The sequence below is a fragment of the Aethalodelphis obliquidens genome, unplaced genomic scaffold (assembly GCF_003676395.1).
Source record: "Aethalodelphis obliquidens isolate GAN/ISIS:26980383/991018 unplaced genomic scaffold, ASM367639v1 scaffold132, whole genome shotgun sequence".
Lineage (NCBI taxonomy): Eukaryota > Metazoa > Chordata > Mammalia > Artiodactyla > Delphinidae > Aethalodelphis > Aethalodelphis obliquidens.
In genome coordinates, this window is record NW_020838076.1 from 930,265 (window position 1) to 1,074,443 (window position 144,179).

The 144,179-nt window shown below is 39.3% G+C and overlaps 2 pseudogenes; one reads left to right on the top strand and one right to left on the bottom strand.

Moving 5' to 3' along the window:
* Positions 1 to 9,574: 9,574 nt before the first annotated feature.
* On the top strand, positions 9,575 to 78,958 carry LOC113616195 (heat shock-related 70 kDa protein 2-like; annotated as a pseudogene).
* A 32,288-nt stretch (positions 78,959 to 111,246) lies between these two features.
* Positions 111,247 to 115,325, bottom strand: LOC113616196 (ubiquitin-40S ribosomal protein S27a pseudogene; annotated as a pseudogene).
* Between the last annotated feature and the right edge of the window lie 28,854 nt (positions 115,326 to 144,179).

The window sequence follows — 144,179 nt, forward strand, 5'->3', positions numbered from 1 at the left end:
ATAACCATCACCAGAGTCAAGATATAAAATATTTCTATGACCCAAAATGTTTTATCCTGCCCCTTTGAAATCAGTTTTTCTTCTCCCACAGTGTTCAAGACCTACCTGCATTTTGTCAACATAGATTAGATTTAACTTTTCCAGAATGTCACATAAATGAAATCAGACAGTATGGGCTATTTGTGTGTGGTTTCTTTCTTTTAGCGTAATGGCTGTGAGATTAATCTATGTTGTGTGTGAATTGAAAGTTCATTCCTTTTTATTGCTGAGTAGTATTCCACTGTATGGATGGACCACAATTTGTTTATTCATTCACCAGCTGAAGGACATTTGGGATGTTTCCAGATTTGGGCTATTGTGAATAATGTTGCTATGAACATTCATATGCAGGTTTTTGTATAGATGTGTTTTTATTTCTCTTGGGTACATGCCTAGGAGTGGAATTTTGGATCATGTGGTAAGTATATGTTTAACTTTGTGAGAAACTGTCAAATTGTTTTCCAAAGTGGATGTACCATTTTTCAGTTCCACCAGTAATTATGAGAATTCCAAGTTGTTCCATATTCTCATCAATACTTCCTGTCATCATTCTTGTTCACTTTAACCATTCTAGTGTGAATATAGTGGTGCCTTTTGTGGTTTTAATTGGCATTCCCTGTTGACTAATGACGTTGAGTATCATTTCATATTCTTACTGGCCATTGATATATATTTTTTGTTAACAGTGCACAGATTTTTGTGGTTTTTAATTGAGTTGTTTACCTTTTTATATTCAGTTGGAGATGTAGTTTATATATTCTGGATAACTATCTTTATTAGATATATGTGTTGTAAATATTTTTTCCCTGTCTGTAGCTTGTCTTTTCATTTTCTTAATGATGAAGAATGACTGATTTTTCTAGGTATTTGTCTGTTACAAACATGTCTAGGTGAAGTGATCAATGTTGCTTTTCAACCTGCCTATGTGATGAAAGACTCAAAAAGTCTAAGACTCTTAAATTTTAGAGTAATAAATTCTAATTGAGTGACATTTTCAGGAACTCATGAAAACAAACAGGAACACAAAGGTAATATTAATATTTTTGACTTGACATAATGAACAAAATCTTCCTTGTTAAAATTCTCCTTGCAAGAGTATGGGATCAGAGATTTATGCCTAGAGTACTATCCTAATGCAATTATTTATTATAGTGTTTGTTTAGATATTTCATTTAAAATTGAAGAGGTACGTTGAGTTCATGTTTTAAGTGTAGAGTTCTCCTTTAACCCCCTTCATCCAGTACAATTCTGCTAGTATTGTGGAAAGACAAAAACAAAGTTTTAACATGAAAGTAACATTTTTGTCACTCAATGCATCATTTTATGATTTGTCCTTCACATATTTTTTTCTCTTTTCATAGAAATTAATAGCCATGTTATAGTTATTCTTTGAGGGATATGAAAATTAATATTGTAAAGGTTTAAGTTTGGGATAAATGTTTCAAGTAGGACATTGATCTTTTCATTTTTGATAAAGATGATCTATATTCTATTAAAATCCACATGCTCTGGATGGGCAGACATGTTTGCATTTTCTCCATTTTTACTGTACATTTCGTTTTCTGTCAAAAGGGAAAGAGAGGTGAAAAAGGAAGAATGATCAACAAGTATATTTCCCTTATAATTTATTTTCATGGCTGATGTTGAAGAAAAAGTTAAATAAAAATTAAGCCTCTTCCTCCTCTAAAAAAAATATTAATGAAGTAGTATTCCAATGTCATAAGATAAAAAAAGAAAAATTTAATATCAACTTGTTTTCTGCATATATTTGTGAGTAAAGATGAAATATTGCTTGGAGAGTTGAAATTCTCAACATTGCTGTATTCATAGTTCTGATCATTAATTTCTGAAGAAGAGCATGCATAATTTGTGATACATTTTGCCTAAAGAAGTTTCCCCAAAACTCCACAGGGAAAACCCAAAATAGAGCCAGATTCATCAAACAGGACTGCTATTTTCCATTCGTACCTTTCCATGTTTTATTTTTCAGTGATTCCTAAAGCAGTTTCTCAAACTCCAAAGCAGGCTTAAAATTCTTTGAACATTGGCACAAATTAATATTAATAGTAATGAGTTCATTTGTGTTTCAGTAGTGGATAACTTAATTTCAGTTATTAAAGTACAATCCTGAGGGTAGGAGAAAAGCATCAAGGGGTCACCAGGAAGCAGGACAAGGAAAGGGTATCCAACATTTAGGCTCACTTATCAAACTTTCCCTTAGGCCACCTTTCTTTCCAAGTGTCTCTGACTGTCTATGTTATGTTCACGCAACTTCCTCGGGAATCTTAGCACCGTGCAAGATCATTTAAGTAGGATGTAATGGAGAGGTCCCTGAACTCTGAGTCACACCCATCAAAATCTGAATCTTGGCTCTGTGAATGCTACCTTGCTGAGCTTCAGTTTCCTGATCTGTAAGATGGAGATGGCAAGATGTGCTTCACATAATAGTGAGGACAAAATGAGATAATGTATGTGAGGGTATCCAGCCAATGGCAGGGGGTTATATTACATATAAATTGAACATAAATTTGAATTCAAACATAATGAACTTAATTGAAGTGACAGAATTTTTTTTTTTTTTTTTTGGCATTGCGGAGATTTGTTTGCTTCAAGTCAGAGTTGGAAGAGACCTCAGAAGTCACGTTGCTTAACCCTTAATTGAAATATGTGTTCTGGCAACAGCCTCCCAGACTGGTGGTAGACTATGATCTGCTAGGGCATCCCAGTTATGAGAAGCTACTGCCCTCTGAGGCATTCCAGTCCATTGTTTAATAGCTCCTCTTAGAAGCAATTCCTACTTCATTCATCATTCAACAGATATTTATTAAGCATCTACTATATGCCAGGCATTATGGATAAAAAGGTAAGACAGACAACCTTTGCTCTTCTGGAGCTCACAGCTTTATGAGGATGACATATAAATGGATAGTTACACAAGTGTGATGAGTATTGTGATGGGCATGAGGGCTGTGCAAATGCAGATAAGGGCATAAGTATGGCCTCGCATGGGGGTTGGATGGTGAGAAAAGGCTCCCTAGAGCAGAGACTTGAAGGATGAGTAAGTTCTCCTTGCAAAGAACAGGGGAATGGGTGCTCTATCCCAGCAACTGAAGCAACAGGAACAAAGGCAAGAGGTGAGAGAGAAGATGGCTTGTGTGGAAAACTGCAGGTATGACTAGAAACCGAATACGAGGGGCATTGTAAGGGCTAAGACTTACAGGTGCCTGGTCACGAAGAGGAAACTTTGGTGTACTAACAAGCTGAGGCTTTATCTTGAGGGCACTGGAGACTCATTAGAGTGTTTTGAGAAGAGGAGTAGAGTGGTCAGGTTTGTGAAGAAAGTATAAATGAGCTCCGCAACTCTTATTGCAAGAAATGGCACAAAATTCAGTTTCAAATAGAATTAAATTAAATCTGGCTTTGAGCACCCCCTCCCCCTTATCAGGATGGCAAGATTCTAATATTGCTCATGTTTTAGGAATTCTCACTTTTTTCTAACTTGCATAGATTCTTCATCTGTTTTTTATTTAAGTTGTTCAGCTACTGTTTCAGGGTGAATTCAGGGTGATTTTTTTACCCTTTTTTTTTTATTATGCTCATAATATCAAATTGTGCTTCACTAATTAATACTGAAGAAAGTTTTATAGGCAACGATAGACCTACAGAGTTCAAAATTTATTGAAAAACCAACTCTAAAGTTTCCAGAAACAGATAATTTCACATGTGGTTGGTTTTAGAGCTCCATGTGTATGAACTGTACCTTATTTAATATCCTTTATAATGTACTGTGGAGTATGCTATACAAGAGGAAATTGAAAGAATGGTGTGCTGGTCTCCTTGTTCTCTCCAAAAGGCTCACGCTCTCTCTCCCAGGTCAAAGGGCTTTGATCTCCTCAATGCCAGTCCCTCTCAGGGGACACAAACTCCAAAAGGAAAGTCTGTGTACGTGAGTGTCTTCCAGGTATTCTGTAACTTTGGGTTTTGAATCTAGTGGACACAGGGAAAAGATTGTCCTTAGCAAAAGAAGCTGTGGAGAAGGAAAACTAATTTTCCCTCTACCATCTAGATTCTTTGCTGAGACCCCCTTGTAATAAAAAGACAGCTTAACAGAAGAAAAACAAACAGAAGTTTAATAATATGGACACCTCCTGTATACATGACCCAAGAAACCTGAAAAGCTCTTTAATGACCCAAGCCACCACCTTAAATATCATCTTCAGCTAAAGACAAAAGAAAGATGTTGGGGGTCAGGGGAGCCAGTTATGCGAGGTGACCAGGAAGAGCACAGTGAACAAGGGAAGGTTGTTGTACAGATTTAGCTGTTTGCCTTCTCCATTGATAAATTTCTAGAGATTAGAATCTTCCTCCTCTTTCTGGTATAGACAGAGAGACCTTACAAATGGAGATTTCCCTGACAGATATAAATGTCCCTTACAAAAGGGTAACTTCTACTTGGTTTTCAGAGCTTCTCCTGTGCCTGTAGTTTCTCAAAATATCCTGCCCAAAGTCATCCTTATACCAAAGAGGCATACTTTGGGGTGTGAAATTCTCCCCTTTAAAGCAAACACCCAAAACACAAAGAGTTTGATTGCCTTCTTGTGTTGGGGGAGGAAAGTATATATTTTCCCCTGATGTGGAGCAGAATATTATACCCCAAAGTGTGCTACTTTGGCATGTGGATTGTTTTGAGCTGAAGGCAATTAAGATGCAGCAGACTCAGGGAAAGCTTTACCTCTCCCCTAACTGCCTAGAAGAATTTAGATTAGAGGGCCTGTACCAGAAAGAGACCCATTACCAGAGATAACTTTCTATATCAGAAAGATTTACCTGCACCTCATTGCCAACATTTGTTTACTAAACTTTTGGTCTTCTCAGCTACTTGTGAATTGTATTCCTCCCCTTTGAAACCCCATACCCCATCTCCTTCCCCTTGGTTCCAAATGGAATATAAGTCTTAATTGCCTGACTGCCTTGAGTCGTCATGTTTTTGTGGGTGTCCTGTATACATGTAATTAAATTTATTTTGCTCCTGTTAATCTGTCAATTTGATTATTAGACCAGCCAAAGAACTTGAAAGGGAAGAAGGGGAACGTTTACACCACTACACCCCACTCTTTCAAAAGTACTTCATCAACTGTAACAGAATACAAAGCAAAATCCTAATAAGTTATCTAAGCACAGTTGCTTTGAAGAAAGTTCAGTATCATATTCAAGAGCAGGATTGGGGTAATGTGGTTTGAGACAGACTGGAAACTTTATAAACTAGTCAGGAAATTCACTCAATACAGTGCCTCAGTAAATATTTGTTACTCTGTGCCAAGCACTGTTCTAGGTACTGACGAGACAGAAGTGAATAAGCGAGATACAGATCCTTGCCCTCATGGAGCTCACATTATTTCTGAGGATGAAATCAAATAAAACAAATTAGTTAAACACATAGTACGGCAGATTGGGATAAGTGCTATGGGCAAAGTGAAGCAGAGAAGGGAGAGTGACACTCGGGAAAGGTGAATTTTGTATAGGGCAGTCAAGAAAGACCTCGCTGAGAAAGTGACATGTGAGTGAAGACCTGAAGATGATATGAGAATAAGCTGTGAAGATATCGAAGTGGAGCGAGCCTTCCAGGCAGAGGGAAGAGTACACACGTAAAAGCTTTGAGGTGAGTAGGGCGTGGGTCTTCTTCTGGGCTTTTACTTTTATGTTCCATGAGCCAATCTCTCTGTGTCTCCGTCTCTCTCTCTCTCTGTTTCTCTCTGTCTCCCTCTCTGCCCATACCACATTGCCTTAATAGCTATAGCTTAATAGTAAAGTGTGTACATACCCACCTTATTTTGCTTCTTCAGTAGGTTCTTAAATATTGTCTGACTTTTGTTTTTTCATACAGATTTTAGAATCAGACTGCCAATTTTCTTGAAACGCCTTGTTGGGATTTTAATTGGTATTTAATAAAATCTATAGGTCAATTTGGGAAGAAAACCTTTATGATATTGAATCTTTTCCAGGAACATGGTAAATGTCTGTAATTATTTAATTCTTATTAATATATTTCAATGCCATTTTACAATTCTCTCTATACAAGTCTTGGTTATCTTTTGATAGATTTATTCTGAGGAAGTTCTATTTTGTTGACATTATGGAACACATCCTTTAAAAATACATTTTCTAGTTCTGCTTCAAGTATATAGCAGTGTAATTGAATATAACATAGTGACTATGAGCTTTGTTACTGGAATTAGCTTACCTAGGTTTGAATCCTGGCTCTACCACTATTATTGTGTAAATTTGTTTGAATTACTACAATCCTCTGTGTTCAGTTTCCTAAAGTTTAAAATAGGAATATCTTGTTGGGTTGTTGTAATTATTAAAGTTAGTTAATATAAATAGAGTACTTATGGTATCACCTGACTCAGAATAAACACTATGTAAATGCATATACTTCTTGTTAATATTATGTATTGAGTTTACATAGTGTCGCCATACTAAATTCTCATTATTTCTCATAATTTGAGGTAATTTTTGCTTTTCTCTGTAGATAGTAAACCATATCATTTGCAAATAATGACAGTTTTATTTCTTTCTCTTTAATTCTTATACCTGTGGTTACTGTCTTCCCATGTCTAACTGTACAGGCTGGATCCTGCAGTACAAGTTAGAATAAAAGTGCTGATAGTGAACCTCTTTGTCTCTTTCTAGACTTTAAGGAAAATGTTTCAGATGTTACATCATTAATAATAATGTTTAGTATAGATTTTTAATAGATAAACTTTTTTCAGATTAGGTCAGTTCTTAAATTTATTTATTTTTGCTGTGCTGGGTCTTCGTTTCTGTGCGAGGGCTTTCTCTAGTTGTGGCAAGCAGGGGCCACTCTTCATCGCGGTGCGCGGGCCTCTCACTATCGCGGCCTCTCTTTTTGCGGAGCACACGCTCCAAACACGCAGGCTCAGTAGTTGTGGCTCACGGGCCTAGTTGCTCCGTGGCATATGGGATCCTCCCAGACCAGGGCTCGAACCCGTGTCCCCTGCATTAGCAGATTCTCAACCACTGCGCCACCAGGGAAGCCCTAGGTCAGTTCTTTTCTATCTGTCTGGGTGCTTTGGAAGACCCAGCCCTTCTCTTCATGGAAAATTGGAATCGAATAGGCCAGTTCAACCTCAAGAATTTGTTATTTAGGGAATTCCCTGGAGGTCCAGTGGTTAGGACTTGGTGCTTTCATTGCCGAGAGCCCAGGTTCAACCCCTGGTCAGAGAACTAAGATCCTGCAAGCTGTGCAGCACGGCCAGAAATTAAAAAGAATCTGTTATTCAGTGTTTTCATGAAGTGTGGTGTGAACTGTTTATATAATTTCTGAATTATTAATCTAGCTGTTATAATAGCTAGTTAAACCCTAGAGCTTCAAAATAACAAAACCAGAGTAACACAATTTTTAGACCTGTGCAAGGAGGTTCAGTTAGTGGAGAGAGCGGAAGGTTCTCATTACATCGCAGCTTTTAGCAAGGCTCCTGTGCAGTGTTTAACTGTGAGAATGCACTTGGAGGTACTCAGTGAAGCTGTGTTATGAATTAATAACGTTCTCTGGTGACCAGGCATTTCACTACATTTCTGCATAAACTAACAACCCATAATAGTGGCTCTGCCTGGAACTAAATGCCGTGCACATTAGAAATAAGATTGGGGAGCATCATTTTAAAGACAAGTTTATACAAAGGAAATTGCTATCATGCGTTCTTGAAATTTTAATTATCCAATATTAGATTCTGAATTTTAACAACTGTTTACCTTTAAGAAAATAATGCAGTTATGTTCAGAGCAGTTATTTTACCAGACAATAAAACTATGGGAGACTAAAAAATTCTCTCTCGTAATTCACAGAAAACAAGGATGAGAACATATTCTAAAGGAAAAATGAAAAAAGATAGAAGTTAATGCGTTAGAGGCTGCCAAGAGAGTCCAAACAGCATTAAATATCCGCGGAGAACAGACTTGACTTGTTTTCTTTCTAAATTACTTTTCAGTTCCCATCCCAAATGTTGCACGTCAATATTTTAGTGGGTTCCATTTTAAAATTCATCAAAGTACATACATATGGCACAGACCCAGTTCATCTGGAATCCACGAAGTTCAAAGGCTTCGTATTATCTTCAGAATGCTGGGATGAATAGAGCAAAAAAATTGTCTTTTGAAAATGTGTCCCTTTACATGAAACACCCCGGGCTCAGCAGTATTAGGGGAGTTGTTTTGAGTTGTTTGCATATAAATATGCAAAACTTCTTTTCATATGAATTACAATGGAAGGCTAGGATTTTCAGTAGACCCTCATTTGATGAATAAGCATTTACTGAGTACCCGTGTGTCAGGCTCAGTGGTGAATCAGTCAAAGTTGATGTCTGGTAGAACTCACAATAGATTAAGAATGACAACGAAACAAACAATTACAGTGTAGTATAAATGTTCATAAAGGTAAGCTCTGAGAGCTGTGAAAATATTGTGGGAGACACAGCTACCTCTGCCTGGAGTGTTTGGAATGGGGGCAGGGAAGCCTTCAGAGAAGCACTGACTTGTGAATAAGAGACTGGAAGAAGCGCCTCTGATTGCCAGAGGAGCAGGGCCAGCTTTATGGGTATGTCACCTGTGTAGTCACACATGGCCCCATGCATAGAGGGATCCCATGCTTGGCTTAAGTTCTGCTGTTGCCATCTTGAATTTCTTATTTTCACATTTTCGTTTTACATGGGGTGTTGAAAATTATGTAGTCAGTCCTGCAGAGGAAATAGGGGACTACAAAATATCTACATATTCTGCATCCTGAAGGGGCTACCAGACTGGGATGGAAGTAAGTGGCTCAGAAGAACAAAAGAAAATAGTATAATACAACAGACTGAATGCTGTAAATATATGGATGAAATGTCAAGGCAAGTCAGAGAAAAGATCAGTTCATTTTTCCTGAGGTGGGGTGGGATGGAGAAGAGAGTACTGAGGTACCTCAGCGAAGAAGAAACAATTGAATTAGGCCTTAAAAAATGCTTTGCCTATTTCACCAAAGGTGAAAAAAGGCATTTTAGTCTGAGAAAATAACATATGCAAAGAAAGTATCCATTCACTGAACAAATATTTATTGATTGCCTGCTGCCTGCTGTGTTCCACGCACTATTCCAGGTACTTGGGGATAGAGCAGTGAACAAAATAAAGTTTCTTCCTTGATAGAGCTTGCATTTTAGTATGGGAACTGGACAGTAAAAAAAAGTGAATAAACTTACAGCATCAGATGATAGGAAGAAAAATACAGCAAGGTTAGAGGGTAGAGAATGGGGGAGGAGGCTTTTAAAATGCGGTTTCTGAGGTGGTGGTGACATTTGAGCAGAAACATGAATGAGATAAGAGAGCAAACAATGTAGCATGAACAGCCAGCAAGTCCAAGGTCCTGAGGCAGGAATAGCTTTAAGATCTAAGACAATATGGATGTCAGTGTGAGTGGAGCTCAGTTAGGAAGGGAGAGGGTGGCAGGCAGTGACAGCAGAGATTAGACAGGGATCAGGCCATGACGGCCCTTACAGGCCATGGTAAGGACTTTGGGCTTTATTCAAAGTGAGATGGTTGCTAATAGAGAATTAAGAGCAAGGGAAGACCATTTCTAGGTTGTATTGTGAAAGGTGACCTTGGCCCCGCTGTGGATAACAGACTGTAGAAGGGCAAGAGGAGTGGAAGCAGACAGGAGATGGTGGTAGTGACGTTGTCTAGAGGTCACGGTGGAGGCAGTGAGATGTGGTTAGATTTGGGTGTATGCTGAAGGCAGGGGCAACATTGTTTGTTGCTGGATTAGATATGGGGTGTGCAAAAGGATGCTTCCAAGGTTTATGGATGGCCTGAGAAAATGGAAGAATGGAGTTGCCACTTACTCTGGGAAAGTCTTGTACACATTATGCCCCAAGGTGGGGGGCTGGCTTAGGTCATGAGAAATAGAGTTTAAAATGTGTGTAAGTAAAGGATGGGAAATGTGGCTGAAAAAGATAGGTGGAAACTATCTCAAGTTGGGTCTTATAGATTAGGAGGAGTATGGACATTATCCTAAGGATTTTAAGTCTCAAAATAGCATAATAAATCCTTCATTGCAGAAGGATTACTTTGACTGTCATGTAGAAATTCTTTTGGAGAGGTGGTAGAGGGGTCAATTGGGAGGACATAATAGTCCGCAGGAGAGATGGTGGAAGTGCTGGTAGTTGATTTAGAGAAAAAAGGATGAATTTGAGAGAAAGTCATGGATTCTTTCATACGTTAAATACTTTTGAGCACCTGTTTTCTAGGCAGCATTCTTGGGGCTTGATGATATGCCAGTGAATAAAACATAATAATTTTGCCCTCATGAAACTTACATTGTAATGAGAGGAGAAAGACAATAAAATAAACAAGTAACGTATGAGGGAGTTAAGATAGTGATAAGTTCTATGGAGAAAAACTGTAGCTGAGAAGGAGGACAGTGTAGGAGAGGGGTTGCAGTTCTAAATATGGAAATCACAGCAGGCTTCACTGAGAAATTGACATTTGAATAAAGATCAAAGGCTTTGATTTTGAATTTCTATAAATCCGTTTATTCCACCGATATTTGTTGAATGTATTCTGTGTCCCCAGACACTTTGTTAGGTACTGTCGTTCAGTAGAGCTTTATTTTTATTTTTCCATAACATCTGGAAGCATAAACAATGCAAATTATATTTTTAAAAGACCTTGATGATGTTTGCATTGTAACTGTCATGGCCCTTTGGGATGTTCGAAAGCTCTCACATATCCTTATGGAATGCTCCCACAGAACAAATGCCACTACTGGAAGAGCAGTTACAGGAACTCAGGGGAGGAATTAAAACATTTGGCCGCTGCAGTGAAAGACTGTTGCAAACTAAATAGGGGTATAAACTGAAGTTTAATCTGATGATACTGTTCTTTGAAAATGCCCGTATAATTGAAATAATGTAGGAAATGACTTTGTAAATTATAAAGCCACATCTCATCAGAGACCTTCCCGAACAACAATATCTAAAAAAAGCAGCAGCCCACAAGCCCCGCTCTCTCCCTTGCTTTCGTGCTTCATTTTTCTCCATATCACTTATCACCAGCTGACATATTATCTATTTCACTAAGGTATTTGGGTTTTTCTGTTTCTCTCTCCAACCAGAATGCAAGCTCCACGAGGTCAGGGATTTTCTGTTGTTCACTGCTGAATTCTCAACATTTAGTACAATGCCTGGCAGATACTGTAAACGTTTATTCTTAAAAAAAATTAAATTGTTAAACACATAGATTTTAAGCAAGAAGAAGAAGAGGAGGAGAGGAGAACATCTAAGAGGAAGAAGACTAGGAGGAGGATGTTACGAGCTCCTGACCCAGTAGAAGTTGGCACTGGTAATACACTTTGTTAGGTACATCTGTACAGTCGGGGCCGATCCCCTTTGGTCTGTTGTCATGTGTTTTTGGAATAGCTGGCCAGGTAGGGTGGCCAGTCATTCCAGTTTCTGAGAAAGTTTTGGGGCAGCTCAGGAGGGTTGGTCACCCTCTGGTCATGGATATGGGTGTCATTTGAGAATGCAAATGTTACCAAGTTAGCACGATGTGGCCTTCATATTCCAGCTCTTCTACTCATTCATCTTATGCATTTGCTGTTCCTTTCCCACCATGAGGCCTCTATTTTAAACATCTAGGGAATAAAGATCGGGGCTAGCTGGTTTCTAATGGTTCTTCCAGCTCTAACAGTCTAGTTCTTATTGCCATACATAGGAATTGAAGCCCTTATGCTGATCTACCACAGTGACCTCAGCAACTGAGCTAGCTAGCCAACTGAATCCAAACACTTAATTTAAGAATTGAAATAACATCTCTTGCCACTGAGAAATGGCACCTACGTGTGTTTTTAAATTTTATTCCAGAACACATAGCACCCAATATTCATGTTATGTTCCAAATTCAAGTGATTTGTGTTGGAGCTGACTCCAGTAAGATTTCCCCAGTGCTTTTCATATGGTCCTTGTTGCCCTTAGGCCGATGAGGGAAGTGGAGAGTAGGCTGTTATTTTAGTGACTCTGAGGAAAGACTTCTTTCTGCCCCAAATCTTCGCATATTTGTCCTTGGGGCCTTAAAGTCTGTTAATAATGGTATAAGGTGTATAAAGGAAATACATCTCTATGTATCATAACACATTCACATTCCCTCATTCAAAATAGAGTATAAGTGTCTGACATTACAATTCTTTCTCAGCATAGATAGGGGAGAACAGGAAGACAGAGGACTAAAAGCCCAGGAATGGGAAGAGTGCAAAGAGCTTACCTTTGAATCGGAAAAGGCTATGGTATCAAACCACCATTTTGCCCAAGATATCCTCAGGGACCATGTGTCCCCAGATGCTTGTAACCCTCTCAGAGCTGGGTGCCTAGATTAGTCAAGTAGTATTTTTACAGTGACAACCTTCTATCTCATGCTCCTTATTTTTTTTTTTTGTTTTTTTCCACCTCAGACTGATTTACTACCTCAGCACTGACGACACAGACATTGACCTGACCTACAGTCCTCATGAGTTCTCTTAACTCTAATCAATTCCCAGATCATTCGCATCAAATTTGGGCTCGTACATAACTGCAGGTAATATTAGATGTCAGAGTGGAGATAAAATATTTACTGTGGGTAGTAAATTTCCATGGAAAGAGTGAATTTTTGTCTGTCTTGCTTTCTTGCCCGCTTTTAGTCCAACTTCTACATGTACTTTGCCAATACTCAGTCATACCTTTCTTTACCTTTCCTTCTTGCCCTGCAGTCTGTCTGGGTTTTGCTTCGATACCTCTTATTAAATCCATTTCCTCCCTTCAGTATCAAATTGCTTTGCTTATAGCCTTTTCGTAAATAACCCTCGTCTCATATTTTCAACCGCAATTTGGAGACACCATGTTTGGGATACCAGCCTTCGATTTGCCCTTATTTTTCCAAACGTAGTAGTTTTATGTTGGCAGACTATATAACTAAAGGTAATTGTAGTCACATACTCATCAGATTTCTCGTTTTGGCAGTGCCTCAGAGGCCATTTATTCCCAATTCCATATATGGTGCTTGAATACCTTTTGGTCCGTGCTTGAATATCTCAACTCATAGGAGCTCAACACTTTGGGAAGCAGCTTAGTGTAACACAGGACAGCTCCGTCTGTTAGAAATATCTGCCTTACTTCTGAACGATGTCTGTTTCCTAAGATGGACAGCTCATGGATTCTAGCTCTACCCAGAACAAATCTCTCCTGTCCACGTAATAGCCCTTTGGAGGGTTGAAGGGAACAGTGTCATTGTGTCCCACCTGAATCTTACCTTCTCCAAATTACATGGTCCTATTCCTTCCCAAGTTCCTCATATGACACAGTCACAAGTCCCTTCACCATCACTGATTCTCTTCTCTGGTCATGTTGCTGGTTATGGCACTCATTGCACAGATGCCTGCTAGAGCTCATGGAGAATACTTATACTGTTACCTCTTCATTGCACAAATTTTGCTTCCACCATGTAAACTTGCAGTAACCTGGTTTGAAATTGATATTACACTAGTGATTCTCAAATGGTCACCCCTGGACCAGCCGCATCAATATCAGCTTCGCCCGGGAGCTTGTTAGAATATGAATTCTCAGACTGGACCCCAGACGTATTGAATCAGAGACTGTAAGGGGGAAGCCCAGCAAACTGTTTTCACAAGCCCTCCTGGTGCTTCTGACGCATGCTCAAGTTTGGAAACTGCTGTACTCTTGACTGAGAGTCAACCCCCTAAATATCTCTTCCACGTGCTGCTTCTATGTCAGACCTCTGACATATTTGGCTTATGTTTGCCTAATTCTACTGCATTTCATTAGATTCATTCCACTGCCCCATTTTGTCAAATGCTTGTTGGATTCTGATTCTAGGAGTGACATCACCAAATGGTGACGTAGGTTCTTTCTGACTCTGCTCCCCTCACAAGAAGAACAACTAATCATGGACAAGGTACCACTGAGAGAATTCTAGAATACAGGGGTGAGGCTGAAGCACCCCCCTGTACCACACAGACCAGACAGATGGCATTAGGAGGGTAAGAGGGGTGGCTACGTGTGCACTGCGCAGCCCTCCCCAGGCTGGCAGAGCACCACGCCCAGAGGATTTGGAGTCTGTTCTGCAACATACTTGCTAACACTCACAAATGTGGCTTTCTGTCAAATGCAATTTCGATAAACTTGAATCAAATATTTATTTTTTAAAAGGTTTCATTTTTCTGTAGACAAAGCTATGTTCATAATTTTCCTCAGAGGAGAAAATATGTTTCTAAGTCACAGCAACTGACAGCTTCTGAGGGGGACTGTGTTCTAAGTAGGCTCTTGTGTTTTGATTTACTTGTGTGGAGAAACTCGAGCTTGAGGCAAGTACTGGAGAAACATGTTAATGGTTCAGAAAGGGGCAGCCCATGGTCCAGAATAGACCTCTAGTCCACGCAGTGAACAGGGAGCAGCTCTGTGGTTCTCAATCAACCCTGACTGCACTGTGGAATCACTTAGGGAGGTTTAGAAAATAGCGTCCCTAAGGATTGGATTCACTTGGTCTGGAGTCAAGCCTGGATATGGATTTTTAAAAAGTAGTTTCTGACAGGAGTCGAATGTGTAGCTGGGGTTGAGTGAGAAACACCGAGATAGAGATTTCTAGGGACTTCAGCATTTAGCTGAGTGAGATGGGAACCACGACAGAGTTTTGAGCAATGGAGTGGCGTGACCTGACTCACGGGATGGTAGAGTAACTGGTTTCCCTGCTGAGAAGAGGATAAGATGTGTGACGCAAAAGAGATGCAGACAAAGTGCTCTGAGCATTCACAGAAATGAGAGCTCGCTGCTCGGGGCTGATTAGGGTGTCTTCATAGAGGAGTAGGCTGTGAAGTAGATTTTGAAGCCTGGCAAAGTAGACACGTGAGAGGAATTCCAAGCATATGAAACAGCATGAACAATGTGGGAATACTTGCAGAATGGCAAGGACTCATGGCTAGTAACACTGTAAGTCCGATACAAGAAGACAGGTGCGTTGGGGCTATAGCTTTGTAGGTCTTAAGTGCCAGGCTCAGTGTTTTAAAGTTTTTACTACAAGCTAAAAAAAAAAAGCGGTTGAGAGCTTTTGAGCAGGAAAAGGACACTATGGAAGCTGTTTGACTATTTCCTCCCAGCTATCTCCCCCACATCCAATTGCTTATTAAAAATCACAATTGTGGGCTTCCCTGGTGGCGCAGTGGTTAAGAATCCGCCTGCCAATGCAGGGGACATGGGTTCGAGCCCTGGTCCGGGAAGATCCCACATGCCGTGGGGCAACTAAGCCTGTGCACCACAACTACTGAAGCCCGTGCGCCACAACTACTGAAGCCCATGCGCCTAGAGCCCGTGCTCTGCAACAAGAGAAGCCACCGCAGTGAGAAGCCCGCGCACTGCAACGAAGAGTAGCCCCCGCTCACCACGACTAGAGAAAGCCCGCACACAGCAACAGAGACCCAACACAGCCAAAAATAAAAAAATATAAATAAATAAATTTATTTTTAAAAATCTAAAAAAAAATCACGATTGTATCTCTGACATTTCTCCCAAATTCATCCTCTCTTGTTCATGACTACTATCACACCTTCTTGGCTGAAGTCCCCGTTCTCTAAATGGACAGTGGCAACAGTCTCCTCACTGGCATGCCTACGTATGCTATGGCTTCTAGCTAATCTATGCTGCCTACAGTATACTTTTAAAGCGTAAGCTTGGAACATGTTATTTGATTTCTTAAAATTTGTCAGTGGCTTCCTACTCTCCTGACTGTTGCCCTTCTTAAATGGTGTAACTGAGACATTTCTCCCAATGAAAGAGTATGGACACATACTCCCATGAGTTCAGTGGTTGGAAAGGCCTGCTTATCTAAGTGTGAATTTTCTTTGAAGTTTCAAGATTTATCTTTGCAATGTGTGTAGATGTCTGCACTCTACTTTATATGTCAATTGAATATAAGCATTTTCCTTATACTCTTCGTATAAAATTGATATTTCTGCAAGACACATCAAATTTGCACATGAGCTTCAAATATACCACTGCACTGTCTTCCTTTTGTATCTCATTGCATTCAAGACTCTTTCATTGGTTCTAAGATTCTTCACCAGCTTTTCTCCTGTTCCCCAACACACACACACACACACACACACGCACACACACGCACACACCCCCTAACCTTCCTTGTCTCTTTACCTTACCAGCCACACAGAAATTCTTAGTTGTGTTGTATCACAAGAACTCCCTCATGTTGCTATACTTTTCAAAACCATTATTTTCAACGGCTCTATGATATTTCATTGGCCATCCTCTACTGTTGAACATTTAGGTCTTTACAATTTAGAGAGGTTCTAAATTATCTTCACGTGTGTGTGTGTGTGTGTGTGTGTGTGTATATATATATATATATATATATATATATATATATATATGATAAATTTCCAGAAATGCAATTCCTAGGTCAAAAGCAATAAAGAACTTTGTGATTATTCATACTTATTTCCAAATTGCTTTCCAAAAGTAATGTAAAAGAGTACTGGCTTCTCTGCCCCTTACCCTTCTCAAAGTTCTTACTAGTACTGTGGATTAGCATATAAATTGACAGATCATAAGGGCTTCCCTGGCGGTCCAGTGGTTAGGACTCCATGCTTTCACTGCCAAGGGCCTGTGTTCAATCCCTGGGCGGGGAACTAAGATCCTGCAAGCCATACAGCCAGCCAAAAAATAATAACAATAACAGATCATAGCTTGTATCTCATCTTTGTTTTAGTGTATTTTCTGATTCTTTGGGTCATAATATATGTTTGTTTGGTTTTTGCTTTTTAGAAGTTGTTTAATTTCCTTTGCCCATGAGGCAGAGTAAAATGTGCGACCCAAAGTGTGCCATTTTGCCATGTGGATTGTTTTGAGTTGAAGACAATTAAGACCCAGCAGACTCAGGAACAGCTCTTTTTTTTTTTTTTTAATTTTTTAAAATTTGTTTTCTGTTTTTTTAATTTTTATTGGAGTATAGTTGCTTTACAATGTTGTGTTAGTTTCTACTGTACAGCAAAGTGAATCAGCAATAGATATACATATATCCCCTCTTTTTTTGGATTTCCTTCCCATTTAGGTCACCGCGGAGCACTGAGTAGAGTTCCCTGTGCTATACAGTAGGTTCTCATTAGTTATCTATTTTATACATAGTATCAATAGTGTATATATGTCAATCCCAATCTCCCAATTCATCCCACCACCTGCTTCCCCCATGGTGTCCGTACGTTTGTTCTCTACGTCTGTGTCTTTATTTCTGCCTTGTAAATAAGATTGTCTATACCAATTTTTTCAGATTCCACATATATGCATTAATATATGATATTTGTTCTTCTCTTTCTGACTTACTTCACTCTGTATGACAGTCTCTAGGCCCATCCACATCGCTACAAATGACCTAACTTCATTCCTTTTTATGGCTGAGTAATATTCCACTGCAAAAGCTCTTTACCTCTCCCTTAATTGCCTAAAAGAATTTAGATAGAGGGCCCATACCAGGAAGATAGCAAGTATCAATGATAACAGTTAATATCAGAAAGACGTATCTGCATGGAATGGAAACATCTGTTTACCAGCCTCAGTTGCCTGACTCTTTGGGTCTCCTGTCTTTGGGGATCCCATAAGTACAAAATCTGTTTTTCTCTAGTTAAGCTGTTTTATGTCAATTTGATTATTAGAACAGCCAGAGATCCTATAATGGAAGAATGCAAAACTTTTCCTGTCCTGCAGTTTTGGTGCCCAATGTGGGGCTCTACAGTGGCTGGACGCTGCTCACTTTGGGGCTGCTGCAGCTGAGAGATCCTGGGACTGCTGACAGGAACCAACAGAAGGTAAGAATTCTTACCATGACAGTCTCTTGGATCTCTGCCTGCATGGTCTGGAGGAAGTGAGACTGGTAAGAGTCCTTTTCTCTCTCTAAATTTAGATTAGCAGGAGAAAATATTTGTGTGAACTAGTTTCTTAGGTATAGCAACTCTGGTAAAGATTTGTTATGAGTCCTCTTGTTTTCTATTGTTCCTTTTCCTCCCAGAGAAAGTCTTTGTTTTCCTTTGTCTCTGTCTTTTGTGACATTTGTCATACCGTAGGGTAGAACACAGGCATAGGTCCTATAAGCCTGTTGTTCAAGCTGGCCTCAGAAATTGGTAAGTTCATGCTTCCCACCAGATCGACATCTGTTTAGACAAACTTTGGAGTAGATGCCCTGTGTAAAACCAGATGAGAATTTCCTTTCACCTTGTTCTGTGTCCTGAGAGCTTGGCCTTATGACGAGTAAGAATATTGTCTCTGGTTTCCACCAGCCAGAAGATGCAAGTACCAACTTCCATTTTGATGGCCAGTCGAATCCACTGGGATTCTGAGATGCGAAGTCACACAGCATTCTCTTTGTTCGGCTGTGTCAGCTGTCAGGAGAACTTGTCGTAAGGGGTCCTGGTCCACAGGGGACCTTTGTTGTCTCAACCTTCATTGCCTTGTAGTGCTGGAAAAGTCCCATTCCAGTAGCACCCACCGAATGTCACAGATTAGTGGGTCTGTGATTGGGGGTGTCTCACATTCTCATGGGCAGCTGCAGACACTGCACTACACCATTCTTAGCACGTGACAAAAGTCTTTGCTTTCTTAGGCTAACCTGGGAATGAACTTTCTGGATCTTGTGAGGGCTGTATCTTTTGTACTTTCCTTTGAGATGCCTCTTGGGTCCATGTTAAGCCATATAGAGGCTTATTGATTTGAGTCACTGTTGAGATTAATATAAGATCCTAGTTGTCAATGGCCAGACTACGGATGCCTTGAATTGGCTGTATTTGAAAGAAAACAGTTTTTAGAGAGCTCTCATCCTAAGTATCTTATTTGTACCTATGGAAAGGCTGAATTAAAAAGTGGACACATGGGGCTTCCCTGGTGGCGCAGTGGTTGAGAGTCCACTTGCCGATGCAGGGGACACGGGTTCGTGCCCCGGTCTGGGAAGATCCCACATGCCATGGAGCGGCTGGGCCTGTGAGCCATGGCCGCTGAGCCTGCGCGTCCGGAGCCTGTGCTCGGCAACGGGAGAGGCCACAGCAGTGAGAGGCCCGCGTACCGGAAAAAAAAAAAAAAAAAAAGTGGACACAGGAATATAATGGCTGGTCTTAGGGACTCCGTTAATAAGATGAAAGAACAGAAATTAGAACAAAAACTAAAGTCCACGTCCAATGCATATCGTCCTTCTTAAAATCCAGCCCCATCTCCTCAGCAAATTCCCTTAGCTCCCAGACTCCTCCACCTTCCCCAGAAAATCCCTTAAAAACCCAGCTGCCTGTTTTAGCTTCCCTTTCCCTACAGGATTTACAGAGAACACTCCAGCCTAATCTCTAGGCCCAGGGTATACAGTTTACTCATGTAAAGGGTGAAAGCCATTAAGTGAATTTAGCAAAACCATGGGGATGGACAGTAAGACTCACTTTCTCTGCCAGCTTCAGGCCTTCCTGTGCAATGTTCTTTGTGGATGTATCCTGGATTCCCTACGACAAAGAATTCACATCCTCTGGACAGCAATAGATCTTTTAAATTGTACAGCCCTTTTACCTCCACTTTTAGACGATCCTACCAAATTTAGAGAGGAATTAGAAATATTAGTGGCCATTCACAACCCCACTCATAAGGACCTTAATTGGCTGCTGAAGGATATTTTTCCCAACCATAATTACACTATAGTTAACAGACAAGCCAGATGGCTTCCTGGGGGAAAACATCTCTCACAGAGGAAACCGATGACCAGAAATTCTCCCAGGCCCTCCTACAAATGATCAGGAAAGGAATCAGCTGGAAACCAATATTCAGGGGCTTATAGAAGCAATAGTAAATACTTCCTCTCATCTGAGGTGGATTGGTCTAAGGTTAAATTGTACACGCAGAAAGAAAGACAGCATCCAAAGGCCTTTGTTGAATGCTTATATAGACTTTTCAACGCATACTGCATTAAACCCCAAAGTTCCAGAATATAGAAATCTTTCCATTTCTGCCTTAGTAGGAAATTTTCTCCCTGAAATAAAAAGGCAAATTCAAAATAGTATAGTTGGGTGGGCTAGTCAACCTCTAAGTATTATAATGGAAGCAGCTGCCCAATTCTTTGAAGGTAGCTTGCAGAAATGAAGGAGGAAAAAAGGAGTTAAAATCAACAAGTCTTGGTTTGCAATTTGAATCTTTAGAGGAACAAAAGCGTAACTCTGAGAGGAACTCAAAGACCCCCTCAGATCCTTTCCTATTTGCCTCCAGACATTTGCAGATGTAAAAAATCAGGACATTGAAAGTGCAATTGTTGTGCATGTAAGAAAAAGAAAAATTTAAACAGTAATTACCCTAGACTTCTGATAGTGGACCAATATACCCCAAAAACGCCTAGGAGAAAATGTGTATTCTTCCTTTGTCCCTTGAAGGTGTAAATCTTACCATGTCTTTGAAATATAAACACCCCAGGCGATATCTAAAACACTGCCCACACTTAACCTGAGACTGAAAAAAAACGAAAGAGAAGCTTTTTAAAATACAAACTGCTATAAAGGCTCCCTTGCCCAAATCTAGTCCGCAGACTCCATAAGATTACTACTTGTCAAAGGCAAATACAAATCCTAAAAGTCTTCTCTACAAATTGTAAAACGCTTTAGAAATTTGAGCTGGTAAACTTAACCTATTCCAACTGCCAGAAACATAATTTGGATCTAATTGTGGTTTATAAACTAGTGAGTTTTGTATTATTGTACCTGATTCATGGCTAAAATTTTGGAATGGAAGCTATAGGGTCTCTGCGTCTATCTGTGTGTTTACATGTCTACGGATGTATGTTACATATATGTGATATTTTACTACCTGTGGAAGGTATTCTCAAAATTAATTGGTAAGAGATTGCTGCTTAATTGGCTTAACAATAAGCACTTATGCATTAAGTATTCCTAAAACTCAGAAACATAGAAACTAACCCAAATATTTTTCAACTTCATGTAGTATAATCTTTGGTAAATAAAAGCTAGTTTAAGTTTGGTTTAATTAACATAGGTATGCCTACAGAGTTATCAGCATTAAATATGCAGATAAACAGCTTTTATTCTACCTGAGTTTACTAGTGAAATAAGTTTATGTTATCTGTATTATAAAATTTGTCTGCAAGAACAGTAGCTTGGGATGATTGCTGACTTTGACTAGTGTCTAATAAAGTTTTCATGGGTAGTCTAAACATAAATGTAGGGAGGAAGTGATTTTAATAGATGTAAGTGGGATGAGAGTTTTTAGGTGAACTTTTCAACAATAATTATGTTTTCTGATACGTTTACTTAGTTTCTCAAATCTCTTTGGTAACTTACACCCTTAGAGTTTTTCTAAGTTAAGCTAAATGATGGAAATTCATTGAATTTAGATCACTTCCTAATAAGATAAAATGCAGAAACATTAATTACTGAACATAGGTTTATCTACTTTTGGTTTCTTATTACATTATCACAGATAAACTAAATATATTTGGGTCTCATAGTAAACATGTGTTATGCCACATTGAAAATTTGTACTATGAGGAAGTGTATGCTTCTAGAAATTATGAAACTTAGTCACAGAACTTGCCAATATAAAGAATGCTGGTATAACAGGCAGTTCACAATTGCTTACTTCTTACTTTTCACCAGAAATTAAGGTTTCTAAGGTTTAAAAATTCTAATTCAAAATTTAATTAATGTGTATAATTAAAACGGCTAGAAATAATAATGGAAACAAGTTTGTATATGAGGAAGGTAGGATGTTTTTTTTTGCTTTTTTTGCGGTACGTGGGCCTCTCACTGTTGTGGCCTGTCCCGTTGCGGAGCACAGACTCCGGACGCGCAGGCTCAGCGGCCATGGCTCACGGGCCCAGCCGCTCCGTGGCATGTGGGATCTTCCCGGACCGGGGCACGAACCCGTGTCCCCTGCATTGGCAGGCGGACTCTCAACCACTGCACCACCAGGGAAGCCCGGTAGGATGTATTTTTGACTAAGAAGGTGTGAGGTATGGCGATGTATTTTTGTTAAGGGAAAATGAAGTTAATTTGTCCTAATGTAAAACTGGTAATTTCAGAGTGGGAAAGAGGATAATAAAGGACAAAATTGTATAGAAAGTTGGGAAGAGAGAGAAAAAGAGAGAATTCTACCTGTGTAGTCAAGTTGGCTAAAACTGAATTGCTATTATAAGGGTTTTTTAAATAAGCTTTAATATCAGTAGTGTGCTTATGTAATTTTCCTTCATATACTAATAGGACAAGGGTATTTTTTTACTACTGGTCTGCTTTTGATAAGAGATTATAAAAGATTGTTTTTACCTTTTAAGTAATCTACCTAGAAAACAGAGATTCTGTGTTTTATCAAAATAATTTTCTGTGTTTCATGTTGCCCTTTTCAGATCTTTGATTACCTAAGAAAACTGAGCCTTCTCTATTAAGAGCTAAAGTTGTTTTATATATATATATATATATATATATATATATATATATATATATGACTATGTAACTTTCTGTATTTGCCTGCAAAATCTTTAATTTTCACTTTGGTTAACTGGATAACTACATATTGTTTCACAGTAACTATGATCCTGTCTAATCAAGTGTTTTAAAACCTTTTTGATATTTTTGACAAACTTCCCCAAACTCAAATTCTAAATGAAGTCTTTTTTACCTCGAAGTGACTTTGGGGTTTTGCAGAGGGCCCCTGGGACGTCTCAAAAGATTTGTTCTCTCTCTTTATTAAAGAATAGAGACGTTATGCTAATTAGGCTTATTTGGTGTATTAAATTACATGGGAATCATTGTCAAACAAGTGATGATAAATCTTCTTAAGTTATATTGTATGAGTGAATGTTGTTAATACAACTGTTCTCAAAATTGTATGAAATTCCTAAAAATCTGATATGTCCTGGTATGTTATCACTTGTAATTCTAGTTATTATCTTAAAACGTTTTGTATCATAGAAATAACCAAATTTCCTTGTCAATCGCATTATAATGAACTCTCATCTGATCTTTAACCATTGCCATTTAAAAACCTTATGTCATTTACAGACAGTTATTATTTTATACTGGTGCTTTTGCAAAAGTATTCCTGCAAAAGAGTTTCATTTTCAGACAAATTCATGGTAAGGACTCTGACAAGTACTCTGAAATACAGTATTCTGATGACTTTCTGATCATACTACTGAATTTGGTAAGAAATTACAGAAGTCTAATGAAAAAAAAATGATGGCTTCATAAAACTGCTAACAAAAGATCAAGATCAATACGAGTTAATTATATGGAACTGAATGAACTGATTATAATTTTTATGACTTTTTATTTAAAACATCGTTGGTTCTTTAATGTTTTGTTTTGGTTTTTGTTTTCCAGATAAAGGAAATATTTCCTCTTAAGCTATCTATAACTTACAGCAATTTAGTGAAATGTATCTTTGTGAACAAAGGTAAAATGTTTATCTTTTTCTCCCTACCTGATCCCTCCAGAATTTGGAAACTCATAATGAGTCTTTTATTTTCATGGCAATACAGTTATTTGCATAAGTTCAATAAGGATCTGTTCTCCTTATGACAGGATACAATTGGAAACATTGGTTATATTACCAAGGATTTGACTGGAATATCGTATTTGAGAGGGATATGCGTAGGCTCACATATGACCTGACAGCTTTAAGGAACTAAGATTGACTTTATGGAGCCAATAAAGCCTTTTGGAAAAATCAGGCCTGGGAACTTGCTACAGGGTTCCCAGCAGCCTTACCAGGTTAGTAAGTAAGGTCACTTCCTGCAAGCCCAGGAACCTCAGGATATTCGGGGAACCTTGTGAAGAGAGGAGTTAACCCAAACTTATAGGTATTTCAGGCCTTAAGTGTGACGGTGAGTGCTTGGTTTGGCTTCCTAGCCTGAGATGATTTTAAGAGTTCAATATGAGATTCCTTATGAAAAGCTCTAGCAAAGCAGATTTAAGAGTCTATAAGGTTAAACACTATTATTGCTGTACTTATGTAAATAATCAGGACAACTTTATTAAAACTAGACTTAATTTGCAAGCAAAATTAGTCTTATTGTGGCTATCTTTGATAGAAATGGGGGTAATTGTAGAGAGAAACATCTTCCTCCCCTTCGAAGCTCCAGATACCTACCCCCTTCTCCTTAGCTCAGAATAGCATCTAAGCCTCATCTGCGTGTCTTCAGGTCTCATGTCTTTGGGAATCCCATACATATGAAGTTAAATTTGTTTTTCTCCTGTTAATTTGTCTTATGTCAATTTAATTATTAGACCAGCCAAAGAACCTAGAGGGGTTTTCCGCCCCTCTATCACTTATCTGCTTGGGTCTTTAATGGTTTGGATAATCTCTCTCTATATATTTAGGATATTAATCCTTTGCTCTTTGATTTTATAGACTTGTGCATTTGGCCAAAAGAAGTAGCAAAGCTCTAGTCCGTACTTAGAAATGCCAAACATTACAGTTTCCTAGGGAAAGTACTTCTGGGAAAATGGTACTGGTGGGAATGTCTGGTGGTTGGTATATTTTCAGAAACCATACTGTAATTTCACACACAAAAATATTTCTCACTGCAGAGTAGGTTGGTATCAAAATCTGAGCTCACCTTATGTTTAATTTATCATTGTTCCTCCACTGTTCTCTATGCAATGCAAATTTACTCATAATACTATTCTCAAGACTGCTTCTAGCTTGACTACTTTTTCCAAATGAATAACACTAACTCACCCAAACTGTTGAGGTATTTGGGTATTTGTGAACAAAGACCATGTGGTGTACAATTACTCATATGTGTTTTCTGTTCATTCACTAGGATAATGATTATGAATAATGTTTTCGCCCAAAATAGGTTTTTATAAAATTCTCAGAAAGTCATCTTCCATCATTAATTTATGGTTCAGTTTAAGTTAAAAAGTATAATCATAATATCTTTGATTACTAAAGTCACAATAGTATTCCCTTTGGAACAAACACCACAGCATCACTAGACCTGTTGATATACCTTTCTGGAGCCCATAGAAAACTCTTATCTCCAGGGAGCATGGAGGTAGAGGTGGGAGATATTTCAGTTTTTTTCTCGAGTTGGGCATGTTCTTTTGCTTTATAGTTGTCTGACATGCAGTTATATCTCAAATTCCCGCCTCTACCTCCCATGCCAACCTAGACAGAACTGGAAATAGTGGTGACTGTGGTTGCAGTGGTGGTGGCTGGGCATAAAAGAGGCTGTTCATCCTCTCAGAGACAATTGTAGTGATGGATCTAGATTCCCCTACCCTGCTTTTACATCCCTTAGAACATTTTTACTGGAAATCCAATAGGAAGTGGAAGGGATTAGATTATCATCACAAATCCTCATGGAAGTTTCATTTTAGAGGGAAGTTTAATTTCTGTAAGATTTACGTGGACAGAAACTGCCACAACCCAATCAATCCTATTTCTGAGGACAATTTCCACTACATTTTTTCTAGTTTAGAACATTAGAATATGGTTATTTTTTTAAATTATGAAAGCAGTAAATGCTTATAAAAATTTTAGCATTTCTAAAATGCTAAAAGGTATAAAGAGATCATCCATAACTTTGTGCTCCAAAAGAATATTATTAACATCTTGGTAAATTTGATTCATGCCACAAATATTTAATGGAACACCTGCCGTGTGCCAGGAACTGATTGGGCAATGGAGGTAGATCAAGGAATAAAACAAACAGAACCCCTGCTCTCCGGGAGCTTACATTTTAGAAGGGGAGAAAAACAATTATTAAATAAAATAAATGAATAAATAAAATAATGGCAAGTAATAGTAAGCATTGTGAAGAAAAATGTACAATGTAAGGGCAATAAAGAGTGGTGTTGATACAATTATAAATAAACAGACGGGGAGTCTAAGGACATGGTATTTGGTATTGGAGCTGGATGAAAAGAAGGATGCAGCTCTGTGAAGATCAGAGGGAAAAGCATTCCAGGGAAATGGATTGCAAACCCTAGTGAGGTCAAGGTGGCTGCAGCACTGAGAGACAGAGGATGGTGGAGAAATAGGCCAAAAAAAGTTTTTATCTCATTGTAAAAGTGATAGGAAGACATTATAGTGTGTTAATCAGGGGAGAAAAGTGACCTGATTTATACTTAAGGAGATAGAATTGAGTGACATATAAGATGCCATCATGCTGGAACTTTCCGGAGTTGGATTTCCTGTTTGCTGGATCCCATCTTTTTCTTTTTTGGTCTCCTCCCTTATTTTGGTGTAGCAAATTTTCCATAGCTTTACTTTTTAAGGTGAAAGGAAGTTAAATTTGAAGGCACTGCTTATCTGAAAATATATTTACTTTCCTCACACTGTTGATTGATATTTTTTCTCGATGGAGAATTCTAAGTTAATATCATTTTCTGTCATTTCAAAGGCATTGCTCCATTATCAATTAGCTTCCAATAATGCTGTCGAGAAGTTTGATGGCACTATAATTCCAGATTCTTTGTATGTAACTTACTGTTCCAACCCCTCTGTAAACTTTCAGACTTTTCTCTTTATCCCTGGAATTCTGAAATTTCATGCTCTGCCTTGGTATGGTGGCTTTATCATTCAGTGTGCTGGAGAAATGGCAGAACTCTACAAATTATAATCTCTTGTCTTTCAGTTCTAGGAATTGTTATTGTATTTTTAAAATATGTCTGGCCTGCCTCTTTTTTTCTTCCTCCCTCCCTTTCTTTTCTCCCTCTGTCCTTCCCTCCTTCTCTCTCTCTGTAACTCATTATAATTTGGATATCTTAAATTGTTTCTCTAATTTACTTATCTTTTTTTTTTTTTTTTGTCTACTATGTTCCCGATCTTTGTTTTAAGCTCCATTTTCTGCATGATATACTGATCCTTTTTTTTAATTTATTTTTATTTCTTTATTTTCTTTATATTTTTGGCTGCATCGGGTCTTAGTTGCAGTGTGCAGGATCTTTCATTGCTGCACACAGGCTTCTCTAGTTGTGGTGTGTGGGTTTTCTCTCTCTGGCTGTGGCACGCAGGCTCCAGGGCATGTGGGCTCTGTAGTTTGTGGGACGCGGGCTCTGTCGTTGAGGCATGCGGGCTCAGTAGTTGTGGCATGCGGGCTTAGTTGCCCCGCAGCATGTGGGATCTTAGTTCCCCGACCAGGGATCGAACCCTCATGCCCTGCATTGGAAGGTGGATTCTTTACCACTGGACCACCAGGGAAGTCCCAATATACTGATCCTTATTGCCCAGTTTCTACCAAGTTTTTAAAAAATTTGGAATCATATTTTTGTTTTCTAAGACCATTTTCTTTTGGGGGGCAAAATTTCTTTTTTAATATTATCTTGCCTAATTTTATAGATTTAATATTTTATCTTATTTATCTGAGATTGTTAATGATGAGTTTTGCTCCTTAAATTATTTCTCTTTCTTCTTTGTTTTTTCTTATATTAACTTATTAAGGTATCTATCTTGCCTTTGGAGAATTTTCTCAAATGTCTGTTGTCCTTTGGCTGTCTGCATATTTGAGAGTCAGGCGATAAAAATATATTTGGAAATTCTGAGCAAATACATTGTGCTATTCACTGGTAGACTTCAGTGTGGTAGATGCCCACATGTCAGGACCTGTAAGTCATTTATCCAGAAATGGATATTCTAATCTTCCCCCTTGGGATCTAGCCTAGAATCTGAGAACTGTGCTGGTGGAGGGAGATCAGATATATATATTTATCTATGTTTTCTTATGTTTCTTAATGACTTGATGCTTTATGTATAACTCTTTAATCCATTTAGACTGTATGATAATATAACATATCATACATATCATAACATAATCTAATCTAATCTAACCTAACATAATATAAATCAGTTTCCATATATGTATAGTCTAGTGGCCTCAGACATAGAGCCTGTGTTTGAATCTTGGCTCTGCCACTCACTAATCACATGACCTTTGGCAAGTTACCTATTCTCTCTTTGTGTCAATTTCCTCTCTGTAAAATGAGGATAATAATAGAATCTATTAGGTAAGGTTGTTGTGAGTATTATAATGTGTTAATACATGTAAAAAACTTAGAACAGTTCCTGGCATACAATAAGCACTATCTAATGATTAGTTATCATTATTAATTACTTTGTATCAGTATCAGAGTGTTGTAATATTACAATCATAGTGTTTTAAAACTTGTGGAAGAAGAATTAGGCTTTTCTCTGTGGCCTCATTGATAAGACTACAACTAAACAAAGGAAACTTTGAGGAGATGAATTTTTATCAAAATAAGGAAAAGAAGGGCTTTTCCAAACATTCTAAGTGCCCAAAGATGGAATAGACCATATCAAGATTTAATGAGGACTTCCCTGGTGGCGCAGTGGTTGACAGTCCGCCTGCCGATGCAGGGGACATGGGTTCGTGCCCCGGTCCGGGAAGATCCCACATGCCGCGGAGTGGCTGGGCCCGTGAGCCATGGCCGCTGAGCCTGCGTGTCCGGAGCCTGTGCTCCGCAACGGGAGAGGCCCCAGCAGTGAGAGGCCCGCGTACCGCAAAAAATAAAAAATAAAAAAAAATAATGAGTTTCCTGTCAATGGAAATGTTCAAGAGAATGTTTGTGAACACTTTTGTGGCACTGTTAGAAGGCATTCCTGGTAGTAAAAGACTAAATGCATTGAATGAACATTGAAGCACTTTTTAAAATGTGATATTTTACAATCCCAACACTGTAATCAGAGAACATGAATGCATCAGAAAGGCAGAAAAATCGGTGTCAACTTGACCCTAGTTTTTAATGACTCTACAATTTCGACCAGGCAAAAATAGAAGGTCTTTGTTAAACTGTGATGGGGTATCGTATAGAACAGAATTGAAATCACGTGCCTACAAAGTAAGAATTATGGAAAAGCAAGTTTAAGTATGAAGAAAATATAAGAACTTAGCTAAGTTTTGGGATGTCTAGGCAAAACTGGTTCAGGACCAAAGGAAATTAATTCAGATTCCTCCTACTCAGTTTTGTTTTGTTTTGTTTATTTTTTTAGGTTCTCATTAGTTATGTATTTTATACATAGTAGTGTATATATGTCAATCCCAATTTATATAATTTTAATAAAATGAATAATCAATGTCATTGTAGTAGGTATTAAATATAATGTTATGCGTGGGTGGCCAATGGTTGTGAAAAAGATAGTGTCGGGGAGAGGAACTTTCCCCCTCCCCCTCCTCTTGAGTTCTTGTGGCTGGACTAACAAGAAAATTGACACAAGACAGATTAATAGGAGAAAAAGAAACAGTTTTTAATTTGGGTACACAGAGGTCTAATAGAAATTGGTCCTACAAAGTGGCCAAAGCAGGCAGTTTTTATACTTTTTAGACAAAGAAACAATAAATTTGAGAGGAATTGAGAGGACAAAGAAATGTAGGTTTGGGGTGCTAAATTAGTGAAGACTCTAAACAGAGTTTGGGCTTAGGGTAGTCAATTAAAGAAGTGACAAAGTTTGTTTCTACAGAGGCTTGTAGAAAGGCGTCTCTGGTGCTAAGGGTGTCCTGCTGCTTCCAGATACAGGGAGTGCACCTTTCACATGGAAGGTTTATCTCCTGCTTTCAGGGAGACAGCGAAGAGGGTCAGAATGTCCCTCTTGCGTACGTCTTTTCTTAAGTAACGTTAATTTAAAATAATCAATATGCCATTGAGGCATATTTTGGGGCAGCCTGTCCTGGGCCTCAACAATAGAAATCATTTAAACTTGAAAGCAAAATATCTTTCCTGGCTTAATATGAGCAACTGTGTTTGCTAATGCTCTGAAATTGAGTCCTTTCCCAATACTTCAGTGTTGAGTTATATTATTTAAAGACACCTTCATCTCTAATTTTATATCTCTTAAATTTCATTTTCCTTTCAAATAATTACAGAGTTCTGTTAACAATAACACTCACAGTGACTGTTCTGTGTATTTTAAAGATCCTAAGTAAATACTGAGGAGATTGAAAGAAAATGACCCGCTGGGTGCCTGTGAGAAAAGTAATTCACTGGGAGGGAGGCATAGGCTTTGTGTTGTTTTTCCAGCCCTACCTCTTTCTGTGTACCCAAAGACACACATTTATGAAGTGCTTTGTTTAGGTACCAGCTGGAATCACAGAACCAGAAAGTCTTGAAATGAACCTGGAGACCTAGGCTAGGAATGAAGGTAGAGGACCTAAGACAAGAGCACGGTTTTTGGGATCTGCACATCTTTTTTGGGGGGGGGTCGTGTGGTGCAGCTTGTGGGATCTTAGTTCCCTCACACACCAGGGATCCAACCCAGGCCCTCGGCAGTGAAAACACCGAGTCCTAACCACTGGACCACCAGGGAAGTCCCGGATATGCACATCTTGACTGAGCAATCTTCAGTATGTGCTTAACCTTACTGAGCATCAGTTATCTTTATCTGTAACATGAGGATAATAATGCTGCCATGGGGCTGATGGAGGATGCTAAGACACGATGTATAAAGAAGCATTTGCATGGAGCCTCGCACATAGTAAGCTCTTAAATATTTGAATTATGAGAAGTCAGGTCAGTCCCTTTAAGACTTGGGAAACGGGACGGGATAGGAGGTCTTGTGCATAAAAGAAAGCACAAACCATATCTCCCTGCCTGGCAGAATTACAGTGGTCTCCCCTTGTCGGTGGGGGACACCTTCCAAGACCCCGCCCTCAGTGGATGCCTGAAACCATGGAGAGTACCAAACCCCGTACTCATAGACTAAAATTTTTCCTATAAATACATACCTATGACAAAGTTTAATTTATAAATTAGGCACGGTAAGAGAATATCTGAATTGCACGCATCACTACCTTTGTGCTTTGGGACAAGTAAGTAAAATAAGGGTTACTTGGACACAAGCACTGCTGATGCTGCTCCAGTCAGTCTGATACCTGAGCCAGCTACTAAGTGATTAACGGGCAGGAACCGCTGGACAAAGGGAAAATTCATGTCCCAGGTGGATGGAGCCAGTTGGCATGAGACTTCATGAAGCTACTCAGAGTGGCGTGCAATTGAAAACTTACGAATGGTTATTTCTGGAGTTTTCCATTTAATATTTTCAGGCCACAGTTGAAACTGAAACCATAGAAAGCGAAATCACGGGTAAGGGGGGGACTACTATACTCTGGCTCTCCAGGTATAAAAATCAGAACCCCGATCATTCTCTCTACTCTCCCTCCAGCTCTCAATATTCCTGCATCTTCCCAGGCCTGCTGGAGGCAACTAAGCCACTCAGTGGCAACCTCCTCATCTAACTTCACTTGCTTCCTGGATGTCCCATGCCTTTTCTGGCTCACATCAGGACCTGGACTGGGCTTTATCCTCCAGGTAAGTATTTTGGGTTGTCTGTCTCTAAACCCTTCCCTACTTGCCCATCCCATGCTCTCTGCCTCTTGATAAACGTGTGCTACACTGGGCCATAGGTACTGAGCTATTAGATAGGGGGGCAAAGCCATCTTGGCACACAGTCTAAACATCAATACTGTCTGTTAAGTGTGGCGATATGGAAGCACACATCTCCCAGTCTGTGAAAATAGATTCATCAACTTCCACCAATACTGAATTGACCCTGATAGATGTCTCTCATTGTATTATAATTCAGTGCTATAAAAAGTCATTTACAAACAGCCCAGTTGCATAACATCAAGGGGATGGTAAAGTAAATTATGGTATACCCACATGATGGACCATTGTGCAGCTATTAAAATGATGTTTACAAAGAGTTTTTAATGACATGGGAAAGTGCTAATGATATAACGCCTAGTGAAAATAGGCTACAGAAAAAAATAGGCTACAGAAATATTCCACATAATATGGTATAAAACCATCTAAGAAAATATGATAGATATGTCTGTTACTATATATAAAATAGTATAATTTACAATATTAGGGACACATATACCAAATGTAAAATGTATTTGTTTAAGCATGCATATATGTGTATAAATATATATAATGTATTGGAAATAAACATGATGTTAACAGTGATTATCTATAGGTAAAGGAATTACAGGTGATTTTTTTTTTTAGTTTATAAATATTTTTCTTTTTCCCCTTTATGTTCTACAATATACAAGCAGTGGTTTTATAATCAGTAGAAAATAAGCATTCTTTATTCCAAACAGTTATCATAACCAAACTTAATTATGTTTGAGCTGTGAAATTAGTTCATTACCTAGGTAGTTGAGATCTGAATCTCTGACTGCATTTCATCTTGAGTACAAATGGTTTCCTTAGACTGGTAAGGCCAAATGGAGAAGCTTGATTCTGTAAAATGTGGTTTAAAAATATGCTAAGTAGGGGCTTCCCTGGTGGTGCACTGGTTAAGAATCCGCCTGCCAATGCAGGGGACATGGGTTTGAGCCCTGGTCCAGGAAGATCCCACATGCCGCGGAGCAACTAAGCCCGTGTGCCACAACTACTGAGCCTGCGCTCTAGAGCCCGCGAGCCACAACTACTGAAGCCCGTGCACCTAGAGACCATTTTCTGCAACAAGGGAAGCCACCGCAATGAGAAGCCCGCGCACCACAACGAAGAGTAGCCCCTGCTCGCCACAACCAGAGAAAGCCCGCGCACAGCAACGAAGATCCAACACAGCCAAAAATAAATAAATAAATTTACATTAAAAAAATATGCTAAGTAGCCAAACTGGTCTTGAAGTGGGGGTTTCAGTAAGCTGAATAATGACCCCTCCCCAAAGATATTTTCCATGTCCTAATCTCTGGAAACTGTATCACTTTATGTGACCAAAACAAAAAACCCTACTGTGTAGATGAGATTAAGTCAAGTATATTGAAATGGGGTCCTAATTGCAATCATACATATCCTTGGAAGTGGGAATTGAGCGGAGATTAGACACAAACAGAAGAGGAGACGACAATGTGACCACAGGGGCAGAGACTGGAGTGACATGAACACAAGCCAAGTTATGCTGGCAGCAGCAAGGAACGGAAGAACCTCTGGAAGGAGTAGGGCCAACACTTTGATTTTGGTCCAATGAGACCGAGTTCAGACTTCTGACCTCCAGAACTGTGAGAGAATAAAATTCTGTTGTTTTAAGCTACTAGTTTGTGATAATTTGTTACAACATCCAGAGGAATTGAATACATGGTCTTAGTGACATGCGTGAAACATGGCCCCTGGCTATAAAGATTTCATAGGCTAGGAGGGTAGGGTAAGGTATAAACAGAGAAAATTATACTATATTGCTAAAGGTGACTAACTGGCCCTGTGAGGTCTGAGAAAGTCATCCTAGAGGAGAGGTGATATTGGAGCTATGTCTTGGAAAATTAGTACGTAAAAGTAACGGATTTGCAAACCAATTTTATGGGATATGAGAACCAGCCCTTTGAGGGAAATGATTTGTGGTTTCAGTCCCATTTGGGTAGCACAGTGCTTAATTGGTGGCAGTAGTGGTTTGGACACAATGAGGAGGCTACATAGCAGGAGATAATGTGTTTTGTCGTTGCTAAACAACTAACTGTGAGACTCTGGGCTAGTCGCGTCTTTGATCTGTGCATCAATTTCCATATATATAAAATGCGAAGTTTGGACTAGATTTCTAAGGGTCTCTTGCCATTCTAAATTTCCTTAAGTCTGCGTTTTGACAACACTGTAGAAGTGAAAATTGAGAACTAGTATATATGGACTAGTAAATTTCAAGTATTTATAAGACTGAGATAAGTGTTCATAAAAATTCAAATTACAAGTTTAAAGTACAGAGTGTATTGCTCTGAGAATGGATTTATGTGACTGTAACTCCATGTAAGTATTTGCACACTTATGCAACACTCAGACACTCAGAAGACATAGACATTCATTGCATAGTATTGTGTTTGCCAAATTTTCTACGATTAAAATGTTTATGTTAAATTCAAATAGACTCCTGGTCCACATTTAAATACTAGAACTATAGACACTGAATTGGGATCCAGGGGACGGAAGATAAATGAGAGAAAAAAAAGGTTAGCACTGGGTGAAAAATGTTTTTTCCTCTTCATGTCACAGTGATGGAGTGTGAGGTGCAGAGGCTGGAATGGTTTAATCAACCCAGCTTCCTAAAAAAAACTTGCTGTGATTCTTTGCTGAAGCCTTAATAAGAAGGCTAAGACTGTCCCCTAGGGTAGCAGGTGAGATGAAACAACCTTTGCTCATGACAGCACTACAGATCATTGGCAGGATTGACTCAGTGTCTCAAAGGAGCAGGCAGGCAGACGGAAATTCAGAGGATATATCCAATTTCTCTTTTCTACTAATCTCAGGAGGAAGCAAGCTCACAGTCTGTTTTCTTCATTGGCATTATGACCAGTCTTCTTCTATTGGACCATCGATGACATTGCATCCAGTGCACATATCGGCACATGAATCTGAAGTCACCTGTAGGGGAAGACTTCCCCGAGGAAATACTCCAAGCAGACTGTCACTTCTGTCAGGGGAAGGGAGAACTGGGTGTTGCACAGTGTGAGCTATCAGGCAAAGACAATGATAAGACTGATGGGCCAGGTGAGAAGCAGCTTGTGAGGAGAGAACTACACCTATTTTCCTGTTGCTGGAACATAAACTGTGGGACAGAGACTGGTGAAAATTGAAGCTGGAGAGCCCACCAACGGCCGGGTCACAGAGCCTTTTGTGTTTCTAGCCAAGAAGCTTGGATTTCAACCTGCAAGCCAACGGAGAACCTTCGAAAGTAATGCTGACATTTGAGTCAGATGGACCACTAGCTGGAGGGATACCCACGGAGTAGGAAACCATTTTGAATTCCACGTGTAGATAGTGCTAGGCATCTTACAAAGCTTACTAAAGCATCAATATAATTGATAAGGGAAATAATAAAAGTACACGTCAAGCAATTGTATAAACGAAGGGCTAGAGCAATGGCTCTGACTTAAGGCAGGGAGTTGAGGGTAGATTTAAGGGCCGGGATTTCTTCTGGTTAAGGTTTTTGTGCCAGCACTTCTTGCAATTCAGAATTGCCTGAGGACAGGTTCTACTTGTCGTAAAGGATCATGTCCTGAATTAAGGTGAAGTTCCCTAGTAGGACTTTTTAAAGTCTCTTTCCTTATCGCCTTGCCTTTGGTCTTTCTTCCCTTAATTCCATTTACACTCTTGATCTGATTTATCTATCAAAGCACAACTATGATCATGCCCTTGTTACAAACCACCATTGACTCACATCACCATTTAACCACCGCCTAAAAATACAAATCTGGGTTTTCCTGTCCTCACCTGTCTGATTCCCAGCTAAGGTTCTCACATTATCTCTATTATTCCTTTTCATACATGTTTCATCCAAACTAAACAACTCTTTGCTGTTTTAACATCCTGTGTGCTTCTGACCACGGTTGTCAGGAATGTCCTTGTCATGTGCGCACATTCACCTTCTATCATCTCTCAGGGCCCAGCTCGGGTGTTTGCTCCCCCGTGATGCCTTTCTTGATCCACCGGGTAAAATTCAAGCTGGATGTCTTCTCTCCTTCCTCCACCCTCTTCATGCTATTTTGTCTATGCCTGTCTTATATTCCTTGAATTTTCTACCTTGTGTTGTGTGTCGTGATCCCTCATCTAAGCTTATTGACAGAGAGGAAAGGGGATCTTATCATCGTAAACTCTATTTTTTATGTGGTTGCCTCTGCCTGGAATCCTTCTCTTTCATCTGGAGAAGCCCTGTACACCTTTTAAAGCCTATTTCATTTATTATGTCTCCAACGTCTTTTCTGATTTCCTTTTTCCCACCATAGAAAAATTTTCACCCACCCTGGTGCCGCTATAGCATTTTGTTCATTCCATTACTCCTAAAATGTAAGTGTTAATTAAATTGTAGAGTTCAGTTCATGCGTGTTACTCCTTTAAGCCCTGGCCGTTTGATGGTTTGATGGTTATTCCACATCTCTTTCTTCTGATTGGTCATGTCGAAGCTGTCACACCCAGGATCGAGCAGTGCTGCAACTGATCATCCTTCTTTCCTCATCGATGCTCCTGAATGTCGCATACTGACTCTGTAACAATTTCACTGAAATTAGGATTAAATTAATTCCCATAGAGTATGTAGACTCATTTTATCAAGAGGCTTTTTTTTTGGTACGCAGGCCTCTCACTGCTGTGGCCTCTCCCGTTGCGGAGCACAGGCTCTGGACACGCAGGGTCAGCGGCCATGGCTCACGGGCCCAGCCGCTCCACGGCATGTGGGATCCTCCCGGACCGGGGCACGAACCCGCGTCCCCTGCATCGGCAGGTGGACTCTCAACCACTGCGCCACCAGGGAAGCCCAAGAGGCATTTTTGATGAATATTTTATGCAAGTGCCGTATCTATATAGATTAGTGTCAGATGAGGGGAAGGACTTGAGTCTCAGACTTCAGTTTGCATTAGACACTCACTTCAGGCATGATTTGGGGGCTGGAAGCTGGGTGAGGCAAGGGACGCATTTACCTAAGATGCAGAATTTGAAATGGTGCAGGAGTTGTACCTATATTTAAAAGCTTAGCATTTTTAAACAATCATGTTTATGATTAATTTTGATTTTTTAAAATATTACATTAAAATATTGTTTATCTTGCTTACTGAGTTTTGAGGTATCCTCCCTTAATTTTGCATTTAAGGGGAGTGCCTCCTTCACCTTACACTAACCCTGGCCTTTCTTGGTTTATAGCATAGACATACTAAGGCTTACACTCTTTGGTCTGCCTCACCCCTGGACCTTCAAAACCAGGTGACTAAGGCACACATCAGGCCTGATAACACCTCTGCACGGTTTGTCAAGATCAGTGTATTCAATGTATACTTTTACTCATGAGTATCTCTTGATGAGCTACGTCTCATCATGGGTCTCTGGTTGCCATATTAACTTAACTGAGATACCCAAACAGTTCAGATTGGTAGACTGCTTCATTTGTGAAACCCAGAGTGTTTTTCAGCAGATAGTGGGAGCTAAGGGATGGTTATATTTGTGAGAACTTTGTAATTCCTGCGGAGGAAGGGGACTGACTCTAAGTAAGTAAAATAATTTCTACTTTTGGTATAGTCATCTGTAAGACATGTATTTTGCTTAAAAGATTAATTCCTTATAAGGAATTTATTATCCATCCCTACTTTTTGTTTTATTGATTCACATGCATTCAGTGGTATTAGGTAAGGCACACTTTTAATCTCTGAAGACTGTGGCATACGATGATGGACCTTTTCAACCACCTCTGCTCTACAGCACAGTATCTAGCTACTTAGGAATGAAAATTAATACGAAGCACATGAATTCAAGGGCATCGGTCTAAATTCTCAGGTGAATTTCCCCAGTGCCTTTAAAATCTAATAATATTTCACACAGTACAAGCTCCCACAGAGCTTTCCACTCCAGCTTATTAATCATCAGCAGCCTATGATTTTTCTTACACAGCTTATAACCTAACTCTGATAATGCTGGGAAATGTCATAGCAGCTAATGTTTAATCTTCAAGTACTTTTTTATTTGAATCAGATACAGATTGTAGTTTGCTTTTTTGGAACTTTAAGCATAACCAGAAATTCATATTTTTATATACAGCATTAATGTCAGCAAAAAGACTGAGAACCAGAAATTGTAAGTATCCTTGGAAATTACAAGATGCTTTAATTTCACAGATGGGGAAACTGAGATCAAAAAGGTAATACTGTTATTACAACACATTCTTTTTTTTAATATTTATTTATTTTGACTGCACTGGGTCTTAGCTGCGGCATACGGGATCTTTTAGTTTCAGCATGAGGACTTCTTAGTTGCAACACGAGGGTTTCTTAGTTGTGGCATGCAGACTTTTTAGTTGTGGCATGTGGACTCTTAGTTGCAGCATGCATGTGGGATCTAGTTGCCTGACCAGGGGTCGAACCCAGGCCCCCTGCATTGGGAGCGCAGAGTCTTACCCACCAGACTACCAGGGAAGTCCCACAGCCCATTCTTCTTCTCCTTAGATACACTTAGATATACTTGGGTGTGGCATGTGACTTTATTTGATAAAAAAAGTACGTGGATGTAAATATATGTGTGTGTGTGTGTCTGTGTGTATGTATGTGTGTATTTGTTTATACTCATCTACCCGATGCAGTCTTCTTTTCTGTTAAAAATAAGAAGTGTCATCGTGTGGTGTTGGGCCAAGTACTATGTACAATGATTTAAATGGACAAGATTTCTCTAGGCTTTTTTCCCCTTGCTCTTTTAAATCACTTTTCATGTCTTCTTCAGTAAATTTTTTTCATTTCTTCTTTCACATGTAATTATTTCTCCTGATAATTAGGATTATTTGAGTTTTAGAACAAAATATAGGTATTGCAAAGGAGAGAAAGGAGTAAGATAAAGCAGAATGCAAGTTTTTTAGTTAGGCTTTGGGAAACATATAAAGACATTTGAGTCAAAAACACCAGAGTTTTGGAACTGTAATCTTATTCCATTTCTATTTGTTCTACTGGGGAGCACTGAGATATGGGTGAAGGGGCTGGAATCAGATCAGACTATCATTCCAGAATCTGCTATCTTCTAGCCTGAATTTGTCTTGCTTAAGACTTCATTGTTCAAAACCCCCATGCCTTTGGAAGGGTGCCTATTGTTTATGGAGGATTTTCCATTCGTTAGGCTGAATGAAAAATAATTCATTCAATACTACTTACTCAGAATTTGAAGGACTGGTATATAATAGTGTACATGACTCTTAAGGAGTTACATCCTTATGGAATAAGCAACACTCCCTAATAGGGAAGTTCAACCCCTGAGTCTTGGTTTATGGAAAACCCCTGAGTCTTGGTCTATGCTAGCGAGGAGCTATACATAAATGCTTCTCATATCAGACAGCGTGCAGTTTTATGGCCTGAAAGTGTAGGAAGAGCAGCGAGCAACAGGAGTATCCTGACAGTTGAAGCCACAGTAGATGAAGGAAGTGATTAATGGTGGCTTGTATAGATGTAGCCTAAAGATACATGAAATCATTAATATCATCACATGAAATTCTCCTTCATGGACACTTTTAAAAGGCTTTGCATCGTTGAAACCATGATAGAGAGATGTAAACAAAGGCAGTAAAGTGCTTTTGGATGGTTCCCCTGTGAATATACTCGACGTGTGAATTAAAACACAATAGATGCACACAGCCAACATCTTTCTTCCAGGCACTGAGGGTGCAGAGCATGTGAAGTGAGGCTCTTTCTATTTCTTTTAACACCCCAGCATTTGGTTAGTTTGTTGGTGAGGCCTCCTTGGGCGTATTATTAACCACCTACTGCTCGGTTCTCTAGGAACTTAGTAGTCAGGAGGATGAAAATGCAGTTATAAAAACCAGGAAACTTGACAAGATGAGATACTAGCAAAGGCTTCTGGCTCACTCCTACAAAATGTACCTCAGAGAATCCATGGACGGGAGGGGAAACAGGTGTTTCAACCATGATCAATATGAACTTTTATTTCTCAAACCCACTGACACAATTTTTCCTTGCAAGACTTTTGGTCCTATCTAAAATGACCATGTTACATTTGGTCCACAAGACATTTGGTCCGTAAGACATTTGGTCCAAGCCAAAAGGTCTTTGATATTTGGTCATATTTGGTCCTGTACAAAACGTCCATGGAGACATTTGGTACACACCAAAAGGTCCTTGATATCTGGTCCTATCCAAAACCTCATGGACGTTTTGGACAGGACCAAATGTCTGCTAACTGAATTTTGAATTATGATATACCCTCTCATGTATTATAAGTTGATATTTTAAATTTATCTTTATGAGTTTACACAGTTGTAAAACGTTTAATTCTTAATATATTGTAAGTATTGTGAATACTTACAATAAAACTGTTATCATGCTTCTAAATGGAATGAAATGGAATCTAAGTGTGAGCTCAGTATGTTATAAAGGGGAAACCATTAATCATGGGTAAAGGAGGATGGTTTAGTAAATATTAGGAAAATAAGCTTTTTATATGGAGAAAAATAGAGCTGATTTCTTGCCATATATAATGTGGGACTCTAGATGAATTAATGATCTAAACGTGAAAGGTAATACTACAAAGTTAATAGAAGAATTTATAGATTATTCTTATTATCTAGGGTTGGAGGAGGAATTTGCTATGGGCTGAATGTCTGTGTCCCTTCAAAATTCCCTGTGTTGAAATCTAATCCCCAAAGTGATGATGTTTAGATGTGGGTTCTTTGGGAGGTGATTAGGTCATGAGAATGAAACCCTCATGAATGGAATTATTGCCCTTATAAAAGAAAACCCAGAGAGCTCTAGCTCTGTTTCTGCTGTGTGAGGCTACAAAAGGAAGTCAGCAGTCTGACTGTGGAAGAGGGCCCTAAGCAGAACCTGATCTCAGACTTCCAGCCTCCAGAACTGTAAGAAATACATTTCTGTTGTTTATAAACCACGAGGCCTATGGTATTTTGTTATAGCAGCCCAAACTGACTAAGACGGAGTTTTTAAACAAAACTCCAAAAGCACCAAGTACAAGGCAAAAACCTAATGAATATAATTATATTAAAATGAAGGATTTCTCCTTAACAAAAGACATCATGGACAATATTAACAAAAATGTGACAGAATGAGTCAATACTTGCAATATCGAAAACAAAGATGAATATATAGATTATTCAAAGAACTATTCCAAACCAACAAGAATATAAAACAGTAACCTTGATTGAAAGATTGGCAAAGGATATGAACTGCCTTTCTACAGAAGTGGAAACACAAAGGCTACCAAGACTATGAATCAGAGAAATGAAAACTAAAAACAATGACATATTTTTCTTCTGTTAGACTGATGAAAGGTATAGAGCGTGATCATACCAAGTGTTTGTGGGAATGTGGGGAGATGGGAACCCCCATGTCCTGCTGGTGGGTGTCTAGACCGGTGCAGTCATTCTGGAAGGCAAACTGTTGGCATTTAGTCAAAGTACAATAGAGATACACACAGGTCCATGCATGGATGTATACAAAGTTATTTGTTGCAATTTTCATTTTATTTTTTTGCTGAGGGAGGGATTTGGCTGCAATCTTGTTCATTATGGTGGGTGTGCCAGAGAGACAGAATGGACTAAGTCTACATAGAGCAAAATGTCGAGTGAAAAATGTAAGAAAGAGGATGAGATCTATTAACCCAATACCACTTACATAAATTTAAAAATACATGACGTACACAGAAAGATACACAGTTTACAGGAATAAAGGGATATATGTTAACCCCATTACAATGGTTATCTATGGTGGGAGGAGAACAGGAGGGCAAACTGGGGATAAGAACGAATGAATATATGTAAAATCGAGAAAGGATTTACAAAGACTAATAATTACAATGTTTCATGAATTGAAAAATACGATTAATGCTACTCTTTTCATTTGAGATTCCACTAACAGGGATGCGGGGAGTCTCTGAGGAATTTGGGACCTGAGTCTTGCCAGTATGTTCTCTTTCAATCGTGTTGCCCTAGTTGCCTCTGCTACCATGCCATTTGGGGGGGCACTCAAATCAATGCCTCAGTGCAGACACAGCTTGTCGACTAATTGTAATAAAAATGTAAATATGAAGCTGCCATCAGTTCTTTTAAGCTTCAACTATTTTGGGTAGAAAGCATGGCAGAGTGGAAAGAGAATGGACTTCAGAACCGTATACACACACCTAGGTTAGAGCACAGCTCTGCCATTTATACAGGTGTGGTCAGGGGAAAGGCACTTAACCTTTCTGCATCTCATTTTTTCATCTGTAATATAGGGCTAATGATACCTATTTTGTTGAATTACGAGGATCAGGGATAATGCTTATACAGTGTTTGGCCATCAAGAAATGGGGGGTGATATTTCTGTTGCTGCTGTTGTTAGCAGAGATTATTCTATAAGACCCAGAAATGTGCCAGCAGTAGACTGCCCTGCTTTGTAAAATTTATTATGTGTTTTAAACAGTAATCAAAACAGCAAATAGAATATTTGAGCCCAATAAAAGGGAAGTTCCCCTTAATTCAACATGATGTGCTCTTATGGTACACCTACTACGGCCTCAGTACAGTGCTAGGGACTGGAGTCCCGGGTGGGGTGGGGTGCGGAGCAAGTAAGTAACAGGAAATAGCCGTAGTCTGGATCTTTGTCTTAGTCCAGCGACACTGACAGATACACCGGGTGATGAACGTAATGCAAAATAGACTCTGATTATAAATATTTATGGCTCTTCTTTCTTTTGCTGTTCCTGTGATCTTCTCCAAATGCTGCTTTGCTGTGAGTGGTGGTAAGGCTGCTTGCTGTAGGCAACAAATTCTTTCTCTAAACAAATATTCTGTGAGTGCCTATTCTGTGCTAGTCCCTGGGATAGATTTAATGATGAACAACCGAACATTCTACCAGAAACAGATATGAAATATCTCGTTCAAGAATCACACTTTGGTGATTTTGGCATCATATTCTTAACTAATGGAAGAAACTTGCATATATCTTGTGTATTGAGTGTTTAATCAAATTGCGGCATTACTGCATTTTGGGAGAAATCCTGTCTAGTATTTTGCATGTCAGTTCGGAGAAGTGTCCATTCCTCTGATAATTTGTGGAAGTTAGAATCCTGTATGCTTGGCATTGATATTGGTTCTCTTGGCTGTTTCTCTCAGTCTCTCTCAGCCCCCCTCTCTCTCTCTGTCTCATCCTATCTCAGTTTCTGTCTTTTATTCCTTCTTTCCTTATCTTTATAAGACTTCTTCCTGCTTAAAGGCATTTATGCAGTTTTTAAAAGCTTCAGGAAAAAAAGTGTGGTTAATAAAAATAACTAATATTTACCACTGTAATTTACAAAGCATATACATGTCCCTTATCTCATTTGGACCTCAAGATAGCATCATGTTGTTGCGGTTAAAATATGCATCAAGGGGCTCCCCTGGTGGCGCAGTGGTTGAGAGTCCGTCTGCCGATGCAGGGGACACGGGTTCGTGCCCCGGTCAGGGAAGATCCCACATGCCGCGGAGCGGCTGGGCCCGTGAGCCATGGCCGCTGAGCCTGCGCGTCCGGAGCCTGTGCTCTGCAGCGGGAGAGGCCACAACAGTGAGAGGCCCGCGTACCGCAAAATTTAAAAAAATAAAAATAAATTAAAAAAACATGCATCAAAATTTGGACTTGAACTTTAAACCCACTCTTGTGGCGGTTTCTACTTTTCCATAAATGACGCCCAAGATGGGGGAAAAAAGCCCACTTCACATTTTTCCTTATGAATATTCATTAAATTAATTAAAGTGAAAACAGGTTTAGCAGACTATTGAAAACTTCATCAACTATTAAAGTCGAAATTTCCTTTTGCCTTTTCATTTCTCCTTTCCTTCTGTTCTATGATATCTTTACTCCTAGGCTAACCCCAGGACAATATATTTTTGATCCATTCCCTTCTACCTTCTTTGCGCCCTCATTCCACTAAGAATGTCTTCTTTCTCTATTGTACTTTCAATTTTTCTCCATTAACTACTTCTTCTCTGCCATCAAGTATGGTCAGACATTTCCTTTCCCAAGAAGGAAAGATTTCTCGCCCTACATGCATCCTCGTGTATGTCCTTTATTCTTCAAATAGTCTAAGCTACTTGAAATAAATAGCTCAAGTTTATCAAAATAATCTAGTCCTGTTTTCTCAGCTTTTGTCCCTCTTTTCTCCTCAAATCTTTGCAAACTGGTTTCTTTCCCCACCAATCTACTGAAACCACTCTCTGTGAGGTTAGTCTCTTTACCTGCGTTAAGTATGGTCTGTTGCATCAGGCTATGTGATCATTACTGCTCTTATGACTTGCGCATGTAGATGATACAGTGAGTCAGTTGATAGGGTCTACACATTGCGTTCTTTTAGTGTCTCTTACTTTGGTGCCCTAATTAAGCAGGAAGTTTTCTAAATGAAATGAAATAAGCACTCTGACTAGGCAGAATCAAGAAAATAATGTTATCAAGCTGTTTTAAGTGACCTTGAGCAAATAACATTTCCTCTCTGAATTTTGATGTCCTTCACAGGGAAATGTAGTCTAATTCACGGGGTTGCTGTGAAGATTGAATGACAGAATGTGTGTGAAAACATACTCTAACCTCTAATGTATGGCATATACTTGTGCTTGGACTCCCGGCCCATGTAGCCTAAAGCAGTGCCCACCCATGGTTTGAGTAGTTAGCTACACTTGTATGATGCACTGTCATAATGACTCTTTGCATGGTTAAACTGAAGAAATTCCTGAGCAAAAGCACATGGAAATGGAAGAAAGACACAGGTATAAACAAGCTTGACCCAGTGGCTTAGCCTTAGTTGTTAGAGGAAAGGAATTGTTTTGGTTTATTTTATTTTATTTATTTTTTTATACGGCAGCTTCTTAATAGTCATCCATTTTATACACAGCAGTGTATACATGTCAATCCCAATCACCCAATTCTTCACACCACCATCCCCACCCCCCACCGCTTTCCCCCCTTGGTGTCCATACGTTTGTTCTCTACATCTGTGCCTCAATTTCTGCCTTGCAAACTGGTTCATCTGTACCATTTTTCTAGGGTCCACTTATAGGCGTTAATATACGATATTTGTTTTTCTCCTTATGACTTACTTCACTCTGTATGACAGTCTCTAGATCCATCCACATCTCTACAAATGACCCAGTTTCGTTCCTTTTTCTGGCTGAGTAATATTCCATTGTATATATGTATCACATCTTCCTTATCCATTCGTCTGTCCATGGGCATTTAGGTTGCTTCCATGACCTGGCTATTGTAAATAGTGCTGCAATGAACATTGGGGTGCATGTGTCATTTTGAATTATGGTTTTGTCTGGGTATATGCCCAGTAGTGGGATTGCTGGGTCATATGGTAATTCTATTTTTATTTTTTAAGGAACCTCCATACTGTTCTCCATAGTGGCTGCATCAATTTACATTCCCACCAACAGTGCAAGAGGGTTCTCTTTTCTCCACACCCTCTCCAGCATTTATTGTTTGTAGATTTTCTGATGATGCCCATTCTAACTGGTGTGAAGTGACACCTCATTGTAGTTTTGATTTGCCTTTCTCTAATAATTAGTGATGTTGGGCACCTTTTCATGTGCTTCTTGGCCATGTGTATGTCCTCTTTGGAGAAATGTCTATTTAGGTCTTCTGCCCATTTTGGGATTCAGTTGTTTGTTTTTTTAATATTGAGCTGCATGAGCTGTTTATATATTTTGGAGATTAATCCTTTGTCTGTTGATTCATTTGCAAATATTTTCTCCCATTCTGAGGGTTGACTTTTCGTCTTGTTTGTAGTTTCCTTTGCTTTGCAAAAGCTTTTAAGTTACATTAGGTCCATTTGTTTATTTCTGTTTTTATTTCCATTATTCTAGGAGGTGGATCAAAAAAGATCTTGCTGTGATTTATGTCAAAGGGTGTTCTTCCTGTGTTTTCCTCTAAGAGTTTTATAGTGTCCGGTCTTACATTTAAGTCTCTAATCCATTTTGAGTTTATGTTTGTGTATGGTGTAGGGAGTGTTCTAATTTCATTCTTTTACATGTACCTGTCCAGTTTTCCCAGCACCACTTATGGAAGAGACTGTCTTTTCTCCATTGTATATCCTTGACTCCTTTGTCATAGATTAGGTGACCATAGGTGCATGGGTTTATCTCTGGGCTTTCTATCCTGTTCCACTGATCTATATTTCTGTTTTTATGCCAGTACCATAGAGTCTTGATTACTGTGGCTTTGTAGTATAGTCTGAAGCCAGGGAGTCTGATTCCCCCAGCTCCGTTTTTTCCCTCAAGTCTGCTTTGGCTACTGGGGGTCTTTGGTGTCTCCATACAAATTTTAAGACTTTTTGTTCTAGTTTTGTGAAAAAATGCCATTGGAAATTTGATAGGGATTGCATTGAATCTGTAGATTGCTTTGGGTAGTATAGTCATTTTCACAATATTGATTCTTCCAATCTAAGAACATGGTATATCACTCCATCTCTTTGTATCATCTTTAATGTCTTTCATAACTGTCTTATAGTTTTCTGCATACAGGTCTTTTGATGCCTAGGTAGGTTTATTCCTAAGTATTTTATTGTTTTTTTGCAGTGGTAAATGGGAGTGTTTCCTTAATTTCTCTTTCAGATTTTTCATCATTAGTGTATAAGAAAGAGATTTCTGTGCATTAATTTTGTATCCTGCAACTTTACCAAATTCATTGATTAGCTCTAGTAGTTTTCTGGTGGCGTCTTTAGGATTCTCTATGTATAGAATCATGTCATCTGAAAACAGTGACAGTTTTACTTCTTCTTTTCTAATTTGTATTCCTTTTATTTCTTTTTCTTCGCTGATTGCTGTGGCTAAGACTTCCAAAACTATGTTGAATAAGAGTGGTGAGAGTGGACATCCTTGTCTTGTTCCTGATCTTAGAGGAAATGCTTTCAGTTTTTCACCATTGAGAATGATATTTGCTGTGGGTTTGTTGTATATGAGCTTTATTATGTTGAGGTAGTTTCCCTCTATGCCCTCTTTCTGGAGAGTTTTTAATTTAAATAGGTGTTGAATTTTGTCAAAAGCTTTTTCTGCATCTATTGAGATGATCATATGGTTTTTCTCCTTCAATTTGTTAATATGGTGTATCACATTGATTGATTTGCATATATTGAAGGATTGTTGCATCCCTGGGATAATCCCATTTAATCATGGTGTATGATCCTTTTAATGTGCTGTTGGATTCTGTTTGATAGTATTTTGTTCAGGATTTTTGCATCTATATTCATCAATGATATTGGTCTGTAATTTTCTTTTTTTGTAGTATATTTGTCTGGTTTTGGTATCAGGGTGATGGTGGCTTCATAGAATGAGTTTGGGAGTGTTCCTTCCTCTGCAATTTTTTGGAAGAGTTTGAGAAGGATGGGTGTTAACTCTTCCCTAAATGTTTGATAGAATTCACCTGTGAAGCCACCTTATCCTGGACTTTTGTTTGTTGGAAGATTTTTAATCACAGTTTCAATTTCATTACTTGTGATTGGTCTGTTCATATTTTCGATTCCTTCCCGTTTCAGTCTTGGAATGTTATACGTTTCTAAGAATTTGTCCATTTCTTCCAGGTTGTCCATTTTATTGGCATAGAGTTGCTTGTAGTAGTCTCTTAGGATGCTTTGTATTTCTGTGGTGTCTGTTGTAACTTCTCCTTTTTCATTTCTAGTTTATTGATTAGAGTCCTCTCCCTCTTTTTGTTGATCAGTCTGGCTAATGGTTTATCAATTTTGTTTATCTTCTCAAAGAACCAGCTTTTAATTTTATTGATCTTTGCTACTGTTTTCTTTGTTTCTATTTCATTTATTTCTGTTCTACTCTTTTTGATTTCTTTCCTTCTACTAACTTTGGGGTTTGTTTGTTCTTCTTTCTCGTGTTCCTTTAGGTGTAAGGTTAGATTGTTTATTTGAGATTTTTCTTGTTTCTTGAGGTAGGCTTCTATTGCTATAAACTTCCCTCTTAGAATTGCTTTTGCTGCATCCCATAGGTTTTGGTTCATCATGTTTTCATTATCATTTGTCTATAGAAATTTTTTGATTTCCTCTTTGGTTTCTTCAGTGATCTCTTGGCTACGTAGTAATGTATTGTTTAGCCTCCATGTGTCTGTGTTTTTTACATTTTGTTCCCTGTAATTCATTTCTAATCTCATAGCGTTGTGGTCAGAAAAGATGCTTGATATAATTTCAATTTTCTTAAATTTACTGAGGCTTGAGTTGTGAACCAAGATGTGATCTACCCTGGAGAATATTCCATGTGCACTCGAGAGGAAAGTGTAATCTGCTGTTCTTGGATGGAATGTCCCATAAATATCAATTAAATCTATCTGGTCTATTGTGTCATTTAAAGCTTGTGTTTCCTTATTAATTTTCTGTTTGGATGTTCTGTCCATTGGTGTAAGTGAGGTGTTAAAGTTCCCCACTATTATTGAGGTACTGTCAATTTCCTCCTTTATAGCTGTTAGCAGTTGCCTTATGTATTGAGGTGCTCCTATGCTGGGTGCATATATATTTCTAATTGTTATGTCCTCTTCTTGGATTGGCCCCTTGATCATTATGTAGTGTCCTTCTTTGTCTCTTGTAACTTTCTTTATTTTAAAGTCTGTTTGATCTGATGTGAGTATTGCTGCTCCAGCTTTCTTTTGATTTCCGTTTGCATGTACTATCTTCTTCCGTCCCCTCACTTTCAGTCTGTATGTGTCCCTAGGTCTGAAGTGGGTCTCTTGTAGACAGCCTATATATGGGTCTTGTTTTTGTATCCATTCAGCGAGCCTGTGTCTTTTGGGTGGAGCATTTAATCCAGTCACGTTTAAGGTAATTATCGATATGTATGTTCCTATTACCATTTTCTTAATTGTTTTGGGTTTGTTTCTGTAGGTCCTTTTCTTCTCTTGTGTTTCCCACTTAGAGAAGTTCCTTTAGCATTTGTTGTAGAAGTAGTTTGGTGATGCTGAATTCTCTCAGCTTTTGTTTGTGTGTAAATCTTTTAATTTCTCTGTTGAATCTAAATGAGATCCTTGCCGGGTAGATTAATCTTGGTTGTAGGTTCTTCCCTTTCATCACTTTAAATATATCATGCCACTTCCTTCTGACTTGCAGAGTTTCTGCTGAGAAATCAGCTGTTAACCTTATGGGAGTTCCCTTGTATGTTATTTGTTGTTTTTCCCTTGTTGCTTTCAATAATTTTTCTGTCTTTAATTTTTGTCAATTTGATTACTTTGTGTCTCGGCATGTTTCTCCTTGGGTTTATCCTTCCTGGGACTCTCTGCGCTCCTGGACTTGGGTGGCTATTTCCTTTCCCATGTTAGGGAAGTTTTCGACTATAATCTCTTCAGATATTTTCTCGGGTCCTTTCTCTCTCTTTTCTCCTTCTGGGACCCCTATAACACGAATGTTGTTGTGGTTAATGTTGTCCCAGAGGTCTCTTAGTCAGTCTTCATTTCTTTTCATTCTTTTTTCTTTATTGTGTTCTGCAGCAGTGAATTCCACCATTCTGTCTTCCAGGTCACTTATCTGTTCTTCTGCCTCAGTTATTCTGCTATTGATTTTTTCTAGTGTATTTTTTATTTCAGTTATTGTATTGTTCATCTCTGTTTGTTCTTTAAGTCTTCTAGGTGTTTGTTCTTTAATTCTTTTATGTCTTTCTTAAACATTTCTTGCATCTTCTCGATCTTTGCCTCCATTCTTTTTCCGAGGTACTGGATCACCTTCACTCTCATTATTCTGAATTCTTTTTCTGGGAGGTTGCCTATCTCTGCTTCAGTTAGTTGTTTTTCTGGGCTTTTATCTTGTTCCTTCATCTGGTAAATAGTCCTCTGCCTTTTCATTTTGTCTATCTTTCTGTGAATGTGATTTTCCTTCCACAGGCTGCAGAATTGTAGTTCTTCTTGCTTCTGCTGTCTGTCCAGAGGAGAGGAATTGTTTTAAGGACACTTTGGAAGCTGTTAGTCACCATTTCCCTGGTCCAGTTCCTGTGGGGTTGATATCAGAGTCCTAGGTAGAGAGAGGACAGTAGATAGAAATGCAAAGGGCTGTTTCACTCTTCAGATGCATGTCCTCTCTAACAGAGTGTAATACAAAGAGAAGTCAAACATTCTCTCCCATTCACCACGGACAATTTTGATCATTTAAGGGCTTAGTGCACCCATGGCAGAGCCCAGCAGAAGATGGAGAGAGTGTTTGTGAGAGACTAGTGCCTGGCACAAGTGCTCTTAGTCTTAGTGAGATCTCGCATTTTCTCATGAGCAAGTCCAGCAGGGGCAGGGGCTTTATGAGGCAGCAATGCAGTGAATATGGCAACAGCTAAGAGCAAATGCTGGTGGGGTCCATAGCTGCCAGGACTTGTTCGTGAGAAAATGTGAGCGCCTTTTTAGGAATTCCCAGAAATACTTGTAAGTATGGGGATCTGGACCAGAGGCTGAGGGTCTTCTGAAGTATGTGGGTAGGGTGAGAAAACAAGAAATATGGGTTGGTATTATTAATGCAACTCAGCTGGTCTTAACAATCTGTTGAGGTCTGGAGAAAATTGAGTTACAGCTATAAGCTACTATTTTATTATCAATCAGTCTATTTATATTTCTGCAGATATATTTTCATTTACTTGCACAAACACAGGGAGCATCATTCACATCATAAACTATGGGAATGACACCCCTTTGAATTATGCAGTCCTGGAGGTAGTCTATTCGCCTTAGGTAATTGGATTTTGCTCTACTCCCTTGTTGCCACCAGACTTTAGCTTGTTTTGGATAGGAACTATAATCATGAATATTTTATGTAAAATTCAAGCATCTCCACCAAAAAGGAATATCTTGGGAGAAGTGTATTTAAAATTATGCAATAGGGCTTCCTTGGTGGCGCAGTGGTTGAGAGTCCACCTGCCAATTCAGGGGACGCGGGTTTGTGCCCCGGTCTGGGAAGATCCCACATGCCGCGGAGCGGCTGGGCCCGTGAGCCATGGCCGCTGAGCCTGCGCGTCCGGAGCCTGTGCTCCGCAACGGGAGAGGCCACAGCAGTGAGAGGGCCACGTACAGCCAAAAAAAAAAAAAGAAAAAATTATGCAATAAACATGCAGCCCGACATAGTCACATTCATGGCTTGAATGAAATGCAAACCTTCCAAGGTTTAGGGTCAATAAATGACAATTAGGCTATCTAGCCCCTTATTCTTCAGAGCTTTATCATGAAGACAGATTGAGAAGGCAGTTCAGGGTGATAGTTTAAGGCCTATTTAGAGTGCTCACCCTCTGCACAAGGAAATCAAGTGAACATGATGCAATCACTTCTTTTCTAATATCTTGATTTATCCATATTTAAAGACACCATTATCAGCTAGAGTTGGAAATATCATTGAATGCAATTCCCTAGCTGTGAACACCATGTGGTCTTCCTTCTAATTCATACTATAACCAAATAAATGGTATGACAAAACACTTGGGATTGCAGGTTGATAAAATTCAAATGAATCTAGGATATATTTCAAGAAGCAAGTCAGTCTTACACAGAAATTAAGCAGCCTACGCGTAGTGGACTATCAGGGCAATATTGTGAAGTGATAAGGCAGGCCACTTTCTGCCAACTAAAATGAAAAAATAAAAACAACTGTCTGTTGCATACTGATTCTTGTTGAATAATGTACTGATGATAACGCAACTTGGAATTGTGTTCCAGCTTAAAAGAAACATCTTTTGTTGTGGCAGCCTTTGAGAAAATAGGTACCTGCCAAAACTTGCATGTAACCAAACTTGACAAAAATTGTTAAAAATGAATTTACATGTAAATTTAGAACTTTAAATAAATATTTTAAAAAGCCATCTGGGTTTATTTGTGAGGAAGAATTTTAAAACGAGAGCATCTGAATTACATGTTGGAATGGTTCTGAAAAAATATATAACCCTTTTCAATAGCTAATTATCCTAAACTTACTAAAGGAAATGTAAGTGCTATCTTTTCATCTATGGTAAATAGTCACTTACTGAGTATGTGCGGCATTGCTTTTTCAAGTCTTTCTAGAATGATATTTTTGGAAGTATTTGAGTGCCATAGTTAGCTAATTTTCATTAATAAAACATGAACTAAGTGGAAATTTTACCACACAAAGTAGAACTTTTTTTCTGTTTTCAATATCTTCTTGAATATCATCATTCTTAATTTAATATTTCAGAACCTACTCAGGATATGTGATGGTAATATTAAAATAGCAGATCATTTTTGCTAATTACCTTTACTAGTTGGTAACTTTACTGAGTTTTCAAGTACTTAATTCAGTCACTTTAATTCCCGAATATATAGCAGTAAATTTAGAATTTAACATTAGGGGAATTCTGCGCTTAGTGTAACACTTATGTTCAGTTTCTGCTACTTCTTTTGTCTTGAAAATACATTATGCAAAGACACAAAAACGTGTTCTCTGATTCAGTACTTTCTTGAATTATTCCATGATCCAGTCAGAAGATAGACGTTTTCTGTACCTCTTCTGTAATTTACTAATGAAATGACAACTTCTCTGGGACACAGTTTTTAATTCTGTAAGTTGGGACTGATAATAGCTGCCTAACTTAGAGTGATTTTTTAGGGGCTCACAATCCATGCAGGTGAAAGTACTTGTAAAACTGTGAGATAAAGTGCAATAGAGCTTTGAATTTACAATATGATTGTTATTATTAATATATTGGCCAATTAGTAAAGCTCACAGATCACTTTCACATGCAGTATCTTATTTTTTTAAGCTTACTAAATCCAACAGCAGCCACATCAGTGGTATTTTATGAACTGTTTCTTTGCGACTTCAAAGAAGTTGTACTCTTTTTTTCTTTTAACCAAATTGGTACAAAAATCTATTTATGGAAAAGGTCAGAAACTAAGTATTTCTTCACTCTTCTGTGAACAGTGACCTTCGAACACAAACTTACATCAACCTCTTCTGCCGTCTCCCTTGGCCAACTGCCAACCGTAGAGTGATTTACACATCGTCCTTTGACTAAGCCAATGTCAGAGATCAGTCCATTTCTTGCAAAGAGGTGGATTTCATAGGTAGAATATCCTTGAGCTTAAAGCAGAAACAAACATGATTCTGAAACCAAAACTCATAACAGTAACTTTATTGAGAAAGAGAAAGAAGAGGCAAGATTTCATTGTTTTACTTTTCAAGACCCTGTGTCTTTGTCAAGAATGTAGTATTTTTGTATTTTTAAAAATTTATGTAAATTGTATTGTGCTATAGGTATCATGGTTTCTGATGTTTTCACCCAGTGCTAAGATCTACCCAGATAACTATAAGGAAATCTAGTTTATTGCTTCTACTGCTGCAGACTATTCCATAGTATGTATCCACATTTTCTTTATCCACTCTTTTGGTGATGAACACCTTGGTTGCATCCAACTTCAGCTACCACAAACAACTCTGTGGTGAATATTTTTGTACATACCCTATTACAGTCCTGAAATGAGTTTCTTCAGAATAATATTGCAGGAGTAGGGTTTGCTGGATCATACAGTATCTATATACTTAATTAATTTCACTAAGTCCTGCCAGACTGCTCTCCAAAATGGCTGTACTAGACTACACTTTGATGTACATGAGAATACATGGTTCTCACCAACATTTGCTATCAGATTTTCACATTTTTGACAATAGTATGGAGGACAAGTGTTAGTTCACAGTTTAATTTGCATTTCTTTGATTACTAGTGTTACATATTTGGTTTTCCATTTCCGTGACTTGACTATTCATATTTTTGTCCATTTTTCCTATCAATATCTCTGATTTTCTGTTGCTGGTAATCTAACTTGTGGAGTCTAGATATTAATCCCTTATCAGATTTTAACATTGAACATTTCGTCTTCCAATCTGTCACCTATTTGTTAACTTTGTGTATCTTTTGCTGAACAGAAATCTTTGTTTTAAGCCATTTTTGTCAGACAAAAATGCATCACTAGGAACTATTCGAAACACACAGAATAATTTGTTATACTTATGCAAACCATGAAACAACAAAAAATGTACCACATGTGAATCCACCACACAATTTAAGAACAAGAAATTACCAATAGTGTTTAATATATCTTTGTCCTCCACACCAATTCTGCCCCATAGTTACCTCTGCCCCATACCTACCAGAGGTAACCATCATTTAAAATTTTTTTTGTATTCTCTTGCATGCTCAATTTTAACCAGTTTTTGTATGCATCCCTAAACAATGTATTGTTAATTTTTTCCTGTTTTAAAACTTAACGAAATGGTATCAGTCTGTATATATTCTTCTGACTTTGTTTTTTCATTTGACCTCATGTTTCTAAGATTCATCCGTGTCAGTGTGTGAAGCTGCAGCTCATTCATTTTCACTGTTGTGTGGTATTTTTTTTTTTTTTTGGCTGCGTTGGGTCTTCATTGCTGCGCGTGGGCTTTCTCTAGTTGTGGTGAGTGGGGGCTACTCTTCGTTGCGGTGCGCAAGCTTCTCATTGCGGTGGCTTCTCTTGTTGCAGAGCACAGGCTCTGGGTGTGAAGGCTTCAGTAGTTGTAGCACGCAGGCTCAGTAGTTGTGGCCTGCGGGCTCTAGAGCACAGGCTCAGTAGTTGTGGCTCATGGGCTTAGTTGCTCCATGGCATGTGGGATCTTCCCAGACCAGGGATCAAACCCATGTCCCCTGCATTGGCCGACGGATTCTTAACCGCTGTGCCACCAGGGAAGTCCCTGTTTTGTGGTATTTCATTCTGAAAATTTACCACCATTTATTTCTGTATTCTCCTGTCAATGGGTATTTGGTTACTTGTAGTTTTTATTGTTATTGTGGGAGGAAGGTAAGGAATAATGTATGATGCTCCTATGAACATACAGTCTTTGCTCCATATCTGTGTGTTCCACATCTTCAAATTCAACTAACTGCAAATAGAAAGTATTCGGGAAAAAATTCCGGAAAGTCCCCAGAAGCAAAACTTGAATTTGCCTTGCCAGCTACTATTTACATAGCATTTACATTGTAATTATAACTATTGACATGGTATTTACATTGTATTAGGTATTATAAGTAATCTAGAGATGATTTAAAGTGTATGGGAGGATGTGCATTCGTTATATGCAAATACCATGCCATTTTGTATAATGGCTTTGAGCAATATGTTTGAATACCAAGGGACAACTTTATCTTCCATTTTACATATGCAAGACTTTCTCTAGGCTATATCCTATGAGCAAAATTACTGGATTGTTAGGTATTAGCCAATATAATTTTAAAGATAATGCCAGGTTGCTTTTCAACATGCTTATACCAATTTCTTGCACCAGCAGTGTAGGAGAGTACATTCACAATCCTCCCTAGAACTTGGAACTGTCAGATTTGTTAACTTTTTCTCAATCTAGTGAATATAAAATGGTGTCTTGTTGTGAATTTATATTTGCATGTCCATAATTCTTAATTATGTTTAGTATAGATGAATATGTCACAAGCAATTTGAATGTTGTCTTATATAAAGTGTCTTCATATTTTTGCTCATTTTTAACTTGGTTGCTATTTTTATTTTTAAGATATAAAAAAAATATTCTGGAAACTAACTTTCTGCCTGTTGTATGTGTAGCAAATATATTATTCCAATTTGTGATTTATCCTTTCAGTTATTTTATGATTTTATTTGGAAAACATAGATTCTTAATTTTAATGTAATTTAATTTAGCAAACTTTCTTTATGAATATTGTGAGGTTTTTTTGGGGGGGTCTGGTTTTAGAAAAATTTCCCTACCCATGTTATAAAATTAATTGGATTTAATTCAAAGATATTTACAGTTTTGCATTTCATATTTAGGCATTTCATATATCTTACGTGGATTTTTATAATATTTAGTTTTGTTCTTTTCCCATTGAACTGCAATGTCACCTTTGTCATCTACCAAATTTTTATATATCTTTGGGTCTGTGTCTGGACTTGTCTTTTATGTTTCAGTTAAATATTATCATTGTACCAATATCATTCATTCACTTATCATCCCTTCAGCGAACATTGAGCATCAGCTATGTGCCAAGCACTTTTCTAGCTTATTAGAATCCATCAATGAACAAAAGAGAAAAACACCTGCCCTTCTAGAGCTTATAGTCTAGTGGGAGGAAGCAGCAATAAAGTTATAAATAATTAAAATATATAAAATATCAAATGTTGAGAAGTTCTATGCAGAAAAATAAAGCAGAGATGGAGGATAGGGCACATACCAGATGGGTTGAGGATTGCTGTTTAAATAAGATAGACAGGGAAGGCCTCACTGATCTTAGCAGAGGCCTGATGGACATCACGGGGTGAGTCACATAGATATCTGAAGGTAACACATACCAGGCAGATGGAAGAGCAAGTACAAAAGTCCAAAGGGGACAATCATGCAAGGAGGCCAGTGTAGCCAGGTGTGGAATGAACAAAGGGGAGACAAAGTCAGAAAGATTACAGTAGGCAAGAACAATTATTATACCACACTGTTTTAATTACTAAAGTTTTATGAAAAGTCTTGGTATTTTGTAGATCAAATCTACCTATTTTCCTAGAGGAGTATGTTGGCAACTTAATTATCCTTGTATCACTGTTTCTCTAAAAAATTTTAAGATTAATTTACCAAGTTCCTAGAAAAGCCTGTAGAAATTTGACTGACATTACATTGAAACTATATATCATTTTGGGAAAATGTGTCATTGTTTTATCTTTCTGATAGTTTCTTGAGGTAGAAAACATGGTACCTCTTTCATTTACTTTGTTCTTTTGTGTGTGTGTTTAAGTGTGCTTTACCATTTTTTTCCATGAAAGTCTTGCACGTACATTGTTCATGTAAAAAGCTGTCTACAAGACCTATTAGTCACTTCCCTCATCCCCTTGTCTACACTATCATCACTATACCGCTCTCCTTGCTGCTCCTCAAGCACACCCCTACCCCAGGACGTTGGCCCTTGCTGGCTCCTCTTCCTGGAATGCCCTTCCTGCAGATAACTGCATGGACCACATCCTCACCTCTTTCAGGTTTCTGATCATGTGTTGCTGTATTAGCGTGGCCTTCCCTGACCACCCAATTTCAATTAGTCTCATCTCAGCATCTGCTAGCTCACTTTCTTCTTTTAATTTTGTTTTCATGGTATTTTTACTCATCAACATCTATTCAAAATTTATGTTGTTCCCGCATAATTATTAAGTTTGTGAAGTAGATACTAAAAGCCCTAGAAATTATCTGAGATGATTTGTGGGATAAAGCCTTCGCTAGCAGTTAAGTGGAGACAGAGGAGTGAATAAATACAGTCCTCGAATCAAGTGGCTTCCAAATCACTGATCCCCCAAAAATGAATGTGACAAGTTCTTCTTTCTTCTCTAGTCCATTTTAGGGAAGCAAGCAGTTGGTTAGAGAACAGGGAGTCTGAAAATGCAAATTTCCACTACTGCAAGTTGGCTGATTCAAGGTCATAGGTAATCACTAATCCCTGGTGAGGACTTTCATCACTAGGGTTAGAATGCTGGGTCATCAAGTTAACATTAGTTGAGGATGCTACTGTGTTGTTATTCAAATATCGGTTTCATTTAGGGGTTGCTTGGAAACCTCACCCTTAAACGTACTGTTTTGTTTATATATAAGTTCACTGGTGTGACACCTATCTGTAATACTGGTCACTGAGATATGAAAAATTCCTTATTATAAGTGGCAGTCGAAGAAAAAAGGATCTGAAGCAGAGGAATCCCCACCAGATGGAGAAAGTGTGAATCCTGCAGTATCCTCTGATAAATGTCAATATCAAAACAGATTCTCCTGAGCACATGCACCTTAGCTTGGATTGAGTAGTATTCATTGTAAAAACATCTCAGGCAAAAATGCCTGGGGCTTGAATCTTGCCATTTAGAGCAGGAAGCATAATTGTCAAATGAGGGCAATAAATATCAATATTGATAACATCACTACTTTTTGTTGAGTGCCCACTATATGCCAAATATGGTGCTAGGAATTAAGCAGCCTTATCTCATGCAGTCGTCAAACAAGTCTGGGAAGTAGGTACCATTTGTATCACCGTATTAATAAGTAACTTGCAGCTCAGAAAGCTGAAGTGACACATGATCACATTCTCATGAAAAGAGGTGTAGCTGGGATTCCAACCCGGGGGTCTGGATCCAAAAACTAGGCACTTTCATCTACATCATTGAGACCTAAGGAAACTGAGAACATTTGGAGCTGTAAAAAAAAATATATAGAATCACAGTTTCACACCTAAAACCCCACTTCTTCCTTGTAGGCCTGACCAGTCAGTCCACTGAGGGGCATGTGGAGAAGGTAGCTAGGGAAGCTTTTCACATGTTATCTCATTGGATTCTTATTATACTGGCAGGTATAAGTTCCATTTTCCAGTTGGATGAAGTGAGGCTCAGAGAGATTCACTTCTTTACGGAGAGTCATTTAGAAGCCAGGACTCGAACTCAAATCTTCTGGCTCTAAAAGGCATATATTCTTACTGTCTGGTGCTCACTTCTTCCTTCACCTTTAATATACACACGGTGGTAGCTATATTTAAAAAAAAAAAGATTTTTAACCTCATTCTGAATTATTTAAATGGTTAAATCACTTAAAAATATTACATTGATTTGTGTACATAAAATTGCTGTTTGCCTTTTTAAACTAAATCTATGTGTGTGTATGTATATATGTGTGTGCGTGTGTGTGTGTACAAATATATGTATGTATTTATCTATTTGCCAAAAGGTCTTTAATCAAAGGGAAAGTGTATACTTTTCTGGTTTAACCTTGTTAAGTTATAGTAGTGGTGGTAGGAGGGGGCATTAGAGTGAAAATACAACATGACGTCTCCCTTACAAGTCTGAAACACATTCCTTATTTTTTAAATGTAGTTATGAAAAGAATAGTTGTAAATCCACAACATATGGCGCCCATTAAGGGTAATACATGTTTGATGGTTAAAATGGTGCATTTTATTATTCCATTGTGATTTCTATCTTATTATTTATTGTCCGTAGTCAGCAATGTTATCTTATACTCTAGGCAATTGCTCTTTGCTATAAGGAGATGAGTTTGCTTTTTGTCATATTCATACACCTTTGGAATGGCTATTTTATATTCATTCAATCCTGACATCTAGATCACCATATGTATAATGTAGTATAATATCACTAGAAGCTCTAGAAATAAATGGTTTCTAAGAGTATGAAAATGTAAACCAAATAAAAGATAAACAGGCAAGAGACCATACTAGTGGCAGGTTTCGATGACATATTACTTTTATCATACCTTTTCCCATATTTCATGTTATAAATAGATGTTACAGTTTCCTGAATTCTTGTTTTTCACTGAAATAGGCATAGCAAATAATATGTTTAATCACAGCTAATGTCTCCTTTTAGATTTGATTGTTTTCTACCTAATTCATCATCCTATCTTGCCTGCTACTCCTTTCTGTTCACTTCAGGTTGCAGATGTGGAAAGTGTGAATTCTGCAGTATCCTTGGATAAATATTAATAGCAAAACAAATTCATCTGAGCATATTCACCTTAGGTTGTTATTGAGCACTATTCATTATGAAAAACTATCTTGTTAAAATGATAGTAACAGCAAATTATTCTTTGATTGTGTTATATTATGACTAATTAAAACCCAACACAACTCTGACCTCAGCATGATTTACTGTTCTCCTGCTATTTTCCTGGACTTTCTCTAATGTAATTTTCTGTACCAGGAAAAAAGAGTAATATATTCTTTCTTGTGGGTATATATGTCCCAAGATAGAAAGATTGACTTTACATTTTCGGAAATAATTCAAATAAAATGTATAAGCAAAGTTAAATTAAATATAACTATACAGCCAGGCCAAAATGCTTTTCTTCATCAAATGGAGATCCATTCTCAGTGACCAAGATAGTTTTTCAGAGGTATAATCAAATGTGTATGTGAGTGTGAGTGTATGTGTGTGTGTGTGCTTGTGTGTGTGTGTTTGAGGATTACGATTACCTACAGTTCAGTTCTAGGCCCCCTTTTTGTCATCTGCAATGTAACAGATTTGGCCTTTCTAATCATTAATGCTGTTTCCATTTGTGTATTTTATTGGGTACCTTAATCTCAATTTCCATAGGTGACGGGAACAGAAAAACAAATAAGACACAGCTTTGCTAGAGAATAGGTTCCAAAAATATTTGTTGACTGCAATAGAAATAAATGTTGAAAATGGAGTGGTTCGCCTAAGTACTCTGCTCACAACTGGTTTGCCAGGAGAGACTTCCAGGTAGGACTGTTAACTTACTGGTGACCAAGTCCCCCCCCCACTGTCCATTATTTACCCTCTGACTTGGCTTGACAAAACTTTAGTCAGGCTTCTGTCCTCCTCACAGGCCCCTGACATTTGGGTCACCTGAAGCTTAAGCAAGCACCAAGGTGCATAATATCCCCCTTGACAGTTCATTCCAAGAATGGAGAACCGGTTGACCACACAGAGAAACACTTCCTGTTGAAGAGCTCTGATTTTACCAAGCTGCTCACTCCCACCACGTGCCCCTCTCTCCCACAGAGTTCCTGCTAGCCCTGCTTCCCCCTTCACATGTAAGAAAAGCCTTTCTCTGTTTGATTTTGAGGCACTTGCAGATCCTGAGGTTGGAGTCTTCTCCTTATTGTAACAGTCTTTTTGAATAAAGTTTCTCCTTGGCTAAGTCCAGGTTTGTTCCTATTTGACACTGGGCAGGCAGACTGATCTTCCCAGTTACACTTTGCTGATTTATACAATTAAGCGTAAAGATGAAGCTGTGCCGGGTCTATTCTTCTATTTGAATTTCGCTTTTTGTGGCCTCTATTCTTTGACCTCACTCAAACCCTGCTTTGAATATTTTGTCTTCCTTGTGGTCAAACATAGAATTGAGTCTAAACCCTATGTTCTCTCTATTATATCTAAAACGGTGATACTTCTGAAACATTCTTCTCATGAGATCCTTTAGCTTATCTTTTCAGGATCTGTTTGCTCATTCTTTTCCCCTCACCTGGTTCTTGTAATTTGAATCATATGTATCTAAGGGCTCTGTTCTAAACTTTTCTTTCTACATTTAGTTACTCCCGTGGCTTAAAGGATGCTTGCAATTATTTCCCATCCCCAAGCAGTATATTTCTATTTTCCCATCTGTCTGGATTTTTCAACTGGATGTACAGGGAGAGAGTTGGGGCTAATAATTGTCCTATAATCGGAAAATGACAAGCCTCAGTGAGATTAGTATGTCCTGTGAGGAAACAATGTGCCTAAAGAAGGATTGGTTAAGAACTTTGAAGTGAGACTTCCTTGGCCCCTCGGTGTTTCCAGAAATTTCTGTAACTGAGTGGTGTGATTGTGGACAACTAATGAGAGGCTCTTGCTAGGCCACACCCTAGCATAAAACATAGTTATTGTCCCTAGATGGGCTAGTCTTCACCCTCATTTCATCTGGACTTGCACAGCCTTGGTTTCACCATTCACCTGCATGGACCACTAACTGGTAAGTTCACCTACCAGCAGGTATCTGAGCACTAGAGGAAACCTTTTCTTACTTAACTCTGTTAGACTTAATAATGATTTTTAAAAATGAGAGGGAGAAGTGTGGCAGAGAAAACTGTGAAAATGTATGTGAGGGAAAAGTGATGGAAAAGAATATGGGAGAGAATGTGAGTAAAAATAGGGAGAGAATGAAAGTTAGTAAAGGAACATAAAGCAAGGAAGGAGAAAATAGAAAATAAATAAAGGAATAAAGTATAATCTGTGATACTGTAGAAAGTAAGAGGGAGTGAAAAAACAAGACTTTGAGAAAATAGAAATTTATAAACATGAGAAAGGGCAAAAGATAATATGTGAAAATGAAAGAATAGGAGAAGAAGTTTAATATGGAAAAGATGAGACACTAAAATGAAATTTGAGAATGAAAAAAATGTGAGAGAATAATACAAATGTAGAGAATATGCTGAAAATATGAGATTAAACATGAGAGGAAAGTGAAATAAAGGACAAGGACATTTATGGCGGTAAAAATGAGGAAATGAGTAGAAGATGAAGTAAAGTAAGAAGCCTGGCAGTGAGAAAATAGTGCCAGATAATAAAAGAATAGGCGCAAGAATGAGAAACTACAATGGAAGAAAAATGGGACAAACATAAAAGAATGAGAAGTTCGACGAAATGAAACATGAAAAACGAGAATGAGAAAATACACAAATCATAACATTTTTTAGAGTTGGCTGAATTGTGAGCATATGAGCCACGTGGGAGAATGGAAGGCGGGACTGAGGCAGATTTGGGAAACAGTGCAGGCGCAGATACTGACACTGGCAGAACACAGGAATCTACAAGCGGCTGGTGTGCACCTGCCACGTGGTGACATGAGTAGGGGTCCAAGGCCGAGAGCTGGGACCCCGGAGCCAGGACACCCAGAGCCTGGAGCCGAGAGCGGGGCCAGATGTCAAACTTCCCGGAGTCAGGTCAGAGAGGCAGTGGGGCAGGACGCTGCAGAGGCTCTAGAACATTCAGAATGGAATGGGAGAGGCAAGGCAGAGGGGGTGAAATTGACCACTGCCCTGGAGTTTAGTGATTTTACCTTTGCGATGCAGGGGAGTGTTTAACCATTTGTTTCCTCTACTCTGAAACTGAATTTATAATTTATTCGGCGAACCTCTAGATCTCGCGATTTGGGCTTTCAGAGCCCCTTGTCTTTTCTTTACCTTTACCTCGAGGTTGGATTTTGTTTGTGCTATTTTGGCTAATCTGGAGGAGAAGAGGCTTTTACTTTGTAATGGTCCGTATGGCCTCATCACTTGCTGTCCTGAAATGGGAAGCACTCTTCTGACATAGAGTTACTTTGGATGCCACAGGTCTACTGTCATTAGGGGAGGGCCCTTCCCTTGAGCGCCTAAGGGCTCCAGAAACTCCATATTCGTTGTCTGGTCTGTTGCCTTCCCCATGCTTTGCGCTAGTTTACTGTTGGGTGAAGTCTTTATTTGTCATTGCTTTTAAAAATTTCCTGTTTAGTTTGTTTTCCAGATTTTCAGCAGGCTTATTGTTGAAAATCACCTATAACCCCACTATCAAACGAATGCCTCAATGGTCATTTATTTAAATTCTATTTTAATGGCAAGCAACATTGCTCTTTAGGGAAGGCAACAGAGCTGGTTTGTCTTTGCTGCATGTGCTAAATTAAACAAGTGATTTTGGATCCTGAACTAAGGATAAATGTCTTGTCTAGGAAATGACAGTAATCTCGTGATTTTTGAAATGTGGAACAGCTTATTAAAATTTTATATAAGCTCCTTTTCAAAGAATATTACATATTCTGTTTTTAGAAGCTGTATATGATGAATGAATAAAAGTGAATCAATAGGTTTTAGGAATTAGTTGTGCACTTGAAGTGAACAAGAGAATTTTTTTTTTCCCTAAACAAATGTGTATTCCTGGTGCCAAGTAAACTTGGAATCTACGGATGCGAAAAATGCCTCACGATGATTCCGTAAATCCTTTTACCATGCAGATTTTTCTCCATGGCAATTTCACAGTTTATTTAGAGGGAAAGAAATTTACCTTGGTGGAGAATATATATATATATATATATATATATTCCTTGCAAAGAATAGAACATTCAATGTGTAGTAATGAGATCTATCAGGAACCGTTACCTCTAGCCAGTGGGTTGATGCTTGGCATTGCTTAGGGACTTGCATCTAAGAGTTGACTTAGCAAGTTAAATTCATTTTTTTCCTACCAAGTGCTTGCTTCTCCCATATAACCTATTCTTTTTTCCTTTCCTATTAAACATTTTTTAAGTTATTGCCAGTATATAGTGTGTTTTCAAAACGAGTCACTTGTCTCACCCCTTGTCTTGGTTTCTAAGATGCACTCTTGAAAGTGTTCTATTAAAAGATTTCAATGCAATTCACATGGAGATTGTAGGGGAGCAGAATTTGGCACCCCAAAATATGTCTCTTTGGGATATTAATTATTTTAACCTGGTTAAGTTCTAAGAAACAACACACAAGGGAAAAACTTTGAAAACCAAGTAGGAGTCACCCTTTTTTTTTTTTTTTTTAAACATCTTTATTGGAGTATAATTGCTTTACAATGGTATGTTAGTTTCAGCTTCACAACAAAATGAATCAGTTATATATATACATATGTTCCCATATCTCTTCCCGCTTGCGTCTCCCTCCCTCCCACCCTCCCTATCCCACCCCTCTAGGTGGTCACAAAGCACCGAGCTGATCTCCCTGTGCTATGCGGCTGCTTCCCACTAGCTATCTACCTTACGTTTGGTAGTGTATATATGTCCATGCCTCTTTATCGCTTTGTCACCGTTTACCCTTCCCCCTCCCCATAGCCTCAAGTCCATTCTCTAGTAAGTCTGTGTCTTTATTCCTGTTTCACCCCTAGGTTTTTCATGACATTTTTTTTTTCTTAAATTCCATATATATATGTTAGCATACGGTATTTGTCTCTCTCTTTCTGACTTACTTCACTCTGTATGACAGACTCTAGGTCTATCCACCTCATTACAAATAGCTCAATTTCGTCTCTTTTTATGGCTGAGTAATATTCCATTGTATATATGTGCCACATCTTCTTTATCCATTCATCCGATGATGGACACTTAGGTTGTTTCCATCTCTGGGCTATTGTAAATAGAGCTGCAATGAACATTTTGGTACATGACTCTTTTTGAATTATGGTTTTCTCAGGGTATATGCCCAGTAGTGGGATTGCTGGGTCATATGGTAGTTCTATTTGTAGCTTTTTAAGGAACCTCCATACTGTTCTCCACAGTGGCTGTATCAATTTACATTCCCACCAACAGTGTAAGAGGGTTCCCTTTTCTCCACACCCTCTCCAGCATTTATTGTTTCTAGATTTTTTGATGATGGCCATTCTGACTGGTGTGAGGTGATAACCTCCTTGTAGTTTTGATTTGCATTTCTCTAATGATTAGTGATATTGAGCATTCTTTCATGTGTTTGTTGGCAGTCTGTATATCTTCTTTGGAGAAATGTCTATTTAGGTCTTCTGCCCATTTTTGGATTGCGTTGTTTGTTTTTTTGTTATTAAGTTGCATGAGCTGCTTATAAATTTTGGAGATTAATCCTTTGTCAGTTGCTTCATTTGCAAATATTTTCTCCCATTCTGAGGGTTGTCTTTTGGTCTTCTTTATGGTTTCCTTTGCTGCGCAAAAGCTTTTAAGTTTCATTAGGTCCCATTTGTTTACTTTTGTTTTTATTTCCATTTCTCTAGGAGGTGGGTCAAAAAGGACCTTGCTGTGATTTATGTCATAGAGTGTTCTGCCTATGTTTTCCTCTAAGAGTTTGATAGTTTCTGGCCTTACATTTAGGTCTTTAATCCATTTTGAGCTTATTTTTGTGTATGGTGTTAGGGAGTGATCTAATCTCATACTTTTACATGTAGCTGTCCAGTTTTCCCAGCACCACTTATTGAATAGGCTGTCCTTTCTCCACTGTACATTTCTGCCTCCTTTGTCAAAGATAAGGTGACCATATGTGCGTGGGTTTATCTCTGGGCTTTCTATCCTGTTCCATTGATCTATATTTCTGTTTTTGTGCCAGTACCATACTGTCTTGATTACTATAGCTTTGTAGTATAGTCTGAAGTCAGGGAGCCTGATTCCTCCAGCTCCATTTTTCGTTCTCAAGATTGCTTTGGCTATTCGGGGTCTTTTGTGTTTCCATACAAATTGTGAAATTTTTTGTTCTAGTTCTGTGAAAAATGCCAGTGGTAGTTTCATAGGGATTGCATTGAATCTGTAGATTGCTTTGGGTAGTAGAGTCATTTTCACAATGTTGATTCTTCCAATCGAAGAACATGGTATATCTCTCCATCTATTTGTATCATCTTTCATTTCTTTCATCAGTGTCTTATAATTTTCTGCATACAGGTCTTTTGTCTCCTTAGGTAGGTTTATTCCTAGGTTTTTTATTCTTTTTGTTGCAATGGTAAATGGGAGTGTTTTCTTGATTTCACTTTCAGATTTTTCATCCTTAGTGTATAGGAATGCCAGAGATTTCTGTGCATTAATTTTGTATCCTGCTACTTTTCCAAATTCATTGATTAGCTCTAGGAGTTTTCTGGTAGCATCTTTAGGATTCGCTATGTATAGTATCATGTCATCTGCAAACAGTGACAGCTTTACTTCTTCTTTTCCGATTTGGATTCCTTTTATTTCCTTTTCTTCTCTGATTGCTGTGGCTAAAACTTCCAAAACTATGTTGAATAAGAGTGGTGAGAGTGGGCAACCTTGTCTTGTTCCTGATCTTAGTGGAAATGCTTTCAGTTTTTCACCATTGAGGACGATGTTGGCTGTGGGTTTGTCATATATGGCCTTTATTATGTTGAGGAAAGTTCCCTCTAGGCCTACTTTCTGCAGGGTTTTTATCATAAATGGGTGTTGAATTTTGTCAAAAGCTTTCTCTGCATCTATTGAGATGATCATATGGTTTTTCTCCTTCAATTTGTTAATATGGTGTATCACGTTGATTGATTTGCGTATATTGAAGAATCCTTGCATTCCTGGAATAAACCCCACTTGATCATGGTGTATGATCCGTTTAATGTGCTGTTGGATTCTGTTTGCTAGTATTTTGTTGAGGATCTTTGCATCTATGTTCATCAGTGATATTGGCCTGTAGTTTTCTTTCTTTGTGACATCTTTGTCTGGTTTTGGTATCAGGGTGATGGTGGCCTCGTAGAATGAGTTGGGGAGTGTTCCTCCCTCTGCTATATTTTGGAAGAGTCTGAGAAGGATAGGTGATAGCTCTTCTCTGAATGTTTGATAGAATTCGCCTGTGAAGCCATCTGGTCCTGGGCTTTTGCTTGTTGGAAGATTTTTAATCACAGTTTCAATTTCAGTGCTTGTGATTGGTCTGTTCATATTTCCTATTTCTTCCTGATTCAGCCTTGGCAGGTTGTGCCTTTCTAAGAATATGTCCATTTCTTCCAGGTTGTCCATTTTATTGGCATAGAGTTGCTTGTAGTAATCTCTCATGATCTTTTGTATTTCTGCAGTGTCAGTTGTTACTTCTCCTTTTTCATTTCTAATTCTATTGATTTGAGTCTTCTCCCTTTTTTTCTTGATGAGTCTGGCTAATGGTTTATCAATTTTGTTTATCCTTTCAAAGAACCAGCTTTTAGTTTTATTGATCTTTGCTATCGTTTCCTTCATTTCTTTTTCATTTATTTCTGATCTGATTTTTATGATTTCTTTCCTCCTGGTAACTTTGGGGTTTTTTTGTTCCTCTTTCTCTAATTGCTTTAGGTGCAAGGTTAGGTTGTTTATTCGAGATGTTTCCTGTTTCTTAAGCTAAGATTGTATTGCTATAAACTTCCCCCTTAGAACTGCTTTTGCTGCATCCCATAGATTTTGAGTCGTCGTGTCTCCATTGTCATTTGTTTCTAGGTATTCTTTGATTTCCCCTTTGATTTCTTCAGTGATCACTTCGTTATTAAGTAGTGTATTGTTTAGCCTCCCTGTGTTTGTATTTTTTACAGATCTTCTCCTGTAATTGATATCGAGTCTCATAGCGTTGTGGTCAGAAAAGATACTTGATACAATTTCAATTTTCTTAAATTTACCAAGGCTTGATTTGTGACCCAAGATATGATCTATCCTGGAGAATGTTCCATGAGCACTTGAGAAAAATGTGTATTCTGTTGTTTTTGGATGGAATGTCCTATAAATATCAATTAACTCCATCTCGTTTAATGTATCATTTAAAGCTTGTGTTTCCTTATTTATTTTCATTTTGGATGATCTGTCCATTGGTGAAAGTGGGGTGTTAAAGTCCCCTACTATGAATGTGTTACTGTCCATTTCCCCTTTTATGGTTGTCAGTATTTGCCTTATGTATTGAGGTGCACCTATGTTGGGTGCATAAATATTTACAGTTGTTATATCTTCCTCTTGGATCGATCCCTTGATTATTATGTAGTGTCCTTCTTTGTCTCTTCTAATAGTCTTTGTTTTAAAGTCTATTTTGTCTGATATGAGAATTGCTACTCCAGCTTTCTTTTGGTTTCCATTTGCATGAAATACCTTTTTCCATCCCCTTACTTTCAGTCTGTATGTGTCTCTAGGTCTGAAGTGGGTCTCTTGTAGACAGCAAATATATGGGTCTTGTTTTTGTATCCATTCAGCCAGTCTGTGTCTTTTGGTGGGAGCATTTAGTCCATTTACATTTCAGGTAATTATTGATATGTGTGTTCCCATTCCCATTTTCTTAATTGTTTTGGGTTCATTATTGTAGGTCTTTTCCTTCTTTTGTGTTTCTTGCCTAGAGAAGTTCCTTTAGCAGTTGTTGTAGAGCTGGTTTGGTGGTGCTGAACTCTCTAAGCTTTTGCTTGTCTGTAAAGGTTTTAATTTCTCCATCAAATCTGAATGAGATCCTTGCTGGGTAGAGTAATCTTGGTTGCAGGTTTTTCTCCTTCAACACTTTCAATATGTCCTGCCACTCCCTTCTGGCTTGCAGAGTTTCTGCTGAGAGATCAGCTGTTAACCTTATGGGGAGTCCCTTGTGTGTTATTTGTTGTTTTTCCCTTGCTGCTTTTAATATGTTTTCTTTGTATTTAATTTTTGACAGTTTGATTAATATGTGTCTTGGCGTATTTCTCCTTGGATTTATCCTGTATGGGACTCTCTGTGCTTCCTGGACTTGATTAACTATTTCCTTTCCCATATTAGGGAAGTTTTCAACTATAATCTCTTCAAATATTTTCTCAGTCCCTTTCTTTTTCTCTTCTTCTTCTGGAACCCCTATAATTCGAATGTTGGTGCGTTTCATGTTGTCCCAGAGGTCTCTGAGACTGTCCTCAGTTCTTTTCATTCTTTTTTCTTTATTCTGCTCTGCAGTAGTTATTTCCACTATTTTATCTTCCAGGTCACTTATCCGTTCTTCTGCCTCAGTTATTCTGCTATTGATCCCATCTAGAGTACTTTTAATTTCATTTATTGTGTTGTTCATCGTTGCTTGTTTCATCTTTAGTTCTTCTAGGTCCTTGTTAACTGCTTCTTGCATTTTGTCCATTCTATTGTCCATTCTATCTCCAAGATTTCGGATCAACCTTACTATCATTATTCTGAATTCTTTTTCAGGTAGACTGCCTATTTCCTCTTCATTTGTTAGGTCTGGTGGGTTTTTATCTTGCTCCTTCATCTGCTGTGTGTTTTTCTGTCTTTTCATTTTGCTTATCTTACTGTGTTTGGGGTCTCCTTTTTTGCAGGCTGAAGGTTCGTAGTTCCTGTTGTTTTTTGTGTCTGTCCCCAGTGGCTAAGGTTGGTTCAGTGGGTTGTGTAGGCTTCCTGGTGGAGGGTACTAGTGCCTGTTTTCTGGTGGATGAGGCTGGATCTTGTCTTTCTGGTGGGCAGGTCCACGTCTGATGGTGTGTTTTGGGGTGTCTGTAGACTTATTATGATTTTGGGCAGCCTCTCTGCTAATGGGTGAGGTTGTGTTCCTGTCTTGCTAGTTGTTTGGCATAGGATGTCCAGCACTGTAGCTTGCTGGTCGTTGAGTGAAGCTGGGTGCTGGCGTTGAGATGGAGATCTCTCGGAGATTTTTGCTGTTTGATATTATGTGCAGCTGGGAGGCCTCTTGTGGACCAGTGTCCTGAAGTTGGCTCTCCCACCTCAGAGGCACAGCACTGAGGAGTCACCCTTTTGAAAGAAACATTTACATTTACAAGGGAAATCTCTGTTCGTAAGGGTGTTTTCCTCTCTATACCAAGAAGAAAATGGCGAAATCTCTGGAAATTTATCAGTGGAGAAGGCATGGACTTAAATCTGCACAACAACCTTACCCTTGTTTACTGTGCTTTTCCTGGTCACCTCTCATAACTGGCTCCCTCACCCCCAACTTCTTCTTTTGTCTTTAGCTGGAGATGGTATTTAAGGTGGTGGCTTGGGCCATTTTGGCGAGTTACTCAGTTCTCCTGGGTCTTTCCCAAGTATACGTGTTGTTAAACTTTGATTTTCTTATTAATCTGTCTCATGTCAATTTAATTCTTAGACCAGCCAGAAGAACCTAGAAGAGTAGAGGGAAATTTCTTCCTCCTCCCCAGCAAAATCTTTCAAGATCTTTGACTACCGTAAGAAATATATATGAAATTCAAGAAAATGCTTAGCCTCTGAATATCTTATGAATAGTTATTTTAAAATAATAATTCCCAAATGAATTCCATGTTTCTAAATTATTATATTTAATAAGCTATTTTTATTTGTACATTTTATCTCATTGTAATTAACTTCTGGATCTACATTTATGTTGGTTCCTGTTTGTTTCATTTTTAGTCTTCAGACTTTTTTGGCTTATCAGAGAATGTTTGAATCAGTATTTCCATAAATTAATGGTAGGAGTTTTACAAACTACAGAATGCAAAGAGAGCAAATTATCCTTAAAATTGGACAATCCAAGGATTATTTAAAAGATATTTCCCTTGTAAATGCAATGAAATAATGTAGCAATCAGAAATGAACCATATAAATGTGTACTCCAATTGTGAACCCTAGAAAGGTGACAGTGTAATGAGATTTGACAACATGTAGAAAGGTGAAAACTCATTAACAAGCTAGGATCTGCATTAAAAAAATTGATTAGCATTTTTGTATTATGTAAGAAGATGGCTTAGCATTTCAGGAGGAGAGCAGCAGTTGTGTGGCATTTAAATCTATTCTGAATTAAAAATGATCAGTTTAAAAAAATTACAGAAAATTCTTATGCAAATGAAATATAATCAAGCCATGCTTCAGACTCATTATGCGTGATTGATATGCACTGTAACTTGCTTACTAATTCAAGGAGCAGAGGAATTCCAGTTACCTATCGTATTGTGGATGCAGTACTGTGCCTCACTGCTGGAAGTGATATTAAATTTATTATGATAAACGGGGTAAACCAACAAGTTGGGTCCTTATCCAACTTGACATTTATGTGAAATGATAAGAATTTCTTATTATCCTGAAAACCTTAGCTTCCTCATAAATGTTAAGATCTTTTGGAGATTCTTAAAGGTATCAACATTAAGAGCATGAGAGAGAATATAGGTAATAGAGAAGAGTACTTTGTAATGCCTTTAGAAGAAGACATTTGCTTGTTGACCTAAAAGTTTGTTTATTAGTGATCAGTAAGTAATTAGAGAGTTCTCTAATGTGTTCCTTTAGTGAGTTCATGTCTAGTTGTGACAAAACTTGGTCATGAAATTGCAAATTGGGCTAACCTTGCAAACTATGAAGTTATTAATGCACCCACATTTCTCCCAGCTTCCAGAGTTTTAACAATTTTTAAGTGTATCACAACCTACAAAATCCATACTGGTCTATTTCAGCAATTCTTCATCTAACTTTAGGATTTTGACAATACTGATTTGTTCAGGAACTGATTGATTGGTTCAGGATAAAAGCTAAAGTTGATATATCAAAAGTCAGTGTTTATTTTTTTAAGTTTTAAGAAGACAGATTTTAAGATGCCCTTTCTGATACTGCTTGTTGGACTTACCTTGGAAATCTATGATGTTAACATCCTCAATTTTCTCAGTTTTCAAAGTTTTTAAAATTAACTTTTTAGTTAATATTTTTTAGGCTCTTCTTTTAGTTAAACACACACACACACACACACACACACACACACACACACACACACACACAAACAGTGGTTGGTTCAGGATAAAAGCCAATGTTGGCATACCAAAAGTGTTTCTTTCTTATTTTGTAAGTTTTATGTGACAAATTTTAAGATGTCTTTTTCATATTAATGATATGTAATTTGTAATTTTAAAGGCTTTTGTAATTGGTAGCATTTTTCATTGGTATTTTAAATGATACTTAATTTTTATGATTTTGATAGTAATATATTTTCACAGTAGAAAATTTGGAAGACAGAAACATATGAAGGAAGCAAAATCAAAAAATTACCTTGAAGGGGAGCAGAATATGTCACCCCCAATCCAAAATATGCCTCTTTGGCATAAGGATTATTTTGAGCAGATTATTTTTTAAGAACCAGCAGATTTAGGAAAAGGTCTGAAAATCAGTAGTAGCGGTTACCCTTTGGTAAGGGAATCTTCCATTTATAAGGGAAATCTCCATTTGTAAGGGTGTGTCCCTCTCTACTAGGAAGAAGAGGGTGACTCTGAAATTCTAGAAAGTCTTATCAATGGAGAAGGCTTGAACTTTTCCTGGGTTTCTCCCATGTGTAAGGAGAGATATATGTTATTAAACTTCTGCTTCTTTTTCTCTTGTTAATCTGTCTTTTATTACAGGGGTTGTCTCAGCCAAGAACCTAGAATGGTAGAAGGAAAATTCGTTTTTCTTCCGTATAATATATAATATTATAATTCAGAGTTAACCATGGTTAACATTTTGTTATATTTCCTTCCAATCTTTCCAGTACGAGTGTTCTTCAATGTTCATTTAAATCCAGTAGAGGAAATTGGTTCAAGATGGCGGAGTAGAAGGACGTGCTCTCACTCCCTCTTGCGAGAACACCGGAATCACAACTAACTGCTGAACAATCATCGACAGGAAGACACTGGAACTCACCATAAAAGATACCTCACATCCAAAGACAAAGGAGAAGCCACAATGAGACGGTAGGAGGGGTGCAATCACAGTAAAATCAAATCCCATAACCGCGGGGTGGGTGACTCACAGGCTGGAGAACACTTATACCACAGAAGTCCACCCACTGGAGGGAAGGTTCTGAGCCCCACGTCAGGCTTCCCTCTCTGCCCCCACTATTATCTTCGCCTTGGAGTATCTGTCCACAGGGGACAGACTCCAGCTGCTCAGCCTGGGCCCCATCTATCTCCTGCCTCAAGACCACATCAAATATGACTTTCCTTTCACTTCTGTGTGTACATAGGCAGCTTCTCCTTTGATTTGGGGCTCCAGGTGAGTGTTCGGTGCAGTGACTGGATGGGCACAAAGGGCCTGCATCCCCACTTCAGCACGTGCTCTGACATAATGGTGTTTCACTTCAGAGTGCTCTTGTCTGTATATTAATAATTATATTCATTATGATATTAATAATTTTCACAGTGGCCCTGTCTACAGATTAAAAATCCCATCTTCGGGCAAGTCAGCTGGACCTCAGCAAAGTTAAGTGACTTGTGTAAGTTCAGGCCTCTCAGATGTGGTGGAGCCAAAGCCAGAATTTCAATTTTTCTGATCCCATTACACCACGTGGCGGGGTGTGTGTGTGTGGCTCTGTGTGTGTGTGTGTGTGTGTGTCTGTGCGTGCACACACGTGTAGGTGTGCTTGTGTGAAAGTGTGTGTTTATATCCTCTTCTGTAGCTGAACAGCAGTTACAGATATTTTCCTTTTAATTTTTTTCTCTCTTGCAAATACCCATGCAGGTTTAGAATAGAGCATTCTTTGTCTTTAAAATATTATTATCTATTACTTACGAATACCAAACTTAAGGGAAAGGAATAATACAGTGCTGACCTGTGTACATACCACCCAGCTGAAGAAATAAAACATTACAGCTAAAGCCTTTGATGTGCCCTGCCTGATCCCATTTTCTTCTCTGCTCTTATAGGCTATACTGCACTTTTAGTATAGTTTTTCAATGACCACTCTTTTATATATTAACAGTTTAGTTTGTGTCTGAGACTAATCACACGTATATGTATATGCATATATATGTATGTATGTGCATATATGTATATAAGTGCATATATGTATATAAATGTATGCTTGATGCTTCTGAAATTATAATTAAGATCAATAATAATATATTGCATTTCCATAGCAATTTACATTTCCAAAGTACTTTGAAATGTTTCATCGCATTTTACTTTCATTAATTGACATGTGTGCCTTAGTCTTTGGAACCTGCAAAGTCCCTCTGCAAGTCGGATAGATGTACATGTGTGAGGCTGGGTAGTGCAACATAACCGCTTTAGATATTCCCATATCCTAACCCTTGTGCAAATGCTAGAGAATAATGCTTCAGAATTCTCAGTTCTGAGTAGTCATTAATGTGAAGCAATGGGGTATTATTCCACTTTTGAGTTGTAACCAAATGCACCGTCTATATGCATAAATACATTTTAATTCATGACATTATTATAGACATAAAAAGCTGACATATATTTGACTTAGGAGCAACACCTGCAGGTTTCTTGGAACCTTTCGACATTCTTTACTGACAGTTCTCACCAATCAGACTTTCTCCTATGGTTCCTTTCCTATTTCTGGTTAGATCAAGCTGGATGACTTATCTCCCTCTGTTTCATTCCTTAGCTTTTCCAGAGCCACATTTTGCTCTGGGAAGGGGAGAGAAGAGTCAACTGATTTTCTTCCTCAGACTCAGAATGGGTGCAGTAATTTTCTGTAATATATTTCAGGCTGTTATTCTCATCTTCCGAAGCAATTTATTATCTTTAACCTGATTTTAATCCCTAAGGCTAAATCATCATTTTTATATTAGGGATAACACAGCTGCTGGGGGATTGCATAAAGGACTGAGGAATAGTGAAATTGGAAGAAAAGCAAAGTTAACCCTTGACCAGCTGGTATATACTAAGTAATGTCAGGAAATGAATGCTATAGGGTTGTAGCCCCAGACTAGCCCCGGGAGGGGGGTGATCCAACCTTATTTATTAGCAAATTCCTGTGGGTCTCACGAGAGAATTCACTCTTGGCAGTATAGGGAGTAATGACAGGTCCCGGATGAAGGCATACAAATAATCTGTTTTTGTTGCATGGATTTCTTACATTACCCAATACAATACTTATGGTAATTATGATTTTTTAGAGAACCGGCTATATCCATGAACCTCAAAGAGATGGATCTGTTAGTTAAGAAATACCCAACTGGCAAAAGGAATAATACAGTGACTACCTGTGTGCATGTCAGCCAGCTGAAGAAATAAAACATTCCTTATAGTTCATGGCTTTCACTCACCATTTCTGCCCTTCGGAAGTCTGAAAATCTTTCATTTGAACTAAACGCTCTCAGGCAGTGGGGACTATGAAGGAGATGATTTGTTCCACAGTTAGCATGCCGCTTGGGAAGGTGGGGTTTAATCCTCTAGGGATCTCCCAAGTTCCAGAGGAAGTAGAAGGCTCTCAAGAAAGAGGACTGGAGAGCAGTATTCCCAGCCCAGGCCGCTGTGGCTTAGAGACTTCCAAACTTGTGTAGCAACTTACTTGTGAGATTTCAAATTGAGCTTTCCACTTTAGGTTGAATATTGGGCTGAAAGCTAGCTGACATATTAACTTAGAAGATATTTCACTAACAGCTGCCCAAAGAGACTAAATATTTACCACACTTATATTTTTATAATATAAATGTAAATGAATAAATATAGACTAATATATTTACCACACAATATAGGATAAGGAAAGCAAATTAAGGAAAGATTATAAATGAAACTAGGTGTCATGTCCTGATTAAGAAAATGTAGTCCCTCCCCCCACCCACCCCCGACCCAGTAACATGGGATTACTTTGGCGTCATAACCCAACACAATTCTTGACAACATCTGGACTGACAACATGGTGGCTGGTATAAACTGTAGTTTAGCTGACTACTTAGCCTTGAAAGTAAAAAATAAACATGTAATTCCTGAAAACAAGGGATGGTTTATGAAATAAACATTTTCTGCTTTAGAAAAAAAGCTTTATGCAATTCAAAAGGGTTTTGTTTTTAAAACATTACTCACTAACTGCATTTAAGCATAAAAATAACTCTTAAGGTTTTCTTTCAGTCTGCTCCATACTGTTGCATATACAATATTTAATTAGATGATTCATTAAATTTATGAAAGTTTTCAACTCGTGTTGAATATAACTTATTAAATTTTAATTTTAAATGACGCTGTAATAACCTCTTTGGGAGTCATTCTGCCTAGGCTGGCTGTGACTGCAGACGTTCACATATTCTGCTGGTGCAGCTAGAGGGGCTGCATACGTGGACAACTCAACGGCTTTCCTTCCCTCTACTCTCTACCTGTGTTCAGCCCCGGTATAACTTAGCAACTTTTCTCATCAACTGATCAGTGATCTGCACATAGGAGGTAGTCAGCAAATGCTAAGTGATGCAAATATTTCTGTCTGAGTAGCCAGTGTAATCAAATGAAGCAATTGTAAGATTTTAAAAAGTCAGGTATCCCAGTTCTGTCTATAAGTATCTGCAATCTAGGGCCATCCCTTGACCTCTCTGGGTCTCAGTTTTCTTACCCGTCTTCCAAATGGCTTAGACCCAGTGGTTTCTGAAGACCAGCCCAGGATTAACCTTCTCTAGTTCCATGTCCCTCCGCTCTCATCCTGCCTACAATCTCAGATCCATCTTTCCCTCCACTGAAGACACTGCTCTATGACTTACCTTAATGTCCTAGAGTTAAGTATTTGCTGTGCTTGCCATTTTTCAGATTTATCACCAACTTCTACATTGCCATTTGGAGAAAAATAAAAATAGCTTTTCCCTGTAAACTGAGAATGTTGCTACATATTTGCGATCTGGATCATCAAGTGAAATATTCTTCTGGTTGGGAGTGGCCCTTGCCTTCCTGCCCTTAAGTTTCCTGGCTGCTTCCATTTAGTGCTTTGATGGGGAATCATGAGGACCAGCTACCAGATCTCCATCTGCCACCAAATCCCTGTGTCACCAAGGGCCAGTCGCTTCCCAGCTTGCACCTCAGTTTCCCCAGATGTCTAATTAGAGACCTTTATTTGACTATATCTAGAATCCATTATATTCTGATTCTTTATGAATCTGTGTTTTAGGGTTGCCGGTTATTTAAAGACAAGAAACGTCAGAAGAACTTTTAATGAGCACCTACTCTATGCCAAGATGGGAGGTATACTTTAAAGGTAAGGAAAGTGACGAGCAGAGTGGTTAAAAAGCATGCCTAATCGTGAATAAACTAGTAAAGCTGCAGATGGCACAGTCAGGACTTGAATCTGTGTCTGTCTGATTCCATAAGCCATACTAGCTGGAAAGGTTAGTTGGATGTGTTTTATTTTATTTATTGTATTTGGTAGGTGATAGGGAACAAGTTTTTAAGCAAGGGTTAGTGTGATTAAAGGCATAATTTTAAAAGGTCAGCGTGATGGTGTTCCTAGAGGATAGCGGCCGTATTTAATTTCTCCCTTTACTTTCAGTATCTAACACAGTGTTTAGCAAATGGCAGTTACATAATTGATGTTTATTGAATGGAGAGATGGATGGATGAATGATGGTGATGCATAAGTCATGAAATCAGAGAAAGGAGAAATACTAGTGGTAATGCTACTGTGATAATCTAGAGATGAAGGAATAAAAATTTGAACCAGAGTGGTGGCAGTGGGACAGGACACATGCAAAGAGGAAAAATTGACTGGACCTAGAAACAAATTAAATCTGGGCACGAGAGACACCAAAATGGCTCCAAGGGCTTTTGAAGCCTTGTTGGTTGCCACTGATGGCTTGATATCATCCTCAGAATTCTGGTGGTCATCTTGTAATCAGGCATCTATTGACAAATGCAGGGGAGGGCTGCAAACAATAGAAGACAAGTGGAACACATTACCATCTGAATGAATTATAAAACTGAATGCATTTATATTTGAGTTTGACCCACATAAGGACCGCAATACAGCAGACAGGAGGTGCTGGAGAAAATAGAGGATATAGGTCTCATGGAGAGGTTCATTGCAAGAGGCTATAGTTGACACTGATTTCTTTTAAACTATTTCAGCCTCACTTACCCCCTTCTCTTTCTTTACTCAAGACGTCTCCCTTTGGTATTGAACTGGGTACTGCTTATTCGCGAGTAGGGGTCTTCCAGCATGGAAAAGTAGAGATCATTGCCAATCACCATGGCAAATGTACCAGTCCAAGTCGCTCTCACAAAGTGAACACCTCATAGATGAGGTTGCTAAGAATCAAGAGGCAATGAACCTCACCTGTACCATCTTTGATGCCAAGAAGCTGATTGGATGCAAGTTTGATGATGCCGCAGTTCAGTCAGAAGGAAGCACTGGCCTTTCCAAGTGATTTGTGGAAAGGGAAAGCCCAAAGTAATTGTACAGTATAAAGGAAATAATATTTTTTCCCCTAGAGGAGATCTCTTTCATGGTTCTAAGCAAGATGAAAGAATTTGCTGAAGCCTATTTAGGGGAAAAAAAGTAGAAATGCAGTAATTACTGTTCCGGCCTACTTAAATGATTCACAGTGTCAGGCCACCAAGGATGCAGGGATCATCACTGATCTTAATATCCTGGGAATAATTCATGAGCTTATTTATTGCAGCACCATACTCCAAGGCTTGGATTTAAAAAAAAAAAAATCCCCAAACACCTGAAGCTTTAAAAAAGAGAAACGTGCTGATCTTTGACTTAGGTAATGGCACCTTTGATGTATCTATCCTAAACATCCAGGATGGCATCTTTGAAGGAAAATCCACAGCTGGTGACACATCTGGCTGGGGAAAATTTTGATAACTGGTGAATCACCTGGTTGATGACTTCAAATGCAAGCGCAAGAAGCATACAGCCCCCAACAAGCAGGCAATGTGCCACACCGAGGCTGCGTGTAAGAAGGCAACATGTATTTTGAACTTCTTTGCTCACCCCGGGTTTGAAATTGACTGGTTCTATAAGGGTGTGGATTTCTACCCTTCCATTTCCTGAGCCCACTTTGAGCAGCTCAGTGCTTATCTCCTCCGTGGTACCTTGAAGCACGTACAGAAATCTCTGAAGGATGTCCAACTTGACAAGAGCCAGGTTAATGGAATTGTGCTAGTGGGTGATTCCACTTGTATCCCAAAGTTCCAGAAATTGCTGAAAGATGTCTTGAATGGAGAGGAGCTCAACAAGACCACCCACCATGATGAGGCCGCGGTGTGTGGCGCAGCTGCACAGGCAGCTCTTCTCACAGGCGACAAATCAGGGTATGTGCAGAGAAGCTCGTTGATGTTACCCATTGCCCAACAGGCACTGAGACAGCAGGGAGGGTGTGACATCCCTTATCAAGAGAAACACCTCAATACCTCCAAAGCAGACCCAGATGTTCCCAGCTTACTTTGACAACAAGACCACTGTCTTAGCAAAAGTGTATGAGGGAGAAAGGGCTTTAACGAAAAGAAACTGCTCGGCAAGTTCGTACTTTCTGGGATCCTCTAGCTTACTGTGGTGTTCCTGACATCCAGGTGACCTTTGACAGGGTCACCAATACCATCCTCAGGGTACCTGCTGCAGACAAAAATGCTGGCAGGAAGAACAAAATCCACATTACTAATGACAAAGGCTGTTTCAGTAAAGATGAAACTGACCAGATTGTAAAAGAAGCAGAAAACGATGGAGTAGAAGGGGAAGTCAATAAAGATCGGGTAGCGGCCAGAAGCACCGCAGAATTCTGCACCTTCAGTGGCATATGCGGGCATATGACTCCATTTCAGTCAAGAAGATAAAAGGAAGGTTCCTGGAAAGTGCCAGGAACTGTTAAACTGCCTCAAATGTAACCAGAGCTGAGTGTGAGTGTAAGCGGGCTTCACTCCGCAGTGGGATCTGGCCGCTGGGGCTTCTCCAGCTCAGCTGAGCCTCGGGTTAGTATCAGGGAAGTGGGCTAACAGTCATTCTTTGGAGAAACTTTCCTGGTCTCCACAGTCATTTATACAGTTTCAATATTTCATGCTTAGTTTGCAGCATCAGTGTGTATGTTTGAAAAAGGACAGATTCAAAACTTAATGATCAATATTTGTAAGTTTATTCAACATTTTAATATTAATGCTTCTACATCCTGTAGGTTATGAACTTCATCACATATTTTCACACCTGCAGTTTGTGTCTGGTGACTAGTTTGGGAATTAGCACTTATAAAATATTTAAACACTTAACTTTGGTAGTAAGGAAGAGGTTGTATTACCATATCACAGTCTCACCACTTTAATAACAATGACCACTTATGAGCAAATATTGTGACTGTAAACTTGTGTAAACACTGTGCCCTACTCATCTGTGTACTACAATAGAGTTTACTACTTGTAGTCACATTTTCTGTGTATTTCTTCAAAAGGGCTTCATAACCCACTGGTGAGATCTGTTTCTCACCCTTCATAAACTCAACACAATTTCCATGAAACTGGTTGGAATCACAACTTATCACTGAATCTTATAGTATTTGTGAGTTTTAGAAAAGAAATATCTCTTTGTGTATCACAGTTATGGTACCATAGTTTTACTGTCGTTCTTAAGGGTAGGTCGAGACCTAAGGGAGAAGAATTGTTGTTTTCAGCATTCAGGCCAACTCTGTAGAATTACATGGGATTCAGCATGACGTGGATTTTTGTCATTGTGACTCACAATGGCCTGCTTGCGTTTTGGGGCTGCCTGACCTCCCCACTTAGTCTCTTCCCCATACACTTGATGGACCGACTTCTGAGATGGAAAGTTGCCTTAACACTGGCTTCAGGAAAGCCAGAGAAGGAGGACAACTGTGTCAATATCATTGTTGGTTTTACATTATAAACATTGTGTTCACTGAGCTCCTAGTTAATAAAGAGTATTGAGCCCTTGTCACTTCCTATAAGTTGAGAACAAATTCCATCAGGAGGTACCAAGGAGGCCTTCTGAAGAGTGAAGTGCCTTTGAGAAGAGGGGACATACCATGAAAGAAGACATCATATGTGGCACATATATACAATGGAATATTACTCAGCCATAAAAAGAAACGAAATTGAGTTATTTGTAATGAGGTGGATAGACCTAGAGTCTGTCATACAGAGTGAAGTAAGTCAGAAAGAGAAAAACAAATACCGTATGCTAACACATATATATGGAATAAAAACAAATGGTTCTGAAGAACCTAGGGGCAGGACAGGAATAAAGATGCAGACATAGAGAATGAACTTGAGGATGAGGACACAGGAGGGGGAAGGGTAAGCTGGGATGAAGTGAGAGAGTGGCACGGACATATATACACTACCAAATGTAAAATAACTAGTGGGAAGCAGCTGCATAACACAGGGAGCTCGGTGCTTTGTGACCACCTAGAGGGATGGGATAGGGAGGGTGGGAGGGAGGCTCAAGAGGGAGGGGATATGGAGACATAGTTATGCATATGGCTGATTCACTTTGGTATATTTCAAGGAATTAGCTTATGCAGTTGTGGGGGCTGGCAAACCTGAAATCTGAAACTCAACCTGGAATCTTGAGGCAGAATTTCTTCTTCTTAATGGAAGCCTCAGTTTTACTCTTAAGACCTTTCAACTTATTAGGTGAGGCCCACCTATATTATTGAGGATAGACTCCTTTATTTAAGTCTACTCATCGTAGATGTTAACCACAGCTACAAAATACCTCCATAGCAACACTTAGATTAGTGTTAGATTAGGTAACTGGGCACATCACACTAACCATTACAACATTCTCTGGGGGCCTACACAGACACTCTTGAGTATTCAAGGGAATAGTCCCCGCTCATTTTGTTTTCACTTCTCTTACATACTTATGTAGTTAATCCATTCTTACTTGTGAGGATGAAGTACCAGGCACTGAGTTAGATGTTGAGGATTCAGAAGTGAGTAAGATAACTGTGTTTGCAGTCAAGAAAAGAGACTGCTTCATAGTTCTGAACATCATGTCTTGTATGTAACAGGTATTCCAGTGTTTGAATTAATACAGAACATTTTGGTACCCAAAAGTGTCACTAATATTCATGCTCAAATCATCAACATGTATATTCTAATCCCCTTTTATTCTTTGGGTAAATTTCATGATAGGTATGTTATGAATATAAGGCTATAATCAATACAGTACCTTAGTTCAAGCATACTTTGATGCTGATGGAATTAACACAATTTCAGGAAATCTATTCACTTTAGCCAAAAAATCAGTACATTTGTGACAATTCATTGGAATTTGGAAATATTGCCAAATCTGGATATTTCACATAATAAATATAGGCTGTGGTACAACTTTCCCAAAAAACTAATTGATTCAGTGATTCAATGGAGATTCAAAGAGGAAGCATACCTAGGTCCTTAGTATCCTAAAGGTTAACCTTTTGGTCAATTGTAAAGAATTAATAAAGAGAAACCTCAATTAAATAGAGTTGGGAGACCAGAAGGGGGCGCTCTCATGCCCTGTGACCATAGCAGAGCCCAACAAGAAGAAGAGAGAATCCTTTTCTTTCCTGGCAAGTACTGAGCCAGTGAAAAGCTATGGACTCTCTGTTTACTGTAGCCCTCCCAGCATCCTTTTCCTCTGTAAACGCGTTCTTCCCTTGCCCTGCAGGGACTTCCATGTTGCTCGCCAGGGTTGCAGACCTGAATTGCAATTCTCTGCTGACCCCTAATAAACCCATCTTTGCTGGAGAACTATCTGGCAGTCTACTTATTTCAGGTCAACATTTTGCTGGCCCGTATGGAGAACAGAGAAGACTCCCCGTGGCTTCAGGGCTGGTGAGCAAAGAGGTGTGTTACCCACAAATTGAGCCCACTGTGCTAGCGGCTTTTCTCACCAATCCTGGAGTTTGAAGTTATGTCTTTCTCCTGAATCCAAGCTCACAGTCTCTGCATTGAAAGCTCTCCAGGCTTTATTCAGGACCTATTTTAAGGTTTTGTTCTTTCTGGTTAAGGTCTTGTTCTGTATGTGAGTACTCATTTGGCTCTTTTATCTGATTTTGAGATCAGACCATTTCAACCAAAGCTGGCTGAGAAGCCATAAGCCCATTCCTTTGGAATAGGGGCCGTTCTCTGAAAACTGGCTGAACAAGTCTTTGGCTTAGTTCCTCTGGGACCAAGCTGTTTCCATAGAATTGGCTGATATCAGTTTGCAAGCTGTTTGCTTTGAGCTGTTTGAAAATTGTTCCTTTACTCTAGAGAAAAATATCTGAGAAACGGGATCCCAGTTACCTAAATATTTTGAGGGTGCCCCTCCCACACAGGGACTCTGGCCGATTTTATGTTTAAAACCCATGGTTCTTCCTCACTCCCATTTCTAACTGAATGGACTGACCTTACCAAAGGAAATTTAGAGTATCAATGGCCATTAACTTAATTTCCTTAAAACAAAATTGGGTTATAATAGCTCAAAAGTTTCCAAAACTGAGTGGAATGCCTCTTTTGATTGGTAGATTGGTATCTTGAGGCTTCCAAACACTGTCAGGACCCTGTAGTTGCCTCTCTTCAATATAAGAATTTAAGATTAACTGAGGCAAACAAAGAAAGAGCAAATGGCTCCTGAAGTCTCAGGCTCTGCTTCCTTCTTTGTCTTGGGCTCTGCCTCCAGTGCCACCTTGTCTCTCTCCCTCAGCTCCACGTGGTCAGACTCCACCCCCAACGCCATCTTCCTCTTTCTCTTCTCCACTGCCTGTACCTCCTCTATGCTCTCAATCTCCCCATACTAATTCTCTCACTGAACTTCCTCTTCTCTCTGAAATTTACCCACTGCCTTTTCCTCTGAAATTGTCAGAACCTGTCCCTTTAAAATTAAGCCTTCTGAGGATCCAGAGGCTAAACCCTTAATTTCTTACATTCCCTGGACTAAAGCTGAACTGTGAACCATAGTTGAAGATTTTCCCAAAGTAACTAAAGAGCCTCACAGACTTACTGAGGAATTTAATATAGTCATTCAAACTTATCAACCTGGTTTCTCTGACTTACATCAGCTAATTCATACACTTGTTGGTGAAGGCCAGGCCCAGCATTAGATGAAAACCACTAACTGGTAAAATCCTAAAGGGTTTTTAGAATTACAACTGAAAGACCAGCCCGCTAACTTACTATATCAACTGGCTTAGGCCGTTGCTGGGTGACTTCATTGAGCAATTCTTAGGACTTTTCCAAAGCCTGTTGATTTGAAGAAAATTTATCTTTGCACACGAAGAGAAAATCTGATGAACCAGAGTTTGGGTCTTTTGAGCATGAGCCACCCATTCTCCATGCTTGGCCCTTGCAATAAACCTTTCTCAAAAAAAAAAAAATCTGGTGAACCTGTTCCTGACTATTGCAGTTGACTTCAGGTTGTTTTTAAGGAAAGGAAAGTTCTGGTCTTCCTTCAGATGTTGATTTCACCCAGGTAGCTTTTAACAGTGTTTATTAATGGGATGAGCCAGGACCTCTCCCTTCTAGTAAAAAGGCCCAGGATGGAATGGGAAACTATGTCCACTCCAGATTTAATTAATCTGGCAAAGCAGCTCTCTTACACTTTTTTTTAAAGATTTTTTATTGAGTATAGTTGCTTTACAATGTTGTGTTAGTTTTTACTGTACAGCAAAGTGAATCAGCTCTACGTATAAAAATATCCACTTGGATTTCCCTCCCATTTAGGTCACCATAGAGCACTGAGTAGAGTTCCCTGTGCTATACAGTAGGTTCTCATTAGATATCTATTTTATATATAGTAGTGTATATATGTCAATCCCAATCTCCCAATTCATCCCACCCTTCCCTTCCCCCCTTGGTATGCATATGTTTGTTCTCTGCATCTGTGTCTCTATTTCTGCTTTGTAAATAAGATCATCTATACCAGTTTTTTCAGATTCCGCATATATGCGTTAATATATGATATGTTTTTCTCTTTCTGACTTACTTCACTCTGTATGACAGCCTCTAGGTCTACCCACATGTCTACAAATGACCCAATTTCATTACCTTTTGTGGCTGAGTAATATTCCATTGTATATATGTACCACATCTTCTTTATCCATTCCTCTGTTGATGGGCATTTAGGTTGTTTCCATGTCCTGGCTATTGTAAATAGTGCTGTAATGAACACTGGGGTGCATGTGTCTTTTTGAATTATGGTTTTCTCTTGGTATATGCCCGGTAGTGGGATTGCTTGGTATATGCCCAGTATGGTTTTCTCTTGGTAAATTGCCTAGTAGTGGTATATGCCTAGTCACATAGTATTTTTAGTTTTTTATGGAACCTCCATACTGTTCTCCATAGTGGCTGTATCAGTTTACATTCCCACCAACAGTGCAGGAGGGTTCCCTTTTCTCCACACCCTCTCCAGCATTTATTGTTTGTAGATTTTGTGATGATGGCTATTCTGACCAGTGTGAGGTGATACCTCATTGTAGTTTTGATTTGCATTTCTCTAATAATTAATGATGTTGAACATCTTTTCATGTGTTTGTTGGCCATCTGTATGTCTTCTTTGGAGAAATGTCTATTTAGGTCTTCTGCCCATTTTTGGATTCGGTTGTTTGTTTTTTTGATACTGAGCTGCATGAGCTGTTTGTATATTTTGGAGATTAATCCTTTGTCCGTTGCTTCATTTGCAAATATTTTCTCCCATTCTGAGGGTTGCCTTTTCATCTTGTCTATAGTATCCTTTGCTGTGCAAAAGCTTTTAAGTTTAATTAGGTCCCATTTGGTTTTTTTTGTTTTTATTTTTATTACTCTAGGAGGTGGGTCAAAAAAGATCTTGCTGTGATTTATGTCAGAGTGTTCTGCCTATGTTTTCCTCTAAGAGTTTTATAGTATCCAGTCTTACATTTAGGTTGTCTTACACTTTAGATGAGTGTCTTCCATGGAAGACCATCAAAATTCTTAACATTCAACTCCAGCAATTGAAGGCTCCTAAATGAAACCAAACCCCTCCTAGTTTCTGCTATTATTGCAAAGAGCTAAGACATTGGGAAATAGATTGTTACAAATTTAAGCATTTTAGGCATCTTCAACCTTCTAATTGCCTCTCTGATGTCCTCTCAATTCTCAATGACAAGGTTCTGAGGAAATACAAAGGCTCTTTCCCAATCCTCCCTCTTAATTGGCTTGGTGAAACATTTCCCCAAATTGGGGCTGAATCTCTCCCAGTCCTAATTCACACTAGAACCATACCCTTGGTACTCAACCTTACTACTGTGAAGCAGCAGCCACCTCACAGTACTAAAACAGTTGAAATAGTGGGCATCTCTAATGTGTCTCAAGAGGTTCATGTCTCTGAACCTGTTTCCTTTTTTTAGACCTTTTGAGGGGTACACACTCTTTTCTTCTTATTCCTCTGACCCTATCCATCTTGTAGGCTGAGACTTCTCAGAGAAATACCATGCCAGAATTTTTTTCTCCCAAAAGGGGGAAATAATCCTAGAATTTGACAGTAGTCATCAAAGTAACCAAGCAGGTAAATTAAGTAACCCTTTGACATCTCTTATTTGTTCCATCTCTGACGGTACTAGAGCTAATTCCGGAAACACTGGTCATTTGTTCCTATTGAATCAGCCACCACTTTCCTTATGGCCAAGATCTTCAACTGATACTGGCAAAATTCACAGTGCACCTCCAATCAGGATTCAAATATTGGGTTGGCAAAATAGTTCCTTTGGGTTTTTCCAGCGGTTACAGAAAAACCCAAATGAACTTTTTGGCCAACCCAGTAGCTCCCTCGAAACCTCTTCCCAGAATTAATCAATACCCTGAAAGTAAAGAAGCCCTTCAAGGCATAAAGCCCATAGTAGATTACAAGACTCAAGGCCTCATTATCCCTTGTAGTAGCCCCTGTAACACTCCCCCTTTACTGGTGAAAAAGCTAAGGGCCAAGGGTGGAGGTTTGTCCAGGGCCCCCAAGCAATAGACAACATTGTTATCCCTCAACATCCCTTGTTCCTAATCCTCATACTTTACTAACATCTATTTCTACTGGAAGCAAATTCTTTACTGTAATTGACATATGTAGTGCATTCCAATTGATGAAGCTAGCCAATACTTTTTTGCCTTCACTTGGGAAGAAAAACGATTCACCTGGACAGCAATACCTCAGGGTTTTCTAAGAGTCCTTCTTATTTCTCTCAAACCCTGAAGGCTGATCTGGATGACATAAAGTTCCCTAGAGGTATGACTTTGTTGCACTATGTGGATGATTTGCTTCTTTGCTCTCCTCAAGCCTCCTCACAGGAAGACAGCATCCACTTGCTAAAGCTTTTAGCCTTAAAGGGACAAAAGGTCACCAAAGAAAATTTGCAGTTTGCCCAAATTCAGGATCAGAACATAGATCCAGATATACTTCATGGTGTCCTAAGTTTCCCAAAACCCAAAACTAAGTGCTAACTGTGAGGTTTTCTCAGGCTAATTGGTTATTGCTGAAATAGAATTCCAAATTTGTCTCTTACGGCCAAACCTCTGTATGTTTTACTAAACAATAACAACTTGGACCCAGTTTTATGGGAAGATCTGGACAACCTAGCTTTCAAGAACTTAGGGAAAGTTTGATGAACCTACCTGCCCTTGGACATCCCAGTTATCAGATTCCCTTTTTTCCTTTTGTATATGAAAAGGAAGGGCATGTTCTTGGGGTACTCACCCAAAAACACAGGGACCAATATCAACGCATAAGGTATTATAGCCAGCAACTTGACCCTGTAGTGTGGGGAAATGCGCCTTGCCTTAGAGCCATCATGGTCACTGCCCTTCCATTAGAACCACTGGGAAAGTTTTTGTGGGATCTCCTTCAACCACTTTGGTACCTCATGCAGTAGAAGCTCTCCTGAATTCTCTTCACACTCAACATTTCTCAACCATCTGCCTCACCCCCTATGAAGTCCTTTGGCCAGCTGCCTCTCACATAACTCTTTATGTTGTAATAACCTTAACCCAGCTACTTTTCTCTGCTCCATTGCTGACAAAGTCCCTCGTGACTGCTTAAGGCTGATGGACCACCTCCTGTCTCCTCATAATGATCTACAGGATATTCCATTGGGTAACGTTGACTTCTCGAGGTTCACACTTAAAAGGTAACAATGGCAAATATTGTCCTGGGTATGCTATTACAACTCCTTTTGATGTTGAGGCAGCATCTTTACCTATGGGTACTTTGGCCCAACAGGCTGAATTATATGCTCTTACATGGGCTTGTGGTTTAGCTAAAGACAAAAGTGCCAATATTTGTACTGATAGTAGATATGCTTTTGGAGTAGCTCATGATTTTGGAATATTGTGAAAGCCACGTGGCTTCCGTACTTCCGGTGGAAATGAAATTAAAATTGGCTCCTATGTACAGGAATTATTGAATACAATACTTTTATCGGCCACTATAGCTATTATTAAGATTCTGGGGCATTCTAAACTTGATTCTCTGGAAGCTAGGGGAAATCACCTAACTGATATTACTGCAAGGAATGCTGCCCTTAAAGGGACCAACAGTAGCCAAACCTCTGTTATGGTCCAAAGGAATATTTTTCCAAATGATAATATAGAAAAACTGTCTAGAGACTCCCAACAATTGGCCTTAGAAAAGGAAACGCAAGATTGGAAATTCAACAATTGTTGGTTTTATAAAAAGAGAAAGCTCTGGTTTGTACCAAATAACAACTCTGTCCTACCAGAGACTCCAAAATTCCCACTCCTCACCACTGTATATGCATCAAAACATTGGGCTCCTGACAAAATGATAGCCTTCCTGGATCAATATTGGTGGGGAAACATTAATAAGACTGCAAAAAGTGCCAATCTCACTTGTCCCTGTTGTCCAAAGTACAATCCAGGGAAGCCTGTTTGTACTGCTCCTGGACATTTTTAACTACCTAATGGACCATTTGAGGTCTGGCAAATGCATTCCATACAACTTCCTCTGTCTAACTGATATAAATATTTTTTAGTCATGGTCTTTATGTTTTCACACTGGACTGAAGCCCTCCCTTACAGACAGGCTTCTGCCTCTTCTGTGGCTAAAGTTCTTTTGGAAGGCAACTATGCTTACCAGTATACTACCAATGCTGGTTAAAGTTCTTTTGGAAAAGATTATCCCTACCTAGGGAACTCCTCTTGAACTTCATAGTTATTGAGCAACCCATTTTACTGGTTAGGTTCTTCGACAAGTCTGTGCTGTTTGACTGGTTTTACAACACTTTCGCCATGCTTACCGTCCTCAATCCTCTGTTTAGTCGAATGTACTAACAGCAGTATTAAGACTCAATTGGCAAAATTTGTAGAGGCTCTCCAAATACCTTAGCGAAAAGCATTGCCATTGGTCTTTCTAAATCTCAGATCCACCCCTTTTGGAACTTATAGACTCTCACCCTTTGAGGTAGTGACAGGATGCCTGATACACTTGGGTTCTGCTTCTTCTGACCCACAACTGATAAAAGGAGATATACTACAATATTGCAAAGGCCTAATTGCTTCCTTTAAAAATAATCATGTTTTGGTAGAGCAGTCTTCACAGTGTGCCCTTGGGAGACAAAGACCTTAAGCATCACACCTTACAACCTGGTGATTTCATCTATTGGAAAAGACACCTCCAGAAGAACTCTCTTCACTTCAGCTGGAAAGGCCCCCAACAAGTACTGCTAATCAATCTTTGCGCTGTCAAACTCCAAGAAATAGATCTTGGATTCATGTGACACACCTAAAGAAAGTGGTAAACTCTGACTGGACCTGCACATCACCTGGTGACTTGAAAGTAAAGATTTCCTGGAATTGAAGCTGATGTCATTTGTTGAGACAGCTTTCCCAAGATATTTGGACCAGACCTGTGGAAGTTTCTTGCCAAACATTTGATGATGACATAACGCTTCACATGATTTCCAATGTCTATTATCTTGACGACATATGGACTTTAGATAAAAAGTGCCTAAAAATTCTCCATCCTACCCCTCCTTGTTACTCAAATGTGACCTTGATAGGTTTTCAATATGTGCACTTGCCCTACGACGTGAGATTCTGCACCCAGGAAAGGAAAGACCTCTGACATTGAGGGATAAAAAGCCACTGCAACTAGAAAACCTAACTAGATCAGTGATGGTTTCAAAGAAAGATCTTGATCAAAAGGGGGAAATGTAAAAATTTAATAAACAGAAACCTCAGTTAAATAAAATTGGGAGACCAGAAGAGGGAGGTCTCTTGCCCTGCAATGACAGCAAAGCCCAACAAGAAGAAGAAAGACTCCTCTTCTTTCCTGACAATGACCCAGCCAAGGAAAAGCCATAGATTCCTTGTTTACTATATCCTTGCTAACTTCCTTGTCCTCTCTACCAAAGTATTGTCACTCAGCAAAGAAAAGAATGAAACAATGCTATTTGCAGAAACATGGATAGACCTAGAGATGATCATACTAGGTGAAGTAAGTCAGAAAGAGAAAGACAAATACCCTATGATATCACTTACATGCGGAATCTAAAATATGGCACAAATGAACATATCTACGAAACAGAAACAGACTCACTGACATAGAGAGTAGACTTGTGGTTGCCAAGGGGGAGAGTGGGGAGGGATGGATTGGGAGTTTGGGGGTTAGCAGATGCAAACTTATATATAGAATGGATAAACAACAAGGTTCTACTGTATAGTACAGGGAACTATATTCAATATCCTGTGATAAACCATGACGGAAAAGAATATGAAAAAGAATGTATATATATTTACAACTGAATCACTTTGCTGTACAGCAGAAATTAACACAGCATTGAAAATCAACTGCACTTCAATAATAATAAAAAATGTATTCTCCTTCCCTTGCTATGTGGGGTCTTGCATGTGGTTTATCATGATTGCAGACCCCAAATTGTCATTCTCTGCTGACCCCGAATAAACTTCTCTTTGTTAGAGAAATGTCTGGCAGTCTGTTTGTTTCAGGTCAATACAATTCATCAACATTTCAAGTTGCATTTTACTGGGTGGTTGTGGCTGTTGTGAAATAAAACTAGAAATTATAATAAGCTTAATTATTCCATTATCATTGTCTCCCACCAAGAACACCTAGGAGACTATTGAAAACACCATAAGTTACTATATTAAAAAAATTGGTATGAATTTTAAAACTTTGTTTTAATTCTGTGCATCTGTACAATACTCTGTGTTTTTGAAAATCAATAAAATAATAGGTATTCACTGAATACTTCCTACGTGCTATATTCTAAGTAAATATAATCTCATTTCTTCTTTTCAGCCACCCTGTTTGTTAGGTACTCTTATTCTATATTTATAGATGAGGAAAGTGGGGCTCAGAGGCCACACAGCTAATAAGTGGCAAAACTGAAATTTAAACCTAAATCTGCTTGACTCTAAGGATGTGTTATTTTTATTATGCCACATTATATTATGCCGCTTTATTCATTATTTTGTTGTACAAAAAAATCTCAATTAGTAGCCAAGCTAATATGCTTATCATTTAAAATTACATAACTATAGATTATTTCAAAGTTGTCAAACCCCATCCCTTGTCACGTATTTTGTTAATATTTTTTCCATATGGTGCTCTTTTTAGCTGATAAAATAAATAGTTATTCTCATGTCTGCTTTTAGAAATCTGTATTAAAAATGAATGGTTGGCTTAATCCCTTTCTGGATGTCAGGTACCATTTTTTTCCCTCTCTTGAATAGCACTTTTAATTTTGCAAGTCTGCTAAGTTGTTCAAGGATATGTGGCACATAGTTGCTTGGATTGATCTTGTGAAACCTCTTCCTCATAAGCTCCATCTTTTTCATATTAAGAAGGTAAGTGAGAAATGGTTTTTAAAATAGGAAAATGAACTTTGTAATTTGTCCATTTGAATCTGATGTGTATCAAATGACATCTGACTGGCTATATGATGAGACCAGTGGGGTAAAATGAAAACCAGAGGCAACATTTTGCCAGATCCTGCTATAAATGAGCCTTAAGAAGTATACCTGGGCTAATGATAGAGTAACCATATAATTTACCCTCCTAGATCCTTTTGAGAGTGAAAGCGGTATGTCTTAATAATGATGCTGGAGTAGCAGGCATGAACCTGAACATAGGATCACACTGTCTCGTGGACATCACCATGAAAATACTGTTTGCTATATCAGAATTTTAATGCTAAATTAACATGTACTAGAAATTGCCATTTCTCTTTGTTCTAGTTCAACGAGCATTTATTAACCATCTACCATGTGCTAGGTTCTGTGATGTATGTTGTATACAGTATTGGAGGATGGGTTCAGTACTGGAGGATAAGCACAAAACTGGATGGACAGGGACATCAGTGAGCACTCCTACTATAATTTGGATGGTAGCAAAGATATGAGTTCTCTGGGGGTATAGCAGAGGTGAAAAATTGTGATTCAAATTTGGGATGGAGGAGGGAGGATTATGAAAGACTTGAAATGTTTGAGCTAAGCCTTGAAGGATGAAGGTTTGATTGAAAGTAGGACTTTCAAGACAGAGGGTAAAAAGCATACATGATGGCACTTGGGTGTGGAGGTGCATGTGAGTTCGGTGAAAGTAGAGTAGGTTGGTGTGGCTTGAAAAGTCAGTTATGAGCAAGATTGTGAGGGCTTCATCACCCTAAGGGCCTCTCCATAAGAAGGAAAAGCAGAATACTCGTTATATAAATCACTCAAAAAAAGAATCAGATAATACCATGAGTAAATTTCAATGTTTTCCCCAATCAACATATCTTCACATACATTTTTCATTCATTAAACCAGTATTACTCATAGTGTGGTCCTCAGACCAGCAGCATAGGCTTCACTTGGGAGCATATTAGAAATACAAATTCACACTCCCCAACCTGAACCACTGAATCCAAATTTCTTGTGATGGGATCCAAGAAACTGTTTTAACTGTCTCTCCAAGGGAATTCTTAATGCTCACTAAAGCTTAAAAAGCACTGCATTAAACATTTTTCAGGTGCCTCTTCGCTGTCAGCTTCCGTGTTGGACACTGGAGATACAGAGTTGAGTTGAATGAGGTACAGTTTCAACCCCTGGTGGCCAAACAATAACACCTAAATGAAAACCTCCTGTATGAGAGTCAAGCCACAAGGGGATAAAATTGTCAGCTAGGATGTAATGCTTTACTGCTAGGTGTTCCATGACTCCAATACTAAAAATCAAGATATATTCCAGAATTTTCCAGGGAAACATGGGAATCTTTCCTTAGCATCTAAAGCAAACATTTGTTTCCTAGTGTATAGCTTTTTAATAGAGCTGAATTTGTCTTCAGACGTAGTTCAAATGCTTGTAATGATTTGGAAGAAAGGTGTACTATTTAGGTTTTATCTTTTTAATAAGTTTGTTTACATTTTCTGCTCTTGTGTTATGTTCATCAGTTCAGAAACATTTAAGCACTTGACAATCCTTAGCCATGGGCAGTTACTCTTTTTTATTATCAAATAGTTCAAATATACTGAAATGTCCATCTACCTATCATGCAGATTTAACCTGCTGTCATTTTGTTATATGAGAGAAATAGTTTAATGTTATCAAATCAAAGACCAAGAAGTATAGGATAAAGAGAAGAGAGGAGTAATTTTTGAGGATTATAAGGCCTGAATATTTTTCAGAACTGATGAAAGTCTAGAATCCTTGAATATAGGAGATACCAGGTATATACAGCAGGAGATATAAAAAGAAATATTCGCATTGTTGTGAACCTGCAGAACCAAAGACAGTGAACTCAAAATCAACTACCAAGAAAATGATATGGAATGTTTCTCAGAGAGTTAAAAGAAAATAATCATCAACATAGAATTGTGTATACCTAGCCAAACTGTCTTGAGTGTGAGAAAAATTAAGACATTTAAGATAAACAAAACTGAGAGTACATACTTACAAATGGCCTTCATTGAAGAAACTTCTAAATAAATTATTCAGGAAGAATATAGACTCCTGAAGAAAGATAGACTCCTGAAGAAAGGTCTGAGATGCAGGAAAGAATGGTGAAGAAATAATTAGACAAATAGATAAAACTAACTAAAAGGTATCTGTATAAAATACCATCAAATATTACTATAAAATATTTGATACCTAATAATTTTATTACCATTTAGTCATAAGTTGCATTATGCTTTCTCCTTTATCTCAGTAGTTATTTAGGAGTATGTTTATACATATATATACACTTAACTTTTATTGTTGATTTCTAATCTAATTGTTTTATGAGATATTTTCATCTGTCGATACTAATTTTTTGAAAATTGTGAAAGCTTCCTTTAGGTATCAGTTTCAGTTTGTGTATCAGCTTCAGCAGCACTCAAGGTCTAGGAAAGAGAAGGCACACTCAGTTGGAATTGTGATGAAAATTTATTTACAAATATGTTGGGGGAGGTTACAACAGCTGGGGACTGTCAACAGTGAGAAAGGACTATTACGATCTCCAAGCTTTAAGGAACAAAGGGAGGAAACAGTATTATGGGAACCCAGTGAGATGTAGAGCAATGGAAACAGGGATGCTCTGTATGAAGATGCAGATGCAGAAGCTGAAGTTATAGAAGGGCCCTGCTAATGCCAGAACCATGGCACCCATCCAGCCAGGGAGGGAGCAGGAGGAAACTACCTTGACCTCTCTTTCTTTGTGCTCTCCAGTCTCCTGTAGACCCTCCCATTAGCCATACCTAACTGGAAGGCAGAGTGTAAGGAGTCCAGATAATGCAATTTATAGGGGTTAACCACTTAGGACATGGAACAAAGGAGAGAAAAGCAGAGAATGAATGGTGAGGGGGAGGAAATGGAACAGAACCAGAACATTTTGTGAGACGTGACATGACATAATTTGTATGTGTTCTATTTTTGCTCGAAAAATAATATACTTGTATCAGTCATGGTATAACTAGGAAAACAGAAATCACTTGAAGTCTTTCACAAAGAGCGAATTTAATACAGAGAATTAGTTCACAGGTGATATTAATGACAGGAAACCAAATGGGAAGGTGCAATAGTTGAGATTGGCAGGAGCTGTGTGATCTCTAGGTCTGGAGAGTCACAGAGAAGACGTGATGTTATCAGAAAACAGAGACCAGGCCATCTTTAGGAAACTAGGCTATTCTGTCAGGGACATAAAAATGCATGAATCTATTAATTCTTAGTGAATTGTTCCTTTTATCATTATGTTGTGTCTTTGTTTCTATAAATTATTTGCATTTGGTATTTACATTTTTGCAGCTTTTTTGGTATTTCCTTTTCATACTTTTGCTTTATCTTCAAACTCTGTGTTGTTTTACTTATAACATCTCTTTAAGTAGCCTGTACATTGTTGTTGTTGTTGTTTTAAGTGACTTTATTTTTGTCTTCTACTGGCCCTTTAAACTTCCCATAACCTTATATAAAAACTCCAGCAAGCCGTGAACATTTCTTCTTATTTTTAGAAACAGGTAGGAGAATAGGTGAACTGTGAAAGAGCAGAGAACCGTGTTCCTCTTTCCCACTGCAGGCTTCCAGCTAAAGCAGGTCCAAGTTGAGGGTTGGGAATTGGGTTTTTTTTGGTTTGGGGTTTGGGTTTTTTTGGCTTTTGTTTTTTAACCTAGGTTTGTCTATTCTAAATGCTGAATTGAGACTCTTAATAAACTAAAATTTTGCTGATGCTCGTTGACTGTTTGCCCCCAAAATTCATATGTTGAAATCCTAACCCCCCCAACGTGATGGTGTTAGGAGATGGGGGCCTTTGGGAGGTGATGAGGTCATGAGGTGGAGCCCTCATGAATGGGATCAGTGCTTTATAAAAGAAACCCCAGAGAGCTCCCTTGTCCTCTCCACCACGTGAGGACACTTGAGAAAATGGCCATCTGCAACCCAGAAGAGGGCCCTCACAGAATCTGACCTTGCTAGCACCCTGATCTTGGACGTCTAGCCTCCAGAACTGTGAGAAATAAATTTCTGTTGCTAATAAGTCACCCAGTCTCTGGAATTTTTGTTATAGCAGTCGGAACAGACTGAGACACTACTGTAGAAGTGGGAAGGGAGATAGAGGCAGGAAGAAGATAAATCTGTAATGATACTCTTGGCTGTCCAGGCATGGCAGATGGCAAAAGCTGGTGTTATCGGATGAGTCTGGTATAGAAGGTTAAAATTGGTATTAGCTTGGGGAGTGCTTTTGTGGGCTATTTGGAGGTTTCCTGCTGAGCCCCTCTTTTACAGTTCTTCTTACACCAGCAGATGCACCTCTAGTTCAAATGGTTGCTTGCATCAGTCATCTATTAACACAGACCACCCCAAAACTTAGTGGCTTACAGCAAAACCCATTTATTTTCTCACAGTTTGTGGCTGGCTGTTTGGGTTGGGCTCAGCTGGGCAATTCGATTTTAAGTGATGTCAGCTGGGCTCACTCACCCATGTCTGCAGTCAGTTGACAGGTCAGCTGGGGGGCTAGTTTTGATGGCCTCATTTCTATGACTGGCACTTTGATGCTGACTCTTGGCTGGGCTTACATGACCCATCTGTCATCCTCCAGTAGGCTTCTTTACTTGATGACACAGGCGTTCCAAGAAAGATGAAGTAGGAGATGCAAGTTCTCTCAAGGCCTAGCCTCAGAAGTCTCATGATATCATTTCTGCTGCAATTATTGGTCCAAAAAATTAAAAGGCTACTTAGATTCAAGGGGTGGGGAAATGTACTCCACCTCATCATGGAAAGAGGAGTAGAGTCACATTGTAAAGGAGAAAGGTGACAGCTGTGATGCATTGGGGGCCATTATTCTAACAAACTACCACTGTTACTTCTCAGCTCCTGGGCATCTAGCCTCTTTCCGCTGTGGTGTTCTCACCTCTCAGGTAACCGTATTGGATAGGATTCAAGACAACGTCATGATAAGGTTTCACCAGGTGAACTTCATGTGCTCCATGGGGAAAATCCTTGCTTTGACAACCTCTGAAAGTGCTAGCCAATCTCAGTGCAATCTCTGGCTTTACCATCGAAGAGGAGTCAGGCACTTTCTTGCCCCCTGGAGTCCCAGGCAGGAGTCAGCCCCCAGGATGAATGTTGGCTTTAACTTTCTCAGGCATGAGTCAGGCACGGGCCATCTCTCTCTCTCTCTCAACTAAAGGAAACACTTTCCAAAGGTGCACTTGAAGTTTCGTCCCCAGGTTGGGGACTCACAGCCCGGCTACCACTCCCTCTAAAGAAACTGTTCGCTACTCTCCTCACAGAAGCTTTCTCTTCTCTGGCCCCATTTTATAACTGGTCTGGCTGAGGAGTCTAGGAGTTATGCAACAGGTTGTCAGCTTCTCTATGGAAGGGTGTGTGTGTTATCCTTACTTTAGTCTCCTGATGTCAATCATAGTAGCATCTCCATCAAAACCAGGCAGTTAGAATCATTTGCATCCTAACACCATGTGTTCACATATGTTACGATGTGTGGCTAGTGTATAGCAAGAGTACGACAGAGGCGGTGAGAACCCTGCCACTAGCTGCTTGGGTGATGTGGGAACACCTGGCAGAGAACATTAAGTGGGACATTACAAGATGAGTAAAGGTTTGCCAAGTCAAGATGGTGGGGACTCCCTCCCAGAGGGTATGACAACACATCCAAATACTGAATTGCAAAGGGTGTGACATTTTTGAGGGGAAAAAAAAGTTCGCTGTGACTAGAGATTAGGTAGAGGGAAGTTGTATGAAATGAGACTAGAGAGGTAGTTTGAGATCCATTTGTAGAGGGCCCTAATGCTAGCTCTATGACCTTGGGGCAAAACATTGTCTTTCTGTATGGAAAATGGGGTTAATATACATACTTCACTTTCACATACAGTTGATATCAAATCAGTCAATGTAAGTGAAAAGCCTTTGAAGAAACCATGTGTTGTAGGCATAATAATGGTCCCCAGAAGATGTCCGTGTCCCAGTCTTTGGAGCTTGTGACAACCATACCTGGCAAAGGAGGCTTGCAGACGTGATTAAGCTTAAGAGCCTTGAGGTCTGCAGATTATCCTGGATTATCCAGGTGGATCCAATCTCCTCACAAGCGTCCTCAAAAGTGGAAAACCTTGCCTGGCTGTGATCAAAGAAAGAGATGTAACAACAGAAGAAGGGTCAGAGAGATGCTGGTTTTGAAGATGGATGAAGGGAGCCACAAGCCAAGGAATGTGGGCAGCCTCTAGAAGCTGGAAAAGGCAAGGAAACGTGTTCTTCCCTAGAGCCTCCAGAAAGGAATGTAGCCCTGCTGACGCCTTGATTTTAGGACTTCTGACCTTCGGAACCGTAAGGTAATAAATCTGTGTTGTTGCTGTTGTTGTTGTTGTTGTTTTGCGGTACGCGGGCCTCCCACTGCTGCGGCTCCTCCTGTTGCAGAGCACAGGCGCCGGACGCGCAGGCTCAGCGGCCACGGCCCACGGGCCCAGCCGCCCCGTGGCATGCGGGACCCTCCTGGACCGGGGCAAGAACCCGCATCCCCTGCATCGGCAGGTGGACTCCCAACCACTGCGCCATCAGGGAAGCCGAATCTGTGTTGTTTTAAGTCACTAAGTTTGTGATAATTTTTTCAGCAGCCACAGAACTAATAGACCATGTCAGCTTTGAAAGACAGCATAATGCAGCACAGGCTCGGAGCTAGACTGCCTGGGTTCAAATCCTAGCTCTGCCACTCACTAGCTGCATGACCCTGTTTACTTAACCTCTCTGTGTCTCAGATTCTTCATCCATAAAATGGGGCTATCGTTGCTATGAGGATCAAATGAGTTCAGTCTTCTGACATACCTAGCACAGTCCCTAGCATATAATATGCAGTCTGTAAATGTTATCATTACTAGTTGACACATCTAAAGTGCCATGCAAATGCAAGTGGCTTGAGACGAAACGTCTTTGAGCCATCTTTGTGTCATACTTGCTGTCCTACTTTCCTTAAGAACTGGATGGCTCTCACCAATTTTTACATAATGACAGGTTAAAATGTGCTCCTGGAATATTTTTCTCACTGCCCACCTCCCACAACCAGATTTTTGTGTTCCCAGTTATAATCAGGGTTGTTAAGATGACTTAGTGTCCAATTCATAATGCAGCCTTCACATGACACAAATGCTGTTATAATTAGCACTGTAAAACAAAAGAAACAATAAACTTTTACACAAAGGAATTGGAAGCTTATTACATGGAACAGTTTGATTTTAGTTTTTCAGCTTCTAAGTTTGGGATTTTCAAATACATACAAAGTAAACAGAATAATATAATGAGCCCTGGTATATCCATCTCCTAGCTTCAACAATTACTGACATTCTACCATTCTTGTCCCATCTATACTTTCACTCACTCCCAGTCTTCACCTGATTTTTTTCTTTTTCTTTTTTTTTACTTATGAGATTTATTTTATTTAAGGGTGATTTATTTTACTTAAGGGTGGCAGTGGGAATAGTCATAGATTTCTAATACAAACCAAATACAAAAATCAAACAACCTCTTGATGAGTCTGGCTAATGGTTTATCAGTTTTCTTTATCTTCTCAAAGAATCAGCTTTTAGTTTTATTGCTTGCTATTGTTTTCTTTGTTTCTATTTCATATATTTCTGCTCTGATTTTTATGATTTCTTTCCTTCTGCTAACTTTGGGTTTCGTTTGTTCTTCTTTCTCTAGTTCCTTTGGGTGTAAGGTTAGATTGTTTACTTGAGATTTTTCTTTTCTCTTGAGGTAGGCTTGTATAGCTATAAACTTCCCTCTTAGACCTGCTTTTGCTGCATCCCATAGGTTTTGGATGATCGTGTTTTCATTGTCATTTGTCTCTAGTTATTTTTTGATTTCCTCTTTGATTTCTTCAGTGATCTCTTGGTTACTCAGTAACGTATTGTTTAGCCTCCATGTGTTTGTGTTTTTTACATTTTTTTCCCTGTAATTCATTTCTAATCTTACAGCGTTGTGGTCAGAAAAGATGCTTGATATGATTTCAATTTTCTTAAATTTACTGAGCCTTGACTTGTGACCCAAGATGTGCTCTATCCTGGAGAATGTTCCATGCGCACTTGAGAAGAAAGTGTAATCTGCGGTTTTTGGATGGAATGTCCTATAAATATCAATTAAATCTATCTGGTCTATTGTGTCATTTAAAGCTTCTGTTTCCTTATTTATTTTCATTTTGGATGATCTGTCCATTGGTGTAAGTGAGGTGCTAAAGTCCCCCACTGTTCTTGTGTTACTGTCGATTTCCTCTTTTAGAGCTGTTAGCAGTTGCCTTATGTATTGAGGTGCTCCTATGTTGGGTGCATATATATTTATAATTGTTACATCTTCTTCTTGGATTGATCCCTTGGTCATTATGTAGTGTCCTTCCTTGTCTCTTGTAACAGTCTTTATTTTAAAGTCTATTTTATCTGATATGAGTATATAGCTATTCCAGCTTTCTTTTGATTTCCATTTGCATGGAATATCATTTTCCATCCCCTCACTTTCAGTCTGTATGTGTCCCTAGGTCTGAAGTGGGTCTCTTGTAGACAGTATATATATGGGTCTTGTTTTTGTATCCATTCAGCAAGCCTGTGCCTTTTGGTTGGAGCTTTTAATCCATTCATGTTTAAGGTAATTATCAATGTGTATATTCCTGTGACCATTTTCTTAATTGTTTTGGGTTTGTTTTTGTAGGTCTTTTTCTTCTCTTGTGTTTCCCACTTAGAGAAGTTCCTTTAGCATTTGTTGTAGAGCTGGTTTGGTGATGCTGAATTCTCTTAGCTTTTGCTTGTCTGTAAAGCATTTGATTTCTCCATTGAATCTGAATGAGATCCTTGCTGGGTAGAGTAATCTTGGTTGTAGGTTCTCCCCTTTTATCACTTTAAGTTTATCATGCCACTCCCTTCTGGCTTGTAGAGTTTCTGCTGAGAAATCAGCTGTTAACCTTATGGGAGTTCCCTTGTATGTTATTTTTCATTTTTCCCTTACTGCTTTCAATAATTTTTCTTTGTCTTTAAGTTTTGCCAATTTGATTACTATGTGTCTCGGCGTGTTTCTCCTTGGGTTTATCCTGTATGGGACTCACTGCGCTTCCTGGACTTCGGTGGCTATTTCCTTTCCCATGTTAGGGAAGTTTTCGACTAAAATCTCTTCAAATATTTTCTCTGGTCCTTTCCCTCTCTCTTCTCCTTCTGGGGCCCCTATAATGTGAATGTTGTTGCATTTAATGTTGTCCCAGAGGTCTCTTAGGCTGTCTTCATTTCTTTTCATTCTTTTTTCTTTATTCTGTTCCTCAGCAGTGAATTCCGCCATTCTGTCTTCCAGATCACTTATCCGTTCTTCTGCCTCAGTTATTCTGCTATTGATTCCTTCTAGTGTAGTTTTCATTTCAGTTACTGTATTGTTCATCTCTGTTTGTTTGTTCTTTAATTCTTCTAGGTCTTTGTTAAACATTTCTTGCATCTTCTCGATCTTTGCCTCCGTTCTTTTTCCGAGGTCCTGGACCGTCTTCACTATCATTATTCTGAATTCTTTTTCTGGAAGGTTGCCTATCTCCACTTCATTTAGCTGTTTTTCTGCGGTTTTATCTTGTTCCTTCATCTGGTACATAGCCCTCTGCCTTTTCATCTTGTCTCTCTTTCTGTGAATGTGGTTTTTGTTCCACAGGCTGCAGGATTGTAGTTCTTCTTGCTTCTGCTGTCTGCCCTCTGGTGGATGAGGCTACCTAAGAGGCTTGATGGGAGGGACTGGTGGTGGGTAGAGCTGACTGTTGCTCTGGTGGGCAGAGCTCAGTAAAACTTTAATCCACTTGACTGCTGATGGGTTAGGCTGGTTGTTGGTTGTTTGGCCTGCAGCAACCCAACACTGGAGCCTACCTGGGCTCTTTGCTGGGGCTAATGGCGGACTCTGGGAGAGCTCACACCAAGGAGTACTTCCCAGAACTTCTGCTGCCAGTTTCCTTGTCCCTACGGTGAGCCACAGCCACCCCCTGCCTCTGCAGGAGACCCTCTAACACTAGCAGGTAGGTCTGGTTCAGTCTCCCCTGGCATCACTGCTCCTTCCCCTGGGTCCAGATGCACACACTACTTTGTGTGTGCCCTCCAAGAGTGGAGTCTCTGTTTCCCCCAGTCCTGCCAAAGTCCTACAGTCAATTCCCACTAGTCTTCAAAGTCTGATTCTCTAGGAATTCCTCCTCCTGTTGCCGGACCCCCAGGTTGGGAAGCCTGATGTGGGGCTCAGAACATTCACTCCAATGGGTGGACTTCTGTGGTATAAGTGTTCTCCAGTCTGTGAGTCACCCACCCACCAGTTATGGGATTTGATTTTACTGTGATTGCACCCTTCCTACCAGCTCATTGTGGCTTCTCCTTTGTCTTTGGATGTGGAGTATCTTTTTTGGTGAGTTCCAGTGTCTTCCTGTCGATGATTGTCCAGCAGTTAGTTGTGATTCTGGTGTTCTCGCAAGGAGTGAGAGCACGTCCTTCTACTCCACCATCTTGGTTCCTCTCCCATTGTGTTATTTTTTAAAATTATCTTTTATTGAAGTATAGTTGATGTACAATATTATGTAAGTTACAGGTGTACAATATAGTGATTCACAATTTTTCAAGGTTATACTTCATTTATAGTTATTATACAATATTGGCTATATTCCCTGTGTTGTACAATGTATCCTTGTAACTTATTTTATGCATAATAGTTGGTACCTCTTACTCTCCTACCCCTATATTGCCCCCACACACACTTCCCTCTCCCCTTTGGTAACCACTAGTTTGTTCTCTATATCTGTGGATCTATTTCCTTTTTGTTATATTCACTAGTGTGTTGTATTTTTTAGATTCCACATGTAAGTGGTAACATACAGTATTTGTCTTTGTCTGTCTGACTTATTTTATTTAGCATAATGCCCTCCAGGTCCATGCATGTTTTTGCAAATGGCAAATTTTCTTTCTTTTTTATAGCTGAGTAGTATTCCACTGTGTGTGTGTGTGTGTGTTGTGTGTGTGTGTGTGTGTGTGTGTGTATACACACACATATATATATGCCACATCTTCTTTATCCATTCATCTGTTGATGGACACTTAGGTTGCTTCCATATCTTGGCAATTGTCAGTAATGCTGCTATGAACATTGGGATGTGTGTATCTTTTTGAATTAGTGTTTTTGGGTTTTTTTTTGGGGGGGATATATACCCAGGAGTGGAATTGCTGGGTCAAATAGTAATTCTATTTCTAGTTTTTTGAGAAACCTCCATACTGTTTTCCTATGTTGTGTTATTTTAATCTGTTGTGATAGTCCCTATCTTTCAATGGGTAAATCTAATCCAATTACATTTCTTTTGATTGCTATTCTTTTCACATTTTTTTGCTTGTCACTAACATTACTTACCCAAATGCAGTGATCAAATGCTTTGCATTTTTGTGTCTGAGAGATTTTTAGTGATGACCTTACCATTCACAGGGCAGGCTATAATTTGCCTTTGGGTAGAGCTGACTTCATTTAGCATTAAAACAAAAGAAGGATCTCTAGATATTTAGTCCTAAGTCCCTGTTATGCTTTGATCTGTTGGGTTGAATGTCTCATGGTGAGTTTGGATTTTACTCCAAGTGTAGTGGGCATCCACTTAGAATAGTTAAGAATGTGGAGATGACGTGTTTTGATTTGAGAGATAAAAGTATCAGTCTGACAGAAGTGTCAATAGACTGTGGAGCTAGAGTGAAAGCAAGGAGACCAGTCACCCAGGTAAGAGATGATGGTGGACTGGGCTCTGATAGCATTGATGGAGGCGGTGAGAAGTGGCCAGTTCTGGATGTATTTTGAAGATAAACCGCTTGTATTTGCTGGTGGAGGAAAAAGATGAATCAAGGCAGGTTCCTAGGTCTTAAGTTTGAGCAGTGAGGTTAACGGTGGTACCATTTGCTGAGATATGGGTCAGGGAGAGGAACTTCCTAAGTTTTGTTTTGGATATGTATGCTGAGTTTGATTGATTGATATATTTAGTCAATGGATATTTATTTAGTAGCTACTGTGTGTCAAGTACTATTTTAAATGCTTGGCAAACAGCATGAATGAAAGCAACTCCCCCCAAAATCCTTGCCCTCATAGATCTTTCATTATAATTGTAGGATATAGTGAATAAGCAGTAAACATAATAAATAAGGACATTGGAAAAAAATCAGGATGGGAGTAGTGCCAGTGAAGGGTCGTTAGTGGTAGAGGAGTATATGTGCGTGGTAGGCCTCACTGAAAAAGAGGACTTCGGGAAGACTTAATGGAGGTGACAGAATTAGAGAAGAGATCTCCAGGAGGAAGGAACAGTAAGTGCAAAGGCCCAGGGCAGGAATGTGAATAGCAATTTTGAGGCAAAAAAGCAGAGTGATTAATTGGGAAATTGAAAATTTTGGGAAATGAGGTCATAGTTAACTGGACTGTACCAAGTATGGCTGTGTAGGAATTTGACTTTGACTCTGAGCCCTGAGTTGGGAAGCGATTGAGGATTCTTTTTCAGCCAGAGGGATAACGTGATCTGATTTGTGTAATAACAGGATCTTTCTGCCTGCTGTTTTGAGAACAGGCTACAGGGGGAAAGGAGAGAAACAGGGAGAACAGTTAGGAAGCTTTGCAGGGAACCAGACAAGAGATTATAGTGGTTCGACAAGGCAGTGCGAGGTGCTGAAGGATTAGATATGAACTATGAGAGAGGGAGAGAGGAAGAGGGACATATGGAGAAATCAAGGATAACGCCAAACTTTTGGACCCGAGCCACGAGAAGGATGGCGCTTCTGCCTACGGTGTGGGGAAGGATGAGGCTGCAGTAAGTTTTGATAGAACCTCAAAAATTATGTTGTGAACACGCTCATTTTGGGATGTCAATTAGACAACTGATGGAGATGTTGAATAGGAAATAAAATGTACTAGTATGGAGTTAAGAAAGAAGTATGGACTGGTGATATGAATTTGGGAGTTATCAATATGTAGATGGTATTTAAAACCAAGAGGAGAGTGTAGATAGAAAAGAGACCCACTCTAAGGACTGAGCCCTGGAGCACAACAGTGTGAAAAGTGCAAGGAAAGCAACTGGCCAAGGAAGCCTTGAAGGTGCAACCAGTCCGATAGGAGAAAAACCCAGAGAAAAACTCCCTGGAAGGTAAGTGAAGAAGCTTAATAAGAAAAAGGACAGGGGGAAATTCCCTGGTGGTCCAGTGGTTAGGACTCCACACTTTCACTGCTGGGGGCCTGGGTTCGATCCAAAAAAAAAGAAAAGAAAAGAAAAGGGAGGGAATGTCTCTCATATTCAATGTTGTCTATAGGTCGACTAGGATGACAGTTGAAAATTGACCCTGGGGTTTATAACGTGAAGGTCATTTCTGAGCAGGGCAAGATCAACTTTGGTGGAGGTAGAGGTGAAAGCTTGATCATAGTGGATTTAAGAGGAGAAATCAGGAGATGAATTAGAGGCAGGATGTGTAGAGAACTGTTTCCCAGTGTTTTACTGCAAATGGAAGCATAAAAATGAGGAGATAGCTGACAGGAGGATTAAGGTCTAAGGTAGTTTGTGTGGTTTGTTCTGTAATATCAGAGAAATGACAGTATGTTTGTGTGCTGGTGGGGACAGTGGAATAGAAAGGGGAAAATGCAAGCGTAATTAGGAGGGAGTTGCTGGAGTGATGTCCTTTAGTAGGTAAGAAGGGATGAGATCTAGGGCACAAGTGGAGGCCTTGGCCTTGTATAGGGGCAAGGATATTTCATCTCTAGCAACAGGGTCTTTTCCACGGAGATGTGACTAAGTGGAGATGTGACTAAACCCATACGTTAATTATAACATTAAAAAGTTCTCAAATGTTTCATCACATGGTCTGTTCTGAAAGTCCCCATCCCTACCATTGACTGTGCAGAGTGTAGATTCTAGAGCATGTAGCTGGAGGCCTAATTAGCTCCTAAGGATGTCCTGCGGACATTGTGAGGAGCTGGCTGATTGCAGTGGGCTGATTGAAACCTCCACTTTCAGTCCCCGAACTTCAGCCTCTCCTGATGATTCCTTCTGCCCTAATCGAGACTGACAGTGCAGTTATTTTAGAGCGTAAATCAGTTCAATTGCAGTAAATGTACCTTATGATATATTTAAGAAAATACTTCTGAAGACTAGAGCTTGCATTTTCAAACTAAAGCCAGGAAAGTGTTTTGTGATTTTTATAACAAAACTGTATTCCTTATTCCTAGTGAATGAATGAAATAGCAAGCACAATTTATGTTCATCTGTTTTTATACTTTCTGTCACAGTATTAGCTCATTTAATTATTCACAAATATAACAATACAGCTATTTTAAACCTTGTAAATTAAACATATAAATGGCCTAAGAGTTATGATCTGACATAGCAATCCTTCTTAGTATAATTTATAATTTGACAGTAATGAAATTCATAAATAGTAATAGCAGTGCTAAAACAGGCAGAAAGAAACCTAACTTATAATGACCAGTTACAAGAAGAAAATAGCTTTTGAAATGTTAAAGTTGATAACAGCTTAATTACAAGCTATTAAATCTGAGAAATAATCTGTCAATCTTTTTAACCTTTAAATTAAATCTTTCTAATACAAATTCTTGCCTGCCTACAGTGGTTTATAAGAAGAATTCCAATTATTTTATCTTAATAACCCATCTCTACAATAACTGTTTAAATTACCATTGTTTAAACTTTTGGGGGAAACCAGCAATTCCACTCCTAGGTACATAGCTCAGAGAAATGGAATCAGATGTCCACACAGAAACTTGTACATGAATGTTCATTGAAGTGTGATTCATAACAGCCAAAAAGTAGAAACAGCTCCAATTTCCATCAGCTGATAAATGAGTAAGTAAGTATGGCATGTCCACAGTGGAACATTATGACTATAAAAAGGAATGAAGGGCTTCCCTGGTGGCGCAGTGGTTGGGAGTCTGCCTGCCAATGCAGGGGGACACGGGTTGGGGCCCTGGTCCGGGAGGATCCCACATGCCGTGGAGCAACTAAGCCCGTGCACCACAACTACTGAGCCGGTGCGCCTGGAGCCTGTGCTCCGCAGCAGGGGAGCCCACTGTAGTGGGAGGTCCGTGCACCACAGCGAGGGATGGCCCCCACTTGCCGCAACTAGAGAGAAGCCCACGTGCAGCAACAAGGACCCAAGGCAGCCAAAAATAAAATAAATAAATTTAAAAAAAGGAATAAAGTACTGATTCATGCTACAATGTGGATGACCCTTGACAACATGATGCTAAATGAAAGAAGCCAGATACAAAAGGCCGCATGTCATATGATTCTATTTATATGAAATGTCCAAAATAGGCAAATCTATGCAGACAGAAAGTAGATTAGTGGTTGCTCTTGGGAGAGGGAGGAGAGGGAATTGGGAACGGGACAGTGACTGTTAATAGGTATGAAGTTTCTGTTTGGGGTGATTAAAATGTTCTAACGTTGAGTACTGGTGATGGTTGCACAACTCCATGAGTATATTAAAAGCCACTGAAGATGTACACTTTAAAGGAGTTGATTTTATGATATATGAATTATATCTTAATAAACTTGCTAAAAAATATTAGCTTAAAAAAGACACCATGGAAGCTACTTTAGATAGTCACTTAAAACCCCCTTCCAAATAAGTTGAGAAATTTTATTTCTGTTCTACTGTAAAAAAAAAAAAAAAAAAAAAAAAATACAACGCCTCTATGACTCACTGTGAAAAAAAATAATGAGGTAAAAGAATAGGCATTTTCCAACATTTTTCTGTTATAGCAAATGACAATTGAAAGGTTTATTAAAGGTCAAAGGGGCACTGTTTTTCTAGAAATATTTTTTTAAACTGCTTGAAATCCCAGACAATAAGTGTTGATTGTACAAGCAGACAAGCACAGATGGATATGAAAAAGTACCACTGCAGGGCTTCCTTGGTGGCGCAGTGGTTGAGAGTCCGCCTGACGATGCAGGGGACGCGGGTTCGTGCCCCGATCTGGGAAGATCCCACACACCGCGGAGTGGCTGGGCCCGTGAGCCATGGCTGCTGAGCCTGCGCATCCGGAGCCTGTGCTCCGCAACGGGAGAAGCCACAACAGTGAGAGGCCTGCGTACCACAAAAACAAAACAAAACAAAAAAAGTACCACTGCAATGCCAACTTGATATTTGGTAATTTCTGCCTAGAACAGAGCGCTATACTTTCTCTTTTTCTTTTGTTTAGTCTTTTCCCCAACTAGAAACAACTATGAGAGCCATACAGTAAATTCTCTTGTGGGTGAGCTCGTGAAGGCCATCGTGGAATGGGGAACGTTGATGTAGTGGCATACAGGTCCATCAAGCTGCTACATCCAGCTACAACCAGACTAGTGTATCTGACCAGACAGTTCAACCAAGACATGAAAAAATGTCACATCTATATTTCTTCCCAGGACAACGTGCATTATTTTTTATAGATTTATTTATTTATTTTTTAAATTTTTGTCTGTGTTGTGTCTTTGTTTCTGCACGTGGGCTTTCTCTAGTTGTAGTGAGCAGGGGCTACTGTTTGTTGTGGTGAGTGAGCTTCTCGTTGTGGTGGCTTCTCTTGTTGCGGAGCATGGGCTCTAGGCACACAGGCTTCAGTAGTTGTGGCTCACAGGCTCAGTAGTTGTGGCTCATGGGCTCTAGAGTGCAGGCTCAGTAGTTGTGACACACAGTCTTAGTAGCTCCACAGCATGTGGGATCTTCCTGGACCAGGGCTCGAACCCATGTCTCCTGCATTGGCAGGCAGATTCTTAACCACTGCACCACAAGGGATCTTCAGATCTTCTGAAGAATTCAGTGTATTGAAAAAATAAAAAAGTTGACTGAATACCTAAGCAGCAATGCTAATGGCTCAAAAAGCCTAATTTTTTTTAGTTTTTTGAGGGATCTCCTATTGTTTTCCACAGTGGCTGCACCAATTTACGTTCCCACCAACAGTGTACAAGGGTTCTGTTTAATCCACATCCTCGCCAACATTTATTTGTGTTCTTTTTGATGATAGCCGTTCTGACAAATGTGAAGTGATATCTCATTGTGGTTTTGATTTGCATTTCCCTTGTGATTAGTGATACGGAGTATCTTTTCATGTGCCTGGTGGCCGTCTGTATGTCTTCTTTGGAAAAATGTCTGTTCAGATCATCTGCCCATTTTTTCATTGGGTTGTTTTTTGTTGTTATTATTGTTGTTGAGTTGTATGAGCTGTTTATATATTTTGGATATTAACCCGTTATTGGCCATATCATTTGCAAATATTTTCTCCCATTCAGTAGGTTGTTTTTTCATTTTGTTTATGGTTTCCTTTGCTGCATGAAAGCTTTTAAGTTTAATTAGGTCCCATTTGTTTATTTTTGCTTTTATTTCCTTTGCTTTAAGAGACTGATCCAAGAAAATATTGCTATGATTTATGTCAAAGAGTGTTCTACTTATATTTTTTTCCAGGAGCTTTATGGTTTCTGGTCTTACATTAGGTCTTTAATCCATTTTGAGTTTATTTTTATATCTGGTTTCAGAGAATGTTCTAATTTCATTCCTTTATATGTAGCTATCCAGTTTTCCCAGCTCCACTTATTGAAAACACATCTTTTCTCCATTGTATAGTCTTGCCTCCTTTGTCATAGATTAATTGACTGTAAGTGTGTGGGTTTATTTCTGGGCTTTCTATTCTGTGCCATTGCTATATGTGTCTGTTTTTATTCCCGTACCATGCTGTTTTGGTTACCTTAGCTTTGTAGTATAGTCTGAAGTCAGGGAGCATTGATCCCTCCAGCTCTGTTCTTTCTCAAGATTCTTTTGGCTATTCAGGGGCTTTTGTGTTTCCATACAAATTTTTAAATTTTTCTAGTTCTGTGAAAAATGTCATTGGTATTTTGAAGGAATTGTATTGAATCTGTAGATTGCCTTGGGTAGTATGGTCATTTTAACAATATTGATTCTTCCAATCCAAGAACATGGTATATCTTTCCATCTGTTTGTGTCATCTTCAGTTTCTTTCGTCAGCATCTTATAGTTTTGAGGGTACAATTATTTTGCCTCCTTAATTAGGTTTACTCCTAGGTATTTCATTCTTTTTGAGGTGTTGGTAAATAGGATTGTTTCCTTAATTCGCTTTCTGATAGTTCATTATTAGTGTATAGAAATGCAACAGATTTCTGTATATTAATTTTGTATCCTGCAATTTTATCAGATTTATTGATGAGCTCTAGTAGTTTTCTGGTGGCATCTTTATGTTCTATGTATAGTATCATGTCACTTGCAAATAGTGACAGTTTTACTTCTTCCTTTCTAATTTGGATTCCTTTTATTTCCTTCTACCATATGACCCAGCAATTCCACTCCTGGGTATATATCTGAAAAAAACAAAAACACTAATTTGAAAAGATACACGCACCCGAGTGTTCATAGCAGCATTATTTACAGTTGCCAAGATGTGGAAGCAACCTAAGTGTCCATCAACAGATGAATAGATAAAGAAGATGTGGTATATATATATATATATATATATATATATATACACAATGGAATACTACTCTTTGGTGAGGAAGTTGCTTCTGATCTTCTAAAAACACTTGATTGCAGGTCCTCTTGGAGACGTCACGCCATCAGGTTCCAATGATCCCAATTCCAGCTTTAATCTCATTGCAAAGCATATCATTTCTTCAAATATTTATTGTGTTTCACATTATCACTTCCACTTTTACTATCTCATATCTGCTTAGTACTTCTATCTTATTTCATCCTTCCCCTCCCTATGGGAGACATTAAAGCAGAGTAGTTAAAAGCATTGACTTTGGAGTCAGGTGGGACACAAATTTTGTAAGATTATCCTGGTTTTGTCACTTATTAACTTTTGAACTTGTGCAAATTACTTAACCTAATGGGGCTCAGTTTTCTTATACAGGCAGACCTCGTTTTATTGTGCTTCGCTTTACTGCACTTTGCAGATACCTTTTTTTTTTTTTTTTTTAAACAAGTTGAGGGTTTATGGCAGCCCTGTGTCCAGGAAGTCTGTTGGCGCCGTTTTTCCAATGGCATTTGCTCACTTCATGTCCCTGTCACATTTTGGTAATCCTTGCAGTATTTCAAACTTTTTCATTATTATTATATTTGTTATGGTGATGTGTGATTAGTGATCTGTGATGTTAGTGTTGTCATTGTTTTAGGGCCACAAACTGTGCCAATATAAGACAGGGAAGTTAATCGATAAATGTTGTGTGTGTTCTGAGTGCTCCACCCACTGGCCATTTCCTCGACTCTCTCCCTCCCCTCAGGCCTCCCTATTCCCTGAGACACAACAGTATTGAAATTAGGCCAATAAGTAATCCTACAATTACCTCTAAGTGTGAAAGGAAGAGTCACACATTTCTCACTTTAAATCAAAAGCCAGAAATGATTAAGCTTAGTGAAGAAGGTATATTAAAATCCAAGACTGGCCACAAGCTAGGCCTCTTGCACCAAACAGTTAACCAAGTTGCAAATGCAAAGGAGAAGTTCTTGAAGGAAAATAAAAGTGCTACTCCAGTGAACACACAAAAGATAAGAAAGTGAAACAGCCTTATTGCTGATCTGGAGAAAGTTTTAATGGTCTGGATAAAAGGTCAAAGCAGCCACAACATTCCTTTAACCCACAGCCTAATCTAGAGCAAGGCCCTAACTCTTCAATTCTGTGAAGGTTGAGAGAGGTGAACAAGCTGCAGAAGAAGAAAAGTTTGAAGCTAGCAGAGTTTGGTTCATGAGGTTTAAGGAAAGAAGCCGTATGTATAACATAAAAGTGCCAGGTGAAGCAGCAAGTGCTGATGTAGAAGCTGCAGCAAGTTATCCAGAAGATCCAGCTAAGATCATAATGAAGGTGGCAACACTAAACAACAGAATTTCAATAGAGATGAAACAGCCTTCTATTGGAAGAAGATGCCACGTAGGACTTTCATAGCTAGATAGGGGAAGTCAATGCCTAGTTTCAAAGCTTCAAAGGACAGGCTGACTCTCCTGTTAGGGGTCAGTGTAGCTGGTGGCTTTCAGTGGAAGCCAATGTTCAATTACCATTCTGAAACTCCTAGGGCCCTTAAGAATTATGCTAAATCTACTCTGCCTGTGCTCTATAAATGCAACAACAAAGCCTGGATGACAGCACATCTGTTGACAACATGGTTTACTAAATATTTTATTTCCATTAGTTCATGTCTTTTATTAACCAATATACAGTTACTTGTGTTCTGGTTTGTTGAAACAATCGGTCAGGCAACATTTGCCACAGTAATGTCTGCCAATTGGCTGGCCATAAAAACTCCATCACCATATTCATCTGAAGGGCGCTCCCGACGAAGGCGACTGATTTTGCCATTCTCATCCACCTTATAGTATTTCAGGACAGCCAGCTTAACCTTCTTTCTCTTATTCTTGTTCTTCTTGGGGGTGGTGTAAATTTCTTTCTCTTTTTAGCACCACCACAAAGTCTCAACACAATATGAAGAGTGGACCCCTTTTGAATGTTGTAGTCAAACAAAGTACGTCCATCTTCCAGTTGCTTGCCAGCAAAGATCAGTCTCTGCTGGTCGGGGAAATTCCTTCCTTGTCCTGGATCTTAGCCTTTACATTTTCTATTGTATCCGAGGGTTCAACCTCGAGAGTGATGGTCTTCCTGTCAGGGTCTTCACGAAAATCTGCAAACTGGCAGCGGTGCCACTGCAGATGGCGGATCCAAAAGAAAGGGTGCCGCACCGGCCCACAGGCTACTAAATATTTTAAGCCCACTTACTGCTCTGAAAAAAAGAAGCATTTCAAAACATTACTGCTCACTGACAAAGCACCTGGTCACCCAAGGGCTGTGATGGAGATGTACGAGGAGATTCATGTTGTTTTCCTGCCTGCTAACACAACATCCATTCTGCAGCCCATGGATCAAGGAGTCATTTCAACATTCAAGTCTTACTATTTAAGGAGTACATTTCCTAAGGCTATAGCTGCCCATAGATAGTGATTCTCTGATGGATCTGGGCAAAATAAATTGAAAACCTTCTGGAAAGGAAGGGATCGCATCTGTGATTCATGTGAAGGGGTCAAAATATCAACAATCACAGGGGTGTGGAAGAAGTTGATTCCAACCCTCATGGATGACTCTGTGGGGTTCAAGACCTCAGTGGAGGAAGTTATTGCATTTGTGGTGAATAGCAAGAGAACTAGAATTAGAAGTGGAGCGTGAAGATGTGACTGGATTGCTGCAATCTCATGCTAAAACCTTAATGGATGAGGAGTTGCTTCTTATGGATGAGCAAAGAAAGTGTCTTGAGATGGAATCTACTTCTGGTGAAGATGCTGTGAAGATTGTTGAAATGACAACAAAGATTTAGAATATGACATCAACTTAGTTGATAAAGCAGCAGGGTTTGAGAGGATTGACTCCAATTTTGAAAGAAGTTCTACTGTGGGTCAAATGCTATCAGACAGCATTGCATGCTACAGAGAAATCGTTTGTGAAGGGAAGAATCAATCAATGCAGCAAACTTCATTGTTGTCTTATTTTAAGAAAGTACCACGGCCTTCCAGCCTTCGGCAACCAAAGTATTTTTAAATTAAGGTACAAACATCATTTTTTTTAGACAGAAAGATATTGCACACTTAGTAGACTACAGTACAGTGTAAACATAACTTTTATATGCACTGAGAAACCAAAGAATTCACATGACTTGCCTTATCACCATATTCGCTTTATGGCGGTGGTCTAGAACCAAACTTGCAATATCTCTGAGGCAAGCCTATGTGTAGCATAGAGAGAGGAACCAAATCCCCTTCAAATGTTGTAATATTTGAATGTAAGGTGTCAGTCTAATTCATCATCCGAATAATCAGAGGGCCACAGGTGCACATGGGATTGCTGTGGGCAGCCAGGACCTAGGGCGCCCTTCCTAAACGACACGTGCGTGGAGTGGGACCAGCACACTGTCTGGGTCATAGCAAGGGCTTCACACATGCTGTTCTCTCGGACTCAGACACTCCTCTTCCCACTCTTCCCTGACCGGCTTCTCCTCATTCTTCAGGTCACAGTTTAAATGCCACCTCTTCATAGATGCCATCCCTCACTATCCTGTCCGGGACATCCTTTTCTTTTCTTTCATAAAACTTATTGCAGGCATGAATGAAATAATGCCATTTGCAGCAACATGGATGGACCTGGAGATTATCATACTAAGTGAAGTAAGTCAGACAGAGAAAGATAAATATCATGTGATATCGCTTATATGCAGAATCTTAAAAGAAAATGTTACAAATGAACTTACAAAACAGACTCAGAGACTTACAGAGCAAACTTAAGGTTATGGCGGTGGGGAGGGCAGGGTGCAGGGGGAGGGATAACTTGGGAGTTTGGGATTGACATGTACACACTGCTATATTTAAAATAGATAACCGACAAGGACCTACTGTAAAAAAAAAAAAAAAGAAAGAAAGAAACTTACTGCAGGCATGTATTTGTGTACTTGTTGGTTGCCTCTTTCTCTTTTCTGCTGGAAGCTCCATTTCGGCAGAGACCATATCTGTTTCATCCCCCAGTGTATTCCCAGAGGCTTGCTTACTTCTTGGTAGGCATTCAAATAGTTTATAGAATGAATAAATGAATGTATGAATACTCATTCCTTTTCCCTGTACTAGAGGTTCTCAATTAGGATGGTTTTGCCCCCTAGGGAACATTTGGCGATGTCTGGAGACATTTTTGGATATCACAGTTGGAGTGAGGTTGCTACTAGCATGTAGTGGGTAGAGTCCAGGGATGCTGCTAAACATTCTACAGTGCACGGGGCAGCCCCCTGCAATGAAGAATTACCCAACCCCAATGTCAGTAGTGATGAGGTCTAGGAAACCTGCCCTATACCCAACGATGTAAGAAATTTCGTTACCCTGAGTAGGTGCCAAGATAATGACTGTACTGAAAAAGCTTCGTGTTTTAATCTTAAGGATGCATATCATTAAAACGGTGAAAGAGATCAACTAGACTCATTCTGTATCTCAAGAAGTAAGCAGTAGATGACACTAGAAGATATCATAATTTACTCTTAAAGTTCTTTGTAGGTGAGTCTTCTTCTTTGTTTACAATTTATCATGGTTAATTTCATCCCCTTTCTACACATACTTATTTTTGTACTAAACTAGATGTATGAAAATTATATAGCAGTGTTAGACATACAGTCTGGCCTAATATGTGCAAGGTCCTCTAATGTGTACGGAGTTAAGTCCCTCACAGCCTTTGTCCTCAGTAAGCTTACACTCCTTGACTAATCCCACATGAATATCTCATTCTGGCAGCCTCAGACCATCACTTGGAGTAGTTTATCATTATTCAGGATTTCCTAGGTCCTGAGTAGGTACGTCACTAGAGGAGTAGATGCATGGCCTTGTTATGCGTGTATGAAGACAGAATCCTGTTTGGCCCTCAGCCATCTAGAGTTTAAGCCCACAGAATGGAAAACCCACATTCTTACAACGTTGTAGTAAACAGTGAATCTGTGTTTCAGTTCAGTTAAAGCCCAAAGGATCACAGGGAACATTTCAAATGTTATGGATGATTTTTGCTATGGGAAATGTAGCAGACCATTTCTGCAACTTGCATTTGTCAGGCGCTACTTGTCTATCAGGCACTGTGATAAGCAGTGGGGAGAAGAAGATGAGTGAAACACAGTCCTGCACAGGAGAGAGAGGAGCTCAGGATGTTCCCTGTCTCAGCAGAGTGCGTCTTCATTCACCCGGTTGCCCAGGCTGCAAAACTTGGGATCATTCCTTTTTGTTTTTTAAAGTATTTTTTAAATAAATTTATTTATTTTATTTTTGGCTGCGTTGGGTCTTCGTTGCTGTGCACGGGCTTTCTCTAGTTGTGGCGAGCGGGGGCTGCTCTTCGTTGCGGTGCACGGGCTTCTCATTGCAGTGGCTTATCTTGTTGTGGAGCACAGGTTCTAGGCGTGCGGGCTTCAGTAGTTGTGGCTTGTGGGCTCTAGAGCGCAGGCTCAGTAGTTGTGGCGCGCGGGCTTATTTGCTCCGTGGCACGTGGGATCTTCCCGGGCCAGGGCTCGAACCCGTGTCCCCTGCATTGGCAGGCGGATTCTTATCCACTGAGCCACCAGGGAAGCCCTGGATCATTCTTGACTCCTTGCTCTCACCCCTGTATACAGTCCATCAGCAAACTGTGTTGACTCCATCTCAGACATGTCCACTTCCTCCACAGCCCCCTCTACCAAACCATGTAAACCATCGTTAGCTCTCTCCTGGACTGTTACAATCGTCTGATAACTGGTCATGTTTCTTCCACCCTCTGAATTTTGATTTATGTACTTCAGGAGAGTGTGGCTCTTATAAAATAGAAGTCAGACTTGCCATTCCTCTACTATCTTCCCATTGCCAGTAGAATAAAATCTAAACTTAGATGGTCAAGCTTATGCCAGTCTCTCTGACCACCTCTCCTCCTACTTCTACTGTCCCCTCTACTAAAGCCCTAATATACCAGTTTCATACCAACTGACCTCATCAACTGATATTAGCTTAGCACACTTGGGAGCAGTTCAGTTAGACGTTGGCTTCGCCCTCAAAATGTTGAGCATCTGTGGGGGAGATAGATCAGGTTAACATAGCCATGAGATGTACTGGGTCAGTACATGGTTTCTGATGATACGGGGAAGACTTTCTGGAGGAAAAAATCAAGCTCTGTCTTGGAAAATAAAAGAGGCTACAACAAAGCGGATTTGAGAATAGAAGGGGAAATTAACTTGAATATGACCAGAAGTAACAGAAAGGGTGACAAATGCAGATTTCATGGCTGCAACCTAGAGATGTACCAAGGCGAGGGTGGCATTTTTCAGTATGTGCATAGCTGTTTCTTTCCAGCAAAATAAAGGAAAAATTGCCTAAAATCTGTCTACTGTGTACCTTATATTAGGCATCATTCTAGTTACTTTATGTAGCTAGATGAGGTCTAGGAATCCTGCCCTATACCCAATGGGCAGGATTGTCTCATTTGATTCTTGTGACACTGATATGGCATTGGTGGCATAATCCCTTTTGAAACACAGGAAGCTAAGGCAAAAGAGGCTACATTACATGCCAAATATTAAGAGTGGCAGAAGCGATATTTGAATCTAAGTCTCTCTGCTTCCAAAATCCATTGTTTTCCACGAAGACACACTTATCTCCCTATTATGTTGTTAAACTCTTGAAGAATAGAATTTCCCCCCAGCAACATCACCAGTCTCATGGTGAGATCTCACCGGTGACTAGGGAAATGGAAATGATTTTTCGAAGACTTTGGGTATGTTTTTGAAGCAAGTCAGGTTTACTCAAAGAAGGTCTTTGTTTTGCCTCCATGACTCTTTGGAAGATCATTTTCTACCAATACAAATGCATTTGATCTGTTAAGCCTGTTCCAAATGAATTGCTCATTTGCTTAAACATAAATTTTGTTTGGAAAACACTTGCCAGTGTAGACACAGCTTCAATATGAATTATGGTGCTTGGAGTGTTCAAGATTGATCGTGGCTGGGCTTGGGGTTCATGTCATATTTTTCTGCAGAAGAGCTTCAGGAAGTTTAGTTATGACACCACGTGAAGTCAGCTTAGTCCATTGGGAATTTTAATTAAGTTCTGGGCAGCCACTGAGTAGACCATATTCTGAGGTCAGTTTTTTCCAAGTAGCCATAGAAAGTTGGACGTGTTTACGTGAGTGCCGTTCATGGACATAAATTATAGCCAGTGGGAAGGTTCAGAGGGTAGAAAGTTGGCTCAAAGTTCTCTTTGCAGAATCTTGAAGCCAACTTAACCATCAGAGATGCATGTTTGCTTCTACTTCTTGAAAATAATACTTGAATTTTAAAAAATTTGGTTCTGGAAGGCTATCTTCTCACTTACAGTCAAATCTAACCCAGGAATTAATTTTTTCAGACCATCAGTGAGTATTCCTGATGCCCAAAGCTCACAAAAGTTGCTACGTTTCTTTTTTGGATTCAATTATATACTTGAATTTTGGTTTTCTTTAAGTATATTTCTCCCTACATGAAATCTTTCCTCTTTAAAAATCTTTGCCGTTCTCTGGATGTGGTGGAATAAGAGGTAGTTGATGACAGAGAGTGGCTGGGCTTAGGCCAGTAGTTCAGTGTTCGTTATTTGTAGTCCTGACTTTCCTTCTCACACTATGGATGAAACTGCTTATTTCTCTAGTCGAAACGTCAAAATTTTCTATTTTAAATAAGACTTAAAGCTGCACTTCCCATGTACTGCATAAAAAGGCAGGCTTTAAGTTTGAGGAGAAGGTTGTGAAAATTAAGAATGAATATCTATTTTTCAAATTCTTTTCCTCTCTCCTTCTCCCAGAATCTTTGCTTTGGGTAAGAACAGTAAGTACCATCCCTGCAGCCTCCCTGGCTTCAAAGCTCAGTCATCATTTTATTTCTGTCTCTTCCTCAAAACCTTACCAGTTGCCAAGACTTGTAGTCCTGCATCTAAAATATTCCTCAATGGCCCTTTTCTTTCCTTTGCCACTGTGATCACTCTCTTTCATCCAAAAATCGGGGTGATGGCCTACGCTCATCCTTTCTCTCCTCCCTAAAAGTGCTGTGGTTTTCCCCACTTAAACATGTCTCTGACCCTCATCGTTTCTTGCCTAAACAGTGAGAAGAGTCTCCTAGTTGGTCGGCTTCACTCTACTCTTGTCTCCATTGCCATGCTCTGTTTCCATGTCTGTCTCCCTTTTCTAGATCATTAGCTACTTGACAATGATACTCTCCTACTCTATGCTGTCTCTTCAGGACCTATTACAATGCCTGCCATACAGTGTAGATCATTAACATGTATTCAGCAATAAATGTTAGTGAACACCTACTCTGTGCTAAGAACTGGGACTGCAGAAATGAATAAAGCAGACATGGCTCTGCCTTCACGCCACCTAAGATCTAGTGGAGAGAGAAAGACCAAGAACAAGTAAGAAACAAACAAAAATTAAGTTTCATTAAATGGTATGAGTTTAAAAAGCTACGGGATGAGTAGAGAATAACAAAGGAGTTCTTACTTTAGGTATGACTCGCAGAAGCCTGAAAAAGGTAGCAAGCCACATAATGAAAGGGCAAAGAGAATGGCAGACAAAAAACCAGCATGTGCAAAGGTCCTGTGGTAGAAAGAGCTTGGTCTATTTGAGGAATGGAAAGGAGACCAGTATGGCTGAAGCCTAGTGTCATGAAATAAAGCAGAATACCTAGCCCAGGGCCAGGCAGATCAGGGCCACAACCTGAATTTTCATTCAAGGGCAAAGGGCTTTAAAGATGAGGATAAGGGCATCAGATAAACATTTGGAAAAGATCAGTCTGGCTGCTATGGGAGGGGCCGGAAGGGGACAGAAAGACTAGTAGGTGCTGTTGTAGGAATCCAGGTGTGAGTTATTGCATGGATAAATTGTGTCTTGTCTGGATTTCTGTAATTGCTTTCTATCTCTATGTCATCCTAATTCACTTTCCATTCCAGGTTTATTTTTCTAGTGAAGCTTTAATCGCATTTCTCTATTCTACATTTTCGAATACAGAAAAAATTCCAGTTTCAAACTCCTAAGTATGGAATTTAAGACTTCCTGTGACATTCCTCTGTGCAGACTTATCTTGCAGTTTCTTTCTTAGATCGATCCTGTGCTCAAGCCAAACTCTGTTACTCATCACTTCCCAAAGGTTCCCCTCTCTTTCCCACCCCTATGTATTTAATCAGGTGATTCTGCTTGGAAGGCTTTCTTCCTCATTTCTTGCTATTAAGTATTTGTGCTTCTGATTGGCACTGGCTCAGGCACAGCTGTCCTGTGGTATCTGTGGGGGATTGGTGGCAGGACCCCTGTGGATACCAAACTCCACGGTGCTCAAGTCCCTTGTACATTAATAAAATGGTGTAGGATTTGCAAGTAACCTACACACCTCCTCCTGTATACTTTAAATCATCTCTAGATTACTTATAATACTTAGTATAATATACATGCTATGTAAATAGTTCTAAATACAATGTAACTGCTACGCTAATGGTTGCTGAGGTGACAAATTCAAGTTTTGTTTTCTGGAACTTTCTGGAATTTTAAAAAATATTTTCAATCCAGGGCTTCCCTGGTGATGCAGTGGTTAAGAATCCACATGCCAATGCAAGGGACACAGGTTCGAGCCCTGGTCTGGGAAGATCCCACATGCCGCAGAGCTACTAAGCCCGTGCACCACAACTACTGAGCCTGCGCTCTAGAGCCCGTGAGCCACAACTACTGAAGCCCACGAGCCACAACTACTGCAGCCCACGTGCCTAGAGCCCGTGCTCCGCAACAAGAGAAGCCACCGCAATGAGAAGCCTGCACAAGGCAACGAAGAGTAGCCCCTGCTGACCGCAACTAGAGAAAAGCCAACGTGCAGCAACGAAGACCCAATGCAGCCAAAAATAAAATAAATAAATAAATTTATAAAAAATATATATTTTCAGTCCAAAGTTGGTTGAATCTGCAGATGTGGAACCCACAGATGCAGAAGGCCGACTGTACTGAACTTATATGCAACCTTTTTTTATATCAGTAACCAGGAGTGCCTCCCTCATTTGAATCTCTATTTATAGCATGTTTTTGTCTTTTTCCTACCTTCCTCTGTGTTACCTTAGAATCCTGTCATTCCTTTTCTGAATTAACTAGCACCTTGAACATTGCATGAGCTCAGTTAAGTTTTTATTGAAATCAATGCATTTCTGTATATTGTGGTATCTAACAAAATAGTGTGTGAGTGTACCTGCGTGTTTAGTGCCCCATAGCTTAGTACTTACTGCATAATTTTAAGGTTATTTTTAAAAGGCAGGTTTGATTTAGAGCCTTAGATACATATTTAGTTTGAATCTTGGAACATCTGGTTCTCAGATATAACAAGCTCATGTGCATGTGTTTGCTCCAGAAAATCCCCCTACTTCCTAAGAATAGTAAGAGCTTGGCACTTACCTCCAAATCATAATCTTTAAACACTGAGATTTCAGAAGTTAACGTGTATTAGGGGATAGCAAGAAGATAGTGGCTATAATAAAGGAACTGTGCAAGGGAGGAAATTATGTTGGGGTTGGCGTTAGCTTAACCAGATGTGCTGGAAAAAAGCTGAGAGCTGGTTAGAATCTCAAATATCAAAGAGAAATGACGGCCATCAATAGTAAGAGGCAGGTCATCCTATGAGAGAGGCAGATGTTTATTTGCCAGAGGGTTGAATGATTCAGGAGAAATGTTCTAACATGTGGCATTTCAAGATTTACAATGTGATGGGTATTGTGGATGAAACAAAAGCCTTGGCCTTAGATAGACTTAGGTTCTATCATGTGCCTCTTTGATAGGAAATAATCTTCTTGAACTGCAGAATCGTTTTCAATGGGATTACAGTATGGTCAGGTATACAATCTCTAGTTCCAGGCAAAAGTGTGTTCGAATCATGGTATTTCCACTTTTTAGATTGATGGCTGTTAAATTGGTTTATCTCTGTGAGCTTCTGCTTTCTTATTTGGAAAATGGCAGTAACAATACTCCTTACCACCCAGGGTCGTTGTGAAGATGAAATGAACAATTTCATGCAGAGCATTTAGTATGAGTCTAGCATATAGTGAAGTGCTGTTAATTTCTTTCTCCCTCTTTTTTCCTTTGTAAGGAATTTAGGCAAGAGGTGATGGTGTCCTAGTCTAAGCTAGTGGCAGTGGGGAAGGCAATCATTTTAAAATTACTTACGAAGTAGAATTGGCAGGATGTAATTATTGGAAATTGGGGAGGATGGGCCGGAGCGGACAGAGCTCAGGATGATGTACAGGCTTCTCACTGAGATAAGGAGACATTGGAAAAGCAATAGTGGTGGAGACGGAGAACAGATTTTTCAGTTAGTTTTCAATGCAGCGAGTTTAAGGTGCATGTGGGTAATCCCAGTATAATGTCTAGCAGGAGGATGGCTATAAAATTCTGGAAATCAGGAGACAGAAGTGGACTGGAGATGCACAACTGGTATTTACTGGCAGGCAGAAGGTGTTAAGGCATGGAAGTTGATCACTTAGTGCCATAGGCTGCATTTTGTATCTCCCCCAAATTTGTATATTGAAAACTGTCTTAGCCTGTTCAGGCTCTGTAACAAAATGCCAGAGACTGGGTAGCTTATAAACAACAGAAATTTATTTCTCACGGTTTTGGAGGCTGAGAAATCCAAGATCAAAGCACCAGAATGATTATGTTCTGGTGAGGGTCTACTTCCTGGTTCACAGCCAACACTTTTTCACTGTGTCCTCACATGGTGGAAGGGGATACAGATCTCTCTGGAGCCTCTTTCCTAAGGCACTAATCCCATACATGAGGGTTCCACCCTCATGCCCTAAGCACCTCCCAAAGCCCCCACCTACTTATGCCATCACCTTTGGGGGTTATGATTTCAACATATGAATTTGGCGGGGGGCACAATCATACAGACCATAGCAAAATCTTTGACCCGAGCAGTTCAAACCCAAGTTGTTCAAGGGTCAACTGTACATCATTTTATTTATGTAAAATTTTGGTCTTCTACATTAAAGTTTGGTTCACAAAACCTATACTTTTCTAGAATATTTGAAATCTGGAAGAGAAGGGAGCATTTAAAGCCGGATCTAGGAACCAAGGAAACAAATTATTTTGGCTCCAAAACAAACAAACAAACAGCAGGTAATGGAAGAGTTTTTAATAAAAGTGTTCTAGGAGCAAAGGGAACAAATAGGAAGGGAAATGCTGTAGAGTTAAGCCAGTAGTTAAAAAAGTAAAGAAGTGTGCTTCAAAGATATATAATAATTCCCAGCTCCTAGAGACTGTCATACAGAGTGAAGGAAGTCAGAAAGAGAAAAACAAATATCGTATATTAACGCCTATATGTGGAACCTAGAAAAATGGTACAGATGAACGGGTTTGCAGGGCAGAAATAGAGACACAGATGTAGAGAACAAACGTATGGACACCAAGGAGGGAAAGCGGGGGGTGGGGTGGCAGTGGTGGGATGAATTGGGAGATTGGGATTGACATGTATACACTGATGTGTATAAAATGGATAAGTAATAAGAACCTGCTGTATAAAAAATAAATAAAATTTAAAAATTCCCAGCTCAAGAAGTAAGAATTGAAATGCCTCCATGTGGAGCTGGGGATTCTAATGGCTGGAGGGTTCATTACTGATTGGCACAAGCTTTTCGAGATGAACTGAATGAACCTTTTTCTCCTGCATCTTCGACGGGCAAGGCTGGAAATGACCTTTGCAGAGGAACTGGAGAAGGAGTTACCAAGATAGAGTGTAGGTCATAAGGGCAGGTCCACAAGGGCGACGCAGAGCAATGTGGGAAGCAGCAAAGGCCACAGAGGACCCAACGCGGCCAAAAATAAAATAAATAAATTTATTTTAAAAATACTTTAAAAAACAAAAAAGAATGATCCCAAGTTTTGCAGCCTGGGCAACCGGGTGAATGATGACGCAGTCTGCTGAGACAGGGAACATCCTGAGCTCCTCTCCCTCCTGTGCAGGACTGTGTTTCACTCATCTTCTCCCCACTGCTTATCACAGTGCCTGATAGACAAGTAGCGCCTGACAAATGCAGGTTGCAGAAATGGTCTGCTAGATTTCCCATAGCAAAAATCATCCATAACATTTGAAAATCGAGCAGAACAATGTCACCTGGCAGAGGTTAAAACTTAACAGTTTCTGGTGCCAGAGTCCCTGCATTTAGCCATTTTAAGACTTATCCCCATGTTTATGACCTGGAAACAGCTTTGCTGGTGAGGCTGGAGTGTGGAGTAGGATCAATGTCACTCGACAGGGAATCTTGTCTCAAATATTCCCTCTAGCCCTCTCTAGCCCCCTCCCCCTGCTTTATTTTGCTGCCTGGCGAATTGTGTGTATTTGTTTATAGATCCCCTCTCAAGAATAAGCTCCATTAGAGCAGGGATGTTTCCTGATTTACTCAGTGCCATATTCTTGGCATCAACGTTGCCACTCAGTAGATACAATCTGAGTAAATGAATGAATAAATGCCATTTGGCACCGAAGATGTCAGAGGCCAGTAACTAACTAACCGTAGGAGGTGGCTTGAGGATGGCGACCTCTAATCTCATCTACTTACTGGGAAGGGAGAGAGCTTTCCAAAGAGAAATGGAAAAGGGCAGCTTAGGATAACGTGTCTGAAGAAGGTGACCATACCCAAGAACCTGAAAAAGAAAAATTTGGCAAATAGTTTAATCCAAATATTCCAGACTTTATCAGACCATGGCTACAAAATAAGGTCTGTTAGAAATAGTGACGAGATTTGAGGGTAACTGAGTTGTGTCAGGTCAAGAATCCAGGAATGTTCTAATCTCGTTTAATCCAGAACTCCTCCTCCTTGTGAGATTCCCGAGAGACCGGCACGCAAAGGGAAACGGCAAATAGAAGAGCGAAGTGCTGCTTTATGATTATGTGGCTAGTACTGGTGAAATTCCCTCATTAGAGACATCTCTGGTCAGTTACGCTGTGGCTCAGGGCTTACGCTCATGATCTAAGGAATAGCCTTTGTGAGGCCAGCAACGGTTAACTTGCCCCATTGCCTCATTGAGTTACTGATGAAGTAGGAATAAACTGTTTACACTTGTAAAGGAATAAGCATTCCTGTTTTTAAAAAAATTTTGTGTTATCTGGCCCATTAGAAGGTTAGCTCCACGAGTGTAGGGATCCTCTGTTGCTTTGTTCACAGCTCTGTCCCCATTGCCTAGAACACTGTGGCACAAAGCGGGTGCTCCACGAACAGATGCCAGAAGAGTAAGCAACTCTGCATTTTCCATCCCCCAAGGAGACATGAGAGCACTTGGGTTCTCTTGAGAAAGTAAGTGCCCATGACACAGGTCCCAGCTCTGAAAGCTTGGAGAGTCGGGTATCCTGGCTCGCTGTGCACAAGCCTCTGTTCAGACATCTTTCAAACCCATCAAATAAATGATGGCTGGACTCTTAAAGATTGCTCTCCCAGGGGCACCAGGGCACCTATTTAAAATCAACAAGCAGGTTACTCGTGGTGGACAGGGTTGGGAGACAGGGCTTCTAGTATATACGTAGATACAGGAAAGAGAGTGGTTATAGTTGGAGCATTTTTGTTGGTGCATATCCCATAACAGACTGACTATAGGTACGTATGCCTAGCAGTTACATGCTTGGGGGTTTGGGTCCTCGAAGGGATTTTTTTCCATATAATTTTTTAAAAAAGAGAAACACATTCTTTGTACAAAGAATCCAGTGGGAATCACGCATTAAATAGGCATAGGTTGTACATTCTTTGACATATAAAATTCTTTTATCCCCAAAGTATTTTTTCCTTTTTTCTTAATGAAGAATATGGTGCTGGTTTTCTTAATTCTTTCTTTTTCTGATTCTGTGTATTAAGGGATTCTGGGGGAAAAATTAAGCTTCCAGTAAAACCTGATTTAAAATGTTTAAAAATGGAAAAGCCCTGTTTACTGCATTATTAAATCTTTTCCTGCCTAATACTGGGAAACGACAGAAACAATATTCTGTTTGTTCAGATTTAGAGAGGAAAGAGGTTGAAATTCAAATACTTGCAGTTTCATATAATCTGAAGCTTCAAATTTTCTGTATGTTATGTTTCCATTGTGAGGTACATATGCTTAAAAATGAGGGGAGATGCAATAATAAAAGCTAATCTATACTCAGATGTTATCACTTGTCTTTCATTCATTGCTGACTTAAGATTTTGAAGCCTTCAACTTGACATAAAGACAATTATTTTTTCCTGCATTCATTTTCTCCCATGTTTGATTATGAATGGAAGCGGAATTTCCACCTCAAAATATGCCTCTGGCATAAGGATTATTTTGAGCAGATAATTTTTTAAGAAAAAGCAGACACGGGAAAAGCTCTGAAAGCTGAGTAGAAGTTACCTTTTTGTAAGAGACATTTACATTCACAAGGGAAATCTCCATTTGTAAAGGTGTCTCCCTATCTGTACCAGGAAGAGATTTGGAAGACAAGGGTGACTCTAAATCTCTAGAAACTCTTATCAGTGGAGAAGGCAGTGACCTAAATCTGCACAACCTTGTGCTCTGTGCTTTGCCTGAAAACCTCCCATCACTGGCTCCCTCCCCCCAGCATCTTTCTTTGGTCTTTAGCTGGGAGCGGTATTGAAGGTGGTGGCTTGGGCATTTCTGGGAGTTACTCAGTTTTCCTGGGTCTCTCCCATGTATGCAAGAGGGATCCATGCTATTAAACTTCTGTTGTTTTCATCCTGTTACGGGGGGTTTCGGCCAAGAATCTAGCAGGGTAGAAGGAAAATTATTTTTCTTCTCCTACCATTCTTTGAAACAGTTAAAAAACGCATCTTGGAAAATTGATGTCTTGTTCTTTTGTTGGTTCAGTTTTTCCCCAATTTAAATTACTTCTTTACAGGAATCTCTATGTTTAGTATGTAAGGATGGTATTATTTATAACTTTTGCCTTAAATACATAAGTATGGCCCCAAGGGAACCCCATATCCCTTTGCAGATTGCACCCTGTACCACACAGCATCTCCCCCATCCCCAACCCTCTAGGTCTTCAATCACTGGCACCTGTGAGTGCTACTCTTGGAGGGAGTGCGGCGATTTCCTCTGGACTGATCAAATTTTGCAAAACTAAAATGAAAAATGTGTGAATGTGTTAGGACAGGAGATTGGGCCTGTTGACCCCGTGTGTTTCTTTCTTTCTCCATCTCGAGTGGGAAGAACTTTTGTTGTAGGCATGCCTTAAACACCTTAAAATTGGATTACGAGAGGCAGTTGCTCTCGGAGTGAAATACGTTGATCTTGTAATGATCTGCTCTGTGTCGTAAAGGGCGCCACCGTTTACTCGCTGTGTCAGTTTGGGCGAGTCATTTAGTGTCTCTGTGCCTCATTGTTTTTTGTTTTTGTTTTGGCCGTGCAGCGTGTGGGATCTTAGTTCCCTGACCAGGGATGGAACCAGCACCCCCTGCACTGGAAGCACGGAGTCTTAACCACTGGACCACCAGGGAAGTTCCCCTCCATTGTTTTTTAATCTATAAAATGAAGGCGATAATAACTGCAGTTAGCTCCGAGAGTTGCTGTGAGGAACAAATGCATATGTAAAGTAACTGCACACTGCACAGCATGTGGTGAGTGGTAGTTGTGATTCACTGTTTTTTTGAAAGTCCTAAGCTGACCCCGGAGTGGGCGGTGAGGAGCAACGTAGGAAGTAGCCTGATCTCCCAGAAGGAAGCTGTTCTCTGTCTAGTGATAGACCACATCTGGATACACTTCCAGATGTGGAGGGACCTAGCAGGGTGGAGACACCAAAGACCTATGTGTTACTTTTGAGGAGACACATGCTGGTAGAAGTAGTTTGAATACTGGAATAATAAAGAGATTTTGATAATTTATGGAAACCATGGGAACAGATATTTGAAACTGAGCCTGTACCGCATATCCCCGTAAGGAGAGTTCAGCAGACACCCAGATCCACATCTGGTCCCGCTGTCTTTTGCTGAGTTACTTTATATGTAGGCACAAAACAGTCACTCTTCTCTCACTTGGCTTCATCATGAGCGCAGGTCAACCTTTATCACTCAGTGTACACCTTTGTGGAAGGTTTATTTAACTCATGAGAATTGTTCTCTTTTAGTCAAGGTGGAATGCTTTGGTGATTTATTAGTGGAGTGTGAGAAAGTTGTCTTGTCGGAAGAAAGATGGCAGGTTTTTAATAGGATGAAACCTGAGAGAACAGTCTGGAAAACAGATTAATTGAAGCGTTTCCAGACTCCTTGATATGTTGCTCATTAATGCATGCTTGTATCTTTCATTTCCCACATGAGCGTGAGCTTTGGAATGCTTTATAGAATAGTCTGACGCAAAATAAACGAGTTTAAAATTACGTCCATGTTTGTAAATGTCAAAATAGTACATTGAACAGTTTGGTTAATTAAAAAGTCTACATCGGGACTTCCATGGTGGTGCAGTGGTTCAGAATCTGCCTGCCAATGCAGGAGACACGGGTTCGAGCCCTGGTCCGGGAAGATCCCAGATGCCGCGGAGCAACTAAGCCCGTGCACCACAGCTACTGAGCCTGAGCTCTAGAGCCCGTGAGCCACAACTACTGAGCCCGCATGCCACAATTACTGAAGCCCACGTGCTTAGAGCCTGTGCTGTGCAACAAGAGAAGCCACCGCAATGAGAAGCCCGCGCACCACAACGAGGAGTAGCCCCCGCTCACCGCAACTAGAGAAAGCCCCGCAGCAAGGAAGACCCAATGCAGCCAAAAATAAATAAATCTGTTTTTTAAAAAAAGTCTACATCTTCTAAATGAATATTAAAAGCTGTTTATGAATCGAAAGAGCGAGTTCCTGAGAGCCACAGAAGTAGGTATGACACTTGGAGAAGAACAGGAAGAAATCTGCTTGCGAATCATAGCCTGTTCGAGCCAGATGGAGCATTGAAGGTTCTCCAGTCTAGACTTCTCAATTTACAGATGAAGAACCTGAGGCCCGGGCACTTCCATCATCATGATCACATTCAACACAGCTAATTCCTCTTCCCAGTCGGGACTAGACCCCAGATCTTCCAGTTTTCAGGTAACACATTCTTTCTAGTTCCCCACAGCAGTCAGACCAGTAGTTGGGTATACGTCTGTGCAAAGCAGGGTTTTAGAATAGAGATCGGACTTGATGGGTTTCCTGCGAGTCTCTTTACGGTAGAGTGTCGCACATGGAGGTTGGCTGTGCCTGGGGCATTTTTCATCTGCCAGCAGACCTGGTGGCGACTCAGTTTGGGGGCATACTCAAGGGAGTTAGGGGGATGGCAAAGTTTGGCAGCCATGGAAGCAAAAGCTGCTGTTCTGAAACAGACTTTAGAACATTTGCCACTGGAGAAATCTCAAGATTTTCCGTTCTATGATTGTCAACCAAGGAATTGCATTGGGGACTTTGTCCCAAAGGCCGAGGGAGGCTGTACCATGAGGCATTTGTAATTGTGGGCATATTTCTCAGTACTACCAGAGAATGGCCAGAGTTAGGACCCAGACTTCATCCTGAAAGAGGAAAACACATGTTGCCAAAGGGAAATGGCTATTCTTAAACTGTGGCTGATGGATTCTGGGGGTAGAAGCAGCATCAGCAGGCCTTGAGATGAGCTCCATAAATGGTCCACCAGCTGCTAGCATTCTCGAGCCAGGGGTGGGGAGGCAAATGCAAAAATCAGGTCAGCTTCCAGCATAGACCTTCCTGCTCTGTGACGTGGTTGGACCAACTTTGGGAATCGTTCAGGAAAATTTTGGGTGCTTCTGTTGTTGGAAAATATGGGGATTTTTTAAGGTGATAGAAATCCAAAAACTTCCAACCTCAAGATGGGCTAGCTAGTTAAGTATTTTTTCTCCTCCTTACGGAATAAAAAATGCTGAACCAGCAGAATATTTTCCATGCTGGACTATGATTGTTTCAGAAAATCTATTATTGGACAGTTTTGAGAATTGTGATTAGAGAGTGAACGGTTGCTGGTCGGCAGCTGTCTCACCAGTTTCTTCCCTTGGAATTAAAGTCTTTCTGAAAGAGATTTACTTAGGGATAACCAAGTAATCTCGAGGAAGATCACACTCACTTCCTGAGGCATGAAAAACATAGATGAGATGATACGTCATCTTTCTATTTCACTCCATATTTAATGTCCTTTTGTCATTCCCCTTTTCCTATAGGCTGAAATTCAAAATCCTTTGATCATGATTTTCAAGGTCCTTATCAATCCGATCAAAGACTGCCTCTCAGGACCTCTCTTCATTCCATCCCCAAACCTCTATATAATACCAGCAGTCATACAATGTTACTTTCCTCTAACAAACATGCCTTTTTCTCCCTCCATGCCATGTCCCATGCTCTTTTCTCTAACTCAAATACTGTCCCCTTTGTCCCCTCGTATTCCTTTTTCAAGGGCTACGGCAAGTCTTTGACGATTTCTCCGATATTAGTAGTAGCTACTATTATTCCGTACCCCCTCTGTGCCAGGCATTGGCCAAGTGATTTTTCTCATTTAAATCTCACTGCTCTGCCTGTTCTACTGATGAGAGCCTTGAGGCTCAGAAATGTTAAGTTTCTTTCCTAACATCACACAGCTTGTAAGGGGAGAAGTCAGAATTCAAACCAAGTTCTGTCTGACTTCAAAGCTCATGGTCTGAATTGGCCTGCCTACTACACACGCATACATACGGCTCTGTCACCCCTCAGCCGAGTGGGAGATTCCCTCCTCTGTGCGTGTACAGCCCTTCAGTCATTCCACTCTTATGCCATTTATCTGTTTGGGTTCTTTACATATCTGTCTCCCCTGCTAATCTGTGAGTTACTTGAGAGCAGTGACCAATCGTATTCATCACGTAGCCCCAGGACCTGAAAGTGCGCTTGGCACTGACTAGATGCTCGGTAAACATTTGATGCTCTGAGGGTTACAAACAAGACCATATCAAATATCTCCACCCAGAGGAACTCATTATCTATTCAGGGAGACTAAACACACTCATGTGGAACAAAATTGCAAAAGAGGAATTGTGCTCTGTCACTAAATGGATGCAGAGCTCTAGAGAGGGTGTCAGTGTGTCTGTCTAGATTTGTGTCCCTCTTGTCTTGGGCTGAGACAGGTGAGAGGCTCAGGGAAGTGGCCTGAAACCCAAGGGCTGGGTAGGTGATTGGAGCCAGTGATGAAAGCCACGGATGTCACTTCTCCTAAGCGCCAGCATGGCTGCAGTGAACGTGACTGCTCGGGGCTGTGCCTCCAGGATGGGGACCCTGAGAACCACTGAGCTCCTGACCGGTCACCTGCAGACTCTGGAGAGGGAGCCCTGCAAGCTGGCCTGGGCAGAGGGGACCCAGTGTGGGCAATGGGGACGTGGGCTCTGGAATCAGCTGGCCTCAGTTTGAATCCAAGTCTGACTCTTTGGTGACCTTGTGATTTTCACTTTGTCCCTCAGTTTCCTCACCTGTAAAGTTGGAGATAATACTAAAACCTAGCTCACAGACGCGTGGAGGAGGTTAAATAGGTAAATAGATGTAAAACACGTAAAACAGTGCTGGCATGTGTTTGCACTTTATCACTGAGCTTGATTTTTTTTTTCTCCAACCTCTAGGCTCATGAAGAGTTGTATGTATCAAAGGTATAGAATGAAGCCAGGCTTGCCAAGGGTCAGTAGTACTGCCTTATTACTTTTTTTTTTTAATCTTAGTTTCCCTTAAATTGATATTGACTAAAACGTGAGCAAGTGACACCCACCACAGTGAAATCCCGATACATGGATGTCAATAAACTTTGGAGCTAGAAAGAGCTTAAGAACTCATTTAATAAAATCCCTTCTCTTTAACCATAAGAAAAGCAAGGTCCAGAGAAGTCAAGTGGCTTGCCCAAGGTCACACAGAAAATTAATGGTGGAATTAGGACTAGACCCAGTCTATCATTTATTCAAAGATAGAGGAAATCTTTGCAAAAGACATTTCTCATCCACAAAGTGACACTAATTTAGACATATTTACAGTAGTCAGGGCAGAGATCTATGGTCATGACAATGAAACAGGACATGCCATTTTCCTGGAACCACCCTCTCTTAGGAGAAGTGTTCAGATTTCATGTCAGTTAAGTAACTTTCTTGGGTGATGGTTCAAAATTGAACTATTGTGTCTCAATAGGGGAAGAATCTATGTCAAGCAATGTAATTATTATTGTGAGTTGTTCTAAATATGCTGATTTTGTTATTGTTGTTGCTACAGTGGGTTTCAGGATTATTTATTTATTTATTATTTTTAATATTTATTTATTTGGCTGCTCCGGGTCTCAGTTGCGGCATGTGGATCGTTAGCTGTGGCGTGCGAACGCTTAGTTGCGGCACGCATGTGGGATCTAGTTCCCCGACCAGGGATCGAACCCGTGCCCCCTGTGTTGGGATCACAGCGCCTTAGCCACTGGACCACCAGGGAAGTCCCTACAATTATTTATGAAAACTAGATTGGGGTGATGATATACTTAAATAGAGTAACCTAAAAAAGAGACATTTTAGAAAATTCTAGGTGGAAGATTAAGAACATGTGCATATTATTTGAAAGATCGTTTGCTTGTTAAACAGTCAAGTGCTACTGAAAGTAAGGGCTTGGATTTTAAATTACCCACCCTGAATATACTATTCCGAAGCTTATCATAATGATGCTAAATTCAATATTAAGATAATGTTGCAGCTTTCATTGCCACGGAGATCATGGGACTCCAGCAGACTGCTCTGTTGCTATCAATACAGGAAATACAAACTTACATACGTATCTTATGATGTAAATTGGTTTTTATAATTATAAAATGATATATGCTGTGGTTTAAAATTTAGAAAATATACACAAATTGTAAAGAAATTAAAATTCATCTAGAATCTCACCACCCAGAGGCAACCATCGCTTATATTTTGGTGTACTTTTCGACAAATACTTTTTAGTACCTCCCATGTATCAGGCAGGTCCTGTTCTAGGTGCTGGAGTTACAGCCACGAACTAGGCCAAGATCCCTGCGTCATGGAGCTTATATTCCAGCGGTAGGAGGCAGACAGTAAAGACAGATGGTTAAGACAAATTCACATGAATACAAGCGCTCTGAATAAAACAGGACAACAGAATAGAGCAGTGGTTCTCAAGTGGAGGGTACCTCAGAATCGCTTGAAGGGTTTGTTAAAACACAGATTGCTGGGGCCCACCCTCAGAGTTTCTAATTCAGGGTTCGAGGTGGGTCCTGAGAATTGGCAGGTGCCAGATGATACCCATGCTGCTGGCCCCTGGGGTGGGGAGGAGTGGATATTTTCGACACAATGGTCAACAAAGGATTCTGAAGACATGAGTTTAGACATGAGAATTTGAGAAAGAAGCCAGACAAATAACAATGAGGAAGAAGAGGCTTTGCTAGAGGGATGGGAAAGTACAAAGATGTGAAGACTGGAAGGGGCTTGTGTGTGCATGAGGGAAAGAAAGGAGAGAAGGCCAGTATGACTGACACATAGCACATGAATGAATGACTGGTTGAATGGGTAGTTTGGTCTACTTCATGGTCATCTCTTCTGTTCTCTCTAATTGCTCTTTCAATTTTTGAGCAAATGCAGCAATGTTTTATCTCTTTGGGAAAGTCCCTAGTTGTTTTTTACAAATACATGAGTAAGAAATGTGAGGAGCCTATAGTAATAAGTATTTATTTTAATAGCTTTTAGTTCATTTTCTAATTATGATCATAAAATACATGAATAAAATAATTTCTCATCTTCTTTTCTAATAGTTATATTTCTTTTAACCATTTCATGTGTTAATGTCTTGATTATATTTTCAAAGCAATCCTTTTCAAAGCAATCCTCTAAATCTTTCCTGTTTTAATTTTCACCACTAAGCATAATGTTCAGATCCAAATAGAAAGTATTCTTCTCTATCTTATTCTTTAATAACCATGAAAAATGAACATATAAAAGATGTTTAACCTCATGAATAAATATAGTAATGCAAATGAAAACAATAACAAATACAGTTTTTCACTTATCATTTAGCAAAAATAAACAAGATTGATATACCCAGTTGCTGGCATAGTTTTGGGAGAACAGATAGTTGTATTCTGCTATATTTTAAATATTCTGAACATTTAAATTTGATTTTCTCATTAACTCAGTATTTATTCATTAGGGAGTTTTTGTGTTTTTTTTCCCCAAACATGTAGGTAGGTTCTCTTTTAAATGTGCTGCTTTTATTTTTACTACATTTTGGTCAAAGAATTCCACCTATGCATTCTTCCAGTTTTCCAATTTACTGAGTATTTTTAGTGGGGCCTAGTAAGCATATTTCTGTTCATGTAAATATAATATTTATATCATATTTATATTCTACAAAATAGGTTGACAGTGTTTGTATTGTATTCGTTCATACATATTAATTATATTATTTAGATATTCTGTATCAGAGGTCAGCAAATTAGGGCCCACAGGTGAATCTGGATAGCCACCTGTGTTGTAAATGAAGCTTTATGGGAACCCCGCCATGCCTGTTCGTTCATGCATTACCTTCTGAGTGCTGTCATGCTACAACAGCAGAGTTGCATGATGCCTGCAAAGCCTAGAATATTTTCTATTTATTGGCCTTTTACAGAAACAAATTGCTGACCACTGTTCTCTATCTTTTCTTGTCCCTTTTGATCTAATTATTTATCAGAGTAGAGATGTTTTAAAAAGGCTGTAGAAATTACAGTTTTGTCAATTTCCTCTCATATTTCAACAGATGCCGATTGTATATATTTGCCACATAAAAGCCATGACTATTCTATAAAAATGACCCTCTTTGCCACATTTAATACCTTTTGTCTTGCAAATGATTTTATTACTTCTATATGTAGTTTACGTTTGCTTGGTAAATCTTTGCCAACCTTCTTATTTTTAATCTATCTCCAGTGCCCTGGGAGCAGAACGCGGCTCCCAAGAACAAGGAGAGGAGATTCCACACTGTAGTCCTCAGTTCAGGCTTCCAGCTCTCTGATAGTGGGATGTGCGGTGTGGGTAGGTGAAAGCTTCTTTCCCCACTCCGAGTGTGATCATGTTTCAAAGGGTTAGGCGTGAGTTGGCTTCTAATTGTACTATTTCAGTTGGGACCATCTGTTCTAAGAGTAATTCTTTTTGGAGATTAACATATTATTTATTGATAGCCTTAGCTTACAGACCTGTTTTAACTTTGCAGCTTTTCATGTGTTATTTTGAATTTAATATTTTCAGTGGGAGGATGGATGAAGGAGGTAAATTAGGGACAGTAGATGGTTATATCACAACTCACAATCCCACTTGAATTTTTAGAAATACCTAAATGGTGACTAATTTTGCTTAAATCAGTTCGACACTTTTAAGCTGGTATTGCTTTTATATAGCTCTGAATGTGGCATTCATGGCTTCTTTAAGTGTGCGTTCAGCTCTTACTATGTACCAGACACTGCTAGGTGCTGGGATATAACCTTGAACAAGACTAGATCACTACTTAGAGAAGCTCAGAATATAATGTGGGAGACAGACAAGAAATTGACAAGTTCAACAGTATGATTTTGCAGTGCTTACTTATTTAATCTGGACTTTTAAAAAATACATTTTTATTGAAATATTTAATTTATATAATTACTCTCTATAGAAAGGATAGCTTTTTCAACAAACGGTGCTGTAATAACTGGATTTCTACTTGGAAAAAATTTAGCTTTCACAAAAATTAACTCAAAATGGATCACAAAGCTAAATGTAAAATGCAAAACTATAAAACTTCTAGAGGATAACAAGGAGAAAAATCTAGGTTGCCTTGGGTTTGGTGATGGTTTCTTAGATACAGTACCAAAGGCATCACCTGTGAAAGAAAAATTGATAAGTTGGATTTCATTAAAGTTAAAATCAAAAAAATATCTCTACTCTTGGCTCAGATTTTTATACTTAGCTAAAAAATTAACATTTCAAATCATGGCATGGTGGTGTCTCCATTCAGCCAAATATTCAGCTCCTTCTGTGTCATCTTTGTCTGCTCTGCAGTGTTTGTGCAATTATTATTTTTAAATATTTAAATTTATACTTATTTTGTTAAAAAAGTAGAAGCATAGATTTCATCATTCAGTAAAATTGGTAAAAGAAATCATCAAGCATGCTGAAAGCTGTGATTCTTAAGTTTTCATTAGATGCTCATTGTGTTAATTTGAAAAAAAAACCAAATTCATAATGTGAAAAAACACAATACACAGAAATTAGTACGGAATAAGTCATAGGCTTAAATGTAAAATGCAAAACTATACAACTTCTAGAATAAAATATGAAACTCTGAGTGACCTTGGATTGGATGATGAGTTTTTAAACAGCAAAAGTATGATTCATGAAAGAAAAACTAAATAAATTTAATTTCATTAAAACAAAAACCCTCTTCTGTGTGAAAAACACTGCTAAGAGAATGGAAAAACAAGTCACAGAGAGAAAAACGTTTGCAAAACACATTTCTAATAATGGACTTGTGTTGAAATTTTGCAAATGATTAAAACTCTACAGTAAGAAAACAAAAAACCCAATTTAAAAAATCGCAAAGATCTGAACAGACACCTCACCAAAGAAGATATATAGATGGGTACAGATGGCAAATAAGCAGATGAAAATATTTGTCATTAGAAAAATGCACATTAAAACAACAGTGAGAAACCACTACACACCTATGAGAATGGCCAAAACCCAGAACACTGACATAACAAATGCTATGAGGATGTGGAGCGACAGGAACTGTCATTCATTGCTGGTGGGAATGCAAAATGGTGCAGCCACTTTGGAAGACAGTTTGGCAGTGTCTTCCAGAACTAAGCATACTCTTACCTTACAAAGCAGCAATCACGCTCTTTGGTATTTACCCGAATGAACTGAAAACTTACGTCCACACAGAAACATGAACATAAATGTTTATAGCAGCTTTATTTATAATTGCCCCAAACTGGGAGCAATGAAGATGCCCTTCAGTAGGTGAATGGATAAACAAACAGTGGTACATCTATATAATTGAATATTATTCAGTGATAAAAAGAAATGAGTTATTGGGGACTTCCCTGGTGGCCCAGTGCTTAGGACTCTGCGCTTCCAACGAGGGGGTGCAGGTTCGATCATCCTAAGGGAACTAAGATCCCACATGCTGTGCGGCATGGCCAAAGTAAAATAAAGTAAAATAAAAATTAAAAAAAAAAAAAGAAATGAGCTACCAAACCAGGCAAAGACATGGAGGAAACAATGAGTATTACCAAGTGAAGAAAGCCAGTCTGAGAAGGTTCACACTATGTGATTCCAACACTAATGACATGCTGGAAGAGATGAAACTATAGAGATAGTAAAAAAATCAGCGATTGCCAGATATGGGGTGCAGTGGGGTGTAGTGGGAGAAGGGATGAAGAGGCGGAGTGCTGGGGATTTCTAGGGCAGAGAAACTGTTCTGTGTGATACCCTCACGGTGGACCATGCATTTGGCAAAACGCTTAGAACTGTGCAACCCAAAGAGTGAACCCTAATGTAAACTATGGACTTTAGTTAGTAATAATGTATCAATATTTTTTCATCAGTTGTAACAAATGTTCCATACCAACGTGACAGGCTGATAAGAAGGGAAATTGTGGGGGGATGGAGTAGGTGGAGAGTGAGTACAGAGCTGGAGAAACTAGACTGGAAAACAGAAAACCGGGGTTCAAGTTTTGGTTCTGCCGTTTAGGTGGTCTTTTGCCTGGGTTAGGCCAAGGCATTTGGATGCAGAAGATGGGTACCACTGTCAACATGTAAGAAAGTTCCACAAGTATTATACATCCCTCAGACTCTTTTAAAGTTCCTTTTGATTGCAGAAATAATACATGTTGCTTTCAAAGAATTTCATGAAGACAGACAATTCCAAAGATGAAGATAAAAATGATCTGTTTTTGTACAGCCCAGAGATAACTACTATATAGTTTTTGGTTCAGCGTTTTATTTTTTGTTTACCCTTAAATATGCATGTATATAATTTAAAGATAAAATCGAGGTCATAATATCCATATTCTTTTGTTTATATGTTTCTTGAGTAACATTTTTAGTTGACTGAAAATTATCTAGTGCATGGATATAATTGACTACCCTCTTATTGTTATGTATTCAAGTTGGTTCCAGTTTTTTGGCTATTGTAGATAATGCTGTGATACATATATCTGTGCTTGCATATTGTTTGGAATTTAGAATTATATTTTTCAGATTAATCCTAGCACTGGAAATATGGATAGAGTGGCAAACTTTAACTAAACAGAGGCAAATACTGTCTTTTTAAATATTAACTCGTAAGATTTACATATGGAAAAACAGACATGTTAGCAACACAGCGCCTTCTCTTTGCAGACCCTTGGTTGTCTTTTCCCCTGAGAAGCTGGTTTTTATTTGGCGGACACGGAGAATATTGGACATAATCACATCCCCTCTCCGCATTGGCTGCTCTGAATCTTAGACATCTAGGTTATGGAGTTTCATAATATTTTGGATGTTACCCTCACTCCAGGCTTGGCTTCAACTTGCTTTCCCACACAGTTAATTTTGTCTCAACTTATTTTTACATGTGTTTGATACTGCTATACTATGTGCGTGCATATTCTTAAATGTCCTGAATTCTCTTGGGAACGTGTGAGGAATGAATACATAAAAAATAAATGAATGACAATCTTTATAATTGTAAATCAGTGCAGATTTCATCAGAAAGAACGATGTGTGGAATGAGGATCTCATTAGTAATATAATTTTCTTTCGAATACTCAGACTGTCTTTTATTTGGTACAATTTTTATTGGCTAATTCTCAGCATTATTTCCAGTTTGCCTTATCATTATATTCTTCAAGGGTTCAGGCAGGCCAAGTGGTGTGAATGTCTTGTTCTACTAGGATTTATGGGAATAAATGGCATGCCGTGAGAATATGCTCCAGAAGTAGAAATAGCCAGACGTGTTCATTTCTCTTTCTATTGGCTGACTGTAGGTAATAAAATATTGAAAAATGTACAAATTTAAGCAGAGAAAAATGTTAACTGCCCAAATGTTAGTAGTTACTGATGAAATGGCATGTGTAATGGTGTCTGTCGAGAGGGTGATTCTGTAAAGGACAATTAGTCTCACCAGAAAACACTTATTGAAATTTATCTCTGGTGAAATGAACCTGAACGTATCACATGAATTGTATTTGACATTTAAATTTGATTGGAAACTGCTGATCTGAAGAACAGGCAGATTATAGGTGTGGACTTAGCAGTACTGATCAGATGTTCACTGGCACTTTCTGGTAACAAAATTCCCTCAGGAAACACCATATTTATTAAATTTAACAAACGTACAGAGCAAATGAATTAACTTGCACGTCTTATGTACCACATACACGTCAACTGCTAGACTCCTCAGCAGATATGTTTTCTGTTTTGAAAGCATCACTTTTTACTGACTTTCTTCATCAAAGGACTCACGATTAAGGCTTCTGCCTCATTTCCTTCAACCTTGAGCATCAGCTTCCTTGACAGTAAAATAGGAATATAAAAGATTAACTTTGCCCATTTCTCTAAGTAGTTAGGAGGGCAAGAGTTTGACAATGGATTCCTTTCAGAAATGTGAGAAGACAGCCTGTAACATATGTATATATCTATATAGATATAGATCTATATAAAAATAGATATCTACATGTATCCTATTGCTTCTGTCTCTCTGGAGAACACTGACTAGTACAGATGGTACTGTGCTATGTATCTTGTCTTTTGGGGTTTTTTCTTCCTTTTTTTTTTTTGCCTGCACCGTGCAGCTTGTGGGTTATTAGTTCCCCAACCAGGGATCGAACCCGCACGCTCGGCAATGAAAGCGCCGAGTCCTAACCACTGGACCGCCAGTGAATTCCTTATTTTCTGTTTTTTTTTTTTTATTCAACACTATATTTTTGAGATCCATCCATACTGTGTGTATGTGTAAGTTCACACTTCATCTTTCCCCAGGGGATGGACAGTTGGGTTCATAAATAGCCCAGCTACCACCACCAATGTAGTGATAAACATGCTCATACATGTCCCCTAATGAACACATGTGAAAGGCACGAAAGGTTCTCTAGGACATAAAAGCAGGGATCGCTGAGGTGGTGAGTGCATGCATATTTAATTTCACCAAACCCTGCTGGCTCGCCCTCCAGCATGGCTGTCCAGGCTTCCGCTCTCTCAGCACTGCATGGCGCTTTGCATTACCCTATGCCCTCTCTAAGACATGACGTTATCTCCCTTTTCATTTTTTCCATTCTGATCGGTGTCACTCAAATGGTATCTTATTGTTTTGATGGTTTTTCCCGAGGTTGAGTGCCTCTCCACATTTCCGTTGCTCCCATCTGTGAATTGTCCTTTATAGTCCTTGCCCATTTTTCTATTAGATTTGATGTCTTTTTCTTATTAATTTGCACAAGTTCCCTGTATACTTTAAATATAATCCGTTGTCAAAATTTGTCTTTGCTCCCTTCATTGACCAGACATCCTCCATTTTGATGTAGTTAAATAGAAGTTTTATTTGCAAAAATTATGGTTAGTGCTTTTGGGGTCTTGGTTCAGAAGACTTTCTTTAATATTAAGGTCAAAAAAGAAAGTCTTCATTTATTTACTTATATTAACTTTACATTTATGTCATTAGTTCATATTACAGGTCAGTTTTCTCAATATCATGTACTAAACATCCTTTTCCCATTTATTTGAGGTGTTACCTTTATCATAAATCTGGTTCTGATCTCTCTTTTCTCTTCCTTTCATCTGTTGTTTTGTGTATCTGTGTCAGAACTACACCATGTTTGTTACTGTGCCATAGTGGTAGTTAAACTAATAAGTTGATATTTAATATGTACCAGGCAACATTCCAAGTACTTTACCTATATAAACTCATTTAATTCTCACAACAATCTGTGAGATAGGTACTGCTATTATCCCCATAAAATAGGATGGAAAATGGAGGCACAGAGAGGTTAAGTAACTTCCACAAGGTCACACAGCTAGGTACAGGTAGAACAGAGTTTTCAGCCCAGGTAGTCTGGTTCAACAGCTAGTGCTCTTAACCCTTTTTGTTTTGTTTGTTTTCTTTTCTTTCAACTTTCTTATTTTGAAATAATTATAGACTCACAGGAATTTGTAGAAAAGATGTACAAGGGGCCCCATGTATTCTTCACCTTCCTCCACCAACATCAGCACCTCACAGATTTGTAACAGGGAAGAGCTAAATCGGACTCCAATGTTCCCTCTGTTTCTTTGACTTTAACCTTTGCTTTTCGTTGCTTTTGTTATTATAATCATACATAATGGCTTGCCTCAGGGAACCCTGCCTGAATGTTAAACTAAAGTGCCTCTGTTCAACTCACAAGAAGACAATCTGACCCCGCCCACCTGTGGATGGCTGTAAGAAAGAAGAAATTAACACATACCCTCCCCGTGGCTGGCCATTACAGGGGATATTTGCAAAACTTATGGCCTTTTCCCTTTACTTCCCCATCTCCTCCCTCTCTCTGTGCTATAAAAGAAACTGGCATCCAAGTCCTGATAAGATGGTTTTTCAGAGACACTAGTCTGCCACCTTCTCAGTCTGCCGGCTTTCCAAATAAAGTCGTATTCGAGCCTCAACACCTCATCTCCGATTCATTGGCCTATCGTGGGGCGAGCAGAGCGAGCTTGGACTCGGTAACAGATCTAGAGTGAAACATCAACACTATGATGTTGACATTGGAACAATCCATAGTTTACTGAGTTTTCACCAGGTATACACACACTTGCACTCTGCGTGTGTGTGTAGTTGTATGCTTTTTAAAATTAATTAATTTTTTTAAATTGGAGTATAGTTGCTTTACAATGTTGTGTTACTTTCTGCTGTACAGCAAAGTGAATCAGCTATATGTAGACATATATCCCCTCTTTTTTGAATTTCCTTCTCATTTAGGTCACCACAGATAGTGCTCTTAACCCTTAATGGCAACTTGTTTTTCCAGTATACCCCAATACCCAATGGGTATTAGTTTAGTATAGTATTAGTATTATATAGTAAATAAGTTCAATATTGTGGTTTATAAGGTATATATATATATATTTGGTTGTTCAGATGACCAAAATAAATATTTCTTATATATATTTGGTCTTCATCCACTGTTTGGCTCACAGCTCCCAAACATTTGGAATTTCCTGAGTGATTAAGAGCCATGGAAACATCTTTTGTCATAATATTTGCTCTCTTGTCCTCAGTTCCTGAAACCTTCAAAGCCAGCTTCAGAGCCATCAAGGTGAAATGGGTGTCTTGTAATTCATAACAAGCCCCTTTGCACCAGACTGGGTTTATGTTAATGAGGTGACTTTTGGAAAGCAGCTGAGGATGGGGGATGGGTGCCAGAGGAATAGAGGGTGGAACCTTCCGTCCCACCCCCTGATTTCTGGGCGGGGGAGAGGAGCTAGAGGTGAATCTGCGGCCAGTGGCCAATGATTTAATCAATCGTGAAAAAGGACCAGGTTCAAAGAGCTTCCAGGTTGGGGAACCAGAACGCTTCTGCATGCCACTGTCCATTGTGCAGGTCCCCAAACTCCGTGAGGACAGGAGCCCTCGCCTTATGTGTCTCTGGCTGTTGGTTCGTATCCTTTAATGTCCTTTGTAATAAATTGGTAATCAAGTGAGTAAATGAGTTTTCTGAGTTCTGTGAGCTCTTCTAGCAAATTAATTTAACTGAAGGAGCAACCTTTGACTTACAGCCAGTCGGTCAGAAGTAACAGGTAACAACCTGGCCTCACGATTGGCATCCTGAGCTGGAGGGGGTTGTTGGAACCTCCAATTTGTAGCTGATTGGCCAGGAGCACAGTTAACAACCTGGCATCTGAAGTGGAGGCTGGTCTTGGGGACTGAACCCTTTTACCCATGGAATCTGATGATATCTCCAGATAGATGGTGTCAGAATTGGCTTGAATTTTTAGACACCCTGCTGCGCGCGCACACACACACACACACACACACACACACACACACACACACACACACATTGGAATTGGGTCCAGGAACCCATTTAATAAGATTTACAAAATATGGAATTAGTGAAGAGAAATGAGTTTGTTGATTGCTCCATAAATTCTGCTGGAATTCTTATTAGAGTTGAATAGAGTTTATAGATTATTTTCGGGGATAATTGTCATAGTTACAGTGTTAAGTCATCAAATTAGTGAACATTGCATATATCTGCATTTGTTCGTACCATCTTTTTAGGTATTTTTAGAGTTTTACAACTTTCTGAAAATGAGTCTTATGAAGTCGTTGGATTAATTCTCAGATATACTATAACTTTTGTTACCATTATGAACGGTGCCTTAATTTCTTATTACAATTTGTTTATTATTGCTACTGTAAAGGGAGATGATTCAATAGGTTAATATATCTGGTAACCCTGCTGAATTCTCTTATTAGTTTTAATAAATCGTGAACTTTTTGAGTGGTGTTTCTGTGTAAGTTATGAAAGTTTTGTCACTTCATTTAAAATGCATAAACATTTATTTATCATACTGTGATGGCTAGGAACTACAGTGCTATGTTTAAAAGGAGCATTGACAGTGTTTTTCTTGTTTTAGATCCTAAAGTTAATGGCTAGTAGTTTCTCTATTAAATAAAATGTTTATTGGAGGACTTCGAGAGAGGTTTTTTTTCCCCAATCAAGTTAAGAAAGTCCTTTTTTACTTTAACTTTCTGAGTTTTTTGTTTTCATTCACAAGTACTGAATTTTGTCAAATGTTACCTTTAGTATAACTTGAAATAATCCTGTAGTTTTTTTCTCCTTTAGTCTTTAGGATTTTAAATATATTGCTATATTGTATTCTGACTTCATTTTTTTTCAGATGAGAATAATTCATTTCAATCATTGTTTCCCCGTATGTCTCTTTATTCTGCTTGCTTTTAAGATTTGCCTTTTATCTTTGCTTTTAAGCGGTTTGATTATGATGTGCTTTTCTTGTGTGCTTTTTGAAATATTTTTCTTGCTTGGACTGAGCTTCTTGGATCTTTAAATGATATAGATAGCTTAATTTTTTCTCTTTCCATTTCAGAAATACTTTTCAATTCTTATTTTGACATTTAGTGATGACTATTCCAATTCAAGAATTTTGTAATTGCCCTCTGGTTGCCTCTCACATGGGGAATGCTGGTCAACTTTTGCCCCAACCTAGTAGTGCAGGCTGATTGCAATTCAGAACATTTCCCTGGCTCTGCCACCAAAGCAGTTAGCTCACCCCTAGCCCTTTAGATTTCCAAGAACAGCAGTTAGATCCCTGTCCCAGTAGTCCTCAACAGCAGGACACACATGGCAAGCTTGCCAGCTGTCTTTAGACTTGAGCTGAAGAACATGGTATAGTCTTACCAAGGCGAGAGCAGAGAAATCTCAGTAGGGCGAGACCTGTCTCCAAAGTTGAAGTGTCATCGTTATAAGAAGCCCAAGCTATCTCTAGTTACATTGTCTGACTTGATAGCCCATTCCTTTTTATTGCTGAATAATATTTCGTTGTATAGTTGTACTATAGTTTATCTTTTCATCTAGTGAAGGACATTTTGGTTGCTTCCAGTTATTGGTGATTATGAAGAAAGCTGATATAAACATTGTGCAGGTTTTTGTGTGGACATGGTTCTCAACTCATTTGGGTAAATACCTAGGAGTGCAAATGCTGGATTGTATGATAAGACTATGTTTAGCTTTTTTTTTTTTTTGCTGTACGCGGGCCTCTCACTGTTGTGGCTTCTCCCGCCGTGGAGCACAGGCTCCGGACGCGCAGGCTCAGCGGCCACGGCAGCTCAGCAGCCATGGCTCACGGGTGCAGACGCTCCACGGCATGTGGGATCCTCCCGGACCGGGGCACGAACCCGTGTCCCCCGCATCGGCAGGCGGACTCTCAACCACTGCGCCACCAGGGAAGCCCCTATGTTTAGCTTTTTAAGAATCTGCCAAACTGTCTTCCAAAGTGACTCTTCCATTTTACATTCCCATGAGCAATAAATGGAAGTTCCACTTGCTCCACAGACTCTACAGTAATTGGTATTGTTAGTTGCTCTGAGGTTTAGTCATTCTAACAGGTGTGTAGTGGTATCTCATTATTGTTTGAATTTGTATTTCTCTAATGCAAATGGTGTTGAGCATATTTCCATATGTTTACTTGCCATTTGTATATCTTATTTGGTGAGTTGTCTGTTAAGGTTTTTGCCCTTTTAAAATTGAGTTATTTTCTTATTGTAGAGTTTTAGGAGGTCTTTATATATTTTTGATATAAGTTCGTTATCAGATGTGTGTTTTGCAAATGCTTTCTCCCAGGCTATGACTTCTTTTTCCATTCTTTTAAGTGTCTTTCGCACAGAACTTTAAAAAAAAATTTTTTAATAAAGTGAAACATATAATTTTTATTTTATGAATCATGGTTTTGGTGTTGCATCTAAAAACTCATCAACCAATCGAAGGACATCTAGATTTTCTCCCATGTTTTTCTAGAAATTTTATAGTTTCAAATTTCTGTCTATGATCTATTCTGTGTTAATTTTTTGAGTAAGGCACTGCATTTTTTCATGTTATATATTTG